General features: G+C 44.3%; 4 protein-coding genes across 4 annotated transcripts in view; 2 read left to right on the top strand and 2 right to left on the bottom strand.

Annotated features, from left to right (window-relative positions):
- The window catches only part of LOC115161138 (ATP synthase subunit O, mitochondrial), a 5961-nt gene extending 3932 nt beyond the window's left edge, over positions 1-2029 (bottom strand). Inside the window, exons 1-4 of the mRNA XM_029711892.1 lie at positions 1946-2029; positions 1442-1486; positions 1153-1263; positions 539-668 (exon numbers count right to left, since the gene is read on the bottom strand). Of these exons, the coding sequence (XP_029567752.1) occupies positions 539-668; positions 1153-1263; positions 1442-1486; positions 1946-1972 (313 nt within the window). The 5' untranslated portion in view covers positions 1973-2029. The remainder of the gene's footprint in view (positions 1-538; positions 669-1152; positions 1264-1441; positions 1487-1945) is intronic.
- A 2286-nt stretch (positions 2030-4315) lies between these two features.
- Positions 4316-17194, top strand: LOC115160536 (sodium/myo-inositol cotransporter-like). Its single transcript, XM_029710701.1, has 2 exons — positions 4316-4618; positions 14775-17194. Exon 2 carries the CDS (start codon positions 15041-15043, stop codon positions 17192-17194), a length of 2154 nt encoding a protein of 717 aa, XP_029566561.1. The 5' UTR covers positions 4316-4618; positions 14775-15040.
- Positions 17195-61874: 44680 nt separating this feature from the next.
- On the top strand, positions 61875-74332 carry LOC115161136 (calsequestrin-2). The gene is made up of 11 exons (XM_029711891.1): positions 61875-62423; positions 66758-66842; positions 67000-67100; positions 67191-67302; positions 68034-68107; positions 69413-69543; positions 69655-69700; positions 69853-69907; positions 71617-71717; positions 71821-71895; positions 72027-74332. Exons 1-11 carry the CDS (start codon positions 62181-62183, stop codon positions 72303-72305), a joined length of 1302 nt encoding a protein of 433 aa, XP_029567751.1. The 5' UTR covers positions 61875-62180; the 3' UTR covers positions 72306-74332.
- A 1088-nt stretch (positions 74333-75420) lies between these two features.
- Positions 75421-134974, bottom strand: LOC115161135 (vang-like protein 1). Its single transcript, XM_029711890.1, has 9 exons — positions 134860-134974; positions 119376-119625; positions 117386-117554; positions 93593-94027; positions 93289-93464; positions 82208-82341; positions 78983-79148; positions 76188-76422; positions 75421-75863 (listed from the first exon to the last, which is right to left on the bottom strand). The coding sequence occupies exons 2-9, from the start codon at positions 119435-119437 to the stop codon at positions 75603-75605; spliced, it is 1638 nt and encodes a 545-aa protein (XP_029567750.1). The 5' UTR covers positions 119438-119625; positions 134860-134974; the 3' UTR covers positions 75421-75602.
- Positions 134975-135180: the final 206 nt, after the last annotated feature.

The raw sequence follows: 135180 nt of genomic DNA, 5'->3' as shown, positions 1-135180 counted from the left end.
CGAACATTTTAACATCTTGACCATGTTCTGTTATAATATCCACCCGGCACAGCCAGAAGAGGACTGGCCACCCCTCATAGCCTGGTTCCTCTCTAGGTTTCTTCCTAGGTTTTTGGCCTTTCTCAGGAGTTTTTCCTAGGGAGTTTTTCCCAGCCACCGTGCTTCTTTCACATGCATTGCTTGCTGTTTGGGGTTTTAGGCTGGGTTTCTGTACAGCACTTTGAGATTTCAGCTGATGTACGAAGGGCTATATAAATACATTTGATTTGATTTGATTTACTTTATATTCATGATTACAACTAGCCGATCAAAAGGTATGGCGTGACATCCATATTGATTTTTCCATTTTAACGTTTCAAACGTTCAAGAGGGACAGAAAACACGGAAAGGAAGACTAGCAGTAGTTTGGTAGATGAGTCTTGACAGCAGAACAACGTTATCCTCCACAAACCTGCCCCATTTAATTTTCTTACACAACAGCAGTCTCCAGAACAAGAGTGGCATGTGCAGTATAACTTAGTAAGGCTGGGCAACTCACTGATGAGGTTAACTGTGATTGGGGAGAGATTTGCCTTAGTCATGGCGGCACCGAAGTACTTCAGCTTGAGGCTGCGCTTGACATGGGGGTTCATCACGATACTGGACAGCTTGGGGTCCCTGATCAGAGACTGACGGAGAAGGAAAAGACAGAAAGAGAAAGGAAGCTGTTCAAAAAGTATATTGTGGCAACAGACAAACAGACAAATGTATGGTTTCCCACAACTGGCTGTGATTGGGAGTTCCGTAGGGCGGCGCACAATTGGCCCAGCGTCGTCTGTGTTTGGCCGGTGTAGGCCATCATTTTAAATAAGAACTTGCTCTTAACTGACTTGCCTAGTTATATAATGGTAACACAGTTCCCTCAAACTCAACTCTGGACCTTGAAGCCAGCTCCACTGTGTATTTTCATATTTCCTTAATATGGGACTGATTAAGACCTGGGAAACCAGGTGGGTGCCATTAATCATCAGGTAGAACAGAAAACCAACAGGCTCCGTACCTCGTTGGGTAAGAGTTGAATAGCCCTGCCCAAGTTAAAAGAGTGTATATACATTACATACTTGTGGCCAGACTGAGGACTAAGACAGGAGAGAGGTGCAGTGGATAACTTACTGACAATGTGCCCATCTCCTTCTCTACTTGTTCCAGTTTCTTCTGCTTGCTGGCAGCAGAGAACAGGGCTGTGGCATAGCGGCCTCCGACCCCATACACGTCGATGGGGGGCTAGAATAGAAAACGGACACACAAATAAGATATAAAACAACCATGTACTTTAATCACAGAGCCAATGACATTACTCAAGCTGTGGCGTGCGTTAACATCATTACCAAAAAACACGAGTCGTCATTGACTTAATATTACACTGATCAGAGGACATGGGCAGTACTTCATTCATTCTTACCCTGATCAAAGCTTGTCGAAGAACTGAAGTGCTGAACTGACGCACCTGCAGAAGGAAAGAGATCCTAATCAACCAATGAATATCTTCATAAGTGACGTCTGGAGTGCCGTAGGAAGTTAACGTTGGTTAGCTTGACCACATTTTCTACAGTAAAGTTATGTCATTCGCATGGCGATAATAATACCTCTGACTTATGGGCGTTGGCCAATATTTAACAGTAGTGCCATCGGTTCGTAGGAAAATGCCCAACAAACGTAGATAGCTATCCAGCCAGGTACCTAGCAATGTTGATGAAATTAGCCGGGTGTCGTTAGCTTGCCAGCGGGCTTGTCAAGTTCATGCCAGCATGCAAGGCCTCGCGTATTCTGTGTTAAAAACACATTCTGCGCGATATCAAAACAATGCACATTGATCCGTTTTGTCCTTGTTAATAATCTAAATACATTCCCAAATTAAAAACAGAGCCACAGATCGCATAACATTCTTGTTTTTAGAAAGTCATACCTGCAGCCCGAGTCCTAAAGCTGCCATGTTCTCCTGCGACTGTGTAGGTCAAAACTTCTGCGCATGACAGCCTGTTACAAAAAGTACGTAAATTCAGAAACGAGAAGCATTACGGGAAACGTAGTTCATATGTCAATAAGCGGAAATGTATTTCCGCGAACAAAAAAAATGAGCAAGTGGAAATTTACTGTCCTCGTCAGCAGACAAGCAAACAACTTAGTTGCGTGGATAAACATGTGTGGGGCCAGCATGTCTCTACACCCGCAATCACATCTGCTATGTGCATGAGACCAATAACATTTGATTTGATTTTGATTTAATTTGAATATTTTTTATCAAAGCCAATTCTAGTACTTATCAGGTTCTCAGGTTTCAATATTAGGCCTATTTTATTAAAACATGAGCTCAGCTTTATATAAAGCTTCTAAGTGCATTTTTGCTGATATCACCTCAGGTATGTATTGACACAGGCCTAGTTGTCCCAGCATCACCTGTATGAAGATACTGTGCGACTGTGTCAGTGTGTAGTTTACAGGGTCTGTGTAGATCGATACCCATTGTTGAGGCATTTGCATTTCATTGTGCTCCTCCTACATTCTCACAGGTGAGCAGTGACACAGCCTTGGTGGTTTCTCCAGACCCATCTTGTGCATCTTCCACCATACTAAAACAAATGCATATTGTCACTTCTGTGTGTGCAGAACTGAAGGGTTTATCCTTGCATGTACAGTAGGCTACCTATTGAGATGAAGGTATAATTTTGGTAGTCTTTAATGTGTCTCATCCTACATCAGACAGACAGAGCCTATTTATCAGAGAGAATGACAGGAGCTATTCACTGACTTCATCTTCTATAAATTCATCCAAATCAAATTGTATTGGTCACATACACATATTTAGCAGATGTTATTGCATATTGAAATGCTTGTGTATCCTATCCAGGTCTCTTCTAGGCTAGCCTACTAGCTGATATAGGATTACCTCTGTGGCCAAGTAGGCTATTGAAGCCCCTCACAATGTAAATTGATGTAAACGATGGAAGCACTGAATGGAAGACCCAGCGGTCACTGCATTGTGTTATTGAGACTATAAATAACTTTAATAATTAAACATAAAAGCAATGTCAAATATCTCCCCATATTAGGCTATGCCATTGCATTCTAGATAGATCCACGAGTTGAAGACTGTTTGGAGGGTGGAGCCACAGTGTCTCCCGACCCCTCCTGTCTCAGCCGCCAGTATTTATGCTGCAGTAGTTTATGTGTCGGGGGGCTAGGGTCAGTCTGTTATATCTGGAGTATTTCTCCTGTCTTATCCGGTGTCCTGTGTGAATTTAAGTATGATCTCTCGAATTCTCTCTTTCTTTCTTTCTTTCTCTCTCTCTCTCTCGGAGGACCTGAGCCCTAGGACCATTCCTCAGGACTACCTGGCATGATGACTCCTTGCTCTCCCCAGTCCACCTGGCTGTGCTGCTGCCCCAGTTTCAACTGTTCTGCCTGCGGCTATGGAACCCTGACCTGTTCACCGGACGTGCTACCTGTCCCAGACCTGCTGTTTTCAACTCTCTAGAGACAGCAGGAGCGGTAGAGATACTCTCAATGATCGACTATGAAAAGCCAACTGACATTTACTCTTGAGGTGCTGACTTGTTGCACCCTCGACAACTACTGGGATTATTATTATTTGACCCTGCTGGTCATTTATGAACATTTGAACATCTTGGCCATGTTCTGTTATAATCTCCACCCGGCACGGCCAGAAGAGGACTGGCCACCCCTCATAGCCTGGTTCCTCTCTAGGTTTCTTCCTAGGTTTTGGCCTTTCTAGGGAGTTTTTCCTAGCCACCGTGCTTCTACACCTGCATTACTTGCTGTTTGGGGTTTTAGGCTGGGTTTCTGTACAGCACTTTGAGATATCAGCTGATGTAAGAAGGGCTATATAAATACATTTGATTTGATTTGTATGAGTGGGGTCACATTGCCAGACTTGTGACATCAGACACCTGTGCAATAGGACTAGGCTTAATGAGGATGCACATTTCTGAGAAGTTCAACACCTTGAAGGCAGATTACAAGGGTTTTAAAAGTGCATATATCCAATAGTGTGATTTTCCAGATTGTTCTGTTATTATGCAACTGTTAAAGCTGATTAACCAGCAGGATCTCCTGCCCAGTCAGTTAATTAGGCAAAGTGGGGTTTCTTTCTGGCAATTTCCACCCAAGTAGGCTAACAGGTTGAACGTCATGAGGCAAACCAATCCCCTGTTAGAAAACAAAAACAAAGGTTCATTTACAGTAGTATGCAAAAGTAGTTTGTTCCTAAAAACAATACGGTATTTTAAAATTAGAACAATAACCAATGGGCGTGTTGCGACCGAAGCCATCCGAAACGTCACACGTGTATTACACGTGTAGGGCGTGGCATAGGGGGAAGAAGCGGAGTAGATGCTTATAAAGCCTAGCTACCTTGTCCTATTCAGTCACCTGTGCGCCATTACACTTAACTGCTGGAGAACAGAGCATACGGCAGGACAAAATACGAATTATCGCTACATCGGAAGGACTGACGCAGGAAGAGACACATATCTACTGTCGCTAAGAAGCAGGCTCACATTCAAATCCTCAACTTGTGGATTGATGTTGTCAGTAGCTACAATATAGCGTAATGGGAATGGTGAGTGTGCATTTTTGTGATGACCGCCCGTTTTAAATTGTAGCCTGGAGAATGCGTAATGGGTGCTAAAAAAGCAGAGAATGGACAAGCGATGGAGAAAAGAAAAAGCAGGTCGAGCACTTAAGTCACTATTTTATTGAACCCAGAATGCATGGAATGTAAATTAATGTAGGCTACTAGGTCAGGGTCAAAGACTATTCTTTTTGACGAATTCAACCACACATTTTGCTCATTACTACGAGGCTACACACTCCTTGGCAATGTGGACAATGCGTGCGCTTTCTTTCTAGAATATTCCTTTGCTGCTGTATCATTGGTTGTGGTGCGTGCCACATGTCTTGATGGTGCTTTGACAACAATGCCCTGATCCCATATCTCCGATATCGGTTCATGTTGATACTGTATCTCAAACGGTCAGCTCCTGAGTCCCTTTTTAGCATCAGGGGGCATCTTGTCTAGAAAATGTCACCTTGAGGCTACCCATACAGCTGTCAGCCTATCTATGCACACCACCATGTAATGATAGTAATACAAGTCTTACAATACATGGATATTACTACATCACATGCGTTATAGCCTACCTGTCTGTTTTAAGCCTTTATAAAGAACATTATAAGACATTCTAAATTCTCATACATGCTCATAACACGTAATAAAGTATTAAACTTTTCAAGTGTATCTAAGACAGTGAAGGCATTGGCACCCTCTTCTCTACCCTCGATTGATTTGTAGTATAGCATAACTTTGGCCAGGTCATATGCAAACGTTTCTGTTCCATTGAACAACCGTTTTTGTTGTTTTAGAAGGGTCTGCTGGCGACATGTAGTCCAATGAACACGGAGCTGAAGAGACAAACAAAGAGTTATTTTAGTGCAAGGGGCAGGGATAGGGCGGACGGTTGGGTTTATGCCAGCACGTGATGAGGGCTGAAATCACTAAATATGTAAACTACAGGCGGGAAGAATGACCGCTGTGTGCGGGTGGACAAGAAGAGTGATTGTCTTGGAGCATGTTGTTGGATCAGGACAGTTCTCTTACAGTTCTGTTAGTGTAGGATATTGAGGCCGGTCATGTTTGAGGTTGGTTGATGCTAAGTGATATTGAGCTGTAGATGATGCTAAAACTGACCAGAGAAATAGCCATCCAAAATATCATATTGTTTAGTAAATAATTTGCAAAGTTTGACTCGGGATATTGACTTAAGCTGCAATGGTCGGGGGATGATGTAATCATAATGCATCTAAGTCATGATTGAAAATGTATTTATTACATTTCAAATTACAATAACAAAAAACATAGGACATCACTATATGTGTATTTTCTCTAAAGAAACATAAAATAACTAAAGTTAAAAAAAAAAGGTCTGGGGTTACAATTGTATAGACCTATCATAGAGTTGTAAGAATACAATGAATACGAAGTAAAAATGTACTGCATTTGGGGACATATTTAAAATATTTGTTTTTGTGTATGTAAAATTTACCAGATAATGAAGAAATTAACTACTAATTCAGTAGTTTTGTTTTTATTTGAATAATAACGTATTACGTATTTCATTGTAAATACATGGGTCTTATTAATGAAATAAATAATGTAATTAGTAGAAAGAGGAGGAAGGGAAGCGCTACTAAGGTACACAATAGTAAATGTTGGTAGACAGAAGGTGCTCTTTGGTAAAAGGGGTGAGTTGGTCTTCAAAAAGAAAGGAGGACCAATGCACTCTTCATATAATTGATTAAAATGCCTTTATTAGTATGGCATGTTCAATAGAAACAATTTTTATAAAAAACCGACGCGTTTCGGCTGCATGGCCTTCATCAGGGTGTACAAAGAAATAATACAAAGTTCTCTGTTTAACAGCTTTTCCAATTAACCCTAATTTGAAGGGGGAGTGGTTAAAATTAATTGGACACACCTAGTAAGCAATAGTATACACACTTTAAAGTGAAATGCTGTAGCTATGTTATCATAAATGTAACTCCAAACTAGAAGTATCAGAACACATAGAAAGGTAGTTCTAACCTTATATGTGTCTGGGTGAAGTGTCAAGAATAAGAAAGCAATATATTCCACAGTACACTAGAACACAGCAAAACATGAACAACAAGAGTCTAAACATAGCTGAGGGCAATTGAGCAAAATATCCACTAGATGACAGCAAATGTACCCATCACAACCCTACAGGAAGGGTGAGAAATCCATATCTTCATTTAAACCCGGGTATTTAGTGGCCTGTAGTTTGTAAATCCAAAAACTTTCCATTTGGTTTAACTGTTTAAGACGGTCCCCTTTTCTAATAGAGGCCGGGATATGATCAATACCCATAGCTTGTAGGGAGGCAGGGTTGCCATGGTGTAAGGACTTGTAGTGCCTTGCCATGGGGTAGTCTTCATTGCCTACCCGTATGGCGTACTTGTGTTCCGCTAGGCGATCTTGAAGGCGTCTCTTTGTCCGTCCAATGTAGAACACCTTGCACTGTGGACATTCCAATCTATAGATGACATGAGTGGTTTTGCAGTTAATGAAATGCTTGACGTAATACTCCATTTTGGAAGCTGTATCAACAAAATACTTTTTCTGTGCAATATTTCTGCAATGGTTGCACTGGTTACATTTAAAAGAGCCCTTGGGTTTGTGGCCAAGCCAAGTTTTTTGAGAGTCACCCGGAAGATAACTGTGGACTAATTTGTCCTTTAGGGTAGGACATCTCTTAAAGCTTATGACTGGTGGCTCAGGAAAGACTTGGCGTAGTAGCGTATCACTTTGGATGATTTTATAAACATTGTTTCTATTGAACATGCCATACTAATAAAGGCATTTTAATCAATTATATGAAGAGTGCCTTGGTCCTCCTTTCTTTTTGAAAATAATGTAATTACTTGCTCCTAAACAACTTCAGAGTCACACTCGTAAAAAATGTGTATAATAGTTTCCCCTTTATCACAGAAAAGGCATATGTCCTCTAAATCCATGCATTTAGACAAGTTATTGCAAGGGTATATTTTGTGCAAGATTTAAGTGAATTTCTCTAACTTTATTTTATATACAAAATTTGTGAGTGAGAAACCAAACTTTGTTCCATTCAATTTCAGTAATGTATGCATTTCAGAAGAATTTCCCTCTAGGAGAGATCTTGTTCTTGGAGTTAAAAAGTTATCTTAAGAATGTATTATTACATTTGTTGTCCAGCAGGGGGAAACCTTCTAACAAGTTGTGCATCAATCGTGACGTTCTCCAAAATACAAATTATATTTCATTGAGTAAATCCTGAAGGTTTTGCTTTGCATATAGAATTCAATTCTTTATAATGTATTTGTTTCCAAGAACTTTCTATAAGAGTATATTTCCTTTTTCAAATAAATCAAGCACAAATATAATAATTATTTCAAACCACTTAGGGAAGAACAAAGACTTGTTTTTTAACAACAATATCTTTGTTGTTCCACAGAAGTGTTTTGTGTGGGGATAAGTTGTGGATATAACACAGTTTCAGGCTAAAAGGGCTTGTTCATGAAATTTGGACAGTTTGATGGGTAATTTTGCTGGAGAGTAGTTGCACTTCCACAAATTGAAGACAAGCCATTTTCATAAAAATATGACAGGGAATTAAGTACCCTATAGATTCAGAGCTAAGCATGCATCTTTTTTTTATCCAGTTTACTTTAAAGGTATTATTGATAGCAATTCAATCTAGTACTTCAAGCCCACCATCAGCTCTTTTGTTTGATATTATTGATTTCTTAAATTAGTTTATTTTTCTATATAATGTCTGGAAAGTTTTGTTGCTATCAGGGTGGTCTGATCAGCTACAAATAGGGATAGAGCAGGGAAGACAACGTGACAGACCCTCTTTGGACAATAAAACCCTTCCAATAATAGAGGTCACGCTGGAGCCAGTTATTAAGGATGGATTTTTTTGTCTTTAATCTCTTGAATGAAATTGAGATGCTGACGGACAATATGGTTTTTCGCCATGTGCTCCCTTAAATATTTCAGTGTCTTTCACTTGAATATTGTCAATAGATTGGTAATTTGAGTTACATATGGACAATATTTATAATTAATTTAAATTAAGTTCCAGACCAGAAGCTGAAGAGAATGATTTGATAATAAGTTTAATAGCAACTTGATCCTTGTCTTTTAGAAACAGAGCTGTATCATCTGCTAACTGAGATTTCCAAATATTGAAATACCTTTTAATTCAGGGTTGTTTAAAATGCAACTAAAAGGAATAAGAAAGCTGAAATAGGACAACCCTGGAGTGCACTATGGTGAATATTAAATATTTTAGATGTGTTACGATTAATCATATTAGAAATATGAATATCTTTATAAAACATATTGATAACAGAGACGAAGCTAGGCCCAAAACCAAAAGTTTACAATGAATGTTTTCGGAATTTCTGTTCTTTTGTATCAAATGATTACAAAAGTGGAGGAATAAAATAATAGCTTCGGAGTCAATTGAATCAGCGTGATCAATCAAGTCTGAAATTAACCTGTTACAGCCGATGTGGCGACTTTTCATGATGCCAGTTTGGTTTTTAATTAATAAGGTGCTTTTGGCCCATTTTAAGTCTATCATATGCTAAAGTTATCAATTTATAATTTAATAGGTCTCAAATTAACTATGAAAAGGGGATCTTTATCAGGTTTTGGTATTAAGGAAATAACCCCTTTATTTTGTGGTAGTAATCATTTCTCACCCACAGCTTGGCATTCTTGGAACATGTTGAAAACTGGTCCCTCTAAATGTTCCCAAAAGTGTAAATAAAATTCCACAGAAAGACCATCTGTTCCAAGTGCTTTGCCCTTCTTCATATATTTAAGAGCATTTCCAATCTCTAGTATAGAAAACTTTTCTTCACATATGGATTTAAACTCATCAGAAATAATTGGAAAATGGACACGTTTCACAAAATGTTCACATTCAATCTAGTTAAAATTTGATTTATACAGAATTTCATGAAAAGAATACACAAAGTTACAGATTATTTTAGGGTCTTGAACATGATGCAAAAAATGCTAATATTGGTCTCATGACTTGAATGTGGTTTGTTCTACAAATGCTAAAATGTTAACATGTGGAAACAGAGCCAGGAAAACTAAACCAATGTCACACTTATCGTCGTCATCAGACGATATGGCGAAATCATCGTTGGAAAAGGAGGACCAATATGCAGCAGAATTGTGAATGCTCATCTTGAAGTTTATTAACTCAAAAGTGAACACAAAATAATAAACAACGTACTCACGATCTACTAGACAGTCCTGTTAGGCTCACACACGCTAAACAAGAAACAATCTCCCACAAATGACAAACACAAACACAAACACACCCTAATATATAGGACTCTCAATCAAAGGCAAAGAGAAAACACCTGCCTTCAATTGAGAGTCCCAACCCCAATTAACCAAACACAGAAACACACTCACTAGACTACACATAGAAATACATAAACATGGACCATAACCCAAAACCCCGGAAATACTAAATCAAACGCCCTACTACCAAAACACCACCCCGAACCACATAAAACAAATACCCACTGCCACGTCCTGACCAAACTACAATAACAATTAACCCTTATACTGGCCAGGACGCGACAGTACCCCCCCCCTAAAGGTGCTAACCCCGGAAGCACCTCAAGAAAAACAAAAACCCCAAACAACAACAAAAATCCCCCTAAACTAAAGGGAGGGAAGGGAGGGTGGCTGCCGTCAACGACGGCACTGTGCTACACCCCCCCTCCCCAACCCACCTATATCTGGAGGTGGCTCTGGTTCTGGCAGTTCCGGGCAGACGGGCCACCCCGACAGCTCCGGGCAGACGGGCCACTCGGGCTGGCCCGGAGGACAGGCGGGCCACTCTGGCTGGCCCGGAGGACAGGCGGGCCACTCTGGCTGGCCCGGAGGACAGGCGGGCCACTCTGGCAGACCCGGAGGGCAGTCGGGCCACTCTGGCAGACCCGGAGGGCAGTCGGGCCACTCTGGCAGACCCGGAGGGCAGTCGGGCCACTCTGGCAGACCCGGAGGGCAGTCGGGCCACTCTGGCAGACCCGGAGGGCAGTCGGGCCACTCTGGCAGACCCGGAGGGCAGTCGGGCCACTCTGGCAGACCCGGAGGGCAGTCGGGCCACTCTGGCAGACCCGGAGGGCAGTCGGGCCACTCTGGCAGACCCGGAGGGCAGTCGGGCCACTCTGGCAGACCCGGAGGGCAGTCGGGCCACTCTGGCAGACCCGGAGGGCAGTCTGGCCACTCTGGCAGCTCCTGACTGGCGGGCGGCTCTGGCGACTCTTGACTGACGGGCGGCTCTGGCGACTCTTGACTGACGGGCGGCTCTGGCGACTCTTGACTGACGGGCGGCTCTGGCGACTCTTGACTGACGGGCGGCTCTGGCGACTCTTGACTGACGGGCGGCTCTGGCGACTCTTGACTGACGGGCGGCTCTGGCGACTCTTGACTGACGGGCGGCTCTGGCGACTCTTGACTGACGGGCGGCTCTGGCGACTCTTGACTGACGGGCGGCTCTGGCGACTCTTGACTGACGGGCGGCTCTGGCGACTCTTGACTGACGGGCGGCTCTGGCGACTCTTGACTGACGGGCAGCTCTGGCGACTCCTGACTGAGATGACGCACTTGAAGCCTGGTGCGTGGTGCTGGTACTGGACGTGCCAGACTGGGAACACGCACCTCCAGGCTAGTGCGGGGAGCGGGAACAGGACGAGTCGGACTGGACTGACGCACTTCCGGGTCCGCACGAGAGACAGGAACTGGAAACCCAGGGCTATGGAGGCGCACAGGCGGTCTTGATCTTACCTCCTGCACAACCCGTCCTGACTGGATGGAACTAGTAGCCCTGTACGAGCGGGGTGCTAGTACAGGGCGAACTGGGCTGTGCAGGGGCCTGATGGTTGCCGTGCTTAGAGCGGGAGTAGGCTCTTCCTTGGCCTAGCCAAACTACCCGTGTGCCCCCCCCAAAACATTTCTTGGGGGTGCCTCTCGTGCTTCAACGCCAGTCGCGTTCCTCGGTAACGTTCCCGGTCCTTACCTGCCTTTCTCCATGGGCCCTCTCCGGCCATAACTTGCTCCCATGTCCATTTCTCCCGTTTGTCCAATTCAAAATCCCTCTGCTCCTTCCTCTGCTGCTTGGTCCTTTGGTGGTGGGAGATTCTGTCACACTTATCGTCGTCGTCAGACGATATGGCGAAATCATCGTCGGAAAAGGAGGACCAATATGCAGCAGAATTGTGAATGCTCATCTTGAAGTTTATTAACTCAAAAGTGAACACAAAATAATAAACAACGTACTCACGATCTACTAGACAGTCCTGTTAGGCTCACACACACTAAACAAGAAACAATCTCCCACAAATGACAAACACACCCTAATATATAGGACTCTCAATCAAAGGCAAAGAGAAAACACCTGCCTTCAATTGAGAGTCCCAACCCCAATTAACCAAACACAGAAACACACTCACTAGACTACACATAGAAATACATAAACATGGACCATAACCCAAAACCCCGGAAATACTAAATCAAACGCCCTACTACCAAAACACCACCCCGAACCACATAAAACAAATACCCACTGCCACGTCCTGACCAAACTACAATAACAATTAACCCTTATACTGGCCAGGACGTGACAACCAAAGCATGGATTGCTGTCATATCTTGTCCATAGACTGCTTACAGGGTAAGGAAACCAATATGTCATTTTGTAATTTGGGTGAACTATCCTGTTAAACAATATAGGCTACAAAGGCATTTTTGTTCTCTTTTCACATGGACTGAGCTGCTAGGCTTTTTAGTTTCTTACGTGGCATCATTAGTTTGCTTTGAAGCTCTGATAGGGGCATGGCTCTTTCTCTTTTGGTTTAGCCAATACTTAGAGATTAGAGGGCTAAAGACAAAGTTACTGTAATTTGTAAATCTGTTACCATGCTCAGTTTAATTCACCTGTTAAAGCTTTCTCCCGCCCTCCTTTGTTCTGGGTAACCTCAGAGAATAATATCAACGTATACGCTGATTTGGTGAGTGAGTTTATAAGGAAGTGTATATGAGATGTTGTACCCTGTGACTATTTAAACCTACCCTAACCAGAAACTGTGGATAGATGGTGACATTTATGTAAAACTGAAAGCGCGAACCACTGCATTTAACCATGGAAAGGCGACTGGGGAATATGGCCGAATACAAACAGTGTAGTTATTCCCTCCACAAGGCAAGCAAAATGTGAGTATAGAGACGAAGTCGAATGGCAATTCAACGGCTCAGACACGAGATGTATGTGGCAGGGTCTACAGACAATCCCGGACTACAAAACGAAAACCAGCCACATCACGGACAGACGTCTTGCTTCCAGACAAACTTAACACCTTCTTTGCCCACTTTGAGGATAATACAGTGTCACTGACGCGGGCGGCCCGCTGCCAAGGACTGTGGGCTCTCCTTCTCCGTGGCCAATGTGAGCAAGACATTTAAACGTGTTAACCCTCGCAAGGCTGCCGGCCTTGATGGCATCCCTAGCCGCATCCTTAGAGCATGTGCAGACCAGCTGGCTGGTGTGTTTACGGACATATTCAATCTCTCCCTATCCCAGTCTGCTGTCCCCACATGCTTCAAGATGGCCACCATTTTTCCTGTACCCAACAATGTAAAGGTAACTGAACTAAATGACTATCGCCCCGTAGCACTCACTTCTGTCATCATGAAGTGCTTTGAGAGACTAGTCAAGGATCATATCACCTCCACCTTACCTGTCACTTCACCTAGACCCACTTCAATTTGCTTACCGCCCCAATAGGTCCACAGACAATGCAATTGCCTGCACACTGCCCTATCCCATCTGGACAAGAGGAATACCTATGGAAGAATGCTGTTCATTGACAACAACTCAGCATTCAACACCATAATACCCTCCAAGCTCATCATTAAGCTTGATGCCCTGGGTCTCAACCCCACCCTGTGCAGTTTGGTCCTGGACTTCCTTATGGGCCACCCACAGGTGGTGAAGGTAGGAAACATCTCCACTTCTCTGATCCTCAACACTGGGGTCCCACAAGGGTGCGTGCTCAGCCCCCTCCTGTACTCCGTTCACCCATGACTGCATGGCCATGCATGCCTCCAACTTAATCAAGTTTGCAGAATACACAACAGTAGTAGGCTTTATTACCAACAACAATGAGACAGCCTACAGGGAGGAGGTGAGGGCTCTCGGAGTGTGGTGTCAGAAAAATAACTTCAACAAAACAAAGGACATGATCGTGGACTTCAGGAAACCGCAGAGGGAGCACCTCCATATCCACATCGGCGGGACAGTAGTGGAGAAGGTGGACATTTTAAGTTCAGGAGGCAGAAGAAATTTGGCTTGTCACTTAAAACCCTCACAAGCTTTTACAGATGCACAATTGAGAGCATCTTGTTGTGCTGTATCACCGACTGGTAAGGCAACTGCACCACCCACAACCACAGGGCTCTCCAGAGGGGGTGCGGTCTGCACAACTGGTCAAACTACCTGCCCTCCAAGACACCTACAGCACACGATGTCACAGGACGGTCAAAAAGATCAAGGACAACAACCACCCGAGCCACCGCCTGTTCACCCCGCTATCATCCAGAAGGCGAGCTCAGTACAGGTGCATCAAAGCTGGAACCGAGAGAGAAGCTGTTTTTCAATCTCAAGGCCATCAGATTGTTAAACAGCCATCACTAGCACAGACGCTGCTGCCTACATACAGACTTGAAATCATTGGCCACTTTAATAAATGGAACACTAGTCACTTTAAAAATGTTTCCATATCTTGCATTACTCATCTCATATGTATATACTGTATTCTATACTATCTATCGCATCTTAGCCTATGCCGCTCTGTCATTGCTCATCCATATATTTATATATTCTTATTCCATTCCTTTACTTAGATTTGTGTGTATTAGGTATATGTTGTGGAAACTAGAAGCACAAGCATTTCAATGCACTCATAATAACATCTGCTAACCATGCGTATGTGACCATTAAAATCTGATTTGACTTTTGTGTTTTCTCAGAAATTCTGCCTCAGAGGTCTTGTATAAATGTGTCACCTTTCTCACTTCCTGTCGAACAAGGGCTCTAATCAAGTGTTTTGTCTTTGCTGTCTTGCAGGAATGTAAATTCTAGGCTATACTAGACTGGAGGCCTGCAGCATTCTCCTTTAAACCGGGAGCATCCTCAGTGCTGGTAGATTCTCCCCCGAACGCACACACCCCTAGTGCATTTGACCAGACGGTGGATACTACAGCGTCCATGCAGACAGCAAACCAAAGGATAGTGTTTTTATTGCCCTTCTGTTACTTTAAACTTTGATTTTTGCAGGGTTTGAAAGGAGTTTTTCATCAGTTTTGAGCGAGTAGTTCTGTTTAGCACTCGCAATGAGTATGGGTACTGGTGTCATGGAGGCAGCGGACATAGCTGTGGTGGCTCTGTACTTCATCCTGGTGCTGGGCATCGGGTTCTTCGCCATGTGGAAGGCCAACCGCAGCACGGTGAGTGGATACTTCCTGGCAGGACGCTCCATGACATGGGTGGTGATCGGAGCGTCGCTGTTTGTCAGTAACATTGGCAGTGAACACTTCATAGGCCTGGCGGGGTCGGGAGCAGCCAGCGGCTTTGCTGTGGGAGCATGGGAGTTTAACGCTCTTCTCCTGCTGCAGCTGCTGGGCTGGGTGTTTATTCCTGTGTATATCCACTCTGGGGTGTACACCATGCCGGAGTACCTGTCCAAACGCTACGGAGGTAATAGGCTAAAGGTGTACTTTGCTGCCCTTTCTGTGCTGCTCTATATCTTCACCAAGATCTCTGTGGACTTATACGCCGGTGCGCTTTTCATCCAGGAGTCGTTGGGCTGGAACCTCTATCTGTCCATCATCCTGCTCATCAGTATGACCGCAGTGCTTACAGTCACCGGTGGCCTGGTCGCAGTCATGTACACGGACACCCTCCAGGCCGTGCTGATGATCGGTGGAGCTCTCAGCCTGACCGTCATCAGCCTGATCAAGGTCGGAGGTCTTGAAGGGGTTCGGACCAAGTACATGTTAGCTGTCCCAAATGTAACAGCTATCCTGGCCAGTGGGAACTTCACCTACTCAGCTTCCTGCCGCATTGAGCCCAAGCCAGATTCCCTGCGGATCCTCCGGGGCCCACTGGACGAGGATATCCCCTGGCCTGGCTTCCTTCTGGGCCAAACCCCAGCCTCCATCTGGTACTGGTGTGCCGACCAGGTCATCGTCCAGAGGGTGCTGGCTGCTAAGAACATTGCCCATGCCAAGGGCGCCACGCTGATGGCTGGCTTCCTGAAGGTCCTGCCCATGTTCATTATCGTCATCCCCGGGATGATCTCACGGATCCTGTTTGCGGATGAGATTGCCTGCATCGGACCGGAGCACTGCCTGGCCGTTTGCGGCTCTAAGGCGGGTTGCTCCAATATCGCGTATCCGCGGCTGGTCATGTCAGTGATGCCCATGGGACTGCGAGGGCTGATGATGGCTGTGATGATTGCAGCTCTCATGAGTGATCTGGACTCCATCTTTAACAGTGCTAGCACCATCTTCACCCTGGACATCTACCAGAGCGCAAGGCGTAGTGCATCCCAGAAAGAGCTACTGTTGGTGGGCCGGCTGTTCGTGGTGTTCATGGTAGTCATCAGTATTGCCTGGATCCCTGTCATCATCGAGATGCAGGGCGGCCAGATGTATCTCTACATACAGGAAGTAGCTGGATACCTGACCCCGCCCATCGCCGCCCTCTTCATGCTGGGCGTGTTCTGGAAGCGTTGCAATGAAAGAGGTGCATTCTGGGGCGGTATGACCGGATTCGTGCTGGGTACCACCCGGCTGATTCTGGCGTTTATTTATCGCGAGCCTCCCTGTGACCAGCCAGACGACAGACCTTTCTTCATTACACATGTCCACTACATGTATGTGGCTGCTGGGCTGTTCTGGGTATCTGGACTGGTGGCTGTGGTCATCAGTCTCTGCACCCCTCCTCCGGATGAGGAGCAGATTCGCACCACCACATTATGGGGCCTGCGTAACATTGGAAAGCTTCCCCCCAATGACCGTGAGGAGATGTACAAGCTGAAGGATAAGAGCCCTGTGCAGTTAAATGGTAATGGAGGCCTCTATAAGGATCTGCCCCCAGACATCTGTAGAGCTAGGTGTCTAGATGGGGAGGACGTCACGTTGCTAACGCCGCCTAATGACCATGACCCAACGACCCCCAGCGACGGGACAACCCCGGCAACGACTCCAGCAACGCCTGCCAACCAGTTTGATAATGGTCACGCAGGGCTCATGCATGCAGATGAAGGTTGTTGTGGGGAGGGTGGGAGGGGCATGCGTCTGTTGGAGTGGTTCTGTGGGTTTAAAGAAGCAGCATACAATGCCCATCCCAAAAGGACAGAAGAGGACAAGAGAGCTGTCATAGAGATGCTGTACGAGCCACCCAGAACCAAACTGCTGCTCAACTGTGGGCTGTTTCTGGTCTGCTCGTTGGGAATATTCCTGTTTGTCTACTTCTCTCTATAGATTGGACCAAATTAGGGGTTGTTGGGGATTGTTTCAAAGACAGTTACAATTTTCTGAGATTTGATGTGAATCTGAAGAATTTACAGTGCAGCTTCCTAAAAATGATTCACTGAGCTTTTTGAAATCATTCTTTCGAAATGATTGAAGCTTCTCCCCCTTGTCACATTAAAATAATCAAACTCCAAAGCACTTTGTGGTATCCTAATAGTGTCCTTCAGATTTTCCATATACTTCTATGCTACTGTATGATTACTAGATGCTTATTAGCATATGTGAATAAGATGACGTATGAATTTCTTGTTTATTAGAGATTATTAGTCTGCTTCTGTTATTCCAAAGCCCTTTTTTGTGTTTCTTTGTAGGGCAATTTTAAGAAACCAGCTCAAGGCCTTAGTTATAATATATAATACAGTGCCTATGGAAAGTATTCAGATCCCTTGACTTTTTCCACATTTTGTTAGGTAACAGCCTTATTCTAAAATGAATGAAATTATTTTTTTCCTCAATCTACACACAATACCCGATAATGACAAAGCAAAAACAGGTTTTTAGAAGAAAAAAAAATCTAAACAAATGACAAAAAAAATGAAATAACACATTTGTGTAAGTATTCAGACCCTTTACTCAGTACTTTGTTGAATCACATTTGGCAGCGATTACAGCCTTGAATATTCTTGGGTATGATGCTACAAGTTTGGCACACTTGTATTTGAGAAGTTTCTCCCCATTCTTCTCTGCAGATCCTCTCAAGCTCTGTCAGGTTGGATGGGGAGCGTTGATTTACAGCTATTTTCAGGTCTCTCCAGAGATGTTCGATCGGGTTCAAGTCCGGGCTCTGGCTGGGCCACTCAAGGACATTCATAGACTTTTCCCAAAGCCACTCCTGCGTTGTCTTGGCTGTGTGCTTAGCGTCGTTGTCCTCTTGGAAGGCAAAACTTCGACTCAGACTGGGATCTTTTTGGACTGGTTTTCATCAAGGATCTCTCTGTACTTTCTCCGTTCAGCTTTGCCTCGATCCTGACTAGTCTCCCTATTCCTGCCGTTGAAAAACATCCCCACGGCATGATGCTGCCACCACCATGCTTCACCGCAGGGATAGTGCCAGGATTCCTCCAGACGTGACACTTGGCATTCAGGCCAAAGAGTTCAATATTGATTTCATCAGAACAGAGAATCTTCTTTCTCATGGTCTGAGAGTCCTTTAGGTGCCTTTTGGCAAACTCCAAGTGGGCTGTCATGTGCCTTTTACTGAGGAGTGGCTTCCATCTGGCCACTACCATAAAGGCGTGATTGGTGGAGTGCCACAGAAATGGTTGTCTTTCTGGAAGGTTCTCCCATCTCCAAAGAGGAACTCTGGAGTTCTGTGAGTGACCATCGGGTTCTTGTTCACCTCCCAGACCAAGGCCCATCTCACACGATTCCTCAGTTTGGTCAGGCGGCCAGCTCTAGGAAGAGTGGTTCCAAACTTCTTCCATTTAAGAATGATGGAGGCCACTGTTCTTGGAGACCTTCAATGCTGCAGAAATGTTTTGGTACCCTTTCCTAGATCTGTGCCTCGACACAATCCTGTCTCTGAGCTCTATTAGCAATTCCTTCCACCTCATGGCATGGTTTTTGCTTTGACTTACACTGTCAACTGTGGGACCTTTTTATAGATGTGTGTGTGTGTGTGTGCCTTTCCAAATCATGTCCAATTAATTGAATTTACCATAGGTGGACTCTAATCAAGTTGTAGAAACATCTCAAGGATGATCAATGGAAACAGGATGCACCTGAGTTCAATTTCAAGTCTCATAGCAAAAGGTCTGAATACTTATGTAAATAAGGTATTTCTGTTTTTTATATTTTACTTTTATGGGGTATTGTGTGTAGATTGCTGAGGATTTTTACAATTTAATACATTTTAGATTTAAGGCTGTAAAGTAACAAAATTTGGAAAAAGTTAAGGGGTCTGAATCTTTTCTGAAGGCACTGTATATGCTATATAGCAGACGCTTTTATCCAAAGCAACCCACGGTCATGCAAACATTTTATGTATTGGTGGGCCCGGGAATTGAACCCAATGTCCTGGCGTCGCAAGCGCCATGCTCTACCAACTGAGCTACGGAGGACCAACTGAAAGTTATGCAGGGACCATGCAGTGTTATGCAGGGGCCACCACAAAATGACACTAAAGCGTCACTCTCTACCACCGTTAGATGGAGAATAAAACTCTGAAATGTTTTTTTTTTATTCCTATAAGCTTTATACATTGTTTGTAAATGTGGTGTGGCTATGGTTGCAAATGCTTTGAGTTTACTAAAATATTTTTGTTTTCATGTTTGGACAGTTACTTTTTATTTACAATTCTTAAGAATACTTAGGTGAGTTGCTGCAGAGTAGGAGATGTCAAAATAATTGTGTTGTTAAATGTAAGTATGTTTGACAATTTGTTGAGAATATATTTTTTTGTTTTAGCTGTATTGTAGCATTGCAAAAAAATTGAACATATCAATTAATGGTCATGGTTACACTTTCATAATGTGTTGTGTATGATTAGGCTAGCTACTGTTTGGAATTTCTCATGGTGTTTGACTTAATGTTTTTTTTTCTTCCAAGGTTAATGTTGTGAAATTGTTCAGTGAGCTACTTTGTTAACTTGGTGATAAACCACACTAAAATCGAGCCCAGTTGTTTTTTTTGGTTTCTTTTCTTTTTCTCAAATGTAGGCTTTGCTAACCATCCCCTGTTCCGAGTCTGATTAATGGAGGATTATTGTATATATCTCTGAGAATCAGGTAAAGACTGTATTGAGAAGAATAGATTTGTTTCTTTTTCTTAGAGAAATATATAATGTTATTTTTATGGATTTTATTTTTAGAAAGAAATCAACAAATAAAGTTCCTGTGGAAAATAATAAACTTGTGTTGAATGTCTTTTATTTTTTTTATTTTCTTTTGTCCTCACATTAATTAAAAGGGTATAAAAAACATGGTTGTCTTCTGGAAAGTTCAAATTCACTGTCTAACATGAATCCCTGGGGCTTAGTGCCTCATATGTAACCCTGGGGCCTATTAATAATCTGTTCAAAAGTTGGAGGGGATTGGATGATTCAAGGCTTCTTTACTGATGATGCAGCCAAGGAGAAGGCCAGATCAGTTTCTCATAAATGTCTCTATCACCTCTTTTCTCCCCACCTCCTGCATATCTTTCTCTGTCATCCTCCACTGTCTTGTGCCCCCTCCACAATTTTCCACAGTAGTGTGACTTGCCTGACATATCCAGTAAAACAGCTTTTAAGTCAAATAAATTGCTACATACTTTTTAAACATATAAACAAATTATTTTATCAATTTTTCTATGTTAATGACTAAAGAATTCCACCCTGAAACATATAATACTATAATTCTAATAATGTATGTGTGGGACAAGTTTAGAGGGAGAAAACAGAGGCTGGTAGACTACACATGATAACTCTGAAAAAGCTGATGACAGGAGAGCATGTTTATCACTTCCAAGGCCTCTCTAATCTAGGGAGGAGAGGAGAGAACAGCGAGAAACTGCCAAGGCTGGTAGAAAAGTGATAAACATGTCTCTGTGTGTGCGTAGAGGGGGTTATAAAGACTGTTCAAATTTTGGTTGACGGGAGAGCTCTCATGAAAAAACTACAACGAACCTTTTGCAGAATCTGAGTCTGCCTAATTCTTATTAATCCTAGCTTTACAACCTAGGGGGAATTGGTCAAAGCTATAGTGATTGTTATCATCATTGGGATTGAAAATTCTTGTGACAGCTTGGTCCTTCGAGCCGGATCTCAATACCTGTTTCAGTCGTCCCATGGGAGCTCCGAAAACCGTGCACAGGCGGATCAGAGATGCGTAGATTAAAGACCTAGCCCCATTCTGAGGGTTCTTTACAGGCCGGTGGCAAACTGGTACACGACAAACGGTGACGAGATCCAACCTACATTGAATTCTCAGCTGCAAGATAAGGTCAGTAATCTTTATTCATTAGTTTGGGGTTAAATTCTAAACTTACTAAAATTGACTTAGAATGGACTGGATTAAATTCCTATAAAGCATTGGTCAAGATAAACGTGAAGGAGGATTTTAACTGTAAAACTAACTAAGTAAGATTTGTATCGGGTATACCGTCCATAGAATCTAATGTAGAGAAAGTTTAAGGCAAAAGTATCTGTTAGTGTTGGCGGCACTGGGTCACAGATCTCAGGAAGAAATTTCGAAGTAAGTAAGTTTGGGTCCGTAATGACCCAAGGTATCTGTGGCCACTACCACTACCAATATAAACTATCTAACAGTAAGACCTAAAAGTAAAACTGGTTGATATAAATAATCCGGAAAGCGTAATGTAGAAGGCAAAATATAATCATAGAAATATGGATAAGAAAGAGATTAAAATAGTTAACAGATAGAAATCCCGCTAGGATTGAACGTGTTGAGTATTGGTGTAGAGACACATTAAGATAATTAACAGATAGAAATCCCGCTGGGATTGAACTTGTTGAGTATTGGTGTATAGTAGGAGGGAAACCTAAAATAGAGCGTGTGAGATATGAGATATTAACCGAGTCAAAAGTCATAAGAAGCGGTAATTCGCTCACGTGTGAGACCTAATATTCGATAAAAAATCACCTCTATAGATAAGTTTCAATAAAGTAGGCCAGGGACATAATTTGTATGAATATACAGTGGGCTCCAAAATTACTGGCACCCCTGACTGGCAATGCACAAACAATACTTAAAATAATATAAACAATATAATTATAGAGAGAAACTCAAAATACCAACATGTGAGAAATACTGTACTTTATTAATGTTTCAATGAAACCCACCAAAATCATACAATTATTTAATAGAAAATACATTTCACCAAAATCAAAGTTTCATAATTATTAGCACTCCTCATTTAGTACTTAGTGCAACCACCTCTGGCAAGGATAACAGTCTTGTCCTGTAATGTTTGACAAGGTTAAGGAACACATTTGGAGGGATTTTGGACCATTCCTCTATGCAGATCCTTTCAAGATCCTTCACATTCTTGGGTTTGCGCTTATCAACTGCCCTCTTCAACTCAGCCCACAGGTTTTCGATTGGATGGAGGTCCGGCGACTGAGATGGCCATGGCAGAAAATTGATTTTGTTGTCACAGAACCATTTCTGTGTGGATTTTGAGGTATGTTTTGGGTCATTGTCTTGTTGGAAAGTCCACATACGGCCAAGTCCCAGCCTTCTGACAGAGGCAACCAGATTGTCAGCCAAAATTGCCTGGTACTTGGTGGAATTCATTATGCCATCAATCTTAACCAGTGCCTCTGGACCTCTGGAATTAAAACAGCCCCAAGACATCACTGACCCACCACCATATTTCACCGTGAGTATAAGGTGCCTCTCCTTGTATGCATCTCTGTTTCGACGCCAAACATGCCAATGCTGTATCTGACCAAAACGTTCAATTTTGGTTTCATCTGACCAGAGCACCTTCTTCCAATCATAATTTAAATGACGTTTGGCAAACTCCAAGCGCTTGCGTCTGTGTCTTTGAGTCATTAACCTGTCTGGGCTAGGGGGCAGTATTTTCACGGCCGGATGAAAAACGTACCCAATTTAAACAGGTTACTACTCTGGCCCAGAAACTATAATATTAGTAGATTTGGATAGAAAACACTCTGAAGTTTCTAAAACTGTTTGAATGGTGTCTGTGAGTATAACAGAACTCATATGGCAGAAAAAGTCAACCAGGAAGTGGAGGATCTGAGAATTGTAGTTCTTCTTTCTAGTCCCTTTCGAAACTATAGTATCCGTGGGGTTACGTTGCACTTCCTAAGGCTTCCATTGGCTGTCTAAAGCCTTCAGAAAGTGGTTTGAGCCTTCTCCTGTCACTGGGCAGAGTATAGGAGCTCAGTTACTGAGTGGTCTGCCTGGCAACAAAGGGATTGGATATGCGCAGTCACGCGAGCACACTGTTCCTTCTTTTTCTCCTTGAATGAATACGCTATTGTCCGGTTGGAATATTATCGCAATGTTACGTTAAAAATACCATAAAGATTGATTTTAAACAGCGTTTGACATGCTTCTAACCTGTTGGGGGTAGGGGGCAGTATTTACACGGCCGGATAAAAAACGTACCCGATTTAATCTGGTTACTACTCCTGCCCAGTAACTAGAATATGCATATAATTATTGGCTTTGGATGGAAAACACCCTAAAGTTTCTAAAACTGTTTGAATGGTGTCTGTGAGTATAACAGAACTCATATGGCAGGCAAAAACCTGAGAAGGTTTCATGCAGGAAGTGGCCTGTCTGACAAGGAGTCGTTCTTCTTGTCTCTGTTTATTGAAGAGTGGGGATCTTAGCTGTAACGTGACACTTCCTACGGCTTCCATAGGCTCTCAGAGCCCGGGAAAAAGTTGAACCATGACGAGGCAGCCTCTGGCTGAAACACATTATCGCCTTTGCCAAGTGGCCGATCAGAGGACAAAGGAATTAGGCTCGTGCCCGATTCGACCCCGTGCTGTATTTTCTTTCGGCTGTTTACCTAATTGCAGATTCCCGGTCGGAATATTATCGCTTTTTTACGAGAAAAATGGCATAAAAATTGATTTTAAACAGCGGTTGACATGCTTCGAAGTACGGTAATGAAATATTTAGAAATCTTTTGTCACGAAATGCGCCGTGCGCGTGACCGTTATTTACCATTGGGATAGTGTCTTCAACGCACGAACAAAACGTCGCTGTTGGAACATAACTATGGATTATTTTGGACCAAACCTACATTTGTTATTGAAGTAGAAGGCCTGGGAGTGCATTCTGACGAAGAACAGGAAAGGTAATCAAACTTTTCTAATAGTAAATCTGACTTTGGTGAGTGCCAAACTTGGTGGGTGTCAAAATAGCTAGCCATGATGGCCGGGCTATCTACTCAGAATATTGCAAAATGTGCTTTCACCGAAAAGCTATTTTAAAATCGGACATAGCGATTGCATAAAGGAGTTCTGTATCTATAATTCTTAAAATAATTGTTATGTTTTTTGTGAACGTTTATCGTGAGTAATTTAGTAAATTCACCGGAAGTTTCGGTGGGTATGCTAGTTCTGAATGTCACATGCTAATGTAAAAAGCTGGTTTTTGATATAAATATGAACTTGATTGAACAAAACATGCATGTATTGTATAACATAATGTCCTAGGAGTGTCATCTGATGAAGATCATCAAAGGTTAGTGCTGCATTTAGCTGTGGTTTTGGTTTTTGTGACATTATATGCTAGCTTGAAAAATGGGTGTGTGATTATTTCTGGCTGGGTACTCTCCTGACATAATCTAATGTTTTGCTTTCGTTGTAAAGCCTTTTTGAAATCGGACAATGTGGTTAGATAAAGGAGAGTCTTGTCTTTAAAATGGTGTAAAATAGTCATATGTTTGAAAAATTGAAGTTTTGGGATTTTCGAGGAGTTTGTAATTCGCGCCACGCCCTATCATTGGATATTGGAGCGGTGTTCCGCTAGCAGAACATCTAGATGTAAGAGGTTAATAATACTTATAATTCTAATACATTTCACAAAGTTACATGGTTTCAGAGTGTAATACTTTAGTCAAAACCTCAGACATATAAATCCTTTTATCAGAAAGAGCGTCAGACAGATAGAAGGAAGGGCAGATGGAGAAGGGCTCCCCCGCACTGCTGAGACCTTGATGGTTTGGGAGTAGTAGGTAGAGAGGAGGGGGGCCAGGAGGAGGAGAAGATAGAAGTGACACAGAATGGTTATATAACAGTTACTGAGTGGAGACCAGCATAGTTAAATTATTGACAGGTTAGAAGCTGTACCCTCCATGTTATGGTCCCAAGGACCCGTTGATGTGGGCTTAGTTAAAGGGGTTATTTCAGTATATGAAGTGCCGAAGTCAAATTATAGATTTTATTAAAAGTAATATTTAATGAAGCCCGAGGTTAAAGTAGGGATTACTCCCATATTTGAGTAATTGGTAAAAGGGGGAGTAATCAGAGAAGGAGATGAAGCATAAAACAATTCTCCAATGTTTTGGTAAAGAAAGCAGCCCCGAGTTATAACTGAAGGATGTTATATATATATATATATATATATATATATATATATATATATATATATATATATATATACTCGGCTACTATAAGTGATTTAGAGTGGGGGCCAGTACGGGTAGTTGAGGATTCTGCCACAGAGGTATGGTAAATACCTCTGGGAAACCTATTACACATCCTCAGTTGATTTTGAATCTATTAGATGCTGTACTTTTGCTAGAAAAGTTAGCTATTTGTAAGTGTGAGGCTCATAATAAAGGAACAGATAGTATCAGCCTACCTAGGTCACTGTTTAGAGATGCGGCAATATTGACACATGGGCAGAGCCATGTATTAACCTGTCTGGGCTAGGGGGCAGTATTGAGAATTTTGGAAAAATATGTTCCCATTTTTAACTGCCTCCTACACCAACTCAGAAGCTAGAATATGCATATTATTGTTCAGGTTTGGATAGAAAACACTCTGAATTTTCTAAAACTGTTTGAATGGTGTCTGTGAGTATAACAGAACTCCTATGGCAGTCAAAAACCTGACAAGGTTTCAAGCAGGAAGTACCCTGTCTGACAAGGAGTCGTGCGTCTTGCATCTTTTTATTGAAAAGTAAGGATCTTAGCTGTAACGTGACAATTCCCAGGGCTCCAATAGGCTCTCAGAGCCCGCGAAATAACTGAAGGTTTACGAGGGAGCCTCAGGTTGAAACATATTATCGCCTTTTGTAAGTGGATGCTCCGAGGACCTTTGAATGATGCGCGTGCATGAGTCGCTTCTGAGGAGAAATTTTATTCGGCTGTTTAGGCTCAATGCATACTCCCGGTCGGAATATTATCACTTCTCTACGACATAAATGGCATAAAAATTGGTTTTAAACAGCGGTTGACATGCTTCGAAGTACGGTAATGGAATATTTAGACATTTTTGACACGCCAATGCACCATGCGCGAAACCGGGAAGAAGCATTCTAGAACTCACGAACAAAACGTCGCTGTTTGGATATAACGATGGATTATTTGGGACCAAACCAACATTTGTTATTGAAGTAGAAGTCCTGGCAGTGTATTCTGATGAAGAACAAGCAAGGTAAGAACATTTTTCTTATAGGAAATGTGATTTTGGTGGATGCTGACCTGGGTGGGTATCTAAATAGCTAGCCCTGTAATGCCGGGCTATGTACTTAGATTATTGCAAAATGTGCTTCATCCGAAAAGCTATTTTAAAATCGGACATATCGAGTGCATAGAGGAGTAATGTATCTATAATTCTTAAAATAATTGTTATGCTTTTTGTGAACGTTTATCGTGAGTAATTTAGCAAACTGTTAGTAAATTCAACGGAAGTTTGCCGGGGGTTATGCGTTTTCTGAACGTCACATGCTAATGCAAAAAGCTGTTTTTTGATATAAATATGAACTTGATTGAACAGACATGCATGTATTGTATAACACAATGTCCTAGGTGTGTCATCTGATGAAGATCATCAAAGGTTAGTGCTGCATTTAGCTGTGGTTTGGGTTTATGTGACATGATATGCTAGCTTGAAAAATGGCTGTCTGATTTTTTCTGGCTGGGCACTCTGCTGACATAATCTAATGTTTTGCTTTCGTTGTAAAGCCTTTTTGAAATCGGACAGTGGGGTTAGATTAACGAGATTCTTGTCTTTAAATAGCTGTAAAATAGTCATATGTTTGAGAAATTGAAGTAATAGTATTTCTAACGATTCAAAAACCGCGCCACTGGAATATCAGTAGCTGTTACGTAGGTGGGACGAAATCGTCCCACATACCCCAGACAGGTTAACTGGGAGGATGGTAGAGCAGGTTAGGAAACACTGCAGGTTAGGAAAGACTTTGTGGCCTATGCGATAACAAACTACTTAACTTTTTTTTTATAATAGATAAATATAGCAAATGGGTAGAAGCGTTCCCAACTTACTTGGCGGACAATATTATGGTAGCTAAAATGTTAGGTCCAGATATTATCCCTAGAGTTGGTTTACTAGGATCTATCTCTTTAAACAATGGATTACGTTTCAGCTAATCAGGTAGACCATATAGAATGCCAGAGTTAGGGAGACCAGAACAGGTAGACATAGAAGTTGAAGATATACTAGCAGAACACACGAGAAGACAGTTTGTTAACCAAACCTGTATGTCCAAGATGTTGTGTCCAACAGGTGAATTACAGGAGAAGGTGATTCAGTCATTCCAACCAGGAGACTGGGTGTGGATCCAGTCCCTGAGGAGAAAAGACTGGAAGCAGCCCCATTGAGAAGGCCCATACCAGGTTCTGTTAAACCACCGCCTTTGCCATTAGAATAGCTGAGAGAGTCACTTGGGTCCACGTTGCCCACTGCAAAAAGGTATGTACATAAGCACTACTGATCACACACAGAGTTAGGAGAAGAACTGAGTACCAACAGGGTTCGGGGGTTACCTCCTTAACGAAGATTCCCTATCCCGACCGTTCATCACTGTGTGTGCTCCTAGAGCTGTGAGTATGGGTAAGTACCTAGCAGACCGACTAAGGGCAGAAGAGGGTTGGCGGTTTTTGGGAAGATTAGGGACTCTGAGCTGCATCATAGTCTTGGTAATCTTTCTGAATCATTCAAATCCACCACCTTCCAATACTAATTATATGACACCGTTGTCATTGATAAGAAGTAAAAGACAAACAATATAAAATAATGACCATCAAGGACGAGTGACTTACAGAATAGAAGTCAAAGAAGGTCAATATATAGGATTTAAGGTAAACATTAAACAATTCCCTCGGAAAGCAAATAACTTTACAGGGATTGGGTTGGCCAGATTGAAGTACTCGGCCAACCCACCTCGGTTCACTTTAACTCCTGATGAGTACCAGTGTTATAGATACAAGAATGGCACCAAGAATTTAGGAGATTTTAATGGAGGTAAGTCTGATAGTTAATGTGCCTGACTTAGGTTTTGAAGTACAGGAGAAAATTCTTAACCTCACAGCACCTATAACTGATGTATGGTGGGCTTGTACCAGCAAAGGACGCATACGATAGACACTACCAAAAGGGTGGTCAGGAACTTCCGACCCGGGGTTATTGGTCCAACCAGTTCGAGTTAGTCATCAGAGGCCAGTTATAGGAGGCTAAAGTAGGCTCAGGAGGAGTTTTGACCAGGATGGGAGTAGCCTTGTCTAGATGGATGCTATTGGAATCCCCAGGGAAGTTCCAGATGAATACAAAGCTATGAATCAAATAGGTGAAGGCTTTACTACTACGTTCTTTTGGTGGTTGACTATAAATACAAATGTGGACTGGATCAATTATATATTATAATTAACAATGTTTTGTGAATCAGACTAGAGATGCCGAGAAGGGACCTGGCAAAATAGGCTGGCTCTCGATATGTTATTGGCAGAAAAGGGCAGGGTATGTAGAATGATTTGGGTTCATTGCTGCACGTTTATTCCTAATAATACAGCTCCAGATGGATCAGTGACCAAGGCCCTGGCCGGTTTAACCACATTGGCTAATGAGTTGGCTGAGAACTCTGGGGTGGATACCTCACTGACTGGGTGGTTTGACAGTATGTTTGGAAAATGGAAAAATGTTATAATTACGTGTTATGAGCTGCTTTCACCTGTATGAGTGTGTTGATATTGTGTGGTTGATGAGTATATGCCATGTGTGAGAGGTTTAAGCACCAGGACTCTAGAGAGATCGATGACGCAACAAATGATGAGCTATGGACAGATTCTGAGCTCCGACCAGTGGAATGACAACTTCATGCCTCCAGGCCTCGTAGATGGCTCCGTTTCTTTCAACCACGAGGAGCCCATGTTGGATGAGACTATCTTCAATGTTTAGACAGACTGTTCATTTAATGAAGATAATAATGAAAATCCTAAAAATAAGATTTATAATTGGAGATAGGCGTAGAACAGTTGTTGAAGAGTATATGAGGTTAATGCATGTATATTGGTTTTGTTTGATTTTGTGTGACATTTATAATTCCAATCACAATCAAGGTTGATGTATCAGTATGTAATATTTAGTCAAATGGTGGATTGATAAAGGAATTTATATGTTTAAATTAATGACTAAAGAATTCCACCCTGAAACATATAATACTATAATTCTAATAATGTATGTGTGGGACAAGTTTAGAGGGAGAAAACAGAGGCTGGTAGACTACACATGATAACTCTGAAAAAGCTGATGACGGAGAGCATGTTTATCACTTCCAAGGCCTCTCTAATCTAGGGAGGAGAGGAGAGAACAGCGAGAAACTGCCAAGGCTGGTAGAAAAGTGATAAACATGTCTCTCTCTGTGTGTGTGTGTGTGTGTGTGTGTGTGTGTGTGTGTGTGTGTGTGTGTGTGTGCGCGCGCGTGTAGAGGGGGTTATAAAGGCTGTTCAAATTTTGGTTGACGGGAGAGCTCTCATGAATAAACTACAACGAACCTTTTGCAGAATCTGAGTCTTTGCCTAATTCTTATTAACCCTAGCTTTTTAACCTAGGGGGAATTGGTCAAAGCTATAGTGATTGTTATGATCATTGGGATTGAAAATTCTCGTGACAAAAATGAATGTTAATTTTTACTCTTTACTCAAATTTTCACTTCTAGCTTCGTGTGTATTCTCACTGCGTGACACAGACACATTCCACTCAATATTTACAGTCAATGGTAGAGATGTGGTATAAGAAGAGTCGGTATGAATGATGTTCCATGAATCGATGAATGAACGGATAAAGGGCGAGAGGTAGCCTAGCGGTTAAGAGCGTTGGGCCAATAGCCAAATTCCCGAGCTGACGAGATAAAAAATATGCCGATGTGCCATTGAGCAAGGCACTTAGCCCTAATTGCTCCCGTAGGTCGCCCTGGATAAGAGCATCTGCTAAATGACTCAAATGTAAAATAACAGATGTAGTTTTGACTGCTGGACTGGCCATGAAAGAGATGAGCCAATAAACACTAAAACACGAACACTCAGCCTCTCGCACAGTGAGCCACTCACAGGAAAACAGCCTGAGAGGCAAAATGTGCTCATTTCTCTCATTTGGGTTAATTGGGTTAACAAGGTACACTAATCTCAGCCATAAGTGTGCCGTGATCATGGTTTCTGTCTGAGTCCTAATAAACAACGGGTCAACAGAAAAGAAACAGTGCAAATTATTAACACCTCAATGTCCCACACTCATGATAAGACTGACTCAGAGAAGGGTCTAGTGCAGGCATCCGCAACTAGATTCAGCCCCTGGACTATTTTTTATTGAGCGGCTGGAACATAATTACAAATAATATGTATTCTGCAAATTGACCGCAAGAATCCCAAACAGATATAATTTTTCACAAAAACATGCTAATTTTAAACCTTGCTTACATTTGTATACGATCACTGTCTCTCTATTATATGTGGGAATTCTTGGGAACAGATTTATTAAATTAAAATCACTTGGAGCTGATTTTCTCATGTTTTTACAGTCTTTTATGTCCAACAATGGAATATAAAAAAACTAAAAAAAACATTTTTGCTCAGAAAACTGGAGGGGTCAAATAAAACCTCAGGCGAGCCAAATTCGGGGAACTCTAGTCTAGTATTTCAGGCCAATTTAATTTCTAATGAAGCCAAGCAGGAAATGTGGAATGGGACAATACACATGAACACTGCCTCGCTAATTAAAGTAATGCTCCAGTGGTTCTGAAAGTCGACAGGTGAAAACATTTAAGAAGAGCTCACTCAGTATCCCCATGTTGTTGTTAATAACCAAAACAAATCACAACCTCATTTATGGCCTGTTCACATGGCAAAAATCTGTTTTTCAAATGGATGTGTGATACTCTTACACGTCTCTCTATTTAGCTGTCCATGCATCAGCACTTCTGCTCTTGATGGTCTCAGTTAGCCTAGTGAATGCCTGTAATTGGTTGACTAAAGCTCCCTGTTTCCTCTGAGTGTATATATGCTGCCTGCAGGGTGGTATTTGAACCTCTGCTGCTGTTGGGTCAACGGTGTCTCAGTCTCTCAGTCTCACATCCTCAAAGAGAGTTTAATCCACAGGGATCTAACGGTTCATCTTACTGGTCGCGATCAGTCATGTGCCACTCCTCCTCCCCAGCCGAAACCAATGATATCATCCTCCTCGGTGGAAAATCACTGGCAGTCAGACCACTCTTTGTTTATTGTTGTTTTGGGCCAAGATAACGAGCAACAGGACAAAGAACAAACACTATTGTAATAAAGTAGCCTATCTTACAAATATATTTAGTCTATAGTACACTGAGTATACGAAACATTAACACCTGCTCTTTCCATGACAGACTGACCAGGTGAATGCTATGATCCCTTATTGATGTCCCCGGTTAAATCCACTTCAATCAGCATAGATGAAGGGGAGAAGACAGGTTAAAGAAATATTTTTTTATTTGTATTATTATTATTATTATTTTTTTTTTCACCCTGTTTTCTCCCCAATTGGTAGTTAGTCTTGTCTCATCGCTGCAACTCCCGTACAGACTCGGCAGAGGCGAAGGGTTGAGAGCCGTGCATCCTTGGAAACACAACCTAACCAAGCCGCACAGCTTCTTGACACAATGCCCACTTAAATCGGAAGCCAGCTGCACCAATGTGTCGGAGGAAACACCGTGCACCTGGCGCGATGGGACAAGGACATCCCTGCTGGCCAAACCCTCCACTAACCCGGATGACGCTGGGCCAATTGTGCACCGCCCCATGGGTCTCCCGGTCTCGGCTGGCTGCGACAGAGCCTGAACTCAAACCCAGAAGCTTTAGTGGCACAGCTAGCACTGCGATGCAGTGCCTTAGACCACTGCGCCACTCAGGAGGCCCCAAATAATTATTTTTTAGCCTTGAGAATTGAGCAGTGGTGTAAAGTACTTAAGTAAAAATACTTCAAAGTACTACTTAAGTAGTTTTTTGGGGTATTTGTACTTTACTATATTTTTGACAACTTTTATTTCACTACATTCTTAAAGAAAATAATGTACTTTTTACTCCATACATTTTTCCTGACACACAAAAGTACTCATAACATTTTGAATGCTTAGTAGGACAGAACAACGGACCAATTCCTGCACTTATCAAGACAACACATGGTCATCCCTTCTGCCTCTGATCTGGCAGACTCACTAAACACAAATGCATCTTTTGTAAATTATGTCTGAGTGTTGGAGTGTGCCCCTGGCTATCCATACATTAAAAAAACATCAAAATTGTGCCGTCTGCTTTGCTTAAAATAAAGAATTAAAAATAATTTAAACTTCTACTTTAACTTTTGATACTTAAGTATATTTAGAACCAAATACTTTTAGACTTTTACTCAAGTAGTATTTTACTGGGTGACTTTTTACTTTTACTTGAGTAACTTTCTATTAAGGTATCTATACTTTCACTCAAGTATGACATTTGGGTACTTTTTTCACCACTGCAATTGAGACATGGATTGTGTACAGTCGTGGCCAAAAATTTTGAGAATGACACAAATATTAATTTTCACAAAGTTTGCTGCTTCAGTGTCTTTAGATATTTTTGTCAGATGTTACTATGGAATACTGAAGTATAATTACAAGCATTTCATAAGTGTCAAAGGCTTTTATTGACAATTACATGAAGTTGATGCAAAGAGTCAATATTTGCAGTGTTGACACTTCTTTTTCAAGACCTCTGCAATCTGCCCTGGCATGCTGTCAATTAACTTCTGGGCCACATCCTGACTGATGGCTGCCATTCTTGCATAATCAATGCTTGGAGTTTGTCAGAATTTGTGGGTCTTTGTTTGTCCACCCACCTTGTGAGGATTGACCACAAGTTCTCAATGGGATTAAGGTCTGGTGAGTTTCCTGGCCATGGACCCAAAATATTGATGTTTTGTTCCCCGAGCCACTTAGTTATCACTTTTGCTATATGGCAAGGTGCTCCATCATGCTGGAAAAGGCATTGTTCGTCACCAAACTGTTCTTGGATGGTTGGGAGAAGTTGCTCTTGGAGGATGTGTTGGTACCATTCTTTATTCATGGCTGTGTTTTTAGGCAAAATTGTGAGTGAGCCCACTCCCTTGGCTGAGAAGCAACCCCACACATGAATGGTCTCAGGATGTTTTACTGTTGGCATGACACAGGACTGATCACCTTGTCTTCTACGGACAAGCTTTTTTCCCGGATGCCCCAAACAATCGGAAAGGGGATTCATCAGAGAAAATGACTTTACCTCAGTCCTCAGCAGTCCAATCCCTGTACCTTTTGCAGAATATCAGTCTGTCCCTGATGTTTTTCCTGGAGAGAAGTGGTTTCTTTGCTGCCCTTCTTGACACCAGGCCATCCTCCAAAAGTCTTTGCCTCACTGTGCGTGCAGATGCACTCACACCTGCCTGCTGCCATTCCTGAGCAAGGTCTGTACTGGTGGTGCCCCGATCCCGCAGCTGAATCAACTTTAGGAGACGGTCCTGGCGCTTGCTGGACTTTCTTGGGTGCCCTGTAGCCTTCTTCACAACAATTGAACCGCTCTCCTTGAAGTTCCGATAAATGGTTGATTTAGGTGCAATGAAGCCCTTTTTGTGCAAAGCAATGATGACGGCACTCGTTTCCTTACAGGTAACCATGGTAACCACAGAAGAAGAACAATGATTCCAAGCACCACCCTCCTTTTGAAACTTCCAGTCTGTTATTCAAACTCAATCAGCATGACAGAGTGATCTCCAGCCTTGTCCTCGTCAACACTCACACCTGTGTTAACGAGAGAATCACTGACATGATGTCAGCTGGTCCTTTTGTGGCAGGGCTGAAATGCAGTGGAAATGTTTTTTGGGGATTCAGTTCATTTGCATGGCAAAAAGGGACAATTAATCTGATCACTCTTCATAACATTCTGGAGTATGTGTAAATTGCCATCATACAAACTGAGGCAGCAGACTTTGTGAAAATGAATATTTGTGTCATTCTCAAAACTTTTGGCCATGACTGTATGTATGCCACTCAGAGGGTGAGTGGGCAATACAAACAATGTAAGTGCCTTAAAACGGGGTATGGTAGTAGGTGCCAAGCACACTGGTTTGTGTCAAGAACTGCAACCCTGCTGGGTTTTTCACTCTCAAAAGTTTCCCGTGTGTATCAAGAATGGTCCACTACCTAAATGACATCCAGCCAACTTGACATAACTGTGGGAAGCATTGGAATCAACATGATCCAGCATCCCTGTTGGGCCAGACAGGGATAAGAAAGCTTGCTTGAACTAGTCTAAATATCTTGTGTGATATCTGAGGTTGTGCAGCTATTAGAACATGATGCACGACAGGTTCTTACTAGATATTCACTAAGGTGTAATATTCATTAAGGTGTAAATTCACCTGTATTTACAATACCTGCAGAAAGGGGAGGTGAAGGAAACGTTTTCAACCCCAGAGCCCATCAGAGCCCACTCTCCACCAAGCTGAGAGGGAAATTCACTGGGAACATCACACCAGCATCCTCACATCACATGTGGGAGTGTGTGTGTTTGCATCAGAGACCATCAGAGTCCACTCCCCACAGAGAAGGAAATTCACTGGAACCATCACGCCAGCATTCTCACATCACTTTGTTTGTGTGTGTGTGTGTGTGTGTGTGTGTGTGTGTGTGTGTGAAAGGTTATCATACATATTCAACACAAATGATAACAATCAACTGAATGTTTTAATTTATTTTATATGCAGTACTCTGTACAATCAAGTGAGTGAGTCATTGACCAATGGTTTGTGAACGTAAACACTTAATTCCAAGATATTCCCGCTCATGGGGGTGACGGTCCGGAATCAAACATGGTGGGAATGTGGTCTGAGCATTAACTAATGCTGTGTAACATACCGCAAACACAGGCCCGACACATTCCACTCATACCATACACTCCTGACCAAACTATGGGCGGCGTGTCTGGAATTCAGAAGATTACAGAATTAATCCACAGAAAAAAGACCTCAATGGCAAAATTAAATATTTACCTCACTTTGGAATCACAGTTTCGGATGAGCAGGCTATTTAGGGACATGGGAATCAGTGGACAGTCAATGAGGCTTATCATAAGCTCAGCTCACTTAGCTAGTAATTTTCCTCTCAATGTATTGTTTGGTTTAACATTCCACAGTCAATGACGTGTTAGCAATGTACATAGTTTCTCCTTTATGCGCAACATAATTGGTGGCGGTGATGTGTACGGGATGGTTCAGTGATGTTGTGAAATAGGTAGTCACGGGACAGAGAAAGGAGAACACACACACCCACTAACATACACTACCAGACAAAAATTTGGCACACCTACTCATTCAAGGGATTTTCTTTATTTTTACTATTTTCTACATTATAGAATAATAGTCAAGACATCAAAACTATGAAATAACACACATGGAATCATGTAGTAACCAAAAAGGGTTAAACAAAATGAAATATATTTTATATTTTTCAAAGTAGCCACCCTTTGACAGTTTGCACATTCTTGGCATTCTCTCAACCGGCTTCATGAGGAATGCTTATCCAACGGTATTGAAGGAGTTCCCACATATCCTTGATTACCTGCCCTATATATGTCATTCCCTTTGGTTCCTTCCCACGGTGTCCTTGTTTCTGTTTCTGGTCTGTGCGTTGTTCGTGTTTCTTGGTTGGTATTGTCTTTCTATTAAATGATTCACTCCCTGAACTTGCTTCCCGACTCCCAGCGCACACATTACAACAACAAGTAGGTCACATGGGGGAGAGGCGTGGTGCCGTGAGATGTTGCTTTGTTTTTTGAAACCAGGTTTGCTGTTCACTTGCGCTATGTAAGATGGAAGGGAGTTCCATGCACTCATGGCTCTGTATAATACTGTACTTTTCCTTGAATTTGTTCTGGATCTGGGGACTGTGAAAAGACCCCTGGTGACATGTTTGGTGTGTGTGGGCCAGCGCTGTTTGTAATTTGACAATGCAAACAATTTGGAATTTCCAACACATTGTTTCTTATATAAATAAGAAGTGACATAGTCAGTCTTTCCACAACTCTTAGCCAAGAGAGACTAGCATACATAGTATTAATACTAGCCCTCTGATTACAATGAAGAGCAAGACGTGAATCTCTGTTCTGGGACAGCTGCAGCTCAACTAGGTCTTTCTTTGCTGCACTTGACCATATGACTTGACAATAATGAAGATAATATAAAAACAGAGCCTGCAGGATTTGCTTTGTGAAGTGTGGTGTCAAAAAAGCAGAGCATTTCTTTTTTACTGGCAGACCTCTCCCCATCTTTACAACCAATGTATCTACAGTGCATTCGGAAAGTCTTCAGACCCCTTATTCTAAAATGTATTCAATTCATGTTTTTCCTCATCAATCTACACACAATACCCAATAATGACAAAGCGAAAACAGGTTTTTAGAAATCTTTGCAAATGTATTAAACCTAAAAAAGAGAAATACCTTACTTACATAAGTATTTCGACCCTTTGCTATGAGACTTGAAATTTAGCTCCATTGATCATCCTTGAGATGTTTCTACAACTTGATTGGAGTCCACCTGTGGTAAATTCAAATGATTGGATACGCTCAACCCAACACCCCATGGTTTACCACTATATATACTGCTCCAAAAAATAAAGGGAACACTTAAACAACACCATGTAACTCCAAGTCAATCACACTTCTGTGAAATCAAACTGTCCACTTAGGAAGCAACACTGATTGACAATAAATTTCACATGCTGTTGTGCAAATGGAATAGACAACAGGTGGAAATTATAGGCAATAAGCAAGACACCCCCAATAAAGGAGTGGTTCTGCAGGTGGAGACCACAGACCACTTCTCAGTTCCTATGCTTCCTGGCTGATGTTTTGGTCACTTTTGAATGCTGGCGGTGCTTTCACTCTAGTGGTAGCATGAGACGGAGTCTACAACCCACACAAGTGGCTCAGGTAGTGCAGCTCCTCCAGGATGGCACATCAATGCGAGCTGTGGCAAGAAGGTTTGCTGTGTCTGTCATCGTAGTGTCCAGAGCATGGAGGCGCTACCAGGAGACAGGCCAGTACATCAGGAGACGTGGAGGAGGCCGTAGGAGGGCAACAACCCAGCAGCAGGACCGCTACCTCCGCCTTTGTGCAAGGAGGAGCAGGAGAAGCACTGCCAGAGCCCTGCAAAATGACCTCCAGCAGGCCACAAATGTGCATGTGTCTGCTCAAACGGTCAGAAACAGACTCCATGAGGGTGGTATGAGGGCCGGACGTCCACAGGTGGGGGTTGTGCTTACAGCCCAACACCGTGCAGGACGTTTGGCATTTGCCAGAGAACACCAAGATTGGCAAATTCGCCACTGGCGCCCTGTGCTCTTCACAGATGAAAGCAGGTTCACACTGAGCACATGTGACAGACGTGACAGACGCTGTGGAGAACGTTCTGCTGCCTGCAACATCCTCCAGCATGACCGGTTTAGCGGTGGGTCAGTCATGGTGTAGGGTGGAATTTCTTTGGGGGGCCGCACAGCCCTCCATGTGCTCGCCAGAGGTAGCCTGACTGCCATTAGGTACCGAGATGAGATCCTCAGATCCCTTGTGAGACCATATGCTGGTGCGGTTGGCCCTGGGTTCCTCCTAATGCAAGACAATGCTAGACCTCATGTGGCTGGAGTGTGTCAGCAGTTCCTGCAAGAGGAAGGCATTGATGCTATGGACTGGCCCGCCCGTTCCCCAGACCTGAATCCAATTGAGCACATCTGGGACATCATGTCTCGCTCCATCCACCAACGCCACGTTGCACCACAGACTGTCCAGGAGTTGGTGGATGCTTTAGTCCAGGTCTGGGAGGAGATCCCTCAGGAGACCATCCGCCACCTCATCAGGAGCATGCCCAGGCGTTGTAGGGAGGTCATACAGGCACGTGGAGGCCACACACACTACTGAGCCTCATTTTGACTTGTTTTAAGGACATTACATCAAAGTTGGATCAGCCTGTAGTGTAGTTTTCCACTTTAATTTTGAGTGTGACTCCAAATCCAGACCTCCATGGGTTGATAAATTGGATTTCCATTGATTATTTTTGTGTGATTTTGTTGTCAGCACATTCAACTATGTAAAGAAAAAATCTAGGATGTGTTGTTTAAGTGTTCCCTTTATTTTTTTGAGCAGTATATGTATATATATAGTACCAGTCAAAAGTTTGGACACACTTACTCATTCAAGGGTTTTTCTTAATTTTTACTATTTTCTACATTGCAGAATAATAGTGAAAACACCAAACAGTGAAATAACACATGGAATCATGTAGTAACCAAAAAAGTGTTAAACAAATCAAAATACATTTTATATTTGAGATTCTTCAAAGTAGCCACGCTTTGCCTGACAGTTTGCACGTTCTTGGCATTCTCTCAACCGGCTTTGTGAGGAATGCTTTTCCAACAGTCTTGAAGGAGTTCCCACATATGCTGAGCACTTGTTGGCTGCTTTTCCTTCACTCTTCGGTCCAACTCATCCTAAACCATATCAATTGGGTTGAGGTCAGGTGATTGTTGAGGCCATGTCATCTGATGCAGCAACATCACTCTCCCTATTGGTCAAATAGCCCTTACAAGTCAAAATCAAATCAAATTATATTTGTCACATGCGCTGAATATAACAGGTGTAGACCTTACAGTGAAATGCTTACTTACAAGCCCTTGACCAACAATGCAGTTTTAATAAAATACCTTAAAAAAGTAAGAGATAAGAATAACAAATAATTAAAGAGCAGCAGTCAAATAACAGTAGCGGGGCTATATACAGGGGGTACCGGTACAGAGTCAATGTGCGGGGGCACTGGCATCGAGGTAATTGAGGGAACGGGTACATATAGGTAGAGTTAATAAAGTGACTATGCATAGATAATAACAGTGAGTAGCAGCAGCGTAGAGGGGGGGGCAATGCAAATAGTCTGGGTAGCCATTTGATTAGATGTTCAGGAGTCTTATGGCTTGGGGTAGAAGCTGTTTAGAAGCCTCTTGGTCCGAGACGTGGCGCTCCGGTATCGCTTGCCGTAAGGAAGCAGAGAGAACAGTCTATAACTAGGGTGGCCGGAGTCTGTGACATTTTTTAGGGCCTTCCTCTGACACCGCCTAGTATAAAGGTCCTGGATGGCAGGAAGCTTGGCCCCGGTGATGTACTGGGCCGTACGCACTACCGTCTGTAGTGTGTTGCAGTCGGAGTCCAGACAGTTGCCATACCAGGCAGTGATGCACCATGTCAGGATGCTCTCGATGGTGCAGCTGTAAAACCTTTTGAGGATCTGAGGACCCATGCCAAATCTTTTCAGTCTTCTGAGAGGGAATAGGTTTTGTCGTGCCCTCTTCACGACTGTCTTCGTGTGCTTGGACCATGTTAGTTTGTTGGCAATGTGGACGCCAACGAACTTGAAGCTCTCAACCTGCTCCACTACAGCCCCGTCGATGAGAATGGGGGCATGCTCGGTCTTCTTTGCTTGTAGTCCACAATAATCTCCTTTGTCTTGATCACGTTGAGGGAGAGGTTATTGTCCTTGCACCACACGGTCAGGTCTCTGACCGCCTCTCTATAGGCTGTCTTATCGTTGTCGGTGATCAGGCCTACCACTGTTGTGTCATCGGCAAACTTAATGATGGTGTTGGAGTCATGCCTGGCCGCGCAGTCATGAGGGAACAGGGAGTACAGGACGAGACTGAGCACGCACCCCTGAGGGGCTCCCGTGTTGAGGATCAGCATAGTGGATGTGTTGTTACCTACCCTTACCACCTGGGGGTGGCCTGTCCGGAAGTCCAGGATCCAGTTGTAGAGGGAGGTGTTTAGTCCCAGGGTCCTTTGCTTAGTGATGAGCTTTGAGGGCACTATGGTGTTGAACGCTGAGCTATTGTCAATGAATAGCATTCTCACATAAGTGTTCCTTTTGTCCAGGTGTGAAAGGGCAGTGTGGATTGCAATAGAGATTGCATCATCTGTGGATCTGTTTTGGCAGCATGCAAATTGGAGTGGGTCTAGGGTTTCTGGGATAACGGTGTTGATGTGAGCCATGACCAACCTTTCAAAGCATTTCATGGCTACAGACATGAGCGCTATGGGTCATAAGTAATTTAGGCAGGTTACCTTAGTGTTCTTGGGCACAGGGACTATGGTGGTAGGCTTGAAACATGTTGGTTGAAAATGTCAGCGAAGACACTTGCAAGTTGGTCAGCACATGCTTGGGGTACACGTCCTGGTAATCCGTCTGGCCCTACAGCCTTACTCACATCAGCTGCGGAGAGCGTGATCACACATTCGTCCAGAACAGCTGATGCTCTCTTGCATGTTTCAGTGTTACTTGCCTCGAAGCGAGCTTCGAAGTTATTTAGGTCGTCTGGTAGGCTCGTGTCACTAGGCAGCTCTCGGCTGTGCTTCCCTTTGTAGAGTGTAAATAGTTTGCAAGCCCTGCCACTTCCAAGAAGGGTCAGAGCCGGTGTAGTACGATTCGATCTTAGTCCTGTATTGAAGCTTTGCCTGTTTGATGGTTCGTCTGAGGGCATAGAGGGATTTCTTATAAGCTTCCGTGTTAGAGTCCCGCTCCTTGAAAGCGGCAGCTCTACCCTTTAGCTCAGTGCGAATGTTGCCCTTAATCCATGGCTTCTGGTTGGGGTATGTATGTACAGTCACTGTGGGGACAATGTCATTGATTCACTTATTGATGAAGCCAATGACGGATGTTTTGCACTCCTCAATGCTATCGGAAGAATCCAGGAACATATTCATTTACATTTACATTTACGTCATTTAGCAGACGCTCTTATCCAGAGCGTCTGCTAAATTGGTGCATTACAAATTGGTGCATTCACCTTATGATATCCAGTGGAACAACCACTTTACAATAGTACATCTATATCTTTTTTTGGGGGGGGGTTAGAAGGATTACTATATCTTATCCCAGGTATTCCTTAAAGAGGTGGGGTTTCAGTTGTCTCCGGAAGGTGGTGATTGACTCCGCTGTCCTGGCGTCGTGAGGGAGTTTGTTCCACCATTGGAGTGCCAGAGCAGCGAACAGTTTTGACTGGGCTGAGCGGGAACTGTGCTTCCGCAGCGGTAGGGGGGGGGCAGCAGGCCAGAGGTGGATGAACGCAGTGCCCTTGTTGGGTGTAGGGCCTGATCAGAGCCTGAAGGTACGGAGGTGCCGTTCCCCAGTTTGTTGTAGCCAAACAGTCCTGTAGTTTTGTATCTGCTTCGTCTGACCACTTTTTTATTGACCGAGTCACTGGTCTTTCCTATTAACATTTTTGCTTGTAAGCAGGAATCAGGAGGATGGAATTATGGTCAGATTTGTGCGGGTCTCTGTGTGTGGAGTAAAGGTGGTTTAGTTTTTTCCCTCTGGATGCACATTTAACATGCTGATAGAAATGAGATAAAACTGATTTAAGTTTCCCTGCAGTAAAGTTACCGGCCACTAGGAGTGCCGCCTCTGGATGAGCATTTTCCAGTTTGCTTATGGCAGTATACAGCTCATTGAGTGCGGTTTTAGTGCACGCATCGATCTTTGGTGGTATGTAGACAGCTACGAAAAATACAGATGTAAACTCTCTAGGTAGATAGTGTGGTCTACAGCTTATCATGAGATACTCTACCCCAGGCGAGCAAAACCTTGAGACTTCCTTAGATATTGTGCACCAGCTGTTGTTTACAAATATACATAGGCCCTCGCCCCGTGTCTTACCAATGGCTGCTGTTCTATCCTGCCAATAGAGTGTATTACCTGCTAGCTGTGTACTATTAATGTCGTTGTTCAGCCACGACTCGGTGAAACATAAGATATTACAGTTCTAATGTCCTGTTGGTAGGATATACGTGCTTTCAGTTCGTCCCATTTATTTTCCAGCGATTGAACATTGGCTAACAGTACGGATGGGAAAGGCAGATTAGACACTCGTCGCCTGATCTTCACAAGGCACCACGATCTCTTTCCGCGAAATCTCAGTTTCTTTCTCAGCGAATGATGGTGATGAGGGCCTGTTCGGGTGTTTGGAGTATATCCTTCCCGTCTGACTCATTATAGAAAAATTATTTGTCCAATTCATGGTGTGTAATCGCTGTTCTGATGTCCAGAAGCTATTTTCTGCCACAAGAGATGGTTGCAGCAACATCATGTACAAAATAAGTTACAAACAATGTGAATTAAAATGGTGTAAAATATTCATATGTTTGAAAAATTGAAGTTTTGGGATTTTCAAGGAGTTTGTAATTCGCGCCACGCCCTATCATTGGATATTGGAGCGGTGTTCCGCTAGCGGAACGTCTAGATGTAAGAGGATAACAAACAAAATAGCACGGTTGGTTAACAGCCAATAAAACAGCAGCCATCCTCTCCAGCACCATCTATTATATTACACAGTGTTTTGGGTCATTGTCCTGTTGAAAAACAAATGATAGTCCCGCTAAGAGCAAACCAGATAGGATGTATCGCTGCAGAATGCTGGTTAAGTGTGCCTTGAATTCTAAATAAATCACAGACAGTGTCACCAGCAAAGCAGCCCCACACCATCACAGTCCTCCTCCATACTTCACGGTGGGAACCACACATGTGGAGATCATCTGTTCACCTACTCCGCATCTCACAAAAACACGACGGTTGGAACCAAAAATCTCAAATGTGGATTTACCAGACCAAAGGACAGATTTCCACCAGTCTAATGTCCATTGCTTGTGTTTCTTGGCCCAAGCAAATCTCTTCTTCTCATTGATGTCCTTTAGTAGTGGTTTGTTTGCAGCAATTCGACCATGAAGACCTGATTCATGCCGTCTCCTCTGAACAGTTGATGTTGAGATGTGTCTGTTACTTGAACTCTGTGAAACATTTATTTGGACTGCAATCTTAGGTGCAGTTAACCTCTATGGGCGAAAGCAAAACATTAGATTATGTCAGCAGAGTACCCAGCCAGAAATAATCAGACACCCATTTTTCAAGTTAGCATATAATGTCACATAAACCCGAACCACAGCTAAATGCAGCACTAACCTTTGATGATCTTCATCAGATGACACACCTAGGACATTATGTTATACAATACATGCATGTTTTGTTCAATCAAGTTCATATTTATATCAAAAACCAGCTTTTTACATTAGCATGTGACGAGCATGTGACTAGCATTCCCACCGAACACTTCCGGGGAATTTACTAAATTACTCACGATAAACGTTCACAAAAAACATAACAATTATTTTAAGAATTATAGATACAGAACTCCTATATGCACTCGCTATGTCCGATTTTAAAATAGCTTTTCGGTGAAAGCACATTTTGCAATATTCTAAGTAGATAGCCCGGCATCACAGGGCTAGCTATTTAGACACCCACCAAGTTTAGCCCTCACCAAAGTCAGATTTACTATAAGAAAAATTTGATTACCTTTGCTGTTCTTCGTCGGAATGCACTCCCAGGACTTCTACTTCAATAACAAATGTTTGTTTGGTCCCAAATAATCCATAGTTATATCCAAATGGCGGCGTTTTGTTCGTGCGTTCAAGACACTATCCGAAGGGTAAATAAGGGTCACGCGCCCGACGCGTTTCGTGACAAAAAAAATCTAAATATTCCATTACCGTACTTCGAAGCATGTCAACCGCTGTTTAAAATACATTTTTATGCTATTTTTCTCGTAAAAAAGCGATAATATTCCGACCGGGAGTCGTAGTTTTCGTTCAAAGAGAGAGAAAGTAAACATGGTGTCGGCTCGTGCACGCGCCTCCAGTCTCATTGTCCTCAGATCGACCACTTACCAAATGCGCTAATGTTTTTCAGCCAGGGCCTGCAAAGCCACCATTCATCATTCTGGCGCCTTCTGAGAGCCTATGGGAGCGTTAGAAAATGTCACGTTATGCCAGAGATCCCCTGTTTTGGTTAGAGATGATCAAGAAGGCCATGAAATGGTCAGAGAGAGCGCTTCCTGTTTGGAATCTTCTCAGGTTTTGGCCTGCCAAATGAGTTCTGTTATACTCACAGACACCATTCAAACAGTTTTAGAAACTTTAGGGTGTTTTCCATCCAAATCAAACAATTATATGCATATTCTAGTTACTGGGCAGGAGTAGTAACCAGATTAAATTGGGTACGTTTTTTATCCGGCCGTGCAAATACTGCCCCCTAGCCCCAACAGGTTAACTCTAATGAACTTATCCTTTGCAGCAGAGGTAACTTTGGGTATTCCTTTCCTGTGGTGCTCCTAATGAGAGACAGTTTCATCATAGAGCTTGATAGTTTTTACGACTGCACTTGAAGAAACTTTGAAAGTTCTTGACATTTTCCGGATTGACTGACCTTCATGGACTGTCATTTCTCTTTGCTTATTTGAGCTATTCTTGCCATAATATGGACTTGGTCTTTTACCAAATAGGGCTATCTTCTGTATACCACCCCTACCTTGTCACAACACAACTGATTGGTTCAAACACATTAAGAAGGAAATAACTTCCACAGATTAACTTTTAGCAAGGCACACCTGTTAATTGAAATGCATTCCAGGTGACCACCTCATGAAGCTGGTTGAGAGAATGCCAAGAATGTGCAAAGCTGTCATCAAGGCAAAGGGTGGCTACTTTGAAGAAACTAAAATATAACATATATTTTGATTTGTTTAACACTTTTTTGGTTACTACATGATTCCATATGTGTTATTTCATAGTTTTGATGTCTTCACTAATATTTTACAATGTAGAAAATAGTAAAAATAAAGAAAAACCCTTGAATGAGTAGGTGTGTCCATCCTTTTGACTGGTACTGTATATGCACAGATACAAGACATGCATAATTCCAGGTGGGATTGTACAGTATAACCGTGACCTCTGACTCTCACAGACACTCACCCACTATTCAACCCTCAAAGCTGTTTACTGTTTATGTTATCATAATAATATCATAATCCAGGCATGACTTCACACAAACCACAGACTTACACATGTTTGACCGCAAGCACATTTGGCCACACACACACACACGCACGCACGCACGCACGCACGATGCACATTTAAAAAGGATAACAAATTTACTGAAACAACTGATTTAAGAGAAGGTACTATTTACCCATTTATGTAGAATCTGAATCATATGTTTAATCACTATGGCACCCAAGTTGTTAATTATGCGTGTTTGTGTACATGGGTCTTTGCATCCATTTCTATGTCTGATTATGTAACATGAGTCTCTAACAGGAGGTCCATGACACATTGTTTCCTGTGATGCTGTTCTCATAAAGTAGTCCTTCCTCCAGCTCATTGTTATTCCGGTCAACCTCTGACCCTGCCTGTGCGTGTTATGTTTTAATATGTCCCTTCAGTCATCCTGCGGCGAGACATTGAATAACCTTCCAGTCTTGTCTGGGTGTTATTATGCCTCTATATTCCCCCACCGACACAGTGTTAGTTTCCAGTAACACCTCCTGTCTCCAATCTGCCTGTTACATGTTGCAACATGCCCTCCTTTCAATAAATTGACGTTTGGTTGGTGGTTTCTTCGCAAAACAAATACATAACAGTATCTTACTTAGAAACAACGTTATAAAATGCCGCTAGTATTCATGGTTGATTCCTGAATGACTGATAAACAACACACTTTATCACTACATTTTTAGTGTTTTATTTCTACTGAGGAGATGGCACTCTAAAAATGAAAGGATTAGCTGCAAACATAATCTGGATGAATGTTGACCTGAGAAAGAGAGGTGTACCACTGCAGATTATTGTTTTGTTGGACACACCGATATTAGACACCAGACCCTTTGATAAGAAAGCACAGAGAATAGAACGCAATGTGAATGCATTTATTGTACTGAACATTAGCAAATCTGTAGATATACATGCGTATTTCATTTGAACATTGAAGATAGTGGTGGTGGTACATGGTGAGAGAGTGCTAACTCTTCCATAAGTATTGTTATCAATCAATAATGACAAACCTCCTGGCATTGATAACTTAGATGGAAAACTACTGAGGATGGTAGCTGACTATAGCCTCTCCTATCTGTCATATCTTTAATCTGAGCCTAGAGAAAAGTCAATTTACCTGGCGCTAACGCAGATAGTAATAGTGGGTGATTTGAAAAGTCATAGTCAATCGATCAATAATATAATAATACTTTCAGCAAAAATCTTTATCTTTAATTTACAATCTGTAGAAGCTATGAGCATATAAGGGTTCAGAACTTTTGTGAAGCATCACAGCACAGTTGAAAAATATATGGCAAATAGACATCCAATATGTTAGGGTTAGGGTTAGGAATTGTATCCTACTTTCTATCCTACTCCTCTTTGAACACTTAATGTCCACACCCCCATTCAACCCAAACCCTAGGCATAACCCTAAACCAAGCTTAATGTTCACACCCCCGTTCAACCCAAACCCTCGTCATAACCCTAAACCTAGCTTAATGTACACACCCCCGTTCAACCCAAACCCTAGCCATAACCCTAACCCTAGCTTAATGTCCACACCCCGTCCAACCCTAACCCTGGCCATAACCTTAACCCTAATCCTTACCCTAACTTCATGTCCACACACCAGTTCAACCCTAGCCATAACCCTAGCTTCATGTTCAATCCTAACACTTGCTTTGTCCCGCAACGAGACATTGATTACAGATGGCTCATTGCGGAAGCTTCCAAAGCCTGGCATCCTTGATCAACCAAACCTAAAATATTTTGTTTCACTAAACCCTAACCCCTCCAAATAGGGCTGCCTCACCTCCGAATTCCCAATTAACCCCTGAGGAACATGTGGTGTCATTACACCAGGATAAGTTCTCTGTTATCTAGTGGCAAATGTGGGTACTGCTATGGAATTTCACAAGCGGGAACAATGTCAGTACTACAGACAATAATTGGCAGAGGGCAAGACAGTGGAGTATACTAAAGAAGAGCTCCACCACTAACGTCAAATTATATCTAAACACTTTTGCAAAGATTATTACACTTAATTTACACTATTGTCTTGAATGCTGACATGTTTGTTGTGTCCTATTGCTCAGGGATGAGATTGGATCTCTTTTTTGAGATCCTCTTTGAGTGCATGGAACTTGATACTTTGTATCGTGGTACTGCCTGCCCCCATGTGGACTTCTCAAGAATTAGAACACATTCCACAATTGATAGCAGTGCTGCTGTTAAAAATGAAAACGTAGGCTACAGTGTGTGTGTGGCAGGGTGAGAGTGACCCTCAACACTACTCCCCTTTCCATTTCAGCTGTTTCTCAAGGTCATCAGAAACACGCATACACACACACACACACACACACACACACACACACACAGGCAAACACTGTACATAAAATATGAGTATTGTTTATTTTTGTAACTGGCTCTGTCCTAGGCTGAGGTTGACTGGTTAGTTGGTTGGTTGTGTGGTAGGATATTTGTCTCTTTCTCATGGTACTTCCCCTCTCCAGGACCCTGCCTCTATCTCAACGCCTGTGAATGGAACCTCTCTTCAGCCTACCTAGACTGATACTGGAAACCCTGAACAGGTCAGATTTCTTTTTTAAAGTCACAGCTGGACGTATGAAGCTTCACCGTTTGTCTGATTCGGTATATAATGTGTTGTCTGTGTATGTGCTTGTTTTTGTTCTTACATGAAGATTCAACGCACAGATCATAGAAAGACAGTACAATGTCTCTTCTGCAATTGATCCCATTCGATCTATGCTTACCCCGCCTACCAGGTGATCATGCTGCCTAATTGGTCAAACACAACCCTCCACCTGGAGGACTCTCTGACCCATGCCCTAGGCCGTTACCTTGACAACTGGAGCCGGAACTCCTCAATGGCAGAACAGGCTCTGGACAACACTCTGGCAGAGGAGAACTTCAGGAACGTCGTTTGGTACCTGACAGTGATGATCGGAATGTTTGCCTTCATCGTCGTGGCGATCCTGGTGAGCACGCTGACGTTGAAGCGGCACAAGCATTCGGACCCCTACCACAAATACACAGCTTCAACAGCAGAGCGGCGTCATAAACAACCCCACAGCCAACTAACCTAATTTATACGCGCACACGCCATACACAAACACACACATATACCATGTACAAACACACAGGCACACAAACACGCACGTACAGACACGCAATGGTCCTAAAGTCAAATAATCTTATGGTATTAGTAACAAAAGTGTTGTAGTGACTGTATAACTAATATGTTGATCATGGATAGTAATCAAAATAAAGTAGTGGTTCTATCATTACTGATGTGGTTATCTGACCTCTGACTAGGAGTCTAATTGTCTGTGCAAAAGAGGTAGGGACTGTAATTGGGCTGTCAAACCACGAGTGCCCAGTAGAGGGCAGCACACACACACAGTCCTACCAAAAAAAGATGAAATAAGAGTCTAAGCCCTATCTAAGCCAGGGGAGGGTTCTACTAAGCTATATGGAATTGTTTTAAGGTCATACCAAGAATCATTTTGCTATTTTATTTTGAATTTTAAGACCCCTTGAAGTATGACATTGTATTTGGCCTTACTGCTACTAGCCCATACAAAAGCATTGAATAACATACTCACTACATGGAACAACAGATAGCCCACCCCAAAACAAAATCTAAAAGAAGTTTGTTCTGAAGTGTCTGTCCTATATTTGAGATGTATTTAACCCCATATTGTTGGCACTAAACAGTCTCCATACAGTGCATTCGGAAAGTATTCAGACCCCTTGACTTTTTTTCACATTTCGTTACGTCACAGCCTTATTCTAAAACATATTAAAATGTTTTTTTCCCCCCTCATCAATCTACACACAATACCCCATAATGACAAAGCATAAACAGGTTTTTAGAAATTATATATATATATTACATGTATGTATGTATGTAAGTATTCAGACCCGTTACTCAGTCCTTTGTTGAAGCACCTTTGGCAGCGATTACAGCCTCCTGTCTTCTTGGGTATGACACTACAAGGTTGGCACACCTGTATTTGGGGAGTTTCTCCAATTCTTCTCTGCAGATCCTCTCAAGCTCTGTCAGGTTGGATGGGGAGCATCACTGCACAGCTATTTTCAGGTTTCTCCAGATGTTCGATTGGGTTCAAGTCCGGTTCAAGCTCTGGCTGGGCCACTCAAGTGCATTCATAAACTTGTCCCAAAGCTACTCCTGTGTTGTCTTGGCTGTGTGCTTAGGGTCGTTGTCCTGTTGGAAGGTGAATCTTCACTCCAGTCTGCGGTCCTGAGCGCTCTGGACAAGGTTTTCATGAAGGATCACTCTGTACTTTGGTCCGTTCATCTTTCCCTCAATCCTGTCTCCCAGTCCCTGCCGCTGAAAAACATCCCCACAGCACGATGCTGCCACCACCATGCTTCACTGTAGAAATTGTGCCAGGTTTCCTCCAGACGTGACACTTGGCAGTCAGGCCAAAGAGTTTAATGTTGGTTTCATCAGACCAGATAATCTTGTTTCTCTTGGTCTGAGAGTCATTTAGGTGCCTTTTGGCAAACTCCAAGTGGGCTGTCATGTACCTTTTACTGAGGAGTGGCTACCACCTGGCCACTCTACCATAAAGTCCTGATTGGTGCAGTGCTGCAGAGATGGTTGTCCTTCTGGAAGGTTCTCTCATCTCCACAGAGGATCTCTGGATCTCTGTCAGAGTCACCTTTCTGACCAAGGCCCTTCTCCCCCCTGATTGCTCAGTTTGGCCAGGTGGCCAGCCCTAGAAAGAGTCTTGATGGTTCCAAACTTCTTCCATTTAATAACGATGGAAGCCACTGTGTTCTTGGGGACCTTCAATGCTGAAGAAATATTGTGGTACCCTTCCCTAGATCTGTGCCTCGGCACAATCCTGTCTCGGAGCTCTAAGGACAATTCCTTTGACCTCATAGCATGGTTTTTGCTCTGTCAAACACTGTCAACTGTGGGACCTTATATCGACAGGTGTGGGCCTTCCAAATCATATCCAATCAATTGACTTTACAACAGTTGGACTCCAATCAAGTTGTAGAAATATCTCATAGATGATCAATGGAAACAGGATGCACCTGAGTTATATTTCGAGTCTCATAGCAAAGGGTCTGAATACTTCTGTAAATAAGGTATTTCGTTTTTTAAATTTTATAAATTGGCTAAAATCTCTAAAAACCTGTTTTTGTTTTGTCGTTATGGGGTATTGTGTGTAGATGGATGAGGAAAACATGTAATTTAATCAATTTTAGAATAAGGCTGTAACGTAACAAAATGTGGAAAAAGTTAAGGGGTCTGAATACTTTCTGAATGCACTGTACGTCCATTAACTTTTTCGACTGATCACGGGGGACCTTCAGACGAGTCTTTTGAGGCCTGTGGGCTTCCTAGAGCAAACAACCGACGACATGTACAGAGGGGTCATATTAGTGTATAACCCAAACTGATTGGACGCTACAGGCAGAAGTTGGCAGATTGGCTGTATCGACTTCAGTCGTAGAGCAAAATGGAGAACAACACCATGTTCATGAGAGTCTCATCTTTCCATAGAGGGGTCATAATAGTTTTTAGGCCAAACCGTTCGGATGCTACATACAATTTCTTGAGAGGACCGATTTTCGGGATGTGTTCGAGAGATGCTCCCAATGCAAAATACCCCAAATATCTCTTGCTTAAACTGACAGATTTTCATGGGGATTTTTGTATTATGCTAATTGGATTTCCTCGGACATCGACCTTAGTGGGTTGTAAGGCCTAAAAAAAGAAAAACTGAAGGCGAGAGAGAGAGATGAAAATAGATGTGCAGCTGCTACCCTATGACACTTTTCCTGCTCTGACTGCTCTCATGAGACTGCATGGATGTGTGTGTGTGTGTGAGAGAGAGAGAGAGAGAGAGAGAGAGAGAGAGAGAGAGAGAGAGAGAGAGAGAGAGAGAGAGAGAGAGAGAGAGAGAGAGAGAGAGAGAGAGAGGGGGAGAGGGAGAGAGAGAGAGAGCAACTCCTATTGTATGAAGACAAGTTGCAGTTCTCCTCTTTATACAGACAGCATGGATGGTGAAGTCTGGAGTTGGCTCTGTGACAATCTCTGCAAGTGAACCCAACAAACACACAACCTTTCTTTTTTGCCAGTATAAACCTTAGCAATAGTATGCCTAATCACCAAGCACGGCTTGCTAGCAGGTTACTACTTCAACTGAGACTCTGAGCAATACAATGTACTGTAAACGCAGGCTGATCCATTTCAGCCCCAGCGACATTGAGAGAGCAGAGATATCAGGTTACTTCCTCTGTCGGGCTAAAAACAAACCTTGACAGAAACGCCTCAGTGTAGAGGTCTGAGCGGGACTGATTTATTGATCCCGCTCCCGCAGCTCAAGCCTTACCCGCCCACACCAGCTGGCTTTTTGTCCAACTCCCACCAGCTACCGCAAAAACTGGTCTGAACCCAACAGACCAGGCGCCAGAACGAATCAGTTGGACAGGCACTTGATTTCCATAGGTGGGCCCATTTTTTCACAGGACCTATTTGTGCACGCGCTTGCACACATTTTTTAAATGGGTGTAATAGTAAAAACCATAGGCAGCTTATACGTTTCAAGTATGGGGAAGCTTACAATTTGTCCTACCATTTTTACCGATCTCCGTGCCAGTTTTCGGTGGAACAGTTTAATTTCAATAATAATGTTTTTGTTTCAAAAAATCGGAGGTAAAATGATAAAAATCTAAAAGATAAAATTAAACTATGGCAAGAGCACTAGCCTCTGCAATATGGACACACTGATACACAGTGATAGAGCACTAGCCTCTGCCATATGGACACACTGATACACAGTGATAGAGCACTAGCCTCTACAATATGGACACACTGATACACAGTGATAGAGCACTAGCCTCTGCAATATGGACACACTGATACACAGTGATCCATTGGACATTTAGAAAATTTTTATTTCACCTTTTATTTAACCAGGTAGGCCAGTTGAGAACAAGTTCTCATTTACAACTGTGACCTGGCCAAGATAAAGCAAAGCAGTGCGACAAAAACAACAACACAGAGCTACACATGAGATAAACAAACATACAGTCAATAACACAATAACAAAATCTATGTACAGAGTGTGCAAATGTAATAAGATTAGGGAGGTATGGCAATGGGATTCTCTGCCTCTAACCCTATTACAGGGGCTGAGTCACTGGCTTACTGGTGTTCTTCCATGCCGTCCCTATGAGGGGTGCGTCACTTGAGTGGGTTGAGTCACCGACGTGATCTTCCTGTCCTGGTAGGCGCCCCCCCTTGGGTTGTGCTGTGGCGGAGATCTTTGTGGGATCACAGTGTCTCCCGACCCCTCCTGTCTCAGCCTCCAGTACTTATGCTGCAGTAGTTTATGTGTCGGGGGGCTAGGGTCAGTCTGTTATGTCTGGAGTATTTCTCCTGTCTTATCCGGTGTCCTGTGTGAATTGAAGTATGCTCTCTCTAACTCTCTCTTTCTTTCTTTCTTTCTTTCTTTTTCTTTCTTTCTTTCTTTCTTTCTTTCTTTCTTTCTTTCTTTCTTTCTTTCTTTCTTTCTTTCTTTCTTTCTTTCTTTCTCTCTCTCTCTCTCTCTCTCGGAGGACTTGAGCCCTAGGAACATGCCTCAGGACTACCTGGCCTGATGACTCCTTGCTATCCCCAGTCCACCTGGCCGTGCTGCTGCTCTAGTTTCAGCTGTTCTGAATGCAGCTATGGAACCCTGACCTTTTCACCGGACGTGCTACCTGTCCCAGACCTGCTGTTTTCAACTCTCTAGAGACAGCAGGAGCGGTAGAGATACTCTGAATGATCGGCTATGAAAAGTCAACTGACATTTACTCCTGAGGTGCTGACCTGTTGCACCCTCGACAACCACTGTGATTATTATTATTTGACCCTGCTGGTCATTTATGAACATTTGAACATCTTGGCCATGTTCTGTTATAATCTCCACCTGGCACAGCCACAAGAGGACTGGCCACCCCTCATAGCCTGGTTCCTCTCTAGATTTCTTCCCATGTTTTGGCCTTTCTAGGGAGTTTTTCCTAGCCACCGTGCTTCTACACCTGCATTGCTTGCTGTTTGGGGTTTTAGGCTGGGTTTCTGTACAGCACTTTGTGACATCAGCTGATGTAAGAAGGGCTTTATAAATACATTTGATTTGATTTGAATAAATAGGCCATAGAGGTGAAATAATTACAATTTAGCATTAACACTGGAGTGATAGATGTGCAGATGATGATGTGCAAGTAGAGATACTTGGGTGCAAAAGAGCAAAAAAATAAATAACAATATGGGGATGAGGTAGTTGGGTGGGCTATTTACAGATGGGCTGTGTACAGGTGCAGTGATCGGTACGCTGCTCTTTCAGCTGATGCAGAAAGTTAGTGAGGGAGATATAAGTCTCCAGCTTTAGTGATTTTTGCAATTCGTTCCAGTCATTAGCAGCAGAGAACTGGAAGGAAAGGCGGCCAAAGCATATTTTAGCTTCGGGGATGACCAGTGAAATATACCTGCTGGAGCGTGTGCTACGGGTGAGTGTTGCTATGGTGACCAGTGAGCTGAAATAAGACGGGGCTTTACCTAGCAAAGACTTATAGATGACCTGGAGCCAGTGGGTTTGACAACAAATATGTAGCGAGGGCCAGCCAATGAGAGCATACAGGTCACAGTTGTGGGTAGTATATGGGGCTTTGGTGACAAAACGGATGGCACTGTGATAGACTACATCCAATTTGCTGAGTAGAGTGTTGGAGGCTATTTTGTAAATGACATCGCCGAAGTCAAGGATCGGTAGGATAGTCAGTTTTACAAGGGTATGTTTGGCAGCATGAGTGAAGGAGGCTTTGTTGCGAAATAGGAAGCTGATACTAGATTACATTTTGGACTGAAGATGCTTAATGTGAGTCTGGAAAGAGAGTTTACAGTCTAACCAGACACCTAGGTATTTGTAGTTGTCCACGTATTCCAAGTCAGAACCGTCTAGAGTAGTGATGCTAGTCGGGCGGGTGCGGGCAGCAATCAGTTGAAGAGCATGCATTTCATTTTACTAGCATTTAAAAGCAGTTGGAGGCCGCGGAAGGAGTATTGTATGGGATTGAAGCTCATTTTGAGTTTTTTTTAACTCAGTGTCCAAAGAAGGGCCAGATATACAGTGAGGGAAAAAAGTATTTGATCCCCTGCTGATTTCGTACGTTTGCCTACTGACAAAGATATGATCAGTCTATAATTTTAATGGTAGGTTTATTTGAACAGTGAGAGACAGAATAACAACAAAAAATCCAGAAAAACGCATGTCAAAAATGTTATAAAATGATTTGCATTTTAATGAGGGAAATAAATATTTGACCCCCTCTCAATTAGAAAGATTTCTGGCTCCCAGGTGTCTTTTATACAGGTAACGAGCTGAGATTAGGAGCACACTCTTAAAGGGAGTGCTCCTAATCTCAGTTTGTTACCTGTATAAAAGACACCTGTCCACAGAAGCAATCAATCAATCAGATTCCAAACTCTCCACCATGGCCAAGACCAAAGAGCTCTCCAAAGATGTCAGGGACAAGATTGTAGACCTACACAAGGCTGGAATGGGCTACAACTCCATCGCCAAGCAGCTTGGTGAGAAGGTGACAACAGTTGGTGCGATTATTCACAAATGGAAGAAACACAAAAGAACTGTCAATCTCATCTCAGCCTGGGGCTCCATGCAAGATCTCACTTCGTGGAGTTGTAATGATCATGAGAACGGTGAGGAATCAGCCCAGAACTACACGGGAGGATCTTGTCAATGATCTCTAGGCAGCTTGGACCATAGTCACCAAGAAAACAATTGGTAACACACTACGCCGTGAAACTCTGAAATCCTGCAGCGCCAACAAGGTCCCCCTGCTCAAGAAAGCACATATACATGCCTGTCTGAAGTTTGCCAATGAACATCTGAATGATTCGGAGGACAACTGGGTGAAAGTGTTGTGGTCAGATGAGACCAAAATGGAGCTCTTTGGCATCAACTCAACTCGCTGTGTTTGGAGGAGGAGGAATGCTGCCTATGACCCCAAGAACACCATCCCCACCATCAAACATGGAGGTGGAAACATTATGCTTTGGGGGTGTTTTTCTACTAAGGGGACAGGACAACTTCACCGCATGAAAGGGACGATGGATGGGGTCATGTACCGTAAAATCTTGGGTGAGAACCTCCTTCCCTCAGCCAGGGCATTGAAAATGGGTCGTGGATGCGTATTCCAGCATGACAATGACCCAAAACACATGGCCAAGGCAACAAAGGAGTGGCTCAAGAAGAAGCACATTAAGGTCCTGGAGTGGCCTAGCCAGTCTCCAGACCTTAATCCCATAGAAAATCTGTGGAGGGAGCTGAAGGTTCGAGTTGCCAAACGTCAGCCTCGAAACCTTAATGACTTGGAGAAGATCTGCAAAGAGGAGTGGGACAAAATCCCTCCTGAGATGTGTGCAAACCTGGTGGCCAACTACAAGAAACGTCTGACCTCTGTGATTGCCAACAAGGGTTTTGCCACGAAGCACTAAGTAATGTTTTGCAGAGGGGGTCAAATACTTATTTCCCTCATTAAAATGCAAATCAATTTATAACATTTTTTATATGCGTTTTTGTGGATTTTTTTGTTGTTATTCTGTCTCTCACTGTTCAAATTAACCTACCATTAAAATTATAGGCTGATCATTTCTTTGTCAGTGGGCAAACGTGCAAATCAGCAGGGGCTCAAATACATTTTTCCTTCACTGTATACAGAATGGTGTCGTCTGTGTAGAGATGGATCAGAGAATCACCAGAAGCAAGAGCGACATCATTGATATATGCAGAGAAAAGAGTCGGCCCGAGAATTGAACCTTGTAGCTCCCCCATAGAGACTGCCAGATGTCCAGACAACAGGCCCTCCGATTTGACACACTGAACTCTATCTGAGAAGAAGTTGGTGAACCAGGCAAGGCAGTCATTTGAGAAACCAAGGCTATTGAGTCAGCCGATAAGAATGCGGTGATTGAGTCGAAAGCCTTGGCCAGGTCGATGAAGATGGCTGCACAGTACTGTCTTTTATCGATGGCGGTTATGATATTGTTTAGGACCTTGAGCGTGGCTGAGGTGCACCCATGCCAGCTCGGAAACCAGATTGCATAGTGGAGAAGGTACGGTGGGATTCGAAATGGTCGGTGATCTGTTTGTTAACTTGGCTTTTGAAGACTTTAGAAAGGCAGGGCAGGATGGATATAGGTAACAGTTTGGGTCTAGAGTGTCTCCCCCTTTGAAGAGGGGGATGGCTGCAGCAGCTTTTCAATCTTTAGGGATCTCAGACGATACAAAAGAGAGGTTGAACAGGCTAGTAATAGGGATTGCAACAATTTTGGTGGATCATTTTAGAAAGAGAGGGTCCAGATTGTCTAGCCCAGCTGATTTGTAGGGGTCCAGATTTTGCAGCTCTTTCAGAACATCAGCTATCTGGATTTGGGTGAAGGAGAAGCTGGGGGGGGGGGGGCTTTGGGCAAATTACTGCGGGGGGGTGCAGAGCTGTTGGCCGGGATAGGGGTAGCCAAGTGGAAAGCATGGCCAGCCGTAGAAAAATGCTTAGTGAAATTCTCGATTATCGTAGATTTATCGGTGGTGACAGTGTTTCATAGCCTCAGTGCAGAGGGCAGCTGGGAGGAGGTGCTCTTATTCTCCATGGACTTTACAGTGTCCCACAACTTTTTGGAGTTAGTGCTACAGGATGCACATTTTTGTTTGAAAAAGCTAGCCTTTGCTTTCCTAACTGACTGTGTATATTGGTTCCCGACTTCCCTGAAAAGTTGCATATCGTGGGGGCTATTCGTGGCTAATGCAGTACGCCACAAGATGTTTTTGTGCTGGTCAAGGGCAGTCAAGTCTGGAGTGAACCAAGGGCTATATCTGTACTTAGTTCTACATTGTTTGAATTGTGCGTGCATATTTAAGATGGTGAGGAAAGCACTTTTAAACAAATGTGGTTTCTACTGACAATTGAGATGTACAAACTATGGCATACGGGAACGATGAGTGAATAAGAGGCAATCCGTAATTTAGATTAAGTGATTAATGAATGAGCTAAAAACGGACGTTGTCAACATAACTATTTGTTCAGCACTTTTGAGATGTACATCAACAGATTTCAGAACATGGGCCGTTCTTAACGTATTCTTCCTGTACACCAAGTCAGAACCGTAGGATAAATAAAGGGGGAATAAGAAGACAATGAAGGCTCTTCCAATATTCAATGATGACACGTGTTTAATTTGAGCTGGATCTGGACGTAACAGGATCCGGCACCTCTCAGATTTGACTTTGTTTGTTCTGGCACCTATTTGCCCAGATCCGGTACCTCTCGTACAGTAGACATTCTAATAAAAGCGATCAGCATTAAATCACGTTGCCCCCTCGTTATTTCTCCTGCACCCCCAGAAAGACCATCATGCAAAAGCGTGGTGATCCTTCTATGTAATCATCCTATCCTGCCACACTGATTCCAGACCTGCTCTCTTATTTGTACATAGAGGTTATGGCGAGGGCCAATGGGGTAAGTAACTGATCTTGACACAGGTCTTGGTAGTGGTGATCAGCTAGTGAAAAAGTCCCTACGTAATCACGTCACATGGCCTCGTCTAGTCGTCTCCCTACTGAATTTGAATCGTGGGAAAGACAAATAAAATATTGATAAGAAAAGGCAATCAAGTCCAAAAATCCAAAGAAAGATGGTGAATGGAACCCAGAACGAGCCAGAGAACTGTCAGTGCCAGAGGAAAGGAGTGAGGGGCAAACTGTTCCTGATGGTGATGCTAATACCGCCAGTTCAGCATCATCAACGGCACTTCCACTAGCAAGTAGGCTTACTAGGGAGTCAGACTCAGCGGGAGAGAGAGACGGGGAGCTGTGGTGGAGGGGAGCAGTGCATACACCAACAAAGTGCCCGGAGGAGGTGCAATTTTCAGTTCAAGAACAAGCAAACATATGGCTTGTCATGCAGAATTAAAAGTTGGGCTGTACAACATGCAAAAAGGTAGGGAGCTTCGGTCTATATACGACTGGAGGGATTAAACTAACATCCTATGCATCAGATGTAAAAACAACTACAACAAAGAGCCCTCAGGTTTTTGAACATGCCTGAACCAAGGCGCATTTGGTGGCAGCAAGCGATGTAGACAAGACTAAAGAGGACACCCAGGTTAACACAGATTTTTTGTTGTTGTTGACACTACAGCCAGGGTCTTCAGAACAGCCTTAGAAGGAGGCTAAACATCACAGCCACATGCCCCCTCATGGCTTTGAGCAAGAAGTTGACTCTCAGGAGTTAAATGAACTTGACATGGGGAGAGTCATTGTGGGAGTTTTTGAAAACTAAGGTAGGAACTATTTTTTTCCTTTACAGAACAAGTTTGTAATATGAATATGATCTTCATATTATCACATCGGCAGGAGGCCTATATATTCTCATATGTGTGTTCTGCTGTAGCCTACATAGATTTATTTTATTGGAAGTTATATTCCCATATTGTGATATTTGTTCTACTGCTACATTGATGTCTTGAAAATTATATGAAATTCAGGTATTGTAAGCCCCACTGCTGAGTATGTGTGCATTTGGCAGGTGTTCTGCAATGTCGTCTAAAATTGTCGCTGTACATTGATGTCTATAAAATAGGTGAAAAGAAATTGGGACTTGTGTAAACCCCGCAGCTATACTCAAGTATGTGGTCATACTGCAGTGACGTCTAAAATGCTTTGAATTAATAAGCACCTTGGAGAGTGCTGTCCGTTTCACCACCATAGAGAGTAGGCTACTTGGCTGCTACGTTGTGTTTGACACCCCCCCCGCGCGCTCACTATGTGCTAGGGGGACCTCCCGATTTACTGATGATGACAATTCTCTAAAACAGGTTATGTGCACCACCAAGTCAGAACAGTAGGCTAAGTCATGAGGTGGAAAGGGACTAAATTATTATGGTGAGGCACATGGGCTACTAACAGCTTACTACACAACATACACTTAATATTACTTTCTTAGCTATGGTATACATATCTCCCTGGCATATTACATCATTTGTTTTAATTATTTTGTATTTTGTTATATATTTTGTATTTGTATATTACCCCTTTTTCTCCCCAATTGATAGTTACAGTCTTGTCCCATTGCTGCAAGTCTCATACGGACTCGGGAGAGGCGAAGGTCGAGAGCTGTGCATCCTCCGAAACACGACCCCGCCAAGCTGCACTGCTTCTTGACACAATGTTTGCTTAACCCGGAAGCCAGCCGCACCGATGTGTTGGAGGAAACACCGTACACCTGGCGACAGTGTCAGCGTGCATTGCACCCAGCCCGCCACAGGAGTCGCTAGAGCACAATGGGACAAGGACATCCCGGCCGGCCGAACCCTCCCCGAACCAAGACGACGTTGGGCCAATTGTGCGCCGCCACATGGGTCTCCCGGTTGCGGCCGGCTGCTGGGATCGAATCAGGATCTGTAGTGATGCAGCTAGCACATTACTTATGCAGCAGCATACAATACATTTTTGGACTCACCTTATTGTGCTGTGCTCACATGAACAGGACGGTGGCGCGGCAGTTCATCTAGTGGGCAAATTTTGTCATTTAACTTTGTCATCAAAGTCTGGGATTCTCTGGATTTATGCTGCTTTCAAGACAACTGGAAACAAGGTTGACAACTCTGAAAAAAAACAAGGTTGAATCGTGAAGTCAGTGATCTTCAGGTCGGAGCTCTAGAAAGAGGCCCGAGTTCCTGACTTGGAATTCTGAGTTGGATGACCATTCAAAACTTATTTTCCCAGTCAGAGCTAGATTTGTTCAGAGTTCCCAGTTGTCTTGAACTCACTGGTCTGAGATTTCCCAGTTCCGAGTTTCCAGTTGTTTTGAACACGGCAGAAGTCATGCTGGATTGACAGCATGGCCAATGTATTAAACCTTTTCTGGCCCATGGTGTTGCATGTGAATGTTTATCCTTGTTATCTTGGAAAAGAGATCCTTAAACTCAGACTTGGACCACACACACACTCCACTGAATAGCAGGCTAGTGATTGCTTTGCAACGCTTGCAGTTAGCCACTGATTCCTTCCAAACCTCTCATTGTTGAATTTGCGATTTCCAACTTGTTGTGTATTGTTTATATCCAATGGCCGATGAGCACCAATACGTTTTATCGATCATTTGTCTTCATATGGCAAGGATTGAAAATAATTTGCCAGTAGATTGTCAACTTGATTCATGATGATGACTGCTACCCCAGTATGCTCTGTAACCCCTCAGCCAACACCTCCCTCTACCCCAGTATGCTCTGACAACTGCACCAACACACACAACAATAGCGAATAGTTTTAAAGTCACTGACCAGTGTTTCCAGATTTCTATAAAATATGACCTAGAATTACTTACAATATGAGTGAAATAGTTTTCCTTAGAGAAAAATTGTAATTAGGTCTGTTTGTAAATCATATCAAGTTGTATTGGTCACATACACATATTTAGCAGATGTTATTGTGGGTGTAGCAAAATGCCTGTATCTTGGAATGGTATGGGTGTACCCCAACAACAGAATGGTATGGGTGTACCCCAACAACAGAATGGTATGGGTGTACCCCAACAACAGAATGGTATGGGTGTACCCCAACAACAGAATGGTGTGGGTGTACCCCAACAACAGAATGGTATGGGTGTACCCCAACAACAGAATGGTATGGGTGTACCCCAACAACAGAATGGTATGGGTGTACCCCAACAACAGAATGGTATGGGTGTACCCCAACAACAGAATGGTATGGGTGTACCCCAACAACAGAATGGTATGGGTGTACCCCAACAACAGAATGGTGTGGGTGTACCCCAACAACAGAATGGTATGGGTGTACCCCAACAACAGAATGGTGTGGGCGCATACTGGTCATTAAAAATATTCATCCTCCTCTGGAGTGGCCAGCTCATCCCCCTCAGGGAGATGACATGTTTTATGAGATAATAGCAAGCATTTTTTAAACAGTCTGTTTGCGATACACGTTTGAGGTGTTTTTTTTTGTATTTTTTATGTTTTTTTCTCCAATTTATGCTCTGGCCACAAATACGAGTATAGGACGAGTCAACAACATTATTTGAATATGAGTTAACAGAATATGAGCTTTGAAAAGTGAGATTTTCACTGGGCAGTTACTTTAAAGTAACTACTATAAAGCTATCTCAATGATATTGCCATCAGGCAACCTGTTAGTGCTGTCCATTAACCTGTCACTACATTAGCATCTATTAACTTACACTAGATCTTGTGGTGTGGGACACTGTTAGCATAATTCTAACCTGTTGGGAATACCCAGTTTACACCCCTGGGCACTGCTCAGGAGGCTCTTTTTATGCTCATGGTAACTAACCCAATGTACACTATGACAGTTACAACTTTAGACATGTAGACCCCAGATTACTATCATCCCCCAAATCTCCTCAGCACATCGCTCTCTCATTCCTCCCAACATGCCAAATAGAGACATCATGGTGTGAGAGTGTGAGCAGAGAGCTGAGGCCCAGTGTAAAAACCCACTATCTCCTGTCGTCCTTTCTCTCTCTTTCGCAGTCTTACCTATTTATTTTTAGCACCTAAACAACTGGTCTCCTAAAAATGGGCCTGTGTGTGGTGGGCAGGGGGGGAGGGGTGCTGCTATGTACGGTATCCAGCCCCCCAGCGCGCTCCAGGCCTGTCAGGGCTGTTCTTTCCCTTTGTCTCGGCAGGAGAGAGGGAGCGAAACGGGGAGAGAGAGGGTCGCTGGTTCCTGAACAAGCGTTATGTGTTAGAGGGCGGCTTGGAACGAAACTCAAGGATAGTTATACTATAATTGAAGGGCAACCTGTTATTCTCCACCTGTCTTTCTATTGTTGTTTTAAAAATTATTTTAACATTTTGGAGTTTGTTTTCTTTCCTAAGCCTAAGCGCTCTTGTGGAGGCCGTAACTAGTGAAGGTTACTCTGTGATTCTCTGGGTGCCTGGTCGTTCCTAACTCAGACCATGCGTTCCCTGTGGCTGCTCCTAATCCCGTGCCTGTCCCTGTCCCTGGCGCCCTTCGTCCAGACCGAGAAGGGCCTGGAGTTCCCTCGCTATGACGGGAATGACAGGGTCATCGACATCAATGACAAGAACTACAAGAAGGCTATGAAGAAGTACAGCATTCTCTGTCTGCTGTACCACAAACCCATCCCTGACGGCAAGGAGCTGCAGAAACAACACCAGATGACCGAGATGGTGCTGGAGGTAAGCTTGATGAGAATGAGGAAGAGGAAGAGGAGGGGAGGAAAAGGGAGATGGTAGGGGAGGAGGATGTGGGAGAGGAGACAAATATGAGGATGAGGAGGAGGAGGAGGAGAAAGAGATGAGGAGGAGGTGAAATATATGAGGAGGAGAAAGAGATGGTGGGTGGAGGAGAAAGGGGAGAGTCACTAGGGAGGGGGAACATCTGGGCTGGACTGAGGTGATTTAACAGTCTGGGGTCACCGGGTCAGCTAGACCTACAGTATTACTCCATAAATCATTTACAGTACCAAGACATTACAGTGTTCCAATGGGCACGTAGCTCACCACTTACTGAGGGGTTTGCTGACTGTGGTTAAAGGAAAAACAGAGGTGTAATGGGTTCACACTTCATTACATGTCACTGTGAATGAAAAACATCACCTGCTGCTCGTTTGTTGTTGTTTACAAATGCTGTGTTCAATTACAGGCCTACACACTGAAGAAGGCTGTAATTCCGAAACGTCTGTGATGCAGTAAAACAAATGTAACATTGAATAATGAATTAAGCAATATGCAGCATATTTTGGAGTGCGAACCCTTTACACCTCTTTGTCTGAATTTGCGGGTTTTACGCACCAGCCAAACTTCTGGGAGAGCACAATGGTTCTCTTTTGATTAGTTAAAGGAAAAATACACAAAAAAACTATAATTTGGTATTTTTTTATTCACAGTCCCAAAATGTTTTGCATGTCAACAGTCAAGTTTTCAAGATTTTGGACTTTCAAGAAGCAAAGTGACACTTGCCACGTCATCATAATGATGTTTTTTTTTTTTTGCATCATCCTGGTGATGTGGCATGTGAAACTATTGCTGCGTTCACAGGCTTGTCGGAACTCTGACATTTCTGACTTTCTAATTAGTTGAACGCGGCATTTGCTTCTTGAAATTCCAACATCTTGAAAACTTGACCACTGACATCCAAAACATTTTAGGACTGTATCAACAGTGGACTAATTAAATAAATACCAAAATATAGTTTTTGAGGGGAGATTTCCTTTAATGTGAGTATACAAAACATTATGAACACCTGCTCTTTCCATGACAAAGACTGACCAGGTGAAATCTATGATCCCTTATTAATGTAAATTGTTAAATCCACTTCAATCAGTGTAGATGAAGGGGAGGAGACAAGTTTTAGAATAATTTTTAAGCCTTGAGACAATCAAGACATGGATTGTGTATGTGTGCCATTCAGAGGGTGAATGGGCAAGACAAAAGCATTGAGTGCCTTTGAACGCGGTATGGTAGTATGTGCCAGTTGCACTGGTTTGTGTAAGAAACGGCAACGCTGCTGGGTCTTTCATCCTCAACAGTTTCCCTTGTGTATCAACATTGGTCCAGCACCCAAAGGACATCCCTGTGGGATGGTGTTTTTAATGTTTTGTACACTAAATGTATGTCGCTCTCACGGTCGGTCGGTCTGTCTGTCTGTCTGTCTGTCTGTCTGTCTGTCTGTCTGTCTGTCTGTCTGTCTGTCTGTCTGTCTGTCTGTCTGTCTGTCTGTCTGTCTGTCTGTCTGTCTGTCTGTGTGTGTGTGTGTGTGTGAGAGAGAGAAGCTGCCCAATTCTGTCAGTTAAGGCTATTTCTGTTAATTCATTCTCCACATCACTCCCGTTGTAATGTATGTCATTCACCCCAGCTCTCTGCCACAGGCAGAAATAGGACCGGCACTCATGCACTGTATGTTATTGAGCTATACATGTGAAGGGCATTCCAGTGTCAGTCTCTCTCCCTGTTTTGCTTTGAAATGTAATATACTATATCAATTAAAATGTTATTGAAGCTATAGGGTTAGCTAATTGATTATAGCATTTCATAATGCCCTATGACTGCATCTACAGTCTAATGTGCTATGAATATGTTTCTAATGTAATCAGCACATCATAAGAAGCTACTTCAAGTAAAGTGTCAGTGTAGTATCCTACTGCAACAGTGTGATATCTGAGCTGTGACAGTGGGCTACAGTGGGATGCTTTAGCCTAAGCTCTTCTCCCTAGCTGTCCTGTGCTCCTCATGGCTTGTGTTAGAGTGTGATGTGCAGCAGGTAATCTGAGACCAGTCTCCCACTCCTGATAATAGCCCCAGATATTTAACTCACCACAGGTGGGTAAGTTGACTATGTTTGCATAGTAAACTTACACACAGCATAGTCAATTTACAGACAGCATTGACACACACACTTACCCAACAGACATGCCATCAGGGGTCTTTTCACAGACCCCAAATCCAGAACAAATTCAAGAAAACATACAGTATTATATAGAGCCATGATTGCATGGAACTTCCATCTCAGATCGCCCAAATGTACATCAAACATGTTCAAAAAGCAAACAGCTAAACCAATATCTCACCGCACAACGCCTGTCCCTTATTTGACCTAGATATTTTGTGTGTATGTATTGATATGTAGGCTATATGTGACGCTTTACATTTATGCAGTTCTGACCTTGAGATGTTGTTGTCCATTCATGTTCTGTATTATGTCATGTTTCATGTTTTGTGTGGACCCCAGGAAGAGTAGCTGCTGCTATCGCAAAAGCTAATGGGGATCCTAATAAAATACCCCAAAATACTGCACTATGGTTAGGGTCCAGGGTAATCATAATTAACTGTACTTGCTCTTTTGCTTCGCTAAAAGATATCTGTATAAGATTACCATATCTCGGTTCAAAAAGTATTGAGGGTATTTAAATTACTTTCAAATACATTTGGAAGTAAGTATTTAGATATGTTGTTGCTGAAAACATAAATAGTTGAATATTGGCATGTATTTGAAATTACTTAAATACACAGTATTTATAACAACTATTAAAATACTCCCATGCATTTGAACCAGGTCTGTTTGCAATTTGAAAATAATGTTTTTGGAAATACTTTTACAAACTTCCAATATAAGTAGTTGATTCGGGACACATTATTTCAACATACTAAAATACATGGAAAAGATCTACATAACAAATAATCAAGTACACATGTATTAGAACCCAGGTCTGGAGATTACATCCATGTTGCATTATTTTATAAGGCGCTTATAGAGTGAGATTTGTTTGAAGAGTCCACAGCCTATCTGATCTTTCTTCATCACTCTGTCAATGTATCATTGACATAATGTATCTCATGCTTGGACAAAGGCTACTTGTTTCATGTTGCATGTACTCTAAGTTGTAGTTTTCTGTCTGTGTTCATTGGTTTTAGTTTGCTAGAAGTTGAAAGATGGACACTGTACAGCATATCCCTTTTAAGGTGTGTACAGTTTTGCTGAGCTGCAAAAAACACACACAATCCCTTCTTCTTGTCTATAACTAATGCATATTCCCTGCCTCTTTATCCTTTTTTTCAAACATGATGTTCAAAACCCTAAATGATCAGCTGTCACCGTATTATCTGGATAAAGACAGACAAATCAGTGTTCCCCTCCTGATATTTCTGTCAGTCAGGTATTCTTAGGAGCCCCAGTTTGACCTGGGACCTGTCAGAGCTCAAGGCCTTGACTGACAGAGCCTCAGCTAATTGAGACCACAACGGCAGCAGCATTCTGGCTTGCATGTACAGTACATGTAGAGCTGTGCACTTTTAGTCATTCTAGAACTGTCTCTCTCTGTGTGTGTGTCGCCTTCGGGCTTTTCTGTTCTCTGGACTGTTATCTACTCAATAACGTCACCCCAATTAAGTCTCATCTCAGTCCTGTCTGTCCCACTGCCGACTTACAGTCGCAGATTGTGGACGTGACTGTGTATGTGTGTGTGTGTGTGCAAATATCTGTATGCGGCCAATACAATTTGATTTGATGTAAATTATAGGTCAGCAGTGACTCTCTCTTTCTAGGGTTCTTTCCTAGATGTGATTGATTAAAGTTTAAAAAAGCTTCAATGTTTTGTCAATGCTTCAAACTGGATCACAGTTTGTGAGCACATACAGATGTAGAATCTTAATTTGAACCAGTTTGCTACAGCAGGGAAATAATCATGTGGCAACAGAAAATGTGAATTATTATGTGGATTATATTTAATGGACATTTTTGGTAGGGGTTGATACATTTTTTTTGTTAGGGAAAATCAAGTCTGACATTTTAAAGTGGAAATAACACACTTTAGAAGCCTTTTTAAACTTAGAATACACTACAAGTTTGCATTGCCTGCTGTATAGGACATTTCTCAGCAACAACAGAGTGATCAAATGAAGATCTTACATCTGTACCAGTAAGGGCAGATGTAAGATCTATTTGACACTATTTGACACTGTTCCAATTTTAGTGTTATGATGATGTTGAAGTAATTGTCTTTTGTCATCTCCAGCTGGCTGCCCAGGTTATGGAGGAAAAGGAGATTGGGTTTGGAATGGTTGACTCCCACGAAGACGTCAAGGTTGCCAAGAAGCTGGGTAAGAAAACATATTAACACATCAACCTGCACTATTGTTGCCAAATAGTATGATACTGCATGACTATGAAGCACCAAAAGGCTTTTGTACAGCCTTCAGTGAATGGCTGTAAATAATGGTCTGTATTTGACCCCCTGAACACTAAACTATGACCCAGGCCTGGTGGAAGAGGGAAGTGTGTACGTGTTCAAGGGAGACCGTGTGATTGAGTTTGATGGCCTGCTCTCTGCAGACACCCTGGTGGAGTTCCTACTAGACGTGAGTGCCTCATTGATACTAGGCACAGATCTAGGATCAGCTTGCTGTTGTGTCCCTTTCCCTGTACAACAATCTCTCTTCTCTCTCTAGCTGTTGGAGGAGCCTGTGGAGGTGATAGGAAATACTCTGGAGCTGAGGGCCTTCGACAGGATGGAGGAAGACATCCGTCTTATTGGCTACTTCAAGAACGACGAATCAGAATGTGAGTGAGTGTTTTTGCCAGTCTGTCTGTGTTTATGTGTGATGGCACAGGTTGGACTGCTATTGGATGATCCCCTGGGCTTGATAATGACCAGAGCATTTCTAAACTCCCCACCACCACGGATTTCATTTCAGTCATTTAGCAGATGCTCTTATCAAGGGCGACTTGCAGTAGTGAGTGCAGACAGTTTAATACTTTTTTTCATACTGGTTCGCCATGGGAATCAAACCCACAACCCTGGTGCTGCAAGTGCCATGCTCTACCAACGGAGCTACATGAGCTTCATGACCAATTTTACCCTCCCTCCACAGACAGCGGTGAGGCCCAAATGTTTTCCCATTTATCCTAAGACGCAGCACCACACTCATGATGAGCACAATGACGGCTGTCTCGCCCCTGACCAACTGTGGGAGCCTAGAACTAGGGGTCAACAGGGTTCAGTTATTTCAGTGCCTGTATGTGTCAACGGCATCTCCTTAAAGGCTAATGATAGCCCAGCTAGCACACACAAGCTAACAGATGCTCGGTAACGGCTATGCTAATTGACAGAACCAATCGGGGAATTAGACTTTAATGCTGAAGGTCTACATCTCTTCACAATAAGAAATGGTGTAGCAGGTGGTTACACAGTAGTACAGCGACTTAAAAGTAAGTTAAGGGTACTCTCTTCCATCCCTCACTCCACCAAATGCTCTCCTTTCTCTTCTTCATAAACCTCTGGTCTCCTCCAGACTACCATGAATTCAAGGAGGCTGCAGAGCAGTTCCAGCCCTACATCAGATTCTTCGCTACCTTTGAGAAATCTGTGAGTATACTGACATCCATACCTTGAAATTATGTGAGTAGGAGTCCTGTCAGGGCAGGGGGTCCTGATTGGTCTGTGAGTAGGAGTCCTGTCAGGGCAGGGGGTCATGATTGGTCTGTGAGTAGGGGTCCTGTCAGGGCAGGGGGTCCTGATTGGTCTGTGAGTAGGAGTCCTGTCAGGGCAGGGGGTCCTGATTGGTCTGTGAGTAGGAGTCCTGTCAGGGCAGGGGGTCATGATTGGTCTGTGAGTAGGAGTCCTGTCAGGGCAGGGGGTCCTGATTGGTCTGTGAGTAGGAGTCCTGTCAGGGCAGGGGGTCCTGATTGGTCTGTGAGTAGGAGTCCTGTCAGGGCAGGGGGTCCTGATTGGTCTGTGAGTAGGAGTCCTGTCAGGGCAGGGGGTCCTGATTGGTCTGTGAATAGGGGTCCTGTCAGGGCAGGGGGTCCTGATTAGTCTGTGAGTAGGGGTCCTGTCAGGGCAGGGGGTCCTGATTGGTCTGTTAGTAGGGGTCCTGTCAGGGCAGGGCATGGGGTCCTGATTGGTCTGTGAATAGGAGTCCTGTCAGGGCAGGGGGTCCTGATTGGTCTGTGAGTAGGGGTCCTGTCAGGGCAGGGGGTCCTGATTGGTCTGTGAGTTGGAATCCTGTCAGGGCAGGGCATGGGGTCCTGATTGGTCTGTGAGTAGGGGTCCTGTCAGGGCAGGGGGTCCTGATTGGTCTGTGAGTAGGGGTCCTGTCAGGGCAGGGGGTCCTGATTGGTCTGTTAGTAGGGGTCCTGTCAGGGCAGGGCATGGGGTCCTGATTGGTCTGTGAGTAGGAGTCCTGTCAGGGCAGGGGGTCCTGATTGGTCTGTGAGTAGGGGTCCTGTCAGGGCAGGGGGTCCTGATTGGTCTGTGAGTTGGAATCCTGTCAGGGCAGGGCATGGGGTCCTGATTGGTCTGTGAGTAGGGGTCCTGTCAGGGCAGGGGGTCCTGATTGGTCTGTGAGTAGGGGTCCTGTCAGGGCAGGGGGTCCTGACTGGTCTGTGAGTAGGGGTCCTGTCAGGGCAGGGGGTCCTGATTGGTCTGTGAGTAGGGGTCCTGTCAGGGCATGGGGATCCTGATTGGTCTGTGAGTAGGGGTCCTGTCAGGGCAGGGCATGGGGTCCTGATTGGTCTGTGAGTAGGGGTCCTGTCAGGGCATGGGGATCCTGATTGATCTGTGAGTAGGGGTCCTGTCAGGGCAGGGCATGGGGTCCTGATTGGTCTGTGAGTACGGGTCCTGTCAGGTCAGCACATGGGGTCCTGATTCAAGGTGTTTGTGGTGTTTAAGGTGGCCAAGGAGCTGACCCTGAAGATGAACGAGGTGGATTTCTACGAGCCCTTCATGGAGGAGCCTGTCACTGTCCCTGACAGGCCCAACTCTGAGGAGGAGATCGTGGCCTTCGTCACTGAACACAGGAGGTAAGAAAGGGATCAGTATGGCTGTCAGAACACAGTTATTTCACTCTGATCAGTGTGATTAGTGACACCAAACAGATAGGGTTGTGTAAGATTGTTTGTCTTTGTTTTCAGACCAACACTGAGAAAACTGCGTGCTGAGGACATGTTTGAGACCTGGGTGAGAAGTTGTATTATTTTTCAGTTCAGTTCAAAGCCTCTGAATAGAGAATTACTCAATGTAACATACATAGAAGTGTTTGATATGCAATCTTGCTTTACTTGCCTTAATCCTGGGAGAGCTTCTCATGATGTTGTTTCTGTTATTCTCAGGAGGACGATTTGGAGGGGATCCATGTAGTGGCCTTCGCAGAGGAGGAGGACCCTGGTAAAAGCCATAATATCAATATCATTACCCAATTTTAGTATTGAGCAAGGCGAACACTAGTATAAATACACTTAGCTCTGCTGTACAGATTCCCGAGGAGATGAACGTGACATAGCTTTTAAAAGAGCAACCTCATACACATTGCTTCAGAACGTATTCACACCCCTTGACTTGTTGTGTTCAAAAGTGGGATTAGCAGGATTAAAATTGATTTGTCATTTTTTGTCAACAGTCACTACAAAATACTCTGTAATGTCAAAGTTAAAGAAAATTTTTGAAAAATATATGTTTTATTAATGGAATATATTTTGATTAGACAAGTATTCAACCCCCCTGAGTCAATACATCTTAGAATCACAGCGATTACAGCTGTGAGTCTTTCTGGGTAAATCGAGCTAAGAGCTTTGCAAACCTGGATTGTACAATATTGACCTTCTAGTTCTGTCAAGTTGGTTGTTGATCATTGCTAGACAGCCATTTTCAAGTCTTACCATATATTTAAGTCAGATTTAAGTCAAAACTGTAACTAGCCACTCTTCGTAACTCCAGTGTATATTTTTTGACTTGTGTTGTAGGTTATTGTCCTGCTGAAAGGTGGATTTGTCTCCCAGTGTCTGTTGGAAAGCAGACTGAACCAGGTTTACCTCTAGGATTTTGCCAGTGCCTAGCTCTTAGCTCTTTTTTAATAAAAAAAACTCCCTAGTCCTTGCTGATGACAAGCATACCCATAACATGATGCAGACACCACCATGCTTGAAAATATGAAGAGTAGTACTCAGTGATGTGTTGTGTTGGATGTGCCCCAAACAGAACGCTTTGTATTCAGGACATAAAGTGAATTTCTTTGCAACCATTTTTGCAGTATACTTTAGCGCTTTATTGGAAACAGGATGCATGTTTTGGAATAGTTTTATTCTGTACAGGCTTCCTTCTCTTCACTGTCATTTAGTGTCAGTACAATGTTGTCAAGCCATCCTCACCTTTCTCCTATCACAGCCATTTAAGTCTGTAAAATCACCATTGGCCTCATTGTGAAATCCCTGAGCGGTTTCCTTCCTCTCAACTGAGTTAGAAAGGACGTCTGTATCTTTGTAGTGACTGGGTGTATTGATACACCATCCAAAGTGTAATTAATAACTTCACCATCCTCAAAGGGATATTCAATGTGTCTGCTTTTTTGTTACCCATCTACCAATAGGTGCCCTTCTTTGTGAGGCATTGAAAAAGCTCCCTGGTCTTTATAGTTGAATCTGTGCTTGAAATTCACTGCTCGACTGATGGACCTTACAGATAATTGTATGTATTAAATACCATTATTGCACACAGAGTTAGTCCATGCAACTTATTGTCTGACCTGTTAAGCACATTTTTACTCTTGAAGTTATTTAGGCTTGCCATGACAAAGGGGTTGAATAGTTATTGACTTAAGACATTACAGGTTTACATTTTTTATTATAAAACATAATTCCACTTTGACATTATGGGGCATTGTGTGCAGATCACTGACAAATTCTAAACGCAATTTGAAATTCAGCCTGTAACACAACAAAATGTGTAAAAAGTCAAGGGGTGTGAATACTTTCTGTAGGCAATGTATCAGTCTTATCTGAACCTGAGAATCACTGAAATGGATCATAGCTTCCAGGAAATTCAACTAACTTCTCAGGGATTGATAAAACACAGACGAACCTTCTTGCTGCGTTGTTCAGATGGTTATGAGTTCCTGGAGCTGTTGAAGGAGGTGGCCAGAGACAATACTCACCACCCTGGTCTCAGCATCATCTGGATCGACCCTGATGACTTCCCCCTGGTGAGACACACATACAGAGACAGACAGACAGGGCTAAAGGAACTCTTCTACAAGTCCCTACAGTTCTCAGGTCTCACAGTGTCTTCTCCCTCTCTCTCCTCAGCTGATCCCCTACTGGGAGAAGACCTTCCACGTGGACCTGTTCAAGCCTCAGATCGGAGTGGTCAACGTTACTGATGTGAGACCCCTAACAGCTCCAGTACAGCATAAGAAATTGCTGGCAACCTGTCCGGAATTGTGAAAGTCAGATCGAACACATGTTGGCCCCTGACCTTTGACCTCTCTTTCTCTCTCCCTCCCTCTGGACAGGCTGACAGCATCTGGCTGGAGATAGACGAACAGGATCTGCCCACAGCCCAGGAGCTGGAGGATTGGATAGAGGACGTCCTGTCTGGCAAGGTCAACACCGAGGATGATGACGATGACAACGATGATGATGACGAAGATGATGACGACAAAGATGATAGCGATGATGATGACGACGAAGATGACGACGATGACGACGATGATGATGACGAAGATGATAATGACGACGATGATGATGACGACGACGACGATGATGATAACGACGACGACGATGATGAATAATTCAAAAACTACAAATTTGTAATCCAAAATTCACAACATTGTTGTATAGTCTCTTCACTGTACCATCATCAAAGTGAACGAGTTCAGGGAGAGAGGAATAGATCTATACGCTTTTATAAAATATTTTGTACAATGTGTACATCACTGGCCAAAATCAACCTTTCTGCATTAGAAGAAAACCCCATCAACAGATTTTGTTTTTCAAGAATCTGATAAAAAACTGTAGATAAACTGAAATCTATCTGAAAGAGAGAAGTAACAATCTGTTGACCAACAGAGATACTTCAGAAAACCCCAAACAGTACTTTCCATCCTTCCCTTAATTCTACTAATTTATAACAATGACTAGCAACCACGACAAATACATCAATCTAACTTTAGTTTGATCAATGAAGTGCTGCTGTACACTATACTAAACCTCACTGAAGTCACTGAAAAGGTTGGCATCTTTGTGTGCTTTTCTGTGCCCTCTATTATATACTCTGTGTGTAGATAATTGCAGTTTAGGTTCTACTTCCTGGATTCAGTGCAAATACACACCTGTCTCTCTCTTTCCCAGGGGCTAGATCTTTGTTATTACTATTGACACTTTCCAATTTCCACAACACTTTCTCTCCTTTCATCTCCTCCTCCTCTCCATCTCTGTATTCATGTGTGTTTGAGTATGCAACAGCTGCAAAGTGAGATAATATCAGCATTACACACCCAGATGGGAGAGGAAAGCCTATTTAAATGCAAATTCTTCAAGTCTCAATTTCTCTCATTTATTCTCTCGCAATGTTTCGTTCTCTTCATCTTTCTGTCTCTTTCCCTCCTTGACTCATCGCTCGTTCTCGCCCTCCTTCCGTGGGCTATTAGAGGAGATGTGTAGTGGCAGGAGAGAGTTCTCAGTGTTCCGTAGGACCAGGGCACAGTAGGGGGAAGGGGGCTTCAGATATTAACTCAATGACTATACTCAACCTTCATATTACAACCACTAACTCTCTCGCTCGCTCTCTCTCCGCCTTCTCACATACTGTATAGTACACAAGACAAATACACTGCAGCACACACGCACACACACTTGCGTTCCAAAACTAAGTCATACAGTATGAGAATATGTTGAAAATGTTCATACAAATATTTATTTTACAAATGTGAATCTTGATACAGTTATTGTAATTCCATATCTGTGATCTTAAAGCAAAAACTTAAGACTGAATTTGTCAGTATGAAATTTAGGATGGCTGGCGCACGCACACACGCACGCACGCACACACTCTCTCTATAGGACGAAAATTCTTGCATACAATAACACAAACAAGTTGAGCATACAACATATGTGTTTCAAAACATAGGCACCTTTGTAGTGAAGGATACATAACAGGAGACAAAGGCCCCATTCAAACACTTCTTTAAGTAGTCACATATCTGAATTGGTTGTATGACGGAAAGCATTGGTTGGCAATCTTGCTTTGATCTATCCAACACTTACGACTTGCGATTACCTCAAGAAAACAAGGAATAAAGGATGAATTCGAAAGGTATTCAAACAAAATTCACAACCATGATTTCAACACTATAAAATCCTCAACATTTAACTTTTTAGTGACAACAATGATTGTACAATTGCTAACAATTTCATTATCATAGTCTTGAAAAATAAGCACATGTAATAGGGAAGATTTGGATAAAAAAAATTCAATATAAAAAGAAATAAATACTGTCCACAGATTAGTATAAAAATCCCATAACAGTGGTAGTACTACTAGTTGTAGCTAGATGGCACTACAGCTTCTGTTGTGAATGTAGAGATCCCTCACTATGAGACTGTTGTCTGCACATCAATACTGAGGAATATACCGTATCCAATACCCAAATGTTACAAAAAAATATATTAGAAATGTATCAGCTGGGCCTATTGGAATCAGTTCCAGGACATGTAGATATGTGTATGCAGTCTTGGAGATAGACAAGCATTTCGCGACACCCGCTATAACATCTTCTAAATATTTGTATGTGACCAATAAAAAATGTGATATTGATTAGTGGTATCAGATCAGTCAGTCATGTCTGGAACAAAATACATTACCACAGCTACTTCTGTGTTTTGTCTTCTCAAACTCTCATAAAAGAGAGGATATTGTACCATCGTTTCATCTGTTGTTTTCTCTTCAATCTGAAGATGGACAAACTTGAGCCTGCATCTGTTTCACTTAGCTTTAAGGGATAGGTTCTGTAGAAATGTAATAATAGCTTATTTCATCTGGAGATAAGACACAAATCTATTGCATATGTCTCCTCATTAGATGCCAAAAGTATAGAATATGTCTGTATAAATGCTCTCTCTCCCTCCCTCTCACCCTCCCAGCTTGTTTGTTCTTTCAACTGTGAGTTCATGGTTAGAGGACAGTATCTAGCAATAGTCCGCTTTGAGTTTGAGTACAACAGATTCTGACAACCTCTTACAGATATGCCTAGGAATCCTGGGTAGTACAATGGCTGAACATAACTGTGGGCAGCCAGACAAGTAAGACATTTATCAATTAAATGGAAAAAACCCACACGTTTAAATAAATACAAACACATGTACAATCCATTGGCGGTAAAGACAAGCAGTCTTTAGTTTGAGACAACTGAACCTGAACTGTTGGTGATTAGGTAGTATTTCATTCATATTAGTAGGGCGGACGATATGAAAATACTCACTGTTGCTATAGCAACCCTAGGGAGGATCCAGACACAGGTACATGTAGAGCCAGATTGTGTGTAGATACAGTTTGTGTACACACACACACGCACACACACACACACACACACACACACACACACACACACACACACACACACACACACACACACACACACACACACACACACACACACAGAGGGAGAACAAAAATGCTGCAGGGGTCATCTACAGTGCATAGAAAAAACCTTGACATAATTCAGTGTTCCAGTTTGCCTCAGGACAATAGAAACCAGAGCATATTGCCTATCTCTCGCTATCTCTCTCATCTTCACCGCAAAGGAGCTATAGGCTGGGGATCCATAGGGTTTATTAACTATGCTAACACTTCATCTTGCAATATCCCATATGCATCTGTTCATAAAAAATACATACAATAAAATAAAATCAATTGCAAAGCAGCCAAAACAATCTTTATAAAAAACAGTAATATAAATAATTTAAGAGACACAAAATACCACAATAAGAGCATATCAAAGTAAAAAAGGGTCTAAGAAACATAACACAAAAAAACATACCAAAATGATATGATACTGTAATTCTAGAATAGCCACAGTCTTTCGTGTCTGTTAGACTGATGTTTCAGATTGGAGACACAGGGTAAACTTGTGTGACTTGGGGTCAACGTACTCCTCGGTCATTCGAATGTAGGGGATGGACTTGACCGTGACCACTAGGCTGAAGTCTAGACACCTAAGGGAGAAGACCATGCCCTCCTTTAGACCGCTGGTGACCGCAGCCTCGCTGACCAGAGTCCACTGATCAGCCATCCAGCGCTCTTGACCGTACTGCAGCGTAGGACCAGGGGACAGGTAGGCCTCAAGGAATGCCTGAACACACACACACAGACAGACACACACACACAGACACACAGACACACAGACAGACAGACAGACAGACAGACAGACAGACAGACAGACAGACAGAAATACACAACACATTTCAGAATTGCTGACACTATCGTAAGGACATAATCGTAAGTAGCTTGTGGACATGCCTCCAACCCTGGTCATACTTGCCCAGTTCCAAATCAATCCCTATCCATTTATTTATTTTAGGAAGCTCAACTGAGGGGTCATCATAAAGAGTATTGTGTTAGGGCACGGGGACTGACTTGGCACTAGAGTAGGGCTAATGGGTTCATTCTTGCTTACCTTGGGGCTCATGTTGTGTGTGAGGCAGAAGGCCAGGTGTCTCTGGATGCTGTCCATGCTGTGGCAGTGCTGCCTCCTGGTGGTTCGGAGGTATTTCTGCAGGGCGCGGGCCATGGAGGGGAAGATGGCCGAGGCTGCCTCCCGTACATCCATCACATCCCCGGGGGACACTTTCTGCTCCTCCTGCTGCATCCGCCTCACATGCACGAAGGCCTCCTCCACAGCCACCACTAGCCTAATGTTAAAGTAATGTACACACAGTGGTCGTTGCGGATCTTGTTTCAAAGCCAAACAACAAAATGGACAGCGCTTTCTAAGGTGAAGATTAATTAAAAGCATTTAAGACATTGCATGTAGATCACGATACACATATTCAGTATACTGTACATTCATCTTTACTTACACCCTAAAGTTACTATCCTAACGTTGGGCCAGTAACCGAAAGGTCGTTGGTTCGAATATCCGAGCCGACAAGGTGAAAAATCTATCGATGTGACCTTGAGCAAGGCACTTAGCCTAATTTGCTCTAGGGGCGCTGTACTACTTGGCCTGACCCTGTAAAACAAGGCATTTCTCTGCACCTATCCGGTGTGTGGCAATAAAACATCGATTACAGCAATGTACACACAACATTCAGTATACTACTGTACATTGTTCTTACATCTGTTCTTACATCCTACAAGTTATAAAAACAAGACAATGTACCCTACTGTATCTATTCTTAAGTCCAACTATGTAAATCTTCATCTATATTTTAAATCCTTGCATTAAGCATCATACAGTTCCTAAAGAAAGAATACACAGCCCTTGACTTTTTTCACATTTTATTGTCTTACAGACCAAATGTATAATTGATTAAATTGAGATTTTGTGCCACTGGCCAACAGACAATATCCCATAATGTCAAAGTGGAATTATGTTTTTAGAATTTCTTTAACAAATGAATTAAATGAAAAGCTGAAAAAAAAAATATATATTCAACCCATTTGTTTTGGAAAGCCTAAATAAGTCACATAATAAGTTGCATGGACTTACTGTGTGCAATAAGTTTTGAGTGACTACCTCATCTCTGTACCCAACACATACAATTATCTGTAAGGTCTGTCAGTCGAGCAGTAAAATTCAACCACAAAAAACAGGGAGATTTTCCAATGCCTCACAAAGAGGGCACCTATTGGTAGATGGGTAAAAATTTAAAAAAGCAAAAAAAGCAGACATTTAATATTCCTTTGAGCATGTTGAAGTTATTAATTACACTTTGGATGGTGTATCAATACACCCAGTCACTACAAAGATACAGGCGTCCTTCCTAACTCAGTTGCCGGAGAGGAAGGAAATCACTCAGGGATTTCAACATGAGGCCAATGGTGACTTTAAAACAGATACTGCACAGAGTTTAATAGCTGTGATAGGAGAAAACTGAGGACGGATCAACAACGTAGTTACTCCTCAATTCTAACCTAAATGACAGAGTGAAAAGAAGGAAGGGTGTACAGAATAAAAATGCATCCTGTTTGCAACAACTACTAATGTAAAACTGCAAAAAACTTTATGTTCTAAATACAAAGCGTTGTTTGGGTAAAATCCAAAAGAACATCTTACCGAGAGCCACTCTTCATGTCACGTCCTGACCATAGTAAGAGGTTATTTTCTATGGTAGAGTAGGTCAGGGCGTGACAGGGGGTGTTTTGTGTTTTTCTATGTTTTGTATTTCTATGTTTAAGTTCTAGTTTTTCTATGTTGTTTTTTTGGGGGTTGATCTCCAATTGGAGGCAGCTGGTCCTCGTTGTCTCTAATTGGAGATCATATTTAAGTAGGGGTTTTTCTTCCTGGGTTTTGTGGGTTATTATATTTTGAGTAGTGTTTGTTTCTCTCTGCATCACGGTTTGTTGTTTTGTCAATTCAGTTATTTATGTATTGCAAAGTTACACGGATTAAATAAAATGTGGAACTACAACCACGCTGCACTTTGGTCCGCTCCTTTCGACAGCCGTGACACTTCATATCTTCAAGCATGGTGGTAGCTGCATCATGTTATGGGTATGCTTGTCATAGGGAGTTTTTTAGGATAAAAATAAACGGAATAGAGCTAAGCACAGACAAAATCCTAGAGAATTTCCAACAGACACTGGGAGACAAATTTACCTTTCAGCAGGACAATAACCAAAAATGCAGGGCCAAATATACATAGCGGCTTACCAAGTGGCTTACCAAAACGACATTGAATGTTCCTGACTGGCCTTACAATTTTGACTTATATCGGCTTGAAAATGTATGGCAAGACTTGAACATGTCTGTCTAACAATGATCAACCAACTTGACAGAGCTAGAAGAATAAATAAAAAAAATCATGTGCAAATATTGTACAATCCAGGTGTGCAAAGCTCTTAAAAACTTAGCCAGAAAGACTCACAGCTGTGATCACTGACAAATGTGATTCTAACATGTATTGACTCAGGGGTGTAAATATTTATTACATTTTTGTTTTTACGTTTATACTTACCTAAATGAGATATTGCTGTTTTCATTTTCAATACATTTGCTAAGATTCCTAAAAACATGCTTTCACCTTGTTGTTATGGGGTATTGTGTAGATGGGTGAGAAAATATATTTTATTAATTTTGAATTCAGGTAACAACAAAATGTGGAATAAGTCTAGGGGTATGAAAACTTTCTGAAGGCACTGTACCTATGTATCTTTCATCCTTCTTTCTTCACACATTTATTTCCTTTTAACCCAAATATTCACCTTCCTATTCACTCAGGGTGTTCTTTCTCTCTCTCACTCACTCACCTGGCTCTGCGTTTGCAGACCCGTCTGTCATAGTCTGCCTCTTCATAGTAAAGCTCGTTATGAGTGGTGTTTTTGTGCCTGGCTGCTGCAGAGATCATGGTCCGAGACTTGCCCCCCACCTTCAGTCCCCCCGACCCCTCTGCCGGCCCCGCCGGGTTCCCTGGGCCTATGAACAGGAATTACAGAGGCATGATGGGAAGGTCACTGTGGCCCAATCAGCATATCAACAGCAATCCGGGGAAAACACAGATCTCAGTGAGGATTCTAAATCTAAAAATCTGATGAGACTGATGAAATATTCAGCCTGATAGTTACAGCTGGTTTAGCCATCTGCCAAATGACAACAGTGTTAGCCAAAGTTGAAACTAACATCTGGCTACCAGGCTAGTAAATATTCCTCAAACAAAAGACAATACCACTTTGATCATATAATTCACATCTCTCTATGGTGAATACCAATAACTCACCCAGAAGTCGTAAAAGCATAAATTATGGTTCCTGGGGGATATGAATATGGAGTAGTGGAATCTGGTCCATATTCATGAGGGATATGTGGGTATGAGGGGAGATCAGTACAGTAACTCCGGCAGATACAGATCAGGAGAGATGAATCAATGAATCATTAACACCAAGGTGTGTACTGTATGTATGTATGTACAGTGAGGGAAAAATGTATTTGATCCCCTGCTGATTTCGTACGTTTGCCCACTGACAAAGAAATGATCAGTCTATCATTTTAATGGTAGGTTTATTTGAACAGTGCGAGACAGAATAACAACAAAAAAATCCAGAAAAACGCATGTCAAAAACGTTATAAATTGATTTGCATTTTAATGAGGGAAATAAGTATTTGACCCCCTCTCAATCAGAAAGATTTCTGGCTCCCAGGTGTCTTTTATACAGGTAACGAGCTGAGATTAGGAGCACACTCTTAAAGGGAGTGCTCCTAATCTCAGTTTGTTACCTGTATAAAAGACACCTGTCCACAGAAGCAATCAATCAATCAGATTCCAAACTCTCCACCATGGCCAAGACCAAAGAGCTCTCCAAGGATGTCAGGGACAAGATTGTAGACCTACACAAGGCTGGAATGGGCTACAAGATCATCGCCAAGCAGCTTGGTGAGAAGGTGACAACAGTTGGTGTGATTATTCGCAAATGGAAGAAACACAAAATAACTGTCAATCTCCCTCGGCCTGGGGCTCCATGCAAGATCTCACCTCGTGGAGTTGCAATGATCATGAGAACGGTGAGGAATCAGCCCAGAACTACATGGGAGGATCTTGTCAATGATCTCAAGGCAGCTGGGACCATAGTCACCAAGAAAACAATTGGTAACACACTACGCCGTGAAGGACTGAAATCCTGCAGCGCCCGCAAGGTCCCCCTGCTCAAGAAAGCACATATACATGCCTGTCTGAAGTTTGCCAATAAACATCTGAATGATTCGGAGGACAACTGGGTGAAAGTGTTGTGGTCAGATGAGACCAAAATGGAGCTCTTTGGCATCAACTCAACTCACCGTGTTTGGAGGAGGAGGAATGCTGCCTATAACCCATCCCCACTGTCAAACGTGGAGGTGGAAACATTATGCTTTGGGGGTGTTTTTCTGCTAAGGGGACAGGACAACTTCACCGCATCAAAGGGACGATGGACGGGGCCATGTACCATCAAATCTTGGGTGAGAACCTCCTTCCCTCAGCCAGGGCATTGAAAATGGGTCGTGGATGGGTATTCCAACAGCATGACAATGACCCAGCCTTCCCTGTAGCTCAGTTGGTAGAGCATGGTGTTTGCAACACCAGGGTTGTGGGTTCAATTCCCACAGGGGGCCAGCACAGAAAAATAATGTATGAAATGAAATGTATGCATTCACTACTGTAAGTCGCTCTGGATAAGGGCGTCTGCTAAATGACTAAAATCTAAATGTAAAACACATGGCCAAGGCAACAAAGGAGTGGCTCAGGAAGAAGCACATTAAGGTCCTGGAGTGGCCTAGCCAGTCTCCAGACCTTAATCCCATAGAAAATCTGTGGAGGGAGCTCAAGGTTCGAGTTGCCAAATGTCAGCCTCTTTACCTTAATGACTTGGAGAAGATCTGCAAAGAGGAGTGGGACAAAATCCCTCCTGAGAAGTGTGCAAACCTGGTGGCCAACTACAAGAAATGTCTGACCTCTGTGATTGCCAACAAGGGTTTTGCCACCAAGTACTAAGTCATGTTTTGCAGAGGGGTCAAATACTTATTTCCCTCATTAAAATGCAAATCATTTTATAACATTTTTGACATGCGTTTTTCTGGATTGTTTTGTTGTTATTCTGTCTCTCACTGTTCAGATAAACCTACCATTAGAATTATAGACTGATCATTTCTTTGACAGTGGGCAAACATACAAAATCAGCAGGGGATCAAATACTTTTTTCCCTCACTGTGTGTGTTTGTGTGTGTGTGTGTGTGCGTGTGTGTGTGTCTGTGTGTGTGTGTGTGTGTGCGCATGCATGTGTATGTGTGTGTGTAAGGCTGAAAGCTACTGTGATGAATTATTGAAAGGCAGAAATGCCAAAGCCTCTGAAGCCTTCCCTCCCATTTCATACTTTGACAAGGGGAGGGTGGGAGGGTTCTGTGAGGACACCGTACCAGCATACTCCTCTACCAAACTCCACTACAAAGACCATAGAGAAAACCCATAAAATCTGCACTGAGTTGGGAAGGCCCAAGTACTCCAGGGGCAGTCGGTGCCTGTATGTCTGTGTAGAATATCTGGTGAATGAAAGGGGTGGTTAGATTGGTGTGTATCTGTGTTTGAATGTGTAGAAGCAGAGAAAACGTGGGTGAGGGAAGGGAAGTGATGAGTGAGGTTAGTAATGTACACTAGGTTAGTAGAGTACACTTGTAAAAGGTGTGAGGACACACAGAAGAGATTATTAGCCAGCTTTACTTACTGTCATTGTCCAAAAGGTAAGCTCTCAGTTTAGCTTTAAATGTTGCTTAAGGTGGCATGGGAAAGTATATGGAGAGACACCATCACAATGAAGCACATACATGGACAAATATGGTGGACAGACAGCTGACAGATGGAGAGACAGGTAGAGCGAGAAAGAGAAAGAGTTTCACTTTATGATGCAGTTACAAAGAGGAAAAGAGATGATTGGAAGGTGGACGACACATACAGGGACACAAATCCAATGTAACCATTGAAGAACCACTGAATCTGTAGCTATACTAACCATCCACGGTGTAGACCTTGAGGCCAGCCAGGTGCTTGGCGGCACGGTGCTTGGAGGCGGAGAGAAGGGCGGGGTTATGAAGAGGAAAGTCTCTGTAGTAGAACTCTAGCAGAGACAGAGCTGCCCTCTGAATACTGACACAGACAGAGACAGAGGGAGAGAGAGAGGGGCAGAGGGAGGGAGAGAAAGATGGGAGAGAGAGAGATAGGGTAAGAAAAAAGGCCATAAAGTAGTCGGAGGTAGAGAAAACAGATAGATGTATTATAAAATAAGGTCGGGAATGAAGTCCATTATTGTCCCTGCTGATTTGATTCACCTGATAAAATAGCTCTTACTGAGCAGCATGCCTCATATCTATACTACTCCCCCAGACCAAACTACTGCAGACCAGGGCCACGTTATACAGGGTTCCCTGCTTTAAACTGTCCTCCAGCCTCAGGCCTTTCTAAAGGAGATCAGTCAGTATCAGACAGAGAGGCTAGAGGTGAGGCAGCATAGAGAGGCCGAACCACGCATATACTGTATCAATGTCAAGTCTACGTACACTTAGCTTACCTTTCTGTGTCACAGTATCTAACGAAGGTGGGGCCCCTCCTCGGTCGGGCGGCGCTCGCCGGTCGTCGTCGCCGGCCTATTAGCTGCCACCGATCGTTGTTTCTGTGTCTTTTGGTTTTGTCTGTCTATCCCGCACCTGTTTTGTGTTTGTCATTAGTGGGGGGTTATTTAGTGTGTATTTTCAGTTGGGGTTCTCGTGCGGGATTGTTCATTTGTTCACTCAGGACAGTTGTGATTATATCCGATTAAGTAGACATTATATTGCCGGGCTGCGCCCCGCGCGCTGTTTGTTTTCCAGTGCGCTTATTTGTTTTGGGAAAAGTGTTTTCTCTTGGCGGACTTCGCCACGCGCCCTGTGCCCAACGGCTATTGCGTCTTGTATTTATTATTAAAACTCAGTTGCTCCGGCCCACTGTCTCCTGCTCCTGATTTCACGTCTCTACTGGTCCTAGACAATCGTGACAGAATCCCGCACCCTAAAATGGAGTCACCAGGAGCAGAAGCGCCGTCCATGGCTGAGCAGGTCTCTCAACACGCCAGCCTCCTCCACCGCCTAGGCTCGGCCATGGACCAGGTGTTGGCCCGGTTGGAGAACTGGGAGAGAGGTACTTCCCCAGCTGGACCAGCTCCGGTCCCTCACCCTGCGCCCCTACACACACCCCCTGAAGCGGGCGCCGGTGGTATCCGGATTACTCCTCCCCGGGAGTTCGATGGGACGGCCGCTGGGTGCAAGGGGTTCTTGCTCCAATTGGAACTATACCTGGCGACCGTCCGCCCCCCCCCCCCCTCCGACGAAGAGAGGGTGAGCGTCCTCGTCTCCTGTCTCACGGGTCGAGCCCTAGAATGGGCCAATGCGGTCTGGGATGGCCCAGACTCGGCTCGGGGCGACTACCCTGAGTTCACCCGCCGCTTCCGGGCGGTTTTCGATCATCCCCCGGAGGGCAGGGTGGCGGGTGAGCGGTTATTCCATTTGAGACAGGAGACGAGGAGCGCTCAGGATTTCGCCCTGGAATTCCGGACTCTCGCCGCTGGATCGGGGTGGAACGAGCGGGCCTTGATAGACCACTATAGGTGTAGCCTTCGCGAGGACGTCCGCCGGGAGCTGGCCTGTAGGGACAACGCCTCCACCCTCGACCAACTGGTGGACTTGTCCATTAGACTGGACAACCTGCTGGCTTCCCGGGGACGTTCCAGTCGGGGCCTGTTCGTTCCGCCTCCCAGTCCCCCCGCTCCACAGCCCATGGAGATAGGGGAGGACCGGAGGGGGGGGTCTCTCCTGCACCCGATGTGGACGCAGAGGACACACTGTGGACCGGTGCTGGAGTGGTCCCCCCGGGAGTTCGGAGGGCAGGCAGAGCACTACTTCGAACCCCCAGGTGAGTCCGCACCAGCCACACCCAGAGCCCCCTGTCGACCACATGTACACCTCGGTTTGTTTTCCAGATTTTTCCCCTCACTTCCAGTATAAGGCACTAGTCGATTCAGGTGCAGCTGGGAGTTTTATGGACCGTGGGTTAGCGAAGAGGTTAGGGATTCCCCTGGTTCAGCTGGACCACCCCTTCCCCGTGCACGCCCTAGATAGTCGACCGCTAGGGTCAGGCCAAGTAGGGGAGGTCACAGTGCCACTGGTGATGCAGACGTGGGGGGGTCATGAGGAGCGTATCAGCCTGTTCCTCATTGACTCCCCGGCGTTTCCGGTGGTACTGGGAATCCCCTGGCTAGCCACGCACAACCCTCAGATTTCGTGGAGACAGAGGGCTCTTACGGGGTGGTCGAGGGAGTGCTCAGGTAGGTGCATAGGAGTTTCCATCGGTGCGACTACGGTGGAGAGTCCAGACCAAGTCTCCACCGTGCACATTCCCTCAGAGTATGCCGATTTGGCTATCGCCTTCAGTAAGACGAAGGCGACTCTATTACCACCCCATCGACGAGGGGATTGTGCGATAAACCTCCAGGCCGACGCGGTCCTTCCTAGGAGTCACGTGTATCCTCTGTCTCAGGAGGAGACAGTGGCTATGGATACATACGTCACTGAATCCTTGAGACAGGGATACATTCGGCCATCTAAGTCCCCCGTCTCCTCGAGTTTTTTTTTTGTGAAGAAGAAGGAGGGAGGTCTGCGCCCGTGCATTGACTATAGAGGTCTAAATGCTATCACAGTGGGTTTCAGTTACCCGCTACCTCTCATTGCTACGGCAGTGGAGTCATTTCACGGGGCGCGCTTCTTCACGAAATTAGATCTCAGGAGCGCATATAACCTGGTGCGTATCCGAGATGGAGACGAGTGGAAAACCGCATTTAGTACCACATCGGGCCATTATGAGTACCTCGTCATGCCGTATGGGTTAAAGAACGCTCCCGCTGTCTTCCAATCCTTTGTGGACGAGGTCCTTCGGGACATGCTCGGACAGGGTGTGGGGGTGTACATCGATGACATCCTGATTTGCTCCGCCACACGCGCCAAGCATGTGTCCCTGGTGCGTAAAGTGCTTGGGCGGCTGCTGGAGCATAACCTATACGTCAAGGCGGAGAAATGTGAGTTCTCCAAATGAGCCGTCTCATTTCTAGGATATCGCATTTCCACCTCGGGGGTGGAGGTGGAGTGTGACCGCGTGACGGCTGTGCGTAATTGGCCAACCCCAACCACTGTGAAGGAGGTGCAGCGGTTCTTGGGGTTCGCTAATTATTATCGGAGGTTTATCCGGGGTTTTGGTCAGGTGGCGGCTCCCATTACCTCACTGATGAAGGGGGGGCCGGTGTGGCTACGATGGTCAGCAGAGGCGAACAGAGCCTTCCTTCGTCTGAAGGTTCTGTTTACCAACGCACCTGTCCTGGCGCATCCGGACCCCTCTTTGCCATTCATAGTGGAGGTGGACGCGTCCGAGGCTGGGGTAGGAGCTGTGCTATCGCAGCGCTCGGGCGTTCCTCCGAAGCTCCGCCCATGTGCCTTCTTTTCTAAGAAGCTGAGCCCGGCGGAGCGCAACTATGATGTGGGGGACCGGGAGCTGTTAGCTGTGGTCAGGGCTTTGACGGTGTGGAGACATTGGCTTGAGGGGGCACGTCACCCTTTTCTCATCTGGACCGACCACCGTAACCTGGAGTATATCCGGGCAGCGAGGAGGCTTAATCCCCGTCAGGCAAGGTGGGCCATGTTTTTTACGAGGTTTAACTTCACTCTCTCGTACATTCCAGGTTCCCGGAACCGGAAGGCTGACGCACTGTCGCGTCTCTACGACACCGAGGAGTGGACCATCGATTCTACTTCCATACTTCCTGCCTCCTGTCTGGTGGCGCCGGTGGTATGGGAGGTGGATGCGGACATCGAGCGGGCGGGTCGGTCAGAACCCACTCCACCGCAGTGTCCCGTGGGCCTGAAATACGTTCCGCTTGGTGTTCGCGATCGACTAATCCGATGGTCCCACACTCTACCCTCCTCGGGTCATCCTGGGGTGGAACGGACAGTGCGGGGCCTGAAGGGAAGGTACTGGTGGCCCACCTTGGCTGAGGATGTTCGGCGTTATGTCTCTTCCTGTTCGTTATGCGCTCAGTGCAAGGCTCCTAGGCACCTGCCTCGAGGGAAATTACAGCCCCTCCCTGTTCCGCAGCGGCCTTGGTCTCACCTCTCGGTGGATTTCCTCACGGATCTCCCGCCGTCCCAGGGGAATACGGCGATCCTGGTCGTTGTGGACAGGTTCTCTAAGTCCTGCCGTCTGCTCCCTTTGCCCGGTCTTCCTACGGCCATGCAGACCGCGGAGGCCCTGTTCACCCATGTCTTTCGGCACTATGGGGTGCCCGAGGACATCGTATCTGATCGGGGTCCCCAGTTCACGTCCAGGGTGTGGAGATCGTTTATGGAGAGGCTGGGGGCCTCGGTCAGCCTGACCTCGGGTTTCCACCCCGAGAGTAATGGGCAGGTAGAACGCATCAACCAGGATGTGGGCAGGTTTCTGCGGTCATATTGCCAGGACCGGCCAGGGGAGTGGGCGCAGTTCGTGCCATGGGCCGAGGTGGCCCAGAACTCTCAGCGCCACTCCTCTACCAACCTGTCACCCTTCCAGGTGGTCTTGGGGTATCAGCCGGTCCTGGTGCCATGGCAACAGAGCCAGACGGAGGCTCCTGTGTTGGAGGCATGGGTGAAGCGCTCTCAGGAGACCTGGAATGGTGTCCAGGAGTGCCTAAGGAGGGCTGGTGAACGACACAAGGAGAGCGCTGACCGCCACCGCAGTGACGCCCCCGTGTATAATCCGGGGGACAGAGTCTGGCTCTCGACGCGGAACCTGCCCCTCCGCCTGCCCTGCCGGAAGCTGGGTCCGCGGTTTGTGGGGCCGTTCAAAGTCCTGAGGAGGATAAACGAGGTGTGTTACAGGTTACAACTCCCTTCATATTACCGCATTAACCCCTCGTTTCATGTGTCTCTCCTCAGGCCGGTGGTAGCTGGTCCACTGCAGGACGATGAGGTGCCGGAGGTCCCCCCGCCCCCCCTGGACATCGGGGGGGCCCCGGCGTACACAGTCCGAACCTTCCTGGACTCCCGACGTCGGGTAGGGGGCCTGCAGTACCTCGTGGACTGGGAGGGGTACGGTCCGGAGGAGAGGTGCTGGGTTCCGGCGGCGGACATTCTAGATCCACCGATGCTACAAGAATTCCATCGTCGCCGGCCGATCGCCCTCCGGGCCGTCCCCGAGGCCGGCGTCGGCGCGCGGCTCCAGGGGAGGGGTACTGTCACAGTATCTAACGAAGGTGGCGCCCCTCCTCGGTCGGGCGGCGCTCGCCGGTCGTCGTCGCCGGCCTATTAGCTGCCACCGATCGTTGTTTCTGTGTCTTTTGGTTTTGTCTGTCTATCCCGCACCTGTTTTGTGTTTGTCATTAGTGGGGGGTTATTTAGTGTGTATTTTCAGTTGGGGTTCTCGTGCGGGATTGTTCATTTGTTCACTCAGGACAGTTGTGATTATATCCGATTAAGTAGACATTATATTGCCGGGCTGCGCCCCGCGCGCTGTTTGTTTTCCAGTGCGCTTATTTGTTTTGGGAAAAGTGTTTTCTCTTGGCGGACTTCGCCACGCGCCCTGTGCCCAACGGCTATTGCGTCTTGTATTTATTATTAAAACTCAGTTGCTCCGGCCCACTGTCTCCTGCTCCTGATTTCACGTCTCTACTGGTCCTAGACAATCGTGACATTCTGCTAGGGATCAGCACGGTTATTGAAATATCTGAACGGACGTTAGTATTCAAATACTTGTGTAAGTATTAATTGTTGCGAGCATAAAAAATTACAGGCCTACTTTAACAATGAAAAGGCCTTTACTAAATTAAATTTAAAAATCCATGTGACATTGTTACATACAAGGATATACAATGACATTTCAAATGATTAATTTAATAAAACAAGGTGCACAGTGCGCCCCATAAAAAGAACCGGTAGCCGACCAGTAGCCTTCACGTCTGTAGCTTTTTGTTTATGTTGGCAAATCAAAGCGTCAGATGTGTAGCAATGTGTAGCAAGTGGAGTGAGAGTTCACTAATGCAATGCAAGATGGAATAAAATTACGGAATTAAAATTAGCGAAATGAGAAGGAGTAGGCTACAATGAGCAACCAACAGGTAGGCTGTTTTATCTGAATGGGGTTGGGGAGAAGCGTAGCATGTGGCCTCAATTAGCCTGGCTAGCTGTAGTTGGCTAGCTTAGCTTAAAAGCTTCTCTAGGCCCCTCCAGTCAAGACAGACACTGTTATATGGGATGATAAATAACGTTGTGGCTGCTACAAGTTAGCTAGTCTTGGCTGGAGCAGAGTTGCCTTGGTGTCGCTCACACAGTCTGCTTTTTTAATATCCAACAAAAATGTATGATACCATTCGAATAGTGATATTTTTTTCTCCATAGTGTGGAAATATACAGTACCAGTCAAAAGTTTGGACACCTACTCATTCCAGGGTTTACCTTTATGTTTACTATTTTCTACATTGTAAAATAATAGTGAAGACATCAATACTATGAAATAACACATATGGAATCATGTCATTACCAAGAAAATGTTAAACAAATCAAAGTGTATTTTATATTTTAGATCCTTCAAAGCAGCCATCCTTTTCCTTGATGACAGCTTTGCACACTTGGCATTCTCTCAACCAGCTTCATGAGGAGTCACCTGGAATGCATTTCAATTAACAGGTGTGCCTTGTTAAAAGTTAATTTGTGGAACTTCTTTTCTTCTTAATGCATTTCAGCCAATCAATTGTGCTGTGACAAGGTAAGGGTGGTATACAGAAGCCCTATTTGGTAAAAGACTAAGTCCATATTATGGCAAGAACAGCTCAAAGAAGCAAAGAGAAACAACAGTCCATCATTACTTTAACTTCTTTGGGATAGGTGGCAGTATTTTCACGGCCGGATAAAAAACGTACCCGATTTAATCTGCTTACTACTCCTGTCCAGAAACTAGAATATGCATATAATTAGTAGATTTGGATAGAAAACACTCTAACGTTTCAAAAACTGTTTGAATGGTGTCTGTGAGTATAACAGAACTCATATGGCAGGCCAAAACCTGAGAAGATTACATACAGGAAGTGCCCTGTCTGACAATTTGTTGTCCTTCTGTTGCATCTCTATCGAAAATACAGCATCTGTGCTGTAACGTGACATTTTCTAAGGCTTCCATTGGCTCTCTAAAGCTGCCAGAAAGTGGAATGGGGTGTCTGCTGTCTCTGGGCAAAGAACAGCAGCAGAATTTGTTAGTGGTCAGCCTGGGGACAGTGACACTGGAGATGCGCGGTCACGAGACTACTCCATTTTTTTCTTTCAGCCTTTGAATGAATACAACGTTGCCTAGTTGGAATATTATCGCTATTTTACGAGAAAAATCGCATAAAAATGTATTTTAAACAGAGTTTGACATGCTTCTAAGTACGGTAATGGAATATTTAGATTTTTTTTGTCACGAAATGCGCTCGCGCGTCACCCTTCAGATAGTGACCTGAACGCACGAACAAAACGGAGCTATTTGAATATAACTATGGATTATTTGAAACCCAAACAACATTTGTTGTTGAAGTAGAAGTCCTGGGAGGGCATTCTGACAAAGAACAGCAAAGGTAATCCAATTTTTTTAATAGTAATTCTGAGTTTAGGTTGTCCCAAACTTGGTGGGTGTCAAATTAGCTAGCCGTGATGGCCGAGCTATGTACTCAGAATATTGCAAAATGTGCTTTCGCCGAAAAGCTATTTTAAAATTGGACATAGCGATTGCATAAAGGAGTTCTGTATCTATAATTATTAAAATAATTGTTATGTATTTTGTCAACGTTTATCATGAGTAATTTAGTAAATTCACCGGAAGTTTTCGGTGGGTATGCTAGTTCTGAACATCACATGCTAATGTAAAAAGCTTGTTTTTGATATAAATATGAACTTTATTGAACAAAACATGCATGTATTGTGTAACATAATGTCCTAGGAGTGTCATCTGATGAAGATCATCAAAGGTTAGTGCTGCATTTAGCTGTGTTTTGGGTATTTGTGATGCATGCTAGTTGCTTGGAAATGGCTGTGTGGTTTTTTGTGTCTATGTACTCTCCTAACATAATCTAATGTTTTGCTTTCGCTCTAAAGCCTTTTGGAAATCGGACAATGTGGTTCGATTCAGGAGAAGTGTATCTATAAAATGGTGTAAAATAGTCCTATGTTTGAGAACTTTGAATTATGACATTTTGTGGTTTTAAATTTGGCGCTCTGGTTTGTCACTGGCTGTTGAATAGTGTGGGACGATTTCGTCCCACCTCCCCTAGAGAGGTTTTTAAGGCATGAAGGTCAGTCAATCTGGAAAATATCAAGAATGTTTAAAGTTTCTTCAAGTGTAGTCGTAAAAACCATCAAGCACTATGATGAAACTGGCTCTCATGAGGATCGCCACAGGAAAGGAAGACCCAGAGTTAGCTCTGCGGCAGAGGATTAGTTCATTAGAGTTACCAGCCTCATAAATTGCAGGCCAAATAAATGCTTCACAGAGATCCAGTAACAGACACATCTCAACATCAACTGTTCAGAGGAGACTAAGTGAATCAGGCCTTCATGGTCAAATTGCTGCAAAGAAACCCACTACTAAAGGACACCAATAAGAAGAGACTTGCTTGGGCCAAGAAATACAAGAAATTGACATTAGACTGGTGGAAATCTGTCCTTTGGTCTGATGAGTTCAAATGAGATTTTTGTTTCCAACCGCCGTGTCTTTGTGAGACGCAGAGTAGGTGAACGGATGATCTCCGCATGTGTGGTTCCCACCATGAAGCATGGAGGAAGAGGTGTGATGGTGCTTTGCTGGTGACACTGTCAATGATTTATTTAGAATTCAAGGCACACTTAACCAGCATGGCTACCACAGCATTCTGCAGTGATACACCATCCCATCGGATTGCACTTAGTGGGACTATAATTAGCTTTTTAACAGGACAATGACCCAAAACACACCTCCAGGCCGTGAAGGGCTATTTGACAAAGGAGGGCTATTTGACCAAGGAGAGTGATGGAGTGCTGGCCTCCACAATTACCCAACCTCAACCCAATTGAGATGGATTGGAATGAGTTGGACCACAGAGTGAAGGAGTGCTCAGCATATGTTGGAACTTTTGTATTGGATATTGGAAAAGCATTCCTCATGAAGCTGGTTGAGAGTGTGCAAAGCTGTCATCAAGGCAAAGGGTGGCTACTTTGAAGAATCTCAAACATCAAATATATTTTGATATGTTAAAAACAATTGTTACTACATGATTCCATATAAAAAAAAATACAATTTTATTTGTCACATACACATGGTTAGCAGATGTTATTGCGAGTATAGCAAAATGCTTGTGCTTATAGTTCTGATATATGGCTTTTTCTTTGCAAATCTGCCTAGAAGGCCAGCATCCCTGAGTCACCTCTTCACTGTTGACGTTGAGACTGGTGTTTTGTGGGTACTATTTAATGAAGCTGCCAGTTGAGGACTTGTGAGGCGTCTGTTTCTCAAACTAGGTACTCTAACGTACTTGTCCTCTTGCTCAGTTGTGCACTGGGGCCTCCCACTCCTCTTTCTATTCTGGTTAGAGCCAATTTGTGCTGTTCTGTGAAGGGAGTAGTACACAGCGTTGTACGAGATCTTCAGTTTCTTGGCAATTTCTCGCATGGAATAGCCTTCATTTCTCGGAACAAGAATAGACTAAGGAGTTTCAGAAGAAAGTTCTTTGTTTCTTGCCATTTTGAGCCTGTAATCGAACCCACAAATGCTGATGCTCCAGATACTCAACTAGTCTAAATAAGGCCAGTTTTATTGCTTCTTTAATCAGAACAACAGTTTTCAGCTGTGCTAACATAATTGCAAAAGGGTTTTCTAATGATCAATTAGCCTTTTAAAATGATAAACTTGAGCGTACACAATGTGCCACTGGAACACAGGAGTGATGGTTGCTGATAACGGGCCTCTGTACGCCTATGTAGATATTCCATTAAAAAGCAACCGTTTCCAGCTACAATAGTCATCTACAACATAAAAAATGTCTACACTGTATTTCTGATCAATTTGATGTTATTTTAAATGGGCAAAAAATTGCTTTTCTTTTAAAAACAAGGACATTTCTAAGTGACCCTAACTTTTGAACGGTAGTGTATATATGAATATATGGATGAGTAATGACAGAGCGGCATAGGCAAAATGCAATAGATCGTATAAAATACAGAATATACATATATGTTATTTCATAGTTTTGATATCTTTACTATTATTCTACAATGCAGAAAATAGTCACACACAAAAAAAAACTAGAATGAGTAGGTGTGTCCAAACTTTTGATTGGTACTGTACATAAACACAGAAAAATCATGTTTTTGATTGCGCTGGGCCTTTAAACCATATGCTTTTAATAAGAGATACAGCTCTGGGTTGAAGTTCTCCTAAGGCACAGATCTACGATCAGTTTACTAGCCATAAATCCTAGCCTGAACAGTTATGAAGAAAATGCCAAATCCGACTGTAGATCAGTATCTGGAAGGTAAATTCATCATACTGCATCAAAGTCCCTCTTTCTCAGGCCCAGCCCACCTAATTACCAGAATAGCACCCTAGAGCAAAAGGACTGGACTGGAGCATTCTGGGTGATTTAGAAACTAAATTACTGCCACGCTTCCCCCTGAACACGAGTCTCCAATTACCCACAGTTCAACAGGGCAGTCGGGTGTGGGTGTGTGCGTTGGGGTCGGGGAATTCTAAAGTAATTCTCTAATAGTCTGATTTTCTGTAAACGTTTCTGCTATCTGAGTGATCAGCTGACTGGCTTCTGTTTAGTGGCATCAGTGGACACAACATGGTTTCTCAATTCATCTGGGCCACACCATTCAGTTCCCTCCTTGTTGTATACAGACTGAGTTCAAGCAGAATGAACATTTTGGTCTGACCTTAATGTGAATAAAGTGATCTTCATCTTCATATTGCTGGTAGAAGAATGACATCACTACGGTCAACAGCAACATTTTAGCAAGAGATTGTTGTGTGTATTACCTGAGCTGTCCCAGGTTGTAGCAGCTTGTCTCCCCATCAGTGGAGCGTATAACACACAGGCTGTAGCAGGGCTGGAGATGTCTGATCTCCAGTAGTACGATGGCCAGGTAGTGGACAAACAGCAGAGAGTCCACCAGAGACACAGCAAACTGGACGATACCTTGGTAGTCCTCATCCTGGAGAATGCACAACACAGGATCAACACACACACACACACACACACACACACACACACACACACACACACACACACACACACACACACACACACACACACACACACACACACACGAAGCATACACACCTGTGAGTCAAGGATGCGGACCCCATAGAACAGCCAGTAGGAGAGTGTGAGCAGCAGCGTGAGCGTGGCCAGGAGGGCTCGATATACACACACTCTGGGCAGGCTGGCACTGGCCTGGCGCAGGAAGATAGCCCAAACAGCAAGCAGGAGAATGAGGAGTTTACAGGACACAGAGAGGAAGAGGCCCTCACAGGCAGAGCCACAGGCCTGCAGCCTGGCTGGCCACAGCACTGCCGGGAGGACCAGGAAGGCCAGGGGGGTGGCAAGGACCAGTAGCCCCACACAGAAGCCCAGAACCAGGGGAGTGTAGAGCCGACAGCCCTGCCTTTGGCCGTCGTCCAGTACCTTCCACAGACCAACCACCTCCTCCTGGGATAGACTGAGCTCTGAGGTGCCGGTCACCGCCGTGGTGGTGGTCTCCCCCCAGTTATCATCCTGAGAGAGGGGGGGGAAGAAAGAAAGAAAGAAAGAAGAGAGAGAGGAGAGATGAAAAGATATTAAAACGTAGGATATGGTTGATCATCTCTGACTGATAGATAAGATAAGATAGAAAAGGACAGAAATACTCTGTGGAGGGATGGTATGTGAGAGACAAGCCAAAGTGACAAACACACACTGGTAGAAATTCTGGTGTGATTCCAGTCTCTGACTAAATCCTTTGAGGTTTATTGCAAACATCCCATCCATCATTCTATTAAAAGAGGCCTTTAGTTTCCTGGAGTTCTGTGTTACTGTGACAGGCTTTCAGCTCCCCACTGATCCACATAGGATGCCTTTGACAGTACACAGTCAGACTGCTCATAATGACCAGGTAGGGATGACACACGCACACGGCTGATGTTATTCAGGCCTATCATTGCAAATTAGAGTCAAATCTCGTCTCCCAGCTCAGGATGCAGTTTATAATAAATGTGCCCGAGGAGGAAAGAGCACAGTGAGACACTGATTAAAATACCTGTCTGCTGAAGAGAGCATTTCTCTGTCAATTATTCAGCTATATATTTCTCTGTTAATTTTCTCCCTTTCTCACTCTTTCTCTTTTTGTGCCTGCTGCATCGAGCTTTGTTCTCTCAATGTCTGTCAGGTAAGGAGCTGGGAACAGAGTGTGTGTGTGGATTTGAATACCGCAGCCCCTCTTCTTGTGTCAGCACACACACAAGCATGCACACATTTAATTAGCAAACACTAACCCACACGACACCCCTAAAACTTCACCCCTTGCCAGACGGACACACCACCTGACATGCCATTAGGAAATTACACTGGGAGAGAGAGGGAGAGAAATGGGGGGGAGAGAGACATTTTCATTGTGATTGCTGAGTAAAAGCAGCTTTATAACCCTCTATGGGTGGTTATAAAGCTGCACATCGCCCACCGCTCCCGAGTATACTACTCGCCAAAGACCAGTCTCTTGACAACAAGGTAGACGAAATTCGAGCAAGGGTTGCCTTCCAGAGAGACATCAGAGATTGTAACATTCTCTGTTTCACGGAAACATGGCTCACTTGGGATACGTTATCAGAGTCGGTAAAGCCACCTGGCTTCTTCACGCATTGCGCCGACAGAAACAAACATCTCTCTGGTAAGAAGAAGGGCGGAGATGTATGCCTTATGATTAACGAGTCGTGGTGAGATCATAACAACATACAGGAACTCAAGTCCTTTTGTTCACCTGACCTAGAATTCCTTACAATCAAATGCCGACCGCATTATCTACCTAGAGAATTCTCTTCGATTATAATCACAGTCGTGTATATCCCCCCCAAGCCGACACATCGACGACCCTGAAAGAACTTCATTGGACTCTATTGTCGTGGAAAATTGCAAGATTATGTTATAATGCTTGTATTATAATGGTTGTTTTATTTGACAGAATAGAGTATTCTGTTAACTATTGTGTGTGTGTTTTACTGAGGAGGGCCTCTATGAGATAGCACTGACAGAGGAGATGTACGATGTCTTTGGGTAATAAAGCCTAAAGAGCATTCCAGAGAACATGAGCTAATGGTTCTGTTCTATACCGTACCAGGGAGAGACGGTTCCAGTTTGGAGTTGTAGGCCTAGACACTGGTCTATACAATGAAAACTGTTGATACAGCAGTTGCTGTCTGCTATGTTTTATAGATATCTTTTATACAAATCTTAACCTTGTGACCCATTCTATGTATCTGTTGTTCGTCATGTAGATTGAGAGGGGTGTATCTTGGCTATAAAAGATCTTTGTACTTATTATATAGTTTTGTAATTTACTAAAACAAGCAGACAACAATAAAATGGCATTATATTTTTGTTGTTGCTGTGAGCCAATGGAGTAACCTAGGTAACCACAGGTTGTTAACCCCACAAGCGGGCAGGGCCGTGACATTCTGTCTATAGACCTTTTTAATGGCTTTTTAAGAAGGAGCGGAAGTGAACCCTGGCACCCCAAAGAACTTCTGGTGCATTTGTAAACAGCTGTTCTGTTGCGGCTGTAAACAGCTAGTTAGCTAAGCTAACTTAGTATAGTTATCTCAAGGTCAAAATGAGCATAGTATTCGCCTGCATGTATAGTAACGTTAGCAGCAGCAGGAGGTGGCAGTGCCAGGATGATGTGTAGCATATGGTTAGGTTGTTTATCAAGTTAACCATCTTTTCTAGGTCATGTCAGGTAGCTAGGATAGACAGGCATTTAATATTTGTTTTTTTAATGACACAATCGTTAGCTTGATCTACTAAAAATGACAAGCGAAGCGAACTAGCTAATTGGCACGGATCCCCCCCAGTACTACTGCTCATTCCATTCACCAGCTTCGGAGGTCTACGTCACCGGCCTTCTAGGCGTCACTGAATTGGATTCATTACCACTAACCCCGGACTGTCTTGTCTCATTACGCACACCTGGTTCCCATTTCCCCTGATTAGGATGTGTATGCATGTGCCCTCTGTTCCCCATTGTCCTTGTCAATTATTGTCCCATGTCCGTTGGTCGTGAGTACCTGTGCTCTGTTGTATCGGATTTGGTGCTACGTGTTTTTGTGCACTTATTATGGGTCTCGTCCCGTGTATTATTTAGAGGTTTACACCTCGCTCTTTTGTTTGGGTTATATACACACACACACACACACACACACACACACACACACACACACACACACACACACACACGTGTTTGCTTCGTCCCCGTTGTTTCATGACGTACTTTATTTTGGGTGGAGAAATAAAAACCCCTATTACGTATTCCTACGACTGTCTCCTATCACTATACAGCGTGACACCAAATGCACAGATTCCAGTCCCAAAGAGAATTATGAAAATACAAAAACACAATTGCAACGAACATCAAATGTTATATCGCTTGAAAATAATGAAGCATGTTCTGGTCTAATTTCTATGTCTCCTAACCTCAGATACCTGTGAAAGCTGTTAAAACCTGTCTGCGGATGGTCCCAAAGAACGTTCCAGGACCTGGAGAGACTGAAGGGTATATCTCCAATGGGTTATATATGCTTCTGGTTTACTGTTAGAATTGGCTGTAGGACTACAAAAATACTGGTAAAAGTAACAATGCATAGACCTAGAACATGCATGGGGAACTTGCTCCTAGCTACTGGGTGTGCAGGTTTCTGTTCCAGCCCAGCCCTGACGTTCTGCGTATCATTTGTATTAGACACTATTCATTGAATTTTTCAATCTCTTGTTTTTGAGTAAGATGAAGGTCTAAACCCACTAACTATTTAAATAGGCGTTCTTTGTATGATATTGATTAGTGTTGATTCTTTGAATTATATATAGTGAATTTTGGTCATTGAACATTCCCTGTTTGTATGTTTTATTTGGCTGTCACTCAGTCATTTTGTCTGATATTGCACAGATTTGCAGCTGATGTTGTTGATCATTGGTGTGGGTGTAACAAACCCTGTATGTCTGACCTAGGATGCAACCTCCGTCCATAACAGCACTTCATACCCACAAAGCACCATCCATTATCATAACAAAACCAGGATCTTGGTTGGGCTAGGGTAATACTTTAGGTCTCAGGGTGGGTGACATCACCACAGGATGGCTACTAGGGCTTTATCACTTTGTCTTCCCTTGATTACCCGCATCCTGTCTGCTCACTTGTATTGTATTGCAAATGTATAAAGTGCAAGGTCCCTCCCCTCTGACCTTCTCCAATAGTTTTTTAGGAGGCGGGGTGAGGAATCGAGGGAGGATGAATTGAGAAAGAGCCTAGCATTCACCTGTCAACTAGCTCACATGTGATACACACTCACCCCTCTGCTACACTCACTGTCGTCTTTCTCCACATAAACCTCAGCAGCCAGCAGAGCAGACTGTGTGAACTGAGTCAATCTAGCACCCACAGAATTCATTTTGTGGGTGTTTAATTCTGCAACATTGAGTCGGATCACACAGTCGGCAGCTGAGTTATACTGTGATGAAAGGGTTGTGACTGTAGCAGAGGTGAGCTGCAGGTCAGTTCTAGTAGTCACTGTGATGTTACCCCTGAGACTTGAAGTATTGTCTCCTCCTGTCTATCATGAATGTATCTGTATTTTAATACTGTAAGCATCTCGGCTGCGGGAGTATCTCCTCCTGCAATTTTGTGCCGATTTGCTTCAATCTGCTACACTCACTGTCATTCTCCAGTGGTTAGCATGCTAGCTGCTGTAATTTGAATAGGGTTTGTGTCCTACTTGGAACCTCTTGGTCGTGCGTGCAAATAGAACGAGTTATTGTTTTTGACAATTGAAAAGGTCTATAGAGATCATATTAAATTACTAGAGGGACTATGTAATAACCCTCGAAGTTCCAGAATGGGGTGAAATTGGCAGAAATATTGGTCAGGGAGAAATCCAAACCAGTAACTGGAATAAATGGCATTCGAGGCATAATCCTGATTTTACTTATACAGGAAAATAAAATAAAGGCATATGAAATTGGGTAATATAATTATTTCCAACCTAAAATAGTAATCATCATAAATACAGTTTATACGGGTTTTAAACACATTTTCTGTATAAATATTCTCTAAAATAGATTTAAACAGACCATAACTGAGTGTGCTTTTATATGATACAATATCAGTACTTGTTGCATTTAAAAGTTGTCTTAAGTCCTATCATCTACTGATTTCAGCCCGTGTTTGTCTGTGGATTGACTGCATTGTTTGAATGGAATGTGTCTTTTTGTGTCCCCCTGACAAAAAGTGTCCCTCCACCTGCATCACAATGGGATTTGATGCTCTCTAGCTTCCGTTGCTAGGGCTGTTGCTAGAACTCACAAAATTCTGACTGGCCTACGTAATGAACGGAAGCGTCTGTTGCTATGCTGGTTGCTTGGCTCTATTTTACCGAGTAGTGGTCGCTGAGGACGGAGGACGCAGGCAGTTCTAGTTCACCTCATAAGTGCATGCTTGGTCCACGTAAATGTATTACCTCAGAAATCGCTCTCCAAAGACAGTGTTTTTGACTGTGACGAACTGCTTCAGTAGACCGAAAAGACTGAAAAGAGAAAACTGGGAAACCTTGCTGCTCTTTCACTTCCAGCTGGGGTCACCATCCGTTGATAAGGTGAATATTAAAATCTCAGATAATAACTATATGCATTTGAACACAAAATAACCTGAAGCAAGTTATAATTTTCATAATACTGATATTTTTTATCTTTATGTCTTCCTAGAGCTACCTCGGTGGAAGCCAACAATCTTCTACAGTTGGAAGGTCGACGACTGAAAGCCCTGACGTTCTGCACTTCGGTGAAGCCCGTGAGACAAAGTATGTTAAGCTTTGGTTGACGTAAAAAAATTACAGAAAGATAACCCTTCTTTCTTTTCTATGTCTGCCATTAACATTATTGCATGACTAATCGAACATTTATTTTAAATTCAATCAATCAATATCTGTATTTTTACATACCTAATCTACCTGTAACCTGTGTGTTTGCTTGTTTACGTCTCTGTCTCCTCCCCTGTTCCCTTTAACTCTGCTCCTGTTCTCTAGGAACTAAGGGTTTCTGCCTAAAACCCAGACGTGTATCCACCCGACGTCCTCCATAACCAACCACCCTCCAACTTCTCATTACATCATCTACAGCTACTGCTTTTGTTATGTTGTCATTATCTGCTAAGAAAGTTTGCCAACTGTATCATACTGGGCACATAATGTGCAAGATAAACAGATGAACTAAAAACACTAGCACTGCAAACACTCAAAAGAAAGTGAGCTTCCGTGCCTGGGCTTCAGTCTCCTTCACGCCCCCCTTCCGAGACTGGCTGGCAGGCAGAACATCCCACCCACATAGCACCCACCTCCTCTCTACTCCACACACCATGATTCAGTATATGATTGCCATGTAAGTGTACAAAAAATCTGTGAAAATAAATTAATCACACCTGTACCACCAAAATATCAAAAGTTTATATATTTAAATGATAAAAAATTGCCAGCTTGGTACTCACAGCTGTTTCAAAAGGTGTTCATTGTTGTAGATTTTAAAGTCTCCCTTGATGGTATGTTAGTTCAACATTATTCGTTATTATATCCTATTACCTACATTAGGTACACACACACACACACACACACACACACACACACACACACACAAATAATATACAGTTGAAGTCGGAAGTTTACATACACCTAAGCCAAATACATTTAAACTCAGTTTTTCACAATTCCTGACATTTAATCCTGGTAAATTTTCCCTGTCTTAGGTCAGTTAGGATCACCACTTTATTTTAAGAATGTGAAATGTCAGAATAATAGTAGAGAATGATTTATTTCAGCTTTTATTTCTTTCATCACATTCCCAGTGGGTCAGAAGTTTACATACACTCAATTAGTATTTGGTAGCATTGCCTTTAAATTGTTTAACTTTGGTCAAACATTTAGGGTAGCCTTTCACAAGCTTCCCACAATAAATTGGGTGAATTCTGGCCCATTCCTCCTGCCAGAGCTGGTGCAACGGAGTAAGATTTTTAGGCCTCGTCGCTCGCACACACTTTTTCAGTTCTGTCCACAAAAATTCTATGGGATGGAGGTCAGGGCTTTGTGATGGCCACAATACCTTGACTTTGTTGTCATTAAGCCATTTTGCCACAACTTTGGAAGTATGCTTGGGGTCATTGTCCATTTGGAAGACCCATTTGTGACCAAGCTTTAACTTCCTGACTGATGTCTTGAGATGTTGCTTCAATATATCCACATAATTGTCCTGCCTCATGATGCCATCTATTTTGTGAAGTGCACCAGTCCCTCCTGCAGCAAAGCACCCCCACAACATGATGCTGCCACCCCCGTGCTTCACGGTTGGGATGGTGTTTTTCGGCTTGCAAGCCTACCGCTTTTTCCTCCAAACATAACAATGGTCATTATGGCCAAACGGTTCTATTTTTGTTTCATCAGACCAGAGGACATTTCTCCAAAAGTACGATCATGTAACGCCCTGGTCATAGGGAGGTTTTTTTTGTTCTTTATTTTGGTTAGGCCAGGGTGTTACATTGGGTGGGCGTTCTATGTTCGTTTTCTAGGTTTTTTGTATTTCTTTGTTTTGGTCCTTGTGTGGCTCCCAATCAGGCACAGCTGAAGTTCGTTGTTGCTGATTGGGAGTCACACATAAGGAGCATGTTTTTCCTTTGGGTTTTGTGCGTAATTGTTTCTGTTCAGTGTGTTTCCTGTCAGTACTGTTTGGCTGTTGGTTTTCCTGTTTTTTTGTATAGTGTTCTTTCGTCAATTAAACATCTATGATGAACACTAACTTCGCTGCACCTTGGTCTACTCTCTCTCCTGACAGCCGTTACAGAATTACCCACCACAAGAAGACCAAGCAGCGGAGTAAGGAGCAGAGCAAGGTTAAGAACCAGGAGAAAAGCTATCTGGAGTCGTGGACTTGGGAGGAAATCCTGGATGGGAAAGGACCATGGGCTCAAGCGGGGGATTACCGCCACCCGCAATGGGAAATAGAAGAGTCGAGAGCTGAGAGGCGCTGGTACGAAGAGAGGGAGCGCAACGGACACGGGAGGCAGCCCCAAAAACATTTTGGCGGAGATTGGCGGAGTCAGGCGGTAGACCTGAGCCAACTCCCCGTGCTTACAGGAGGCAGCGCAGTACTGGCCAGACACCGTGTTATGCGGTAAAGTGCACGGTGTCCCCAGTACGTGTGCATAGCCCGGTGCGCTATAGGCCAGCCCCCCGCAAGTGCCATGCGAGGGCAGGCATCGAGCCAGGACGGGTTGTGCCAGCTCAGCGCGTCTGGTCTCCAGTGCGCCTTTTCGGGCCAGGGTATCCTGCACCAGCTCTGCGCACTGTGTCTCCAGGGCGCTGGGAGGGTCCAGTTCGCCCAATGCCTGCTCTCCGCCCGTGCCGGGCCAAAGTGGGCATTCAGCCTGGAGTATGGGTAAAGAGCGTCAAGTCTAGAACTCCAGTGCTCCCCCACAGCCCGGTTTATCCTGTGCCTCCTCCTCGGACCAGGCCTCCAGTGGGTCTCCCCATCCTGGTCCGTCCTGTGCCGCCTCCTAGGACTAGGCCTCCAGTGGGTCTCGCCAGTCCAGAGCCGCCAGAGCCGCCCGCCAGTCCGGAGCCGCCAGAGCCTCCCACCAGTCCGGAGCCGCCAGAGCCGCCCGCCAGTCCGGAGCCACCAGAGCCGCCCGCCAGTCCGGAGCCGCCAGAGCCGCCCGGCAGTCCGGAGCCGCCAGAGCCGCCCGCCAGTCCGGAGCCGCCAGAGCCGCCCGCCAGTCATGAGCCGCCAGAGCCGCCCGCCAGTCCGGAGCCGCCGGAGCCGCCAGAGCCGCCCGCCAGTCAGGAGCCGCCAGAGCCGCCAGTCAGGAGCCGCCAGAGACGCCCGCCAGTCAGGAGCCGCCAGAGCCGCCCGCCTGTCCGGAGCCGCCAGAGCCACCCGCCTGTCCGGAGCCTCCAGAGCTGCCCGCCTGTCCAGAGCCGCCTGCCTGTCCGGAGCCGCCAGAGCCGCCCGCCTGTCCGGAGCAGTCAGAGCCGCCCGCCTGTCCGGAGCCGCCAGAGCCGCCCGCCTGTCCGGAGCCGCCAGAGCCACCCGCCTGTCCGGAGCCTCCAGAGCTGCCCGCCTGTCCGGAGCAGTCAGAGCCGCCCGCCTGTCCGGAGCAGTCAGAGCCGCCCGCCAGCCCGGTGAGTCCTGTGCCTGCGCCTAGGGCCAGGTCTCTTACATGTCTCCTCAGCCTGGTAAATCCTGGGTCAGTGCCGCCGGAGCCGCCAGGGACGCCCGCCAGCCGGGCGCAGCAATCGCCGCCCGCCAGCCGGGCGCAACCAGGGTCGCCCGCCAGCCGGGCGCAGCAATCGCCGCCCACCAGCCGGGTGCAGCTATCACCGCCCGCCAGCCGGGCGCAGTCAGGGTCGCCCACGAGACCTTCGGCGCGGCCAGGTGCACCACCTAAGAGGGCGACGCCGAGGGTGGAGCAGAGGCCACGTCCCGCACCTGAGCCGCCGCCGTAAGAAGGCCCGCCCGGACCCTCCCCTTCAGTGTCAGGTTTTGCGACCGGAGTCCGCACCTTGGGGTTGCTGATTGGGAGTCACACATAAGGAGCATGTTTTTCCTTTGGGTTTTGTGGATAATTGTTTCTGTTCAGTGTGTTTCCTGTCAGTACTGTTTGGCTGTCGGTTTTCCTGTTTTTTTGTATAGTGTTCTTTCGTCAATTAAACGTCTATGATGAACACTAACTTCGCTGCACCTTGGTCTACTCTCTCTCCCGACAGCCGTTACAGATCAATGTCCCCATGTGCAGTTGCAAACCCGTAGTCTGGCTTTTTTAAGGTGGGTTTGGAGCAGTGGCTTCTTCCTTGCTGAGCGGCCTTTCAGGTTATGCCAATATAGGACTCATTTTACTGTGGATATAGATACTTTTGTACCTGTTTCCTCCAGCATCTTCTCAAGGTCTTTTGCTGTTGTTCTGGGATTGATTTGCACTTTTCACACCGAAGTATGTTCATCTCTAGGAGACAAAACACGTCTCCTTCCAGAGCGGTATGACGGCTGCGTGGTCCCATGGTGTTTATATTTGTGTACTATTGTTTGTACAGATGAACGTGGTACCTTCAGGCGTTTGGAAATTGCTCCCAAGGATGAACCAGACTTGTGGAGGTCTACAATTTTTTTCTGAGGTCTTGGCTGATTTCTTTTGATTTTCCCACGATGTCAAGCAGAGGCACTGAGTTTGAAGGTAGGTCTTGAAATACATCCACAGGTACACCTCCAATGTACTCAAATTATGTCAATTAGCCTATCAGAAGCTTCTAAGGCCATGACATAATTTTCTGTCATTTTCCAAGCTGTTTAAAGGCACAGTCAACTTAGTGTATGTAAACTTCTGCCCACTGGAATTGTGATACAGTGAATTATAAGTGAAATAATCCGTCTGTAAACAATTGTTGGAAAAATTACTTGTGTCATGCACACAGTAGATGTCCTAACCGACTTGCCAAAACTATAGTTTGTTAACAAGAAATTTGTGGAGAGGTTGATGGGCAAAAGAACAGACACTGGAAAGAGGAACTATGCCTAGAAGGCCAGCATCCCAGAGTTGCCTCTTCACTGTTGACCATACAAACATGGTCTCTTTTTTGCTTTCTTGACTAAGGCAGCTCCAAAATGCCGGTGTTTCAGCCTAGCTCAGTGCTTTCTGTGGTGGTGGGGCAGCCAGTGGAAAATACAGAGTGTAGGGGTTGGTAATGTTCTCTAGTTGAGCCGTGATTGGCTCAGTGTTCTGTCACTCATGGGGACACTACGTCACCGCAAAATCTACAGGGAAAGCTAGAAAGTTCAAGCCCCTTGTGTGCTGCTATAGAGTTCCATTAGAAGTGCCCATCCAAGAAGGCTCAAGGTCATTGGCCACAGATATAACGTGATTTAACGTCTTATCTACCATAGCTTTGATTGGACTAATTATGTCAACATCATACTTTCAAAATATTAGCTAGCAAACTAGACAAGCAGTCATCATAATTAATCAAGTCGACAACCTACTGGCAAATCCTTTTCAATCCTTGTCATATGAAGATAAATTATAGATCAACTGTATCAGTGCTCATAGGACATTGGACATAAACATTACACATGTTGGAAATCGCAAATTCAACAATGAGTGGTTTGGAAGGAATCAGTGGCTAACAGCAAGCGTTGCAAAGCAATCACTAGCCTGCTATTCAGTGGAGAGGGTGTGTGCTCCAAGTCTGGGTATAAGGGTCCCGTTTCCAAGCTTAAAAGGATAGAAATGCACATTTACACCACGGGCCAGGAAAGGTTGAATACATTGGCCATGCTGTCAATCCAGCATGACTTCTGCCGTGTTCAAAATAACTGGAAACTTGGAACTGGGAAATCTCAGACTTCAGTGAGTTGAAGACAACTGTGAACTCTGAAAATATGTTTTGAATGAACATCCAACTCGGAATTCCAAGTCAGGAACTTGGGCCTCTTTCTAAAGCTCCGACCTGAAGATCACTGACGTCATGATTCGACCTTGGATGTTTTCCCCCAGAGTTCCCAGTTGTCCTGAAAACACCATAAATCCAGAGAATGCCAGATTTTGATGACAAAGTTCACACACAAGAAGGACTGCCGCACCACCTTCCTGTTCAAGTGAACACAGCACAAGGTGAGTCCAAACATTTATTGTATGCTGCTGCATAAATGTAATATGCCAGGGAGATATGTATAGTCTATCTTAGAAAGTAATACTAAGTGTATGTTGTGTAGTAAGCTGTTAGTAGCCCATTTGCATCAGCCTACTAATTTGGTCCCTTTTCCCCTCTTAATTTCACCTACTGTTCTGACTTGGCGGTGCACATGTAGTCTAACCTGTAAGAGAAATGTCATCATTGAATATTGTAAGAGCTTTCATTGTCTGCTTATATGCCCCCTTTATTTATCCTAAGGTTCTGACTTTGTATACAGGGAGAATAATGTTGTAACTGCTCATGTTCTGAATTCTGTCGCTGTACATTTCAAAAGTGCTGAACAAATAGTTGTATTGACTACGTCTGTCCTAGCTCGCTCATGTCTTAATCGAAATTACGGATTGCCTCTTATCTGCTTGTCGTCCTCTTATGCCATAGTTACATTTTACATTTACGTCATTTAGCAGACGCTCTTATCCAGAGCGACTTACAAATTGGTGCATTCACCTTATGATATCCATATAGTTTGTACATCTCAATTGTCAGTAGAAACCACATTTGTTTAAGCAAGTCAGCCATATCAGCTATGTTTTTTAAAAAGGCAGTAAATGAGGCTGAATGAACTGTTTCGTTGCCAGACAAGGCTCCACTGATAGCCAGGTGTAGCGGTGGTAAGGATTCACTCCTGTCACGAATTGGCTCGAAGCCCATAACAAAAAGGGAGACAACATGGAGATAAGGAATAACAAAAATATATTTAATAACTGAAGTAACCTATATAGAATAAACAATGGTGTATGTAATCAGTAGTGTAAGTGAGTGGTTGCGTGCACAGATGTGATAATGAGGGGTTGAAAGGTGCAAACAAACAAAACGGATACAAAAATGCAACAACTAAAATCAAACAGTGTCTGCATGGAGAGATTCTCCTCAATGAATGGGGAAGAGGTGTATTTATCCCGGGACACACCCAGGCCCAGGTGTGTCCCATGTCGCTGACGACCCTCCCGGCTCCGCCCACCGACATCCTAATAAGGAAAACAAGAGCAAAGTGAAAGAATAGCGCAGACAGACTGGGAGGGTCGTCACACTCCATGGTGCTGAAAAGAATGCTCTGTTGTTGGGACATCTTTATGAAGGCCCTAACAGTTTGTGGGCACCGCTTGTCACCGTTATAATGCAATTAATGTGTTGTTTAGTGTTGTGTATTGGCATTGCTGGCATGCATACATTTTGTTTTAGTTTGACCCACCAAGATTGACATGCTAAAGTAATGTTTTCATTTTATTAGCTAAACAAAACTTGTTTAAACAACTTTGTATACATAGCGGGAATTAAGATAACGTCATTTAGGCTGTAATGATCTCAAATTTCACATTAGGTCATCACACCATTGATATAGCAATTGATGCTAATAGGTTAGTGAATCCCATTGTGACACAGGGGGACACTATTTGGCATGACAGGCCCTTAATGCCCGTGCCCCCCCCCCACTGGGGGCTGCAGGTTGTGTGGTAAACCAGTGTGTGTGTGGGTGTGTCTAGGAAACTGTGTGTCAAGGTTCACTGATCGAGCCTCCACACCCTCCACTTCCTTTAATTCATTTATGCCAAACAGGAGGGGAGAGAGGGGGAGAAAAAGAGGGTGAGAGAAAAACACAGAAGGTTAGAAAAAGAGAGCAATGGAGAGAGCGAGAGAGAGACAGAGTGGAGAGAAACATTAACCCAATGACCCCTATTTGAGAGAGGGATGTCACGGGAGGTCTTTTAATATCATCTTTATCAGCCTATCACATCTCCGTTCATCTATTGGGTCATCACATAACTGTCCTCTCCCATAGTCACATCTTAATGTGCTCTCACTCTCCTCAATGTTAAAGATCAGGGATCATCAACTAGATTCAGCCGCGGGCTGATTGTTTTCTTCAGTAGATGGTTGGGGGGCCGGAACATAATTACAAATCATTTATAGACTGCAAATTGACCGCAAGAAGCCCAAACAGATCTAATATTGGACTTCAACATAATAATTTCTAACCTAGCTTACATTATAAATGATCACATCTCTCTTATTATGTTTGAGAATACTTGGGAACAGATTTCACAACTAAAATCACTTGGAGCTCATTCCTTTTTCCAGTTGTTTTTGTCCAACAATGACACAAAAAAACAAATACATGTTCTATTTTTTATTTTTTAATATTTTTTTAAAATTGGTCTGGGGCCAAATAAAAACACCTGCGGGCCAAATTGGGCCCCCAGGCAGTCAGTTGGGGAACGCTGCGATCTATAATCCAACATCCCCTTAAAGCATTGTAAATACAGCTATAGAGTCTCTCTGTAGTAATGCTAGAAAAAATTCAGGCTAAACCCTCTCCATTTACACTGACAGATTACCCAACACTAAGAGTTCACCCTGGTATACAAACAGAACGGCAAAGAGAGGGAGAGAAGAGGGGACAGAGAAGGACAGAGAGGGAGAGAAGAGGGGACAGAGAAGGACAGAGAGGGAGAAAGTGAGACAGACCAGAGAACCCCCCCCCCCCCCACCAAAAAAAAATCACTGGCCAAACCAGAAAAAAATGCCATATTAAAACCTGTGTGTTGTGATAATTGTGTTGTTTGCCCTATAATCTGTTAGTTCATATGCCATGTGACTGTGATATATAGGCCTAAATGCAGAGACAATAAGAAGACACAGTGGCAACATAAATTCAATCACACCTTTGTTTCATCACAAAACCGGAGAGCCACCTCTGTCCGGTGAAGTCCACAAAGCATATTGCATGTACTGTAAGCAAGTTACGTTACAGCCTTATTCTAAAATGGATTCAATAGTTTTTTCCCCCTCATCAATCTACACACAATACCCCAAGTGGTCTGAATACTTTCTGAACGCACTGTAATGTTTCCAACATTTTCAGGCCACAAAACAACTATTGATTCAGAACCACAGAGAGTTACCGCAAGTCACAAAGAAAACAGGAGCTGCCTCCACTGTTCCAGCACCATTTCATCATCAGATCACCTCTGCTTAGTCTAATACAGTGACAGCTAAAAGATACCAAAAACTATTTAGTCCAATCAATGTAAGCTAAATATGAAGTGGCTGTCTATGATACCGATGTGTGTAAGTAGGAAAAAAAACATCTTGACTAATCCTACTTGTAGAGAAACGCCAATGCCATCTCCCTCTTTCATGTTGATGAAACGGTCTATCACTCTGATCTGTACATCCTTTTAGTTATTGTTGTCCTAGGCTACCTGGCTAAAATGCTTGCTAGCTAGCCTAACTTCCTTTCATGGGCAACGATGAGCCAGCTAGTTAACATTTAGCCTACTACATCTAGCTACATACTGAATTTCCATCCTCTCAGGCCAGGGGCACAATGTAGGAATTTATGGTTGGGTCAGAATCGCCGTTACAATCCATGGCCAGTACGAAGCATTGTAAGTCCAAGTCCAAATCCCCTACTCCATCCATTGCTAATTTAGGAAAGGGACAATTTTCGCTAGCTAGCCACTGGAGGACAACACAAAAATTCTAATTGTCTGTCAATGACGTATGCTCTCAATGTGATTTGATAGGAGTGACGCCAAATCCAAACTGGCTTCCCAGGACAATTCACAGTTTTGCTCAACGCTGATTATCTATTATTTTATACTTTTCTTTATCAAGGGAGGCCACATGCTCACTGGCTTCCCTTGTATTCAATGCTATGGGTGGCAACAATGTCATACTCTTTGGACCAGACAGCATCAGATAGATGGCCTACACATACAGAGGGTAGAGAAGGGCGCTGTTTCACTCACTTGGATGCTTTCTCCAGTGAGATAAATTCAGCCTCTTGCGAATTGAAAGAAAATTATGAAACACAGGGACGAAAGATTTTTTTAAAATAATTCTGTAGTCAATTTTTTGGGGAAGCCTGGCTTCCCTTGGCATTCATGAATAGACTCCACAGAGAAGGAATACAGCAGAGACAGACAGAGACTGACCGAGAGCGAGCGAGAGCGAGAGACTGACCGAGAGCGAGAGAGAGCGAGAGACTGACCGAGAGCGAGAGACTGACCGAGAGCGAGAGACTGACCGAGAGCGAGAGACTGACCGAGAGCGAGAGACTGAACGAGAGCGAGAGACTGACCGAGAGCGAGAGACTGACCGAGAGCGAGAGAGAGCGAGAGAGAGCGAGAGACTGACCGAGAGCGAAAGACTGACCGAGAGCGAGAGACTGCCCGAGAGCGAGAGAGAGCGAGAGAGAGCGAGAGACTGACCGAGAGCGAGAGACTGACCGAGAGCGAGAGAGAGACTGACCGAGAGCGAGAGACTGACCGAGAGAGCGAGAGACTGACCGAGAGCGAGAGAGAGACTGACTGACCGAGAGAGAGAGACTGACCGAGAGCGAGAGAGAGACTGACCGAGAGCGAGAGAGAGACTGACCGAGAGAGAGACTGACCGAGAGCGAGAGAGAGACTGACCGAGACGAAGAGAGCACTGACCGAGAAGCGAGAGACGGGACGGAGAGCGAGAAGAGAGCGAGAGACGGGACCGAGGAGCGAGAGAGAGACTGACCGAGAGCGAGAGAGAGACTGACCGAGAGCGAGACTGACAGAGAGCGAGAGACTGACCGAGAGCGAGAGACGGACCGAGAGCGAGAGAGAGACTGACCGGAGAAGAGAAGACTGACCGAGAGCGAGAGAGAGAGACATGACCGAGAGCGAGAGAGAGCGAGAGACTGACCAAGAAGGCGAGAGACTGACCGGAGCGAGAGAGAGCGAGAGACTGACCGAGAGGAGAGCGAGAGACTGATCGAGAGCGACGAGAGAGCGAGAGTGACTGACCGAGAGCTGAGAGAGAGACCTGACCCGAGAGCGGAGACTGACCGAGAGCGAGAGACTGACCGAGAGCGAGAGACTGACCGAGAGCGAGAGAGAGACTGACCGAGAGCGAGAGAGAGAGAGACTGACCGAGAGCGAGAGAGAGACTGACCGAGAGCGAGAGAGAGCGAGAGACTGACAGAGAGCGAAAGACTGACCGAGAGCGAGAGAGAGAGAGAGACTGACCGAGAGCGAGAGAGAGACTGACCGAGAGCGAGAGACTGACCGAGAGCGAGAGAGAGCGAGAGAGAGCGAGAGAGAGCGAGAGACTGACCGAGAGCGAGAGAGAGCGAGAGACTGACCGAGAGCGAGAGAGAGACTGACCGAGAGCGAGAGAGAGAGACTGACCGAGAGCGAGAGAGAGACTGACAGAGAGCGAGAGAGCGAGAGACTGACCGAGAGCGAGAGAGAGACTGACCGAGAGCGAGAGAGAGACTGACCGAGAGCGAGAGAGCGAGAGACTGACCGAGAGCGAGAGACTGACCGAGAGCGAGAGAGAGCGAGAGACTGACCGAGAGCGAGAGACTGACCGAGAGCGAGAGACTGACCGAGAGCGAGAGAGAGCGAGAGACTGACCGAGAGCGAGAGAGAGACTGACCGAGAGCGAGAGACTGACCGAGAGCGAGAGAGAGACTGACCGAGAGCGAGAGACTGACCGAGAGCGAGAGACTGACCGAGAGCGAGAGAGAGACTGACCGAGAGCGAGAGAGAGACTGACCGAGAGCGAGAGAGAGACTGACCGAGAGCGAGAGAGAGCGAGAGACTGACCGAGACTGACCGAGAGAGAGAGAGACTGACCGAGAGCGAGAGACTGACCGAGAGCGAGAGACTGACCGAGAGCGAGAGACTGACCGAGAGCGAGAGAGAGCGAGTGAGAGCGAGAGAGAGCGAGAGACTGACCGAGAGCGAAAGACTGACCGAGAGCGAGAGACTGACCGAGAGCGAGAGAGAGCGAGCGAGAGACTGACCGAGAGCGAGAGAGAGCGAGAGAGCGAGAGAGAGCGAGAGACTGACCGAGAGCGAGAGAGAGCGAGAGACTGACCGAGAGCGAGAGAGAGACTGACCGAGAGCGAGAGACTGACCGAGAGCGAGAGAGAGCGAGAGACTGACCGAGAGCGAGAGCGAGAGAGAGACTGACCGAGAGCGAGAGAGAGACTGACCGAGAGCGAGAGAGAGCGAGAGACTGACCGAGAGCGAGAGACTGACCGAGAGCGAGAGAGAGCGAGAGACTGACCGAGAGCGAGAGAGAGACTGACCGAGAGCGAGAGACTGACCGAGAGCGAGAGACTGACCGAGAGCGAGACTGACCGAGAGCGAGAGAGAGACTGACCGAGAGAGAGAGAGAGACTGACCGAGAGCGAGAGAGAGACTGACCGAGAGCGAGAGAGAGCGAGAGACTGACCGAGAGCGAGAGACTGACCGAGAGCGAGAGAGAGACTGACCGAGAGCGAGAGAGAGCGAGAGACTGACCGAGAGAGAGCGAGAGACTGACCGAGAGCGAGAGAGAGAGAGACTGACCGAGAGCGAGAGACTGACCGAGAGAGAGAGAGACTGACCGAGAGCGAGAGACTGACCGAGAGAGAGAGAGAGACTGACCGAGAGAGAGAGAGAGAGAGAGAGAGAGAGAGACGACAGACAGACAGAGGAGCGGAGACGAGAGAGAGGAGAGCCCGACAGGCAGACAGAGGGGACCAGAGAGAGAGAGGGGCAGAGAGAGAGAGAGAGAGAGAGACTGACAAGGCAGACAGAGAGAGAGAGAAGAGAGAGAGAACGACAGGCAGCCAGGACAGGGGAGAGAGAGAGAGAGATGGAGGAGAGGAGACTGACAGGCCGACAGAGAGAGAGGGAGAGAGACTGAAGGCAGACAGAGAGAGAGAGAGAGACCCGACAGCAGACAGAGAGAGAGAGAGAGAAGAGACGACAGCAGACAGAGGAGAGAGAGAGTGAGAGGAGAGAGAGAGACCCGAAGGCCAGACAGAGAGAGAGAGAGAGAGAGAGAGAGACCGACAGGCAGACAGACAGACAGAGAGAGCGAGAGACAGACAGAGAGAGACGGAACAAAAACGGAAGGGATCTTTTGCAGCTCTGTAGAAGCCTGGGTCTGTACTTTGTCAATGGTAGGTTACGGGGGGACTCTTTGGGGAGATTCACCTACTGCTCACCTCTTGGCCACAGTACAGTAGACTATATGATCACAGACATGGACCCTTTCTCTCTCAGCTCATTCACTGTCAAGCCACTAACACCTCTGTCTGATCACAGCCAAATTACGTTGTTTCTCAAAAGAACAGACCTGGAAACAACCACACATTCACAGCCCAGTAAGCTGTACAACATCAGAAATTCATACAGATGGGCCCAAAACAGCACAGAAGAATACCAGAAAGCAACCTGGAACCAAAATATCCAAACACTCTTAGATAACTTTCTGGATACCACATTCACTCACAGTAAAGAAGGCATCAATCTAGCAGTACGAAACATCAACTATATATTCAGGCAAACGGCAAAAGAAGCACAATTGAAATTGATAAAAAACAAAACTAAAAAAAATCACAGATGACAACTGGTTTGATGCAGATTGTAAAATTATAAGGAAAAAACTTAGAACACTATCCAACCAAAAGCACAGAGACACAAATAATGGTGAATTACGCCTTCATTACTGTGAGACTTTAAAACTCTATAAACGTACACTCAGAACCAAAAAAGCACAGTACAACAGCAAGCAGCTGACACTAATTGAGGAGTCCATAAACACAAACAACTTTTGGCAAAATTGGAAAAAACTAAAAAAATCTAAACAAGAGGAATTAGCAATACAAAATGGTGACATATGGACAACCCATTTTAAAACACTCTACAACACCGTTCAAATTGACACAAACGCAGAACAACGCCAAATCCATGAGAAATTGAATGGATTAGAAAAAGCTATAAAGGACAATCAAAATCCATTGGACTCCCCAATTACTGACCAGGAGCTCTATAAGAAACTTCAGGCTCTCAAATTTAAAAAAGCCTGCGGACCTGATGGCATCCTAAATGAGATGCTCAAACTCACTAGTGCAAAATTTCAATTGGCTATATTAAAACTGTTTAATTTGATCCTGAGTGTAGGTTATTTCCCTGACATCTGGAATCAAGGACTCATAACCCCAATCTTTAAGAATGGAGACAAATTTGACCCTAACAATTACAGAGGCATTTGTGTGAACAGTAACCTGGGGAAGGTTTTCTGTAGTATCATCAATGTAAGAGTTCTAAACTTCCTTAATAAGCACAATGTCTTGAGTAAAAGCCAAATTGGATTTATACCAAAACATCGCACAACTGATCATATTTACACCTTACACACCCTGATAGATAAACATGTCCACCAAAATAATACCAAAATATACACTTGCTTTATCGACTTCCAAAAAGCATTTGATTCTATTTGGCATAGAGGACTGTTCTACAAAGTTATTGAAAGTGGTGTAGGGGGTAAAACATATGACATAATTAAATCAATGTATACTGGCAATACGTGCAGCATTAAAATTGGTAAGAAAAGAACAGAATTCTTTAACCAGGGGCGGGGCCTTCGTCAGGGTTGCAATCTGAGCCCTGCACTCTTCAATATTTACATTAACGAATTGGCCACTATTCTAGAAAAATCCTCAGCCCCTGGTGTTAGTCTCCACAATTCAGAAGTTAAATGCCTACTCTTCGCAGATGACCTATGCCTGCTGTCACCCACAGCACCTGGCCTACAGCAGAGCCTGGACCTGCTAGAGCAGTACTGCCAGACCTGGGCCCTGGCAGTAAACCCCAAAAAGACTAAAATAATGATTTTCCAGAGAAGATCCAGATCTCAGGGAATTAGACCAAAGTTCTCAATTGGTACAAAATATATAGAGTACTGTACACACTACAATTACTTAGGTTTAAAAATAAGCTCAACTGGACACCTTAATGAGGCAGTGAATGAACTGAGAGAGAAAGCACGCAGGGCATTCTACGCCATTAAAAAGCAAATTCAAATTGAAATACCTATTAAAATTTGGCTAAAACTAATTGAATATGTCATTGAACCAATTGCACTTTATGGCAGCGAGGTGTGGGGTCCACTTGCAAAACAAGATTTCATCAAATGGGACAAACACCCCATTGAAACCCTACATGCAGAGTTCTGTAAGATTCTCCTACGTGTCCAGAGGAAAACTACAAACAATGCATGCAGGGCAGAATTAGGCCAATATCCACTAATAATAAAAACTCAAAAAAGAGCAATTAAGTTTTGGAAACATCTAAAATACAGTGACCCCCTCTCATATCATTACCAAGCCCTGCAATGCCAAGAGCTGAGCAAAGAAAAGAGTCCCCTCATCCAGCTGGTCCTGGGGCTGAGTTCACAAACCTGTTCTACTAACACACTGAAGCCTCAGGACCAGAACATCCAATCAATCAGAATAAACCAAATTACAACACAGTCAAAACAAAACTACATTGCTTATTGGGAAACACAAGCACAAACACAAAGCAAAATGCAGTGCTATCTGGCCCTAAATCGACAGTACACTATGGCTAAATATTTGACCATGGTTACTGATCAAAACCTTAGAAAAACCTTGACAAAGTACAGGCTCAGTGAGCACAGCCTTGCCATTGAGAAGGGTAGACACAGGAAAACCTGGCTCCCTGTAGAGGAAAGGCTGTGCAACCACTGCACAACAGCAGAACCTGAGACGGAGCTGCATTTCCTGACAAAATGTCAAAAATATAAAACAATTAGAGAGTGTCATCTCCCCAAATTTGAAACCCTTATTCAAGGTTTCAAAGACCTCTCTGATGAGGATAGGCTACCCGTCCTGTTGGGGGAGGACGCAGAGAGCTGTGGGTTGGCAGCGCACTACATTGCTGCCTGCCATAAGTTGAGGGACAGTGTCTGACAGACCAATAAACCTGCACATGTCCTCAACTGTATGATTATTGTTATTGTTGAATGTATGGTTATATTGACCGTTGGTTATTGTTGTTACTGTTGTCCCGTTGACAATTTTTTATTCTCATTTTTATTTATTTTTATATTGTAAATATCCAAAGTAAGCTTTGGCAATATGTACACTGTTACGTCATGCCAATAAAGCGAATTGAATTGAATTGAATTGAGAGAGCGAGAGAGAGAGCCCGACAGGCAGACAGGGAGAGAGAGAGCCCGACAGGCAGACAGAGAGAGAGAGAGACCGACAGGCAGACAGAGAGAGAGAGACCGACAGGCAGACAGATAGAGAGACCGACAGGCAGACAGAGAGAGAGAGAGAGAGAGAGAGAGAGAGAGAGAGAGAGAGAGAGAGACCGACAGGCAGACAGAGAGAGAGAGAGAGAGAGAGGGAGAGAGACCGACAGGCAGACAGAGAGAGAGAGAGACCGACAGGCAGACAGAGAGAGAGAGAGACCGACAGGCAGACAGAGAGAGAGAGAGACCGACAGGCAGACAGAGAGAGAGAGAGACCGACAGGCAGACAGAGAGAGAGAGACCGACAGGCAGACAGAGAGAGAGAGAGACCGACAGGCAGACAGAGAGAGAGAGAGACCGACAGGCAGACAGAGAGAGAGAGAGACCGACAGGCAGACAGAGAGAGAGAGAGACCGACAGGCAGACAGAGAGAGAGAGACACCAACAGGCAGACAGAGAGAGAGACCGACAGGCAGATAGAGAGAGAGACCGACAGGCAGACAGAGAGAGAGAGACCGACAGGCAGACAGAGAGAGAGAGACCGACAGGCAGACAGAGAGAGAGAGACCGACAGGCAGACAGAGAGAGAGAGACCGACAGGCAGACAGACCGACAGGCAGACAGACAGAGACCGACAGGCAGACAGACAGAGAGAGAGACCGACAGACAGAGAGACCAACAGGCAGACAGACACAGAGAGACCGACAGGCAGAGACAGACAGACAGAGCGAGACCGACAGGCAGACAGAGAGACAGCGAGACCGACAGGCAGACAGAGACAGCCAATTTGACATTTACTTCTTGCTCCCCAACCATCGCAGTACTGACCACACACACACACACACACACACACACACACACACACACACACACACACACACACACACACACACACACACACACACACACACACATCCACCCCCCCCAAAAAAGAGGGCAAAATCTTTGCTTGCTTTATTGACTTTAAAAAAGCATTCGACTCTATTTGGCGCCAAGTGGCTATTCTACCAAATTCTCCAAAGTGGGCTTGGTGGTAAGGTGTATGACTTAATAAAATGTATGTACACAGAAAACAAGTGTGCAATAAAAATCTAAAACCAAAGAAGATCATTATTTTCACAACGTCGAGGTCAGAGACAAGGCTGCAGTTTGAGTCCAAACCTTTTCATCATTTATATAAATGAATTAGCAGACATGTTGGACCATTCTGCAGCACAAAGACTCACACTATTTGACACAGAGGTGAAATACCTGCTATATGCTGATGACTTGATACTTCTATCACCAACCAAAGAAGGTCTTCAACAGAACCTTAATATTCTAGAGCAATATTTCCATAATTGGGCCCTGGCAGTAAAAAATAAAACGAAAATCATGATTTAAAAAAAAAAAAAAAAACATTTGTCAGAAACACAAATATAAATTCACCCTGAACAATTTGAATTTGAGAGAGAGAGAGAGAGAAAGAGACAGAGAGAAAGGGAGAGGTGGGTGGTGTTTGATACCTGCTTGTCAGCCCTCTCTTCTGGCAGAGGGTGAATATAGATTATTCAGAGCCCTGGTTAGTCCCGTTACACACTATAACAAAGCACAACACCACACACTAACACGGACTGACTAACAGGCTTTGCTTAGACACATACAGTAATCTACTAACCCAACACACAAAGGAGCCTCACTGGTATGATTGAAGGTCATTCTGACATCTGTGTGCGTGTGTCACATGGGAATACTAGAAAAAAGAGCTATGCCATTCACTGGAACCTCACTGGTATGGCTACAGGTTTTCTGAAATGTGTACAGCATGTGTATGTGTCACAGGGGACAAAGGGACAAAAGAGCAACGACATTCCCATCGCCTTCCACTACTTCCAAAAGCCTCAGTCCTGCATCATGTGACACACTGCCAGCTGGGTCCCTGTAAAGGTTCTGTTTGACTCTGAGAGAATGAGATTGGTTGGCTGATGATTGCTTGTGTACAGGGTTACTGTAAGCAGGTTCTGTTTTGTACAGTATACTGTAGCTGTGCAGGGCTTTCTGAATTTCTCAACCATGGTGTGTTGGAGCTTACCTGGAGGCTCGGAGCCTCGTCTCCAGTCACGGAGGTGGGCTCTTTCAGCAGGGGCTCGTTGTGGGTGGGGGAGGCCTGAGTGGGCCCGTCGGGGGTGTTGATGACAGACCTCTCCGACCGGCTACTGTCCTTACTGCTAAGCTTACGATGCTCACGCCGACTCTGCTCCCTACAAGGAACACACACACTAAGAATACGGAAACTGACAAGCGGATGAGGGTTGGGATGAAAGAGAAGAAAGCTGAATTCCTCTTAGTCTCTCACACTCTCTCTCTCATTTACAGAACAAGTCAGAGTGAATCAGAGAAATAGGTTGAAGGCTGTGACGACAATAATCCACTAGCTGAACCCGTCTCCTCTCTCTCCCGCCTTTCTTTCAGGGTTTCCTTTGGGATCAAAAAGGGGCTTAGTTGGTGGGAGTGGCAATGAGCACGATTGGCCATCGGCACGGCTACATTTTAGAAGTCAATTTCCTGCAATTCTACACATTTTCCCATGCAGTTGAGAGAGAAGTTTGCAGCTTTAAAGCAAATTTCCTGAGATTCTACATACAATATTATGGCATGGAGCTGAGAGAAAACATTTGTTTGAAGCTAGCTTCTTGCAATTTGCCATAGATAATGCTGTGCTTTTTTGCTCAAACATAATAAAATAAATCATGCTAAATTCATAGTTTTGTGAATTTTTTATTCTCCCTGACTGTCTAGCTTTTATTTTCGTGATTGTTAGCTACTTCTCAAAGATTATATAGTTCCATTATCTTTTCTACATACTTTATCATTTGGATTTAGTCGTTTAAGTTTACACTTAAAGCATTTTTTCCATCCTGAAAATGAATATGTATGGATACATGCATGTACAGTACCAGTCAAAAGTTTGGACACACCTACTCATTCAAGGGTTTTTCTTTATTTTTACTATTTTATACATTGTAGAATAATAGTGAAGACATTAAAACTATGAAATAACACATATGGAGTCATATAGTAACCAAAAAGTGTTAAACAAATCAAAATATATATATTTTTTTATTCTTCAAAGTAGCCACCCTTTGCCTTGACAGCTTTGCACAACGTGCAACAATTTCAAAGATTTTACTAAGTTACAGTTCATATAAGGAAATGAATCAATTTAAATTAATTAATTAGGCCCTAATCTATGGATTTCATATGACTGGGCAGGGGTGCAGCCATGTGTGGGCTTAGGACCACCCACTTGGCAGGCATGCCCACCCACTGGGGTTTTACCCCACATAAGGGCTTTATTAGAGACCGAAATACTCCTCAACACCCCCCCTCCCCCCCACGTGAAGAACGTGGTCTGCGTTTGTGAGGCCGGTTGGACGTACTGCCAAATTCTCTAAAATGACGATAGAAATGAACATTGAATTCTCTAGCAACAGCTCTGGTGGACATTCCTGCAGTCAGCATGCCAACTGCATCCTCCCTCTAAACTAAACTTGAGACATCTGTGGCATTGTGTGACAAAACTGCACATTTTAAAGTGGCCTTTTATTGTCCCCAACACAAGGTGCACCTGTGTAATGATCATGCTGTTTAATCAGCTTCTTGATATGCCACACCTGACAGGTGGATAGATTATTTTGGCATATTTCAGCTCATGAAACATGGGACCTACACTTTACATGTTGCGTTTCTATGTTTGTTCAGTGTACTACACATATATGTATTTTTTTACACTGTTTGGACTTAGGCGACCCTAAAATAACCGCTTAGGTGACCTGCCCAAGGATTATAATGGCAGAAAAATCCCTGTTATTTGTTTTCCAACAACCGACATGTAGCTAGTCAGTTGCTCTGCAGCAGATTGAGACATAAGCCTCTCCCTGATGGGGTGTGTGTGTGTGTGTGTGTGTGTGTGTGTGTGTGTGTGTGTGTGTGTGTGTGTGTGTGTGTGTGTGTGTGTGTGTGTGTGTGTGTGTGTGTGTGTGTGTGTGTAATAGAGTGTGAGTGGTGAAATCATGTCTTACCCATGTCTGTTGGATCTTTTGGAGTGGCTGGAGTAGCCAGACTGGATAGACTCAGTGTCCATGGCAACTCCGTTCAGAGCCAGCGATTGGCCAGGTGTCTGAGGGGGGTCTCAGGGTGTTGTGCAGCAGGGTGATGGTGGTCTGATCCAGGAAGAGATGGGTTATCTAACTAAACAGACTGGCAGCAGACTGAAAACATCAGGGATCTACGTTGACAAACCTGTAGATGTCCTTTAGTAGACATATTGACCTGTGAGAAACAGAGAGACAGAAAGAGAGACAGACAGGTCTGTTATCAACTAAATATACAGCTCAGTTCTGCGCTTGCTACCAGAGGCCTATTCACAGAGTACACCGCAGGTAAAGCTAAAAGCAAGGCAAACTAAAGAGTTATGTGCCAGCCCATACCGGTTGGGACTTAGAGGCGACTGTGTTACAGTGATAGACTGCCAGGGAGACAGAACATTAAGTGAATTATTCTCCATTTCATTATTCTAAAAGCTAGAGTAGGTGATCTGAGGATTACGGTAAAGGGTGACAGAGATGATCTGAAGCCCAATCCCATCATCAAGGAAGGTACATCAGATCCTCACATCATAGACCAGACAGCTTGATCCCCTGTGATGAAGCACACAGTCTCACACATATTGGATCTTCATTTGATCACCCTGTTGCAGGATAACTTTCACGAGGTTTAAAAAGGCTTCTGAAGTTTGTAATTTCAGACTTGATTTTCCCTTACGAAAAACGTATCAACCCCGACAAAAATACATTGCCCCTTATTCTCACCCCCCAAAACTGGAGGCAGCAGCCAGCCAGCCACATACTGTAACCCTCCAACCCCCAGCTCTAGTGTGATCCATGCTCCAGACAGGGCTCGTTCCACCCCGTCATGCCCGACTCTGGTGTGATCCATGCTCCAGACAGGGCTCGTTCCACCCCGTCATGCCTGACTCTGGTGTGATCCATGCTCCAGACAGGGCTCCTTCCAGCCCGTAATGCCTAACTCTGGTGTGATCCATGCTCCAGACAGGGCTCGTTCCACCCCGTCATGCCTGACTCTGGTGTGATCCATGCTCCAGACAGGGCTCGCTACACCCCGTAATGCCTGACTCTGGTGTGGTCCATGCTCCAGACAGGGCTCGTTCCACCCGTCATGCCTGACTCTGGTGTGGTCCATGCTCCAGGCAGGGCTCGTTCCACCCCGTCATGCCTGACTCTGGTGTGGTCCATGCTCCAGACAGGGCTCGTTCCACCCCGTCATGCCTGACTCTGGTGTGATCCATGCTCCAGACAGGGCTCGTTCCAGCCCGTCATGCCTAACTCTGGTGTGATCCATGCTCCAGACAGGGCTCGTTCCACCCCGTCATGCCTGACTCTGGTGTGATCCATGCTCCAGACAGGGCTCGATCCACCCCGTCACGCCTGACTCTGGTGTGATCCATGCTCCAGACAGGACTCGTTCCACCCCATCATGCCTGACTCTGGTGTGGTCCATGCTCCAGACAGGGCTCGTTCCACCCCGTCATGCCTGACTCTGGTGTGATCCATGCTCCAGACAGGGCTCGTTCCACCCCGTCATGCCTGACTCTGGTGTGGTCCATGCTCCAGACAGGGCTCGTTCCACCCCGTCATGCCTGACTCTGGTGTGATCCATGCTCCAGACAGGGCTCGTTCCACCCCGTCATGCCTGACTCTGGTGTGATGCATGCTCCAGACAGGGTTCGCTCCACCCCGTCATGCCTGACTCTGGTGTGGTCCATGCTCCAGACAGGGCTCGTTCCACCCCGTTATGCCTGACTCTGGTGTGATCCATGCTCCAGACAGGGCTCGTTCCACCCCGTCATGCCCGACTGTGGTGTGATCCATGCTCCAGACAGGGCTCGTTCCACCCCGTCATGCCCGACTCTGGTGTGATCCATGCTCCAGACAGGGCTCGCTACACCCCGTCATGCCCGACTCTGGTGTGATCCATGCTCCAGACAGGGCTCGTTCCACCCCGTCATGCCCGACTCTGGTGTGGTCCATGCTCCAGACAGGGCTCGTTCCACCCCGTCATGCCTGACTCTGGTGTGATCCATGCTCCAGACAGGGCTCGTTCCACCCCGTCATGCCTGACTCTGGTGTGGTCCATGCTCCAGACAGGGCTCGTTCCACCCCGTCATGCCTGACTCTGGTGTGGTCCATGCTCCAGACAGGGCTCGTTCCACCCCGTCATGCCTGACTCTGGTGTGATCCATGCTCCAGACAGGGCTCGTTCCACCCCGTCATGCCTGACTCTGGTGTGGTCCATGCTCCAGACAGGGCTCGTTCCACCCCGTCATGCCTGACTCTGGTGTGATCCATGCTCCAGACAGGGCTCGTTCCACCCCGTCATGCCTGACTCTGGTGTGATCCATGCTCCAGACAGGGCTCGTTCCACCCCGTCATGCCTGACTCTGGTGTGATCCATGCTCCAGACAGGGCTCGTTCCACCCCGTCATGCCTGACTCTGGTGTGATCCATGCTCCAGACAGGGCTCGTTCCACCCCGTCATGCCCGACTCTGGTGTGATCCATGCTCCAGACAGGGCTCGTTCCACCCCGTCATGCCTAACTCTGGTGTGATCCATGCTCAAGACAAGGCTCGTTCCACCCCGTCATGCCTGACTCTGGTGTGATCCATGCTCCAGACAGGGCTCGCTACACCCCGTCATGCCTGACTCTGTGTGATCCATGCTCCAGACAGGGCTCGTTCCACCCCGTCATGCCCGACTCTGGTGTGATCCATGCTCCAGACAGGGCTCGCTCCACCCCGTCATGCCCGACTCTGGTGTGATCCATGCTCCAGACAGGGCTCGCTCCACCCCGTCATGCCTGACTCTGGTGTGATCCATGCTCCAGACAGGGCTCGCTCCACCCCGTCATGCCTGACTCTGGTGTGATCCATGCTCCAGACAGGGCTCGTTCCACCCCGTCATGCCCGACTCTGGTGTGATCCATGCTCCAGACAGGGCTCGTTCCACCCCGTCATGCCCGACTCTGGTGTGATCCATGCTCCAGACAGGGCTCGCTCCACCCCGTCATGCCTGACTCTGGTGTGATCCATGCTCCAGACAGGGCTCGCTCCACCCCGTCATGCCCGACTCTGGTGTGATCCATGCTCCAGACAGGGCTCGTTCCACCCCGTCATGCCCGACTCTGGTGTGATCCATGCTCCAGACAGGGCTCGTTCCACCCCGTCATGCCCGACTCTGGTGTGATCCATGCTCCAGACAGGGCTCGCTCCACCCCGTCATGCCTGACTCTGGTGTGATCCATGCTCCAGACAGGGCTCGTTACACCCCATCATGCCTGACTTCATTTAGTTACTGGATCCAGTTGCCCCAATGGCCCCCTGCCAATCACCACTCCCTCATCTCAGGATTATGCAAATATAACTACACTTATAAATTATCTGCCTGACCAATGGGACACAAACACCCAAGTACCACACTAAGCAAATGTGCATGCAAATCCAGTGTTATGGTATATGTGTGAATATCTGCTCTTGGTTCATTGAGTAGAACAGACTACTGTATGGGTTGCAATGCCAAGCCCACTGTCCAGCTCAATAAATTGAAGGATTTAGTGTTACCTGTATGTTTTTAGCATGAGGCTAGCTGAGGAATGTAAGGACTCCAGATATATGATACAATGACTGCAGCTGAAAGCATCTGCATTGTGTCTGTAACCCAAGAAACGTGAGGGTTTCTAAATAAAAACACAAGCAAACCAGGAATTCTCTGGAAAATACACGACAAACACCTTCTAGGGCTAACATTACTTCAGTATCAAATTCTAACCCGGGGAGAGGAAGAAAGAGCAACCAGAATTAAAGGGTCTACTGTTGCCTTGGTAACAACACAAGCATAAGGCTCCCTGTGGATTGCAATAATAATAATAATAATAATAATGTGAGAGAGAGTGAGAGAGCAGAGGAAGGCATGTTGGAACTGTGAGTGAATCATAGGCTTAGAGTACCTGAGCACTCCCTTCTCATATTCATCACTCTCACATAATTTCCTTTCTCTCTCTGTCACACACACACACACACACACACCAAATGCAAGGCTTTAACCCCTGGAGGGCTGATGTCTCCACGTGTGTGTGGGCACACAGTGGTATGTGGGGCAGCAATCTCCCTTAGAAAAGTCAGCCAGTCATCCGAGAGTCAACATAAAGAGCCAACCGGGTCATGTGGAAAACCATGGCCTACAAGCAAGACAAACTATCAGTTACAAACCAACGTGTGAAACACTGAACATCAATACAGCCTACTGAAATAGCAATGACTGTGACAGCTGTCTGCCTTTATACGCATCCTTAGAATTCAGTAACGCGTCTTAAAATGTATATAGGGCATACACTGGAAGTACATATATGCGTGAAATACACCATATATGGATAAATATATTCTCTATAATGACATTTCTGTATGCCGTTGTGGTTTAGTGGAATGGGGAGAGAGTCATGAGATCAGAAAGTGAAACTAATGTTACATAAACACTCATTAGGCTGTTTATCTAGGATGTGAACTGAGATTCAGGTCAGGGAGCCAGTCAAGCCAGGAGTATAGGCATGCTTATTATAGCATCCTCAGAGATGCATACTTCCATACTAATAACATTACTTTGTCTTAAAGAGAAGTCTATGGAAGAATTACAGTCATGAGAGAGACAGTCAGTATGAAAGGTCAGTTAGGCCACTCAGTATAAACTTTTCCCTACAGATCACTCTCATCTCATGCCATCAGTTACACAGCCAAAGAATGATGTGCTGTGTGTGTGTGTGTGTGCCTGTGTCGCCTAAAACATGCGTGTGTGTGCCTGTGTCGCCTAAAACGTGTGTGTATACTGTATGTCTCTTTGTACTCCTTTGACCCAGCTGTAGAGTCATTTGGACCATAAACAGGGCAGAGGGGAAGGGCGTTGTGTGATCAGCAAGGCCAACACATTCAGTTGTATGCAGCCTGCCAGCATCCTGTGTGGCACAGATTAACCTAGCCTGCAGGGATCCCTGGTTACCATGGCATCCACACTGTGCCCTCCCTCACCCACCCTATTAGCCCCCCCTCCTCTCCCTCAGAATGCCCTAATGGTGGCAAAATGCCATGCTATGCCAGGGATTTAGCATGTGTTATGGTATGTTTGTTTAGCAGTTTAACCTGTTATGGATAGGGGGCAGTATTTTCACGGCCGGATAAAAAACGTAACCGATTTAACCTGTTTATTACTCCTGCCCAGAAACTAGAATATGCATATAATTGTTTGATTTGGATAGAAAACACCCTAAAGTTTCTAAAACTGTTTGAATGGTGTCTGTGAGTATAACATAACTCATATGGCAGGCCAAAACCTGAGAAGATTCTGTACAGGAAGTGCCCTCTCTGACCATTTCTTGGCCTTCTTTAGCCTCTTTATTGAAAACAGAGGATCTCTGCTGTAATGGAATATTTTGAATTTTTTTGTCACAATACGCGCCGGCGCGTCACCCTTCATTACCCTTCAGATAGTGTCTTGAACGCACGAACAAAACGCCGCTATTTGGATATAACTATGGATTATTTGGAACCAAACTAACATTTGAGAGTCATCATTCAACGTTCTGGCGCCTTCTGAGAACCTATGGGAGCCTTAGAAAATGTCACGTTACAGCAGAGATCCTTTGTTTTGGATAGAGATGACAAAGAAGGCCAAGAAATGGTCAGAGAGGGTACTTCCTGTACAGAATCTTCTCAGGTTTTGGCCTGCCATTTGAGTTCTGTTATACTCACAGACACCATTCAAACAGTTTTAGAAACTTTGGAGTGTTTTTTATCCAAAGCTACAAATAATATGCATATTCTCGTTTCTGGGCAGGAGTAATAACCAGATTAAATCGGGTACGTTTTTTATCCGGCCGTGAAAATACTGCCCCCTATCCATAACAAGTTAGAATGGTGTAAAATAGTGATATGTTTGAAAAATTGAAGTTTTTTGTAATTCGCACCACGCCCTATCATTGGATATTGGAGCGGTGTTCTGCTAGCAGAACATCTAGATGTAAGAGGTTAACACACATATGCCTACTCACCACCAAACACAAAGATATGTACTGTATTCACATGGGCGACAAACAGCGTATGTGATGAAAGACGACGTAAACATAAAGACACAGTTATTAACAACAAATAACACAGACAGACAAAGATGAGCCAGATACAGGAACACAAACTGAATGCACACACACAAATACTGTAGATAAAATGTGCCACGTAAGTCTGTTTAAGTCTGTTGGAAATGAAATAAAATGGTGACAGAACCTCAGCAGTGCTTTATAAAGAGAGCAATCTGTCCATTGACAAGAGATAACCTTAGAACAGCTGTTGATTAACACAATACTGAAGCACACCCACACACATCGCATGTATGCACACACACACAGGGGGGCCTTTGGGCGGTATGGGGAACCCGTAAGAGTTCACATTATTTATGAGGTGACCCTGCAGCTTGTGTTGTGAACACTGCCTGGTAAAGCCAGACATGTCTGACAGTGTGGGTTAATTAACAGTAGGAGTCAAATAAATCCACTCAGGGCAGAACACAAGCGTTTACACATATACCGCTTAGATAGAGGCTGTACAGCTGAGACTGTAAATGGTAACATGTGACATGTGTATGGTGTGTGTTTGTGTTCCTACAATAAGTATTGAGCCATTCAATGATCTGGTTAAGATCCCATAATGCATGATGACTCATAAATCATTACACTTTAGTCATCTTATCCAGAGCATTCAACTTAACCGCACTGAGCTAAAGGCTAGAGCTGCCGCTTTCAAGGAGCGGGACTCTATCCCGGATGCTTATAAGAAATCCCGCTATGCCCTCTGACGAACCATCAAACAGGCAAAGCGTCAATACAGGACTAAGATCGAATCATACTACACCGGCTCTGACCCTCGTTGGATGTGGCAGGGCTTGCAAACCATTACAGACTACAAAAGGGAAGCACAGCCGAGAGTAGCCCAGTGACACAAGCGTACCAGACGAGCTAAACTACTTCAAAGCTTGCTTTGAGGTAAATAACACTGAAACATGCATGACAGCACAAGCTGTTCTGGAAGACTGTGTGATCATGCCCAACGCAGCTGATGTGAGTAAGACCTTTAAAGAGGTCAACATTCACAAGGATAACCAGGACGTGTGCTGTGAGCATGTGCTGACCAACTGGCAAATGTCAATAATCAATAAGCTAAGGGCCCTGGGACTAAACCCCTCCCTCTGCAACTGGATTCTGGACTTTCTGACGGGCCGCCCCCAGGTGGTAAGGGTAGGTAACAACACATCTGCCACGCTGATCCTCAACACAGGGGCCCCTCAGGGGTGCGTGCTCAGTCCCCTCCTGTACCCCCTGTTCACCCATGACTGCATGGCCAGGCACGACTCCAACACCATCATTAAGTTTTCTGATGACACAATAGTGGTAGGCCTGATCACCGACAACGACGAGACAGCCTATAGGGGAGGTCAGAGACCTGGCAGTGTGGTGCCAGGACAACAACCTCTCCCTCAACGTGATCAGGACAGGGCGGCAGGTAGCCTAGGGGTTAGAGCATTGGACTAGTAACCGAAAGGTTGCAAGATCGAATCCCCGAGTTGACATGGTAAAAATCTGTCGTTCTGCCCCTGAATGAGGCAGTTAACCCACTGTTCCTAGGCCATCATTGAAAATAAGAATTTGTTCTTAACTGACTTACCTAGTTAAATAAAAGGTTAAAAAAAACAAAGGAGATGATTGTGGACTACAGGAAAAAAGAGGACCGAGCACGCCCCCACTATCATCGACGGGGCTGCAGTGGATCAGGTTGAGAGCTTCAAGTTCCTTAGTGTCGACATCACCAACAAACTATCATGGGCCAAGCACACAAGACAGTTGTAAAGAGGGCACGACAAAACCTATTCCCCTCAGGAGACTGAAAAGATTTGTCATGGGTCCTCAGATCCTCAAAAAGGTTCTATATCTGCCCCATCGAGAGCATCCTGACAGGTTGCATCACTGCCTGGTAGGGCAACTGCTCGGCCTCCGACCGCAAGGTCGGCCTGGTATGGCAACTGAACGGCCCAGTACATCACTGGGGCCAAGCTTCCTGCCTTCTAGGACCTCTATACCATGCGGTGTCAGAGGAAGGCCCTAAAAATTGTCATAGACTCCAGCCACCCTAGTCATAGACTGTTCCAACTGCTACTGCACGGCAAGCGGTACCAGTGCACCATGTCTAGGTCCAAGAGGCTTCTAAACAGCTTCTAGCCATAAGACTTCTGAACATCTAATCAAATGGCTACCCAGACTATTTGCATTGACCCCCCCCCCCCGGTATATAGTCTCACTATTGTTATTTTACTGCTGCCCTTTAATTACTTGTTACTTTTATTTCTTATCCGTATTTTTTTTAAACTGCATTATTGGTTAGGGGCTCATAAGTAAGCATTTTACTGTACGTTTCCCTGCTCTTGTTGTACTCGGCGCATGTGACTAATAAAATTTGATAGCGATAATCCAGGCCCAGAAATAGAAATCATAAAACTCCTGTCAATTTGGTGAAAGTCTATGTTCTGTCAGTGGGTAAAATAAAACAATTCAACTTCTAAGTGGTCATCTGTGAAAATCTGAAAATTGCATCATAGCTACATAATTATCGTCACTGGAGATAGAGGATAACACACCATCACATTTCATAACACTTTTAAAACAATTACCTGCACTTCAGATAAGCCAATAGATAGACAAGTATGCCCATTCTAGAACACATCCATCTGCTTATATTGTCATGACAAAGTATATATTTTATCAAAAATAAAGGACCAAGGCACTCCTCATATAATTCATTAAAATGCCTTTATTTGTATGTCATGTTCAATGGAAATAAAGTTTAAAACTCAGCGTTTCAGCTGTATGGCCTTCGTCATACAGATATGATAATACAAAGATATGATAATACAATGTCCTCTTTTGAACAGCTTTTTCCAATCAATCCTGATTTGAAGAGGGAGTGGTTACAGAATTCATTGGACAACACCAAGTAAGCAATACTATACACATTCAAAAGTGAAATACTGTAGATATGTATTTAAAAATACAACTCAAGGCTCGAAGCATCAGAAAGGTAGATTTTTCTTTTTGATGACCAATTTACCCCTTTTACCACAGAGAGAAGGAGAAAGGAATCCCATTGGACAATGAATGGAGAAACACCGGACCCAACTGACTGTTCACGTTGTCATGCTGCATCACGTGGATGCTAAGCGTCACACAATCCCTTCTCAAAGGAAGACTTGAGAAGCTTGCTTATTTTCCTTGAACGTACGTAATGTCACGATTCCAAAGCTATACAACATTATCTCCCATCTTGGAAAATATTTGCAACGTTGTACAATTGACTCCCATTCATTCATTGGAGAGCTCTCTACTTGTCCCAGAATGCATGACTTATGGGCAACGTACACAATGGGCGTTAATACGATTCTAATGGAGTTTCCCCATCTCCTCAAAATTATCTCTGTGGGAAAGCAACGTTTCCCTGCTCTTGCTCTGGGCAGAGACGGACTGCAAGTTGAACTCGGTGAGAAAGACTCCCAAATTGATGCAGTTTGTTAAGGCAATTTTACAGCTAGCTACTTCACATACTGATATTGACTTTGGTATTATTGTGTATAGCTTTGTTTTCTACCTAGCTAGCCAGCAAGCCAGCCAGCCCAGAGAGGGAGGGCATTGCATGGTTTAAAAAAATGAAATAATAATTAGACTTGAGCTGCAAGAGTTTTCCATAAACGATTTTCACATGTTTGTACCAACCTTGTTATAACGACAAAAGGAAACATTTGTTCAACATTTTTCACATAGTGCTATTTAACTGTTAATCAGAAGAATTTGTGGTTTGGGGTGGATTATCCCTTTAAGATAGCAGTGCATTTAGAAAGTTCTCATATCCCTTGACTTATTCCACATTTTTCTGTGTATCAGCCTGAATTCAAAACGGATTAAATAGATGTATTTTCTCACCCATCTACACACAATACCCCATAACGAAAGTGAAAACATGTTTAGATCTTTTTTGCAAATTTATTTAAAATAAAATACAGAAATCTCAATAACATACAGTACCAGACAAAAGTTGGGACACACCTACTAATTTCAAGATTTCTTTCTTTTTGCCATTTTCTACATTGCAGAATAATAGTGAAGACATCAAAACTATGAAATAACACATATGGAATCATGTAAGCAAGAATGTGTTAAACAAATCAAAATATATTTTAGATTCTTCAAAGTAGCCACCCGTTGCCTTGACAGCCTTGCACACTCTTGGTATTCTCTCAACCAGCTTCATGAGAGTCACCTGGAATGCATTTCAATTAACAGGTGTGCCTTGTTAAAAGTTAATTTGTGGAATTTCTTTCATTCTTAATGCGTTTGAAACAATCAGTTGTTTTGTGACAAGGTAGGGGTGGTATACAGAGGATAGCCCTTTTTGATAAAAGACAAAGTCCATATTATGGCAAGAACAGCTCAAACAAGCAAAGAGAAATGACAGTCCATCATTACTTTAAGACATGAAGGTCAGTCAATCTGGAAAATGTCAAGAACTTTCAGTTTCTTCAAGCGCAGTTGCAAAAACCATCAAGCGATATGATGAAACTGGCTCTCATGAGGACCTCCACAGGAAAGGAAGACCCAGAGTTACCTCTGCTGCAGAGGATAAGTTCATTAGACTTAACTGCAACTCAGATTGCAGCCCAAATAAATGCTTCAGAGTTCAAGTAACAGAAATCTGTCCTTTGGTCTGATGAGTCCAATTCTGAGATTTTTGGTTCCAACCGCCGTGTCTTTGTGAGATGCAGAGTAGGTGAACGGATGATCTCCGCATGTGTGGTTCCCACTGTGAAGCACGGAGGTGGTGGTGTGATGGTGCTTCGCTGGTGACATTGTTGGCGATTTATTTAGAATTCAAGGCACACCAAACCAGCATGGCTACTACAGCATTCTGTAGCGATACACCATCACCATCTGGTTTGCGTTTAGTGGGACTATCATTTGTTACACAACTCCAGGCTGTGTAAGGGCTATTTGACCAAGGAGAGTGATGGAGTGCTGCATCAGATGACCTGGCCTCAACCCAATTGAGATGGTTTGGGATGAGTTGGACCACAGAGTGACAGAAAAGCAGCCAAGAGCTCAGCATATGTGTGAACTCCTTCAAGACTGTTGGAAAAGCATTCCAGGTGAAGCTGTTTGAGAGAATGCCAAGAGTGTGCAAAGCTGTCATCAAGGCAAAGGGTGGCTACTTTGAAGAATCAAAAATATATTTTGACCTGTTTAACCCTTTTTTGGTTACTACATGATTCCATGTGTTATTTCATAGTTTTGATGTCTTCACTATTATTCTGCAATGTAGAAAACTTTTGACTGGTACCTTAAGTATTTACACCATTTGCTATGACATTCCAAATTGAGCTAAATTTAATCAATTTTGAGTTCAGGCTGTAACAACAAAATGTTGAATAAGTCTATGGGTATGAATACTTTCTGAAGGTGGGACTACCACATATCTCAGCCATAGTAAGTTTCCTCAATAAAGTAACAAAGTCAGAGCTAGTAAGGGGGGAAAAGAGTCAAGTATGAGTGTTAGTGCACAAAAGGGTTATTGTTAAGGGGGGGGAGTATGTGTGTTCAAGTACAAACAAACATTCACATAAGATATCATCATCCAAGATCAGCTAGTGGGAGAAAAAAAACATTAAAACAAAGACAGACACACAGGGTTCTACCGCACACAAGAAAAGAGAGAGTTCAATGGTCAAACACACACTTGAGTAAAAAAAAGAAAAAGAGAAGCGAGCTGACAGTTCACTGGTATGCAATCCAACCTCCCTGGTTCCAAACCCATTCATGTGAATGAAATAGTAGCCCAAGTACAGTGATCATGATTCAGGATATGCCGGCAGGAGAGAGAAGGAAGAAGGCTTGAGCACTAACAGGGTAACAGGCTTGGTATGTGCCTACTATAATGGGTATTACTGTTGCACAGACATACAGTTGAAGTCGGAAGTTTACATGCACCTTAGCTGAATACATTTAAACTCAGTTTCACAATTCCTGACATTTAATCCTAGTAAAAATTCCCTGTCTTAGGTCAGGTAGGATCGCCACTTCATTTTAAGAATGTGAAATGTCAGAATAATAGTAGAAAGAAATAAAAGCTGAAATAAAATCATTCTCTCATCACATTCCCAGTGGGTCAGAAGTTTACATACACTCAATTAGTATTTGGTAGCATTGCCTTTAAATTGTTTAACTTGGGTGAAACATTTCGAGTAGCCTTCCACAAGCTTCCCACAATAAATTGGGTGCATTTTGGCCCATTCCTCCTGACAGAGCTGCTGTAACCGAGTCAGGTTTGTAGGCCTCCTTGCTCGCACACACTTTTTCAGTTCTGCCCACTAATTTTCTATGGGATTGAGGTCAGGGCTTTGTGATGGCCACTCCAATACCTTGACCCTGTTGTCCTTAAGCCATTTTGCCACAACTTTGGAAGTATGCTTGGGGTCATTGTCCATTTGGAAGACCCATTTGCAACCAAGCTTTAAACTTCCTGACTGATGTCTTGAGATGTTGCTTCAATATATCCACATATTTTTCCTGCCTCATGATGCCATCTATTTTGTGAAGTGCACCAGTCCCTCCTGCAGCAAAGCACCCCCACAACATGATGCTGCCACCCCCGTGCTTCACGGTTGGGGTGGTGTTCTTCAGCTTGCAAGCATCCCCCTTTTTCCTCCAAACATAACGATGGTCGTTATGGCCAAACAGTTACATTTTTGTTTCATCAGACCAGAGGACATTTCTCCAAAAAGTATGATCTTTGTCCCCATGTGCAGTTGCAAACCGTAGTCTGGCTTATTTATGGCGGTTTTGGAGCAGTGGCTTGTTCGTTAATGAGCGGCCTTTCAGGCTATGTCGATATAGGACTCGTTTACTGTGGATATAGATACTTTTGTACCTGTTTCCACCAGCATCTTCACAAGGTCCTTTGCTGTTGTTCTGGGATTAATTTGCACTTTTCGCACCAAAGTACGTTCATCTCTAGGAGACAGAACGCATCTCCTTCCTGAGTGGTATGACGGCTGCGTGGTCCCATGGTGTTTAAACTTGTATTATATTGTTTGTACAGATGAACGTGGTACCTTCAGGTGTTTGGAAATTGATCCCAAGGATGAACCAGACTTGTGGAGGTCTACAATTTTTTTCCTGATGTCTTGGCTGATTTCTTTTGATTTTCCCATGATGTCAAGCAAAGAGGCACTGAGTTTGAAGGTAGGCCTTGTAATACATCCACAGGTACACCTACGATTGACTCAAATGATGTCAATTAGCCCATCAGAAGCTTCTAAAGCCATGACATCATTTTCTGGAATTTTCCAAGCTGTTTAAAGACACAGTCAACTTAGTGTACGTAAACTTCTGACCCACTGGAATTGTGATACAGTGAGTTATAAGTGAAATAATCGGTCTGTAAACAATTGTTGGAAAAATTACTTGTGTCATGCACAAAGTAAATGTCCTAACCGACTTGCCAAAACTACAGTTTGTTAACAAGAAATTTGTGAAGTGGTTGAAAAACGAGTTTTAATGTCTCCACCTAAGTGTATGTAAACTCCCGACTTCAACTGTATGCCACCTGCCTCCTAAAACAGCACATAGGTGTTGAAAACCTGTTATTCCCAACATTTTTCAGTTACTGTACCACCAACTGAATTTTGCTCTGCCCGGAGTACCCCTGAAGTACCCCCTCATGTGCATTTTACTAGTAGGTCTATGGTCTCACGAGTGGATAGACCAAGTACCCCCAGGGGTCCTAGTTCCCCTTGTTGAGAACCACTGTAGTGGTTCCACTGATATATCCATAGGAGAGTGCTTGGCAGCTGACAGGCGCCTACAAACTCCCATATCCTGCATTCAAAGGCTCTGTAGCAGGCAATTCCAGGTGTGCACTGAGGTAACGTACTAGAATGGTGCTTAACAGTGAACCTAGCCCAGTGAACATCGCATCTGATCGATCCATCTACGAGTTCAAACTAAGGAGCCGATCTTTGAGATATAGTGACCCCGGTTAAAGACCTAAGAAAGCTATAAAACGGCTATTACACCGGGTGGCTAACGCACTGTAGCCATAGCCGTGGGAAGATGTTTGGGGTATTCTTTTTGACTATTCAGCTAAGTCTCCTAAAATCTCATAATAAATAAAGGTGGTGTTTTTGGTGTAACAGTAACGTTATGCTATGCTATTATATTTGGTTATGTAGAATACTAATTAATAATGATATGATCTTCCAAAACATTGATTCAGCTTTGATTTAACTACTAAACGAGCACCATTGTGAGAAATGGCTGAGTGAAGCTCGGTGTGCTCCGGACCACTGCTGTCCGCTGTGCACCAACCCAACTATTTTTGCCTACGCAAAATTTGGTGAAGCAGAAATTAGAGACCACATGCAGCCTTTTTATGAAAATCTGGGAATATTTGGCCAACAGAATATGTCTGGTTTATCTCTGGGAATTTAAAACAATTAGGATGGGAAACTGTTAAAACTGGATTGAGTTAAATCACAGCAAATATGTTGAATCAGCAACTAATAAGCATGGAGAGCCTCACACGTTTGACGAAATTACCTAATATCTTTCAGTCTAATACTGCCATTCACTTACTTTTGTAGAACTTCATCACAACACATTTCACATTGCTTTTTGTAAGTAGTTAGGCCTACCTTTAGCTGGAGCAAAGATGATGTAGCCTGCTGCGCTACAGAGGGCTATATCTGTCTGCTAATACAGGGGTTCGTCCCCTCCCCAAGGCACTAACTAAACAGCTGATTCAAATGATCAAAGCTTGACGATGAGTTGGTTATTTGAATCAACTGTGTTGTGCGATGGCAAAAACCCAAACGTGCACCGGTCACTCTGTGAACCCTGTGCTAATACAGGACTAGTAAAGGCCCAGTGCACTACTTTTGTGAAGAAAAACAACATTGCAACATAAATGATATTCCTATTATTGTTTTGTTTTTTATTCAGATTTTTCAGAGGACGCTCAGCACCCATACTTCCTGCGGTTATGACTGTAGCCTATCTGTTTTCTAGTGGACCATGAACGAGATGCCAGCTGAATAGTCTCATTTAAAACGTTATGCAGTTGTATTGCAACAAATATGATAAACATCAAAACATATCATAGCCGTGAGAATGATCAACTAAGTCAATGTAATGCGACGCCGACGGACCGTCAATCGATTCGCGGCGGCACTGAACTTCACTCTGATCCTGGTCTCCTGCTTCGAGCTCCAGTTGTTGAGCCACCGAATCGGGCTGAATTACGATATGTATCACAGATGAATTGGCTACAATATATTTACAATGCGCACGTAACTCACCTTTTCACGGTGGCGACATTGCTTCACCTGCGTTTGGGCGTGAAATACAGCCTGCTATACACCTAGGCTGCAAAACGAACTGATCCACAGACGGTGCTGCTGCTCCTCCATGGGAGTAGTACAGTTGTGGACAGACAGTGAAGGGATTCTGGGGGAGATTGGGGCGATGATAGGTATACGCTAGGGGGCATCGCTGTGTAGGCAGTTATCATCATCACCCACATGTAGAATATATTAATTACTTTATTAGCAATTCATTAAGTGATGAAATGTAGTCTTTCCTACAGTATGTAGAATTATGAGCGCAGTAACATAGGAACA

The sequence above is a fragment of the Salmo trutta genome, chromosome 24 (assembly GCF_901001165.1).
Source record: "Salmo trutta chromosome 24, fSalTru1.1, whole genome shotgun sequence".
Taxonomy (NCBI): domain Eukaryota; kingdom Metazoa; phylum Chordata; class Actinopteri; order Salmoniformes; family Salmonidae; genus Salmo; species Salmo trutta.
Note: the sequence above shows the minus strand (reverse complement) of the source record. Positions and strands in the feature narration are given on the sequence as shown.

Bases quoted from the DNA above. Each gene is read 5' to 3' on its own strand.
- LOC115160536 (XM_029710701.1), top strand. From the start codon at position 15,041: ATGAGTATGGGTACTGGTGTCATGGAGGCAGCGGACATAGCTGTGGTG.
- LOC115161136 (XM_029711891.1), top strand. From the start codon at position 62,181: ATGCGTTCCCTGTGGCTGCTCCTAATCCCGTGCCTGTCCCTGTCCCTG. The intron at 62,424-66,757 runs GTAAGCTTGATG...TGTCATCTCCAG, and splicing joins TGACCGAGATGGTGCTGGAG to CTGGCTGCCCAGGTTATGGA. The intron at 66,843-66,999 runs GTAAGAAAACAT...ACTATGACCCAG, and splicing joins CAAGGTTGCCAAGAAGCTGG to GCCTGGTGGAAGAGGGAAGT.
- LOC115161135 (XM_029711890.1), bottom strand. From the start codon at position 119,437: ATGGACACTGAGTCTATCCAGTCTGGCTACTCCAGCCACTCCAAAAGA. The intron at 93,465-93,592 runs GTGTGTATGCTT...TGCATTCTCCAG, and splicing joins TCCGCATCCTTGACTCACAG to GATGAGGACTACCAAGGTAT. The intron at 76,423-78,982 runs GTGAGTGAGTGA...CTTTAACATTAG, and splicing joins GTCTGCAAACGCAGAGCCAG to GCTAGTGGTGGCTGTGGAGG.